A 144,179-nucleotide genomic window follows, 5' to 3' on the forward strand; every position below is an offset into this window, starting at 1 on the left:
AGGAGCCTTCAGGAAGAATCGTGAGACTGGAGCTCCATGGTGCTGCTACTGCAGGGTAGGTGAGGCATTAGTAGGTCCTGCTGTAGTAACGAAAGATTATGGCAGAGGCCTCTGGAGCTAATGCAAAAGAGACCAGAGATACAAAATGAGCGTCCCAAGGGTGACTAGATATGCTCTCAGAAAAAAAGGTGTAAGCGATTTGATGTTTGAAGTGAAAGCCTGGATGTGGTGAACGCCACTCAATGCCTGCCGTTTCTGCATGCAACACCTCAAGTTATCGCTCATCAGCAAGGCTGCACAATCCACATGAACTCCATCTACAGATCCCACCAAGAACTCTAAACTGTGGGTAAGATGGGCATTTGGGGAATGCAGGACCATGTAAGGGGTGCTTGCTGGCGTTGCATGGACCTGCTCATGAGTGCCAGTATTCGGTGTCCGGTGTCTTCACTTTGGTTTCTGGCATTCAGAGCGTAAATGGTCCTTTATTTTGGAAATATACTCGGCGAATGATACTTTATTATATCTCTTGGAGAAATCATCGTCACCTACAACTGTATGGTGAAAGGACCTTTTTCCATGTTTGCATTTTATCTTTGTCCTTAGAATTAATTTAATGAACAAGGACGTATGATAACAAAAGCTGTAGATGATCACTAGAGAAGTACATACAAATTCTGCAGAGAAATGAGTGGACGATAGGTCTACACATCATGAAGGATGCTTTCTGTCCTGCTTGTGATGGGACCGGGCCCGGTCCAGAGGTCATGTGGGCTCGGGTAGGGTTGACATGTGCACGAGAAGAGGGAACCTCAGATAGTGGGTCAATATAACAACAGCAAGACAGAAACAAATGATAATCTAAATTCTGTTTATTATATTTTTCATTGATCATTACATGAAGCGGCTGGGGAAAACCATGGAAAGGTCTTAGGGGCCTTGTTTTAAATAAGTTGTGGTTTCGATGCAATTCACATGACAACTAGAGAATGCATGTGAACAAATGCGGCCTTTCTTTCTATGACCCTGGCTTTGCCTCGCTAACGCGGGAAACGGCGATCAAATATGAAAAAAATACTTTATTAAGATTTTGCCTTATGATCAGTTAGAGCTTCCAGACAGGTTTGCCTTACCTCACACAAGACAAGGTTTCAGCCTTATTTATAGTTTTAACACCCTACGTTGTGTACTCAATCTTACATGAAATACCGTTTGTATTTTGGTAGAGCTGTTTGTTCAGCAGAAATAAGGTTACAGTAAGGCTTTTGTGGCCAGGTGTTTCTAATATTGATAATTAAATCCAAACTGTTTTATTTCATTTCCCACAGAAGTGCTGTTCGGCACGAGAGGCAATGATTGTGTTGTCATGTTAACCTAAGGATGTCTCTTCTGAATTTCCTATGTAAAATTATAATGTTTACTTCCGATGGCTCACGATATTTTGTAAGAATTTCGGGAAATGGTCTCACATTTGGACACATTTCCCTGCTGAGCCCTAATATTTTTTGAAGGATCTTAAGATCTCGGGATTCAAGTAGCCTCAGATGTGTGTATTGATTGCCTGCTCAGTTATATGTTTGAGTTGAAGATCAGTTCAAAGGGAACCTGAACCACAAAAAAACAAACAACTTGAAAGTTCCCTTTTGTACCACACGAACCGCAGACCTTCGAACTTATACGCCAACACTTATTGTGAACTATGAAGCTTCATGTTTTTGGTGAATCACCGGATAAGTCTTCAGCCTTCTGTTTGGGAGGAAGAACCTGCCAACTTCAAAGTGAATTCAAAGAAATTTGCATTGGTCTGTACATTTGTAGAGAATGCCTCTGATATTTTGAAATAAACATGTTATTTTGAGATTTTTTTTCCTTTCATCTACCAGATACTGTATTTGGAAAGAATCCTACAACCTATTTTCAGAGCTTTGTATGCTAAGGTGCCTTTAGTATACAAAGCAGATTTAATCTCAATTCTATTTTCTCTTTGTTAACATTTGAAAATGACAAATTCAAAATAGTTATAGACTGTCTATAGGGTCCACAAGTGAGGAATGCATTCCAGGATAATTGTGAGCGACCCATCAGTCTCAGAAGGGTTCCTTTTACATGTTTTATGCTCTTTACCAGCTACATAGCCATCATTCCACTAATGTAACTCCTTTGATACCACTTTGGAGATCTAGGTTCATCATTAGTACCCTGTGAGAAATAGTATCAGATGGCTTCTGGGCCTGAATATGATATATATATATATATATATATATATATATATATATATATATATATATCCCTGGGGATAGGGGAGAAAGAATACTTCCCACGTATTCCCTGCGTGTCGTAGATGGCGACTAAAAGGGGAGGGAGCGGGTGGCTGGAAATCCTCCCCTCTCGTTTTTTTTTAATTTTCCAAAAGAAGGAACAGAGAATTGGGCCAGGTGAGGGTATTCCCTCAAAGGCCCAGTCCTCTGATCTTAACGCTACCTCGCTAATGCGGGAAATGGCGAGTAGTTTGAAAAAAAAAATGTATATATATATATATATATATATATATATATATAGGGTTTTGTATGTTTCAGATGTCTTGCCAAACAAGAGGCTAACATAAAATGCTTGCTCAGGCACTGTCATACAGCATATGGCATATCTTAAGGGCATTATGTGGACAACACAAAAAAATATCTTGCAAAATTCAGTAAACTGTAGCTAATATAGTATCCAACTTGTATTTACTTTTGAATGTAGTGCACAATAAAGAAATGTACAAGTGTGTATCAGAGGTACACTTTTAATTAAGGACTCCTTTTCTTATAGGTAGAGTCAGTTACAAAGAGTTATGCTGAAGAAAATTAAGCTTTTAACTGTGTACTTAAATCTATTTGATCAAGTCCATTAGTGAAGGTAAAGAAACAGCTGTTGGCCCCTCTAGATTTCCTTAACTATATTTCATGATAAAAGAATTCATAGCACAAGATGTGTAACCTAAAAAACAAAATTTTAATGCATCATTGTTGCTCCACTTTTAATCACATTTTCAGAGTGTGGTTTTTCCTCAGTTTCTGTACGCACACAAATGATTGGTATTATGTACTACATGTTTTGTGAAATAATGGGTGAAGTAACTTTATTAATCATACTGGTTATAAAAGATTAATTGTAAAGGTGTACCATATTTGGGAAATTATATTTACCAGTATATCTCTCCTTTGGCTCCCAATCTTTTTTTCTTGGTGGGCTGCACGAAACTGGCAGGCAAATGAAGAAAAAAATAATCCATAGAATTGCTATACATGCTTTGATAACATTGTGAATATGTTGCTGTGAATGACAGAAAGTACTTATGTGTGGAGAATAAAATGAAGGTGCTTGTTACCTTACTAGTAACATGTATGAAATTGATCTTATTCATTTGGTATGAATGTTATCATTACAACACTCAGCATGAATATAAATAAATGAATTACTGTGGCATAGCTATAGATACATAAATAGCCTCTAAGTTATCAAAAATGCTAACTGTATTTTGTCTCAAAATATTGGCAGGTGTTTATACAGAGGAAAATACAAATGAGTGTTGTCTTTTAGATATGTATTACAAGAAAATCTTGTGAAATTTCACTTAATTTTTCATATTATGTTTATAATAAGCTTCCCCTAGTTCAAGTATGATGAAAAATTTTGAGTAATTACTATGCATAAAGCCTGGAAAAGGAACTAGAAACAATATGTGGGGAGAAAGTTTCATCTTGTTTCTATCAAACAGCATGACCTCTTGTTATTGTGTACAGAACAACTCAACTTAGTGGCTATCACACATTTACAAATTCATTCTATTTACTTTTACTATTTTCCTCTTGGGTTATCTCCCTTACTGCACCCTAATGATTAGCTAAGGGCACTCATTCTTTTATATTTCACTAATTTCATTTATGGCTGAACAAGCTTCAAGATTGAGTATATAATGACAGGGATAAGTAGACACTCTTTTGCCATGGCCTCCCCCTTGATTGTTGTTCCTGGAGGGAATAGGTGTCAGGTATATAGATAGATGTGCTGCACACACACCAACCTCTCTCTCAGTGCAAAACAATATTTATTACCCAAATAGAGGACAACTGTATGTTATTTAACACTATCATCAAGCAACATTTTTCATAAAAAATTCAAGTAGTATTATCTCCTGAATTAAAATTTGACATGAAGTTAGATAAACATGATATGTTCCCAACAGAATATCAAATAAATTTATAACTGCCAGGTAGAGTTGAAAGTTAGTTTCATAAAGAACTTCTGACAAGCTAATTACATACGAAAAGCATTCACCAGTTACATTAACTTGAAAGTCAAAGCACATATTGTATGGTCTTGCAAAAACTTATATTTTAAAGTACAGACAAATCATAGAAATGTTAAAATACTACACAAATTGACATTGGTAGCATCTCCTTTTTCTTCACCACTGCAAAACTAAATTTTGACATTCTTTTGAAAACATGCTCAGGCACCAAAATTGATGCTTATTCACCATTTTGACATCACATGAAAGTAAGATAGCAACAAAAGTTTAGTGGTCCAATTATTGCTTCAAATTATGTTAGTAATTAAGTGCCACAAATTTTTTTCTAATTGCTAAAGTCTACTCATAGTTGGCAATACTTCACTTAAAAAAACCTAAAACTTTGAAAGTGAAATACCATTTGACAGGATGAAACAAAGCAAGGGGCAAGTAGGATGGCAAGGATGTTTTTGGTTTATCCTTTTTAGAGTCAAAAGAATCTCTAAGATACATTGTTATGGGAGTGTTACTAGGTGAAGCTCACTCAGTTAACTAGAAGGATAATTAAACATAAAAAGTGATATTGCCTGGAAACTTTTATTTATGAGTAAAACAAAAATCGAGTTAAAAAAAAAGCCTTCTAGTAACTAACTTGTAGAACTTATAACTCAAGAGTATGTAGTTTTCTTTAGCTATACATTTCTTTTTATTATACATGATATATTCTTAAATAAATTTTCTCTAAGTACAAAGCCAAAGAATTTTGACAATCACAGCATTGATACATTAAACCTTTACAATTATTATTTAGGAATACTGACCCTAAATATTTCCAAATATCATTTTCATACTTCCTTTTCAAGGAATGTAAGGTCATAGGGTCACACTGTAACTATCCATAGTAGACGTAAGTCAGTATCAGATAACTGAGCTGCAGCCTATAAATAAGCTATCAGTAATTCTATAAGACAACAAGAAAGCTCACTGATGGTTTTGAAAATAAGAGCATAAACCCTGAGATTCTACTGAGAAATGACTTTAAATTTAATATTACATCTAAATATTTTTCTACTTGACAAAAATAGGACTTCTGTATACTGTCCTCAGTTCTGGGTATGAGACATGTACAATATGAATGTCTGATGGAGGCCAGGAGCAATAAACATTACTTTGTGAGTCATAAGTCTGAGGCTTACAATGACTTTAGGTTTAATATTTTGATCCTTTAAAGTTACAAGTAATTTCTCAAAAAAAAAAAAAAAATGGAAAAAGTTTAGGTGAAATACAGTAAGGGTTAAAATGAAAATCATGCAAAGATAAAGCACCTCATAAGCAGATTCACTGAAAAAAAGGACATCCTCAGACAATATATTATTTCTGAGGAATAGTTAAAAGTGCTTTCTACTTCAACGGGGTCCTAAAGTTCCTGCTACAGCTCAAGCAAGGTGGATCAGAAAATTACAGATAGCAGAGAATGCGCTGTCAAATTCTTTTATTTGTAAATATATTTCAAACCTGAAAAACAGTAACCAACTGATATTCCAAGAGAAAGGATAATAAATGAAAGCTGTGGTGATATTTTACTTGAAATTCTGAAACCACAAGACCCTGGTCACAGAACATAAGGCTCTGGTCACTAACCACAAGAATCTGGTTCCTGACACAAAAATTGAAAGAAACGAAACATTATGTGTGTGATACGTGGATCCTTATTGATTCCTACAAAAATACACTGCGTTCTCTCCATTTTGGAGTGGTCTACAAAAGGATGTATAACATTCAAAATGATATTTCTGAAAAGGTATTCAATTCTACTGCAACTAGAGAAAACTAAGAAAAAAGTAGAGAGGTTAAAAAGGTGGAAATGTTTATGGTGCAAGAAAGGAAGATATCAAATCTAGCTTGGTAGCTTAGTTTTAATGAGATGGAAACTGAAATAAACAGTTATAAAATAAATGAATGTGCTAGAGTTAAAGACTGGACATGAAGTAAAATGCAATGGTGAAGGAAGAGAGAGTATGAGCAGGAGCTGAATAACAGTGGCCTTGGGATTATGTTGATGTTAAAAAATGAAGGAAAAAGCAGAGGGAAATTAGAGAGGACTGTATTAAGTAAACAGGAAGATAGGGTTAGAGAAACATGGGGTGTTCACAAGGGATAGATAAATAAGCTGCAGAGAAATAACAGTGCAATCAACTTATGTTATTTGAGATAGAGTTTATATTGTAAAAAATATTACTGGAGACATTAAGAGTTTACATTTTAAAGATAAGTAAGCTGCAAAGCATTAACAAATGCATGCAGGCTGGTAAATAAAGAATCTTTATTGAGGATGAGATAAAAATTTGTGGATGAAATAAATATCTAGAAGTTGGCTAAAAATGGCTAAGACTAAAATAGAAACAGTCAGTTGAGAGGTTGAAAGATTTAGATAGGTAATGATATTAGGACTGGATGAACATGATGCCCAACCAAAAGAGGAAACAGCATTCAGAAAAGAAATACCTTATACAAACTACAATAGACGACAGATATGGGAGAAAGTTTGCAAGATTATGTATATTCATATTTATATATTTTTTAATATACTTTGTCGCTGTCTCCCACGTTAGCGAGGTAGCGCAAGGAAACAGACGAAAGAATGGCTCAACCCGCCCACTTACACATGTATATACATACACATCCGCACACGCACATATACATACCTATACATCTCAACGTATACATACATATACACACAGAGACATATACATACATACACCCCATCACACATAAAATGAGAGCCCCCTCCCCCTGCATGTGCACGAGGTAGCGCTAGGAAAAGAAAACAAAGGCCACATTCGTTCACCCTCAGTCTCTAGCTGTCATGTATAATGCACCGAAACCACAGCTCCCTTTCCACATCCAGGCCCCACAAAACTTTCCATGGTTTACCCCAGAGGCTTCACATGCCCTGGTTCAATCCATTGACAGCACGTCGACCCCGGTATACCACATCATTCCAATTCACTCTATTCCTTGCACGCCTTTTACCCTCCTGCATGTTTAGGCCCCGATCACTCAAAATCTTTTTCACTCCATCTTTCCACCTCCAATTTGGTCCCCCACTTCTCCTCGTTCCCTCCACCTCAGACACATATATCCTCTTTGTCAATCTTTCCTCACTCATTCTCTCTCCATGTGACCAAACCATTTCAAAACACCCTCTTCTGCTCTCTCAACTCTTTTTATTACCACACATCTCTCTTACCCTTTCATTACTTACTCGATCAAACCATCTCACACCACATATTGTCCTCAGACATCTCATTTCCAGCACATCCACCCTCCTCCATACAACTCTATCTATAGCCCACACCTCGCAGCCATATAACATTGTTGGAACCACTATTCCTTCAAACATACCCATTTTTGCTTTCCAAGATAACGTTCTCGACTCCCACACATTTTTCAACACTCCCAGATCTTTCGCCCCCTCCCCCACCATATGATTCACTTCCTCTTCCATGGTTCCATCTACTGCCAAATCCACTCCCAGATATCTAAAACACTTCACTTCCTCCAGTTTTTCTCCATTCAAATGTAAATATATTTCAAATATATTCATATATATTCATATATATGATACTGCGCTGGTGGCTGATTCATGTGAGAAACTGCAGAAGCTGGTGACTGTGTTTGGTAAAGTGTGAGAAAGAAGAAAGCTGAGAGTAAATGTGAATAAGAGCAAGGTTATGAGGTACAGTAGGATTGAGGGTCAAGTAAATTGGGAGGTAAATTTGAATGGAGAAAAACTGGAGGAAGTGAAGTGTTTTAGATATCTGGGAGCGGATTTGTCAACGGATGGAACCATGGAAGTGGAAGTGAATCATAGGGTGAGGGAGGGGGTTGAAAATTCTGGGAGCCTTGAAGAATGTGTAGAAGTTGAGAACATTATTTTGAAAGTGAATCATAGGGTGGGGGAGGGGGCGAAAATTCTGGGAGCGTTGAAGAATGTGTAGAAGTCGAGAACATTATTTCGGAAAGCAAAAATGGGTATGTTTGAAGGAATAGTGGTTCCAACAATGTTATATGGTTGCGAGGCATGGGCTATGGATAGAGTTGTGCGCAGGAGGGTGGATGTGCTGGAAATGAGATGTTTGAGGACAATATGTGGTGTGAGGTGGTTTGATCGAGTAAGTAATAATAGGGTAAGAGAGATGTGTGGTAATGAAAAGAATGTGGTTGAGAGAGCAAAAGAGGGTGTTTTGAAATTGTTTGGTCACATGGAGAGAATGAGTGAGGAAAGATTGACCAAGAGGATATATGGTCAGAGGTGGAGGGAACGAAGAGAAGTGGGAGACCAAATTGGAGGTGGAAAGATGGAGTGAAAAAGATTTTGAATGATTGGTACCTGAACATGCAGGAGGGTGAAAGGCATGCAAGGAATAGAGTGAATTGGAGCGATGTGGTATATCGGGGTCGACGTGCTGTCAATGGGTTGAACCAGGGCATGTGAAGCGTCTGGGGTAAACCATGGAAAGTTCTGTGGGGCCTTGATGTGGAAAGGGAGCTGTGGTTTTGGTGCATTGTTACATGACAGCTAGAGACTGAGTGTGAAAGAATGTGGCCTTTGTTGTCTTTTCGTAGTGCTACCTCGCACACACGAGGGGGGAGGGGGTTGTTATATATTGTGTGGCGGGGTGGCGATGGGAATGAATAAAGGCAGACAGTATGAATTATGTACATGTGTATATATGTATATGTCTGTGTGTGTATATATATGTATACATTGAGATGTATAGGTATGTATATTTACGTGTGTGGACGTGTATGTATATACAAGTGTATGTGGGTGGGTTGGGCCATTCTTTCGTCTGTTTCCTTGCGCTACCTCGCTAACGTGGGAGACAGCGACAAAGCAAAATAATAAATAATAAAATATATATATATATATTTCCATACTATTTGTCATTTCCCGCATTAGCGAGGTAGCGTTAAGAACAGAGGACTGGGCCTTTGAGGGAATATCTTCACCTGGCCCCCTTCTCTGTTCCTTCTTTTGGAAAAAAAAAAAAAAAAAAACGAGAGAGGAGGATTTCCAGCCACCCGCTCCCTCCCCTTTTAGTCGCCTTCTACGACATGCAGGGAATACGTGGGAAGTATTCTTTCTCCCCTATCCCTAGGGATAATATATAATAAAATATATATATATATATATATATATATATATATATATATATATATATATATATTATCCTTGGGGATAGGGGATTAAGAATACTTCCCACGTATTCCCTGCGTGTCGTAGAAGGCGACTAAAGGGGAGGGAGCGGGGGGCTGGAAATCCTCCCCTCTTGTTTTTTTTTCAATTTTCCAAAAGAAGGAACAGAGGAGGGGGCCAGGTGAGGATATTCCCTCAGAGGCTCAGTCCTCTGTTCTTAACACTACCTTGCTAATGCGGGAAATGGCGAATAGTTTGAAAGAAAGAAAATATATATATATATATATATATATACATAAAAAGTGAAATTGAAACAAAAGGGGAAGGCCTATAAAGACTACTTTCAGTTCGGATTATATCGGCCAAATGATACTACAGTAAGACTAAAAATTTGTTTCTCGTGAAGAATATAAAAGAAGAGCAACATGGGAAGACAGGGAAAAGAATAAAGAAAACTTCCAAGAGGCCAAAACCAAGAGACACTGAATTAGACAAGAGCAGATCACCCACATTAGCTTACTACTACTGTCAGGTAAGGAACATCACATGGTAGGAGACTAGAGCTTAAAGTAGTATATATGAATACAGACAGACCAGAGAAAGATGGCAAAAGAACTAAAGTCTATGGACCATACAAGAAAAAATTGAATTAGATATGCTGAGAGCTTACATGGTCAATTTAAATCTATTTTTTCCTTAACAATATGCGATATGATAATAAACAGATCATGAAGGAGGAAGGGGTTTGGCCTTCTTGTAACAAACAAGGTACGGTTTCAGGAATAACTTGTGGATGACAGTCCATTCCAACAAAAAACTAGAAAAAACTACATATTTGTGTTATCTATACTTCTCAGCAAGCTTTGATAAACAGGAGCAATTATTCAATGTAAACAATAAGTGACCTATCAGGATACTATAGAAGGGAACAATAGAAGCCCTCCTAGAGGGAAAAAAGTTCTTACATATTCAAGTATTGATACTGAAATGCTTGGGACCAATGGCCTTCTGGAATAGCAATTCTTCTGGTCCAAAGAATAACCACACTCCACCATAGCCTTTCTTCTCTTTCTTTTCTTTCATACATGCTCACAATTTCCTATGTAAATGTCAAGAACAGATAACAGAACCTTAGAACAAAAATATTTCTTGCTTGGCTTGGCTTCTGCCCCTCTTAGTTGCAATCTATGATGTGCAGGGGATACATGGGCAATATTCATTCTCCCCTATAACTAGGGAAAATAATTATCTTCATATTCATATATTTGATCGCTGTTTCCTGCATCAGCAAGGAAGCATCAAGAAACAGATGAAGAACGACCCATCCACTCATATACACAAATATATATACATAAACAGACATACACATGTTGGAAAGGATCACAATTTTGCGCGTGATCAAGTATATTCCTATGAGTCCACGGGGAAAATGAAACATGATAACGTCTTGTGTTTCATTTTCCCCATGGACTCATAGGAATATATTCATGTACATATTCATACTCTCTTGCCTTCATCCATTCACAGCGCAACCCCACCCACAGGAAATGGCATCACCATTCCCTGTGTCAGCAAGGTAGTGCCAGGAAAATAGACAAAAAAGGCCACATTTGTTCACACTCAGTCTCTAGCTGTCACATGCAATGCACCAAAACCACAACTCCCCATCCACATCCAGGCCCCACAAAACTTTCCATGGTTTACCCCAGACGCTTCACATGCCCTGGTTCAGTCAACTGACAACTCGTCAATCCTGGTATACCACATCATTCCAATTCACTCTCTTCCTTGCACGCCTTTCACCCTCCTGCATGTTCAGGCCCCGATCGCTCAAAATCTTTTTCACTCCATCTTTCTACCTCCAATTTGGTCTCCCACTTCTCCTCGTTCCCTCCACCTCTGAGACATATATCCTCTTTGTCTATCTTTCCTCACTCATTCTCTCCATGTGACCAAACCATTTCAAAACACACTCTTCTGCTCTCTCAACCACACTCTTTTTATTACCACACATCTCTCTTACCCTATTATTACTTACTTGATCAAACCACCTCACACCACATATTGTCCTCAAACATCTCATTTCCAGCACATCCACCCTCCTCCGCACAACTCCATCTATAGCCGATGCCTCGCAACCATATAACATTGTTAGAACCACTATTCCTTCAAACATACCCATTTTTGCTTTCTAAGATAACGTTCTCGACTTCCACACTTTTTTCAACGCTCCCAGAATTTTCGCCCCCTCCCCCACCCTATGATTCACTTCCGCTTCCATGGTATAGGTATGTATATGTATAGGTATGTATATGTTGTGTGTGGGCATTTATATATAAATTTATATATTTTGCTTTGTACTGTCTCCCACGTTAGTGAGGTAGCGCAAGGAAACAGACAAAAGAAATGGCCCAACCCACCCACATACACATGTATATACATACACGTCCACACACACAAATATACATACCTATACATCTCAATGCACACAGACATGTACATATATACACATGTACATAATTCATACTGTCTGCCTTTATTTCTTCCCATCGCCACCTCGCCACAGCTGGAATAACAACCCCCTCCCCCCTCATGTGTGCGAGGTAGTACTAGGAAAAGACAACAAAGGCCCCATTCGTTCACACTCAGTCTCTAGCTGTCATGTAATAATGCACCGAAACCACAGCTCCCTTTCCACATCCAGGCCCCACACAACTTTCCATGGTTTACCCCAGACGCTTCACATGCCCTGGTTCAATCCATTGACAGCATGTTGACCCCGGTATACCACATCGTTCCAATTCACTCTATTCCTTGTACGCCTTTCACCCTCCTGCATATATATATGTGTATGTGGGTGGGTTGGGCCATTCTTTCATCTGTTTCCTTGCGCTACCTCGCTAACGTGGGAGACAGCGACTAAGTATAATAAATATAATGAATAATATTTATTTCTATATACCCTAGCCTAAGCTAGCTACTCATATTATCGACTAACCCCAAGGGGAGGATAAATAGCTGGGTTAACTGTGGACCGGCTTCTACGACCAGGATTCAAACCTATGCAGATCAACCACTGGCCAGCCTGTGAATGCCAAGTCATGAGTGGAAGAATGAGGCATGAGGACAGAATGCACATCAACATATAAAGTACAGTAAATAAAGGAAACAAGTTATTTCACATAAACATGAAAAATAACGAAAATGCAAAAACTAAATCATTTCACAAAACATGAAAGAAATAAAGTAAATAAGATTTTTACTTACCAGATAAGCCTTTGTGTCTGCTTGTAAATTGAAGAACATAAACAGTGTGAGAAGTATTAAACAGTTTTGTACAAGACACATGATGAAGCAATTCACATCATGGTTAAACTTTTTCAATATTTCAACTTTCTGTAGAATGGTTAACTAATATTTTCTAGAGATTTTCACCATTAGCACCATCACTTACATATCTGACTGTACTTATGTATCACACTACTCTTGCATATTATCCTAAGGACAATGTAGATGGAATATTACTATCTCCAAAATCTCACTGAAATGACAAAAATGGACAGCATCAAGGGCCTGGAAATCCTCCTTATTGACTTTCTAAAATTAGAGGCAAAAGAAGGAACCAATATCCCTGGGGATAGGGGAGAAAGAATACTTCCCACGTATTTCCTATGTGTCGTAGAAGGCAATTAAAAGGGGAGGGAGCAGGGGGCTAATCCTCCCCTCTTGTTTTTAATTTTCCAAAAGAAGGAAGAGAGAGGGGGGCCAAGTGAGGATTTCCCTCAAAGGCTCAGTCCTCTGTTTTTAACGCTACCTCACTAATGCGGGAAATGGTGAATAGTATGAAAAAAAAGAAGGAACCAAGTGAGAAATTTTTCTTTAAGGCTTAAAAGGTGGGAAATTCAAACACAAAAAAAAAAAGTCTTGGGTAAACCATGGGAAGGTCTGTCAGGCCTGGATGTGAATAAGGAGCTGTGGTTTTGGAGCGTTACACATGACAGCTAAAGACTGAGTGTGAACAAATGCAGCCAGATCTTTGTCTATTTTCTTGGTGCTAGCTTGCAGAAGTAGGAGGTAGGGATCCTGTTTCCTGTGGGGTGGGTTAGTGCCAGGAATGGATGAAGGCAAAGAAGTATGGATGTGCGCATGAGTATATATGTATCCTGGTACCATCTCGCTGACATGGGAAACAGCAATTAAGTATAATGAATAAATAAATAATTTACATCTTTTACATCCCTGGGGATAGAACAGAAAGAAAACTCCCTACATTTTCCCTGCATGTTGTAGTAGGCTACAAAAAGGGGTGGGAATAGGGGTGCTGGAAATCCTCCTCTCCTGTTTTTCTTTTCCAAAAGAAGGAAAAGCGAAGGGGGATAAGTGAGGATTTTTCCCTCTGATGTTCAGTCATCTGCTCTATGGGAAATGGCACACATGTATGGATGAAATACATATTTTCACACTTGATAGCCGTTTCCCGTATAAGCAATATAATGCCAGGAACGGTAGGTCACAGTGATGCACATGATCTAGTATTTCCTGATAACCACAAAAAATGAAACATGGTAAGTTCCAGTACATTTTTGTGAGATTGACTACTCAGGGAAGATACAAGAATTCTTTTATCTCCCTAAACGATGTAATCACATGAATGTGCACTCAGGACTTGTTGTGTTTAATTTTTGTCTCATGGTCATCAGCAAGTATTCATAGATATACATAAACACACACAAACAATGATAAACACAAAACATTCCTGTTTTACTCTTTGTAGGACTCATATTTTGATGAAAATCATTTAAAAAGAAAACATAATAACTAGAGAAACAAAAGACAGTAATATTTTTCATATATGGTTAACACTCCTAATTATCACCAACATTCAGCAATAGGATAAATTGTGCATTCTTGAACTTTCTAATGATTCTTCTATCAATCAAAAAACTCATGGCAAAACCCCTGTGTTAACAAGTTTTAATGTTAAATGGGTTACCTTTTCATATGCTGAAATTTACTTAAATTACCCTTTCATAAAACATAACACTACTGAAAGCCATTGAAATAATAATCATAATAATAATAATAATAATAAGCAACAATCATATATAAATAATCAGTACGGCAAATCATGCATTGAATTCCACCTTGAAATGTTAGAGATGAAACTTGAACTGTTTCCATGCATACATCTTCATGTCTAGCCAACTTTTACTATATTTAGTTAATCTATCCTAAACATTGTGATTATAAATTATTTTCAGAACTCTTGACAGTGACCAAATTCTAATGCCTGAGGAGGGTGTGTTGAAATGGTTTGGAAACACGGAAAGAATGAGTGAGGAAAGATTGAAAATGAGGATAAATGTGTCAGAGGTGATGGGAACAAGGAGAAGCAGGAGACCAAATTGGAGGTGGAAGGATGGAGTGAAAAAGATTTTGAGCGATTGGGGCCTGAACATACAGGAGGGTGAAAGGCGTGCAAGGAATAGAGTAAATTGGAACAATGTGGTATACTAGGGTTGACATGCTGACAATGGACTGAATCAGAACATGTGAAGCATCTGGGGTAAACCATGGAAAGGTCTGTAGGGCCTGGATGTGGAAAGGGAGCTGTGGTTTTGGTGCATTACACCTCGACAGCTAGAGACTGAGTGTGAACGAATGTGGCCTTTTTTGGTCTTTTTCTGGCACTACCTCGTTGTGTGTGTAGGTGTGTGTGTGTGCATTTCCTGTGTGGTGGGATAGTGATGGGAATAGATGAAGGCAGCATGTATGAATATATACATGTGTATATGTGTGTGTCTGTGTACGTATATGTTGATATGTATATGTGCATGTATGGGCATTTTTGTATATACATGTGTATATGAGTGGTTCAGCCATTCTTTGTCTGTTTCTTTGCGCTACCTCGCTGACGCAGGAAACAGCAGTTAAGTATAATAATAAATAAAATAATAAAAGAAGCTATCAGCAATTCTTGAATGACACTGATATGTTTGAAATCATATACCATACCATAAAGTGATTTCTAGTGTGAATATGGAACAGAAAAAAAAATACTAAAAGAAATTGGGAAAATCATTTTATTCTTAAATGGTAGTGCTTTTCTATCCAACTCTATTATATGACTGAATAACCCTGTAAGAAAAACCAATCTAAAGTAAACCATTCATTTAAATCATAAACTTTACAGTTTAAACACAACACTGTTTGATATGCAGGTTTGAATACATTCATCCAGAGGAATAAATAAATTGTAGGATAAACAAAAGGAAGTTCATGGTTACATTGTCGTAAAAGGCCATAAAAACAATCATTGTGATAAAAAACTGGCTGATGGGCTGATCAACCAAAGAAGTAACATTAATATATTTAGCTTACATCATGCCACAACTGTCAAGTTGTAATATACACATTCTTCTACACGTCAGTATCTAAGAAAATAACCAGCATGCATACTCCACAAAGGTCTATACAGAAGAAAGACCTTTAAAAGATTTTTCTCTCGCTATCCTTTTACTACAAAATGCTTGTCAACATTATACTTCAGTGTATTTCTCATTTATGAATTCCATATATATATATATATATATTATATATATATATATATATATATATATATATATATATATATATATAATATATATATATATATATATCTTTTTTTTTTAATTTTCCAAAGGAGGGAGCTGAGAGGGGGGCCGGGTGGGATGTTCCAAAGGAGGCCCAGTCCTCTGTTCTTAACGCTACCTCGCTAACGCGGGAAATTCGAATAGTTTAAAAGAAAAAGAAATATATATATATATATATATATATATATATATATATATATATATATATACATATATATATTTTTTTTTTATACTTTGTCGCTGTCTCCCGCGTTTGCGAGGTAGCGCAAGGAAACAGACGAAAGAAATGGCCCAACCCCCCCCCATACACATGCATATACACACGTCCACACACACAAATACACATACCTACACAGCTTTCCATGGTTTACCCCAGACGCTTCACATGCCTTGATTCAATCCACTGACAGCACGTCAACCCCGGTATACCACATCGCTCCAATTCACTCTATTCCTTGCCCTCCTTTCACCCTCCTGCATGTTCAGGCCCCGATCACACAAAATCTTTTTCACTCCATCTTTCCACCTCCAATTTGGTCTCCCTCTTCTCCTTGTTCCCTCCACCTCCGACACATATATCCTCTTGGTCAATCTTTCCTCACTCATTCTCTCCATGTGCCCAAACCATTTCAAAACACCCTCTTCTGCTCTCTCAACCACGCTCTTTTTATTTCCACACATCTCTCTCACCCTTACGTTACTTACTGATCAAACCACCTCACACCACACATTGTCCTCAAACATCTCATTTCCAGCACATCCATCCTCCTGCGCACAACTCTATCCATAGCCCACGCCTCGCAACCATACAACATTGTTGGAACCACTATTCCTTCAAACATACCCATTTTTGCTTTCCGAGATAATGTTCTCGACTTCCACACATTCTTCAAGGCTCCCAGAATTTTCGCCCCCTCCCCCACCCTATGATCCACTTCCGCTTCCATGGTTCCATCCGCTGCCAGATCCACTCCCAGATATCTAAAACACTTCACTTCCTCCAGTTTTTCTCCATTCAAACTCACCTCCCAATTGACTTTACCCTCAACCCTACTGTACCTAATAACCTTGCTCTTATTCACATTTACTCTTAACTTTCTTCTTTCACACACTTTACCAAACTCAGTCACCAGCTTCTGCAGTTTCTCACATGAATCAGCCACCAGCGCTGTATCATCAGCGAACAACAACTGACTCACTTCCCAAGCTCTCTCATCCACAACAGACTTCATACTTGCCCCTCTTTCCAAAACTCTTGCATTCACCTCCCTAACAACCCCATCCATAAACAAATTAAACAACCATGGAGACATCACACACCCCTGCCGCAAACCTACATTCACTGAGAAGCCAATCACTTTCCTCTCTTCCTACACGTACACATGCCTTACATCCTCGATAAAAACTTTTCACTGCTTCTAACAACTTGCCTCCCACACCATATATTCTTAATACCTTCCACAGAGCATCTCTCTCTCTCTCTCTCTCTCTCTCTATATATATATATATATATATATATATATAGGGGCCTTTGTTGTCTTTTCCTAGCGCTACCTCGCACATGTGAGGGGGGAGGGGGATGTTATTCCAAGTGTGGCGAGGAGGCGATGGGAATGAATAAAGGCAGACAGTGTGAATTGTGTGCATGTGTATATATGTCTGTGTGTGTGTATATATATGTGTACATTGAGATGTATGGGTATGTATATTTGCGTGTGGGGACGTGTATGTATATACATGTGTATGGGGGTGGGTTGGGCCATTTCTTTCGTCTGTTTCCTTGCGCTACCTCGCAAACGCGGGAGACAGCGACAAAGCAAAATAATAATAATGAAATATATATCTTTCTTTTTCATACTATTCGCCATTTCCCGTGTTAGCGAGGTAGCGTTAAGAATAGAGGACTGGGCCTCTGAGGGAATATCCTCACCTGGCCCCCTTTTCTGTTCCTTCTCTTGGAAAAAAAAAAAAAAAAAAAAAAAAAAAAAAAAAAGGGGAGGATTTCCAGCCCCCCGCTCCCTCCCCTTTTATCCCTGGGGATAGGGGAGAAAGAATACTTCCCACGTATTCCCTGCGTGTCGTAGATATATATATATATATATATATATATATATATATATATATATATATATATATATATATATATAATATAATATATTTTCCCTGGGGATAGGGGAGAAAGAATACTTCCCACGTATTCCCTGCGTGTCGTAGAAGGCGACTAAAAGGGAAGGGAGCGGGGGGCTGGAAATCCTCCCCTCTCGTTTTTTTTTTTTAATTTTCCAAAAGAAGGAACAGAGAAGAGGGCCAGGTGAGGATATTCCAAAAAAGGCCCAGTCCTCTGTTCCTAACGCTACCTCGCTAACGCGGGAAATGGCGAATAGTTTAAAAGAAAAAGAAAGATATATATATATATATATATATATATATATATATATATATATATATATATATATATAATATATATATATATATATATCTTCCTCTGTTTAACTTTACTTTTGCTTGATTATAACATATAATCATATTTCAATAATCTTAAAAGCAAGCTGAATGCTGCGTTACCAACAGGTCCACCACATCAACAAACTGCACATATTATTTGTTTCCTTGCTTTTAAGTTGGATGTTAGAATATCAAATTTCTGCCTTCGACATTGCACTTTACATCAGTAAAATAGTTTCTAATCTTTTTTTTCTGCTTGATTTCCTCCCACAGAATTTTCTCCATTGTCTCTACTTTTGCCTCTGCAATTACACCCCTCACAGTGTCTCTTCCACTCTGCTTCTTTTGACTCTGCATCTTGCACACGAACCTTTCCTCATATATCCAGAAGAACTGGCTTGGTCTCTCCGGCACACTTAAACATGGAAACAATAAGCTTTACAAATCCTGTATCTTTGGGTTTCTCTAAGCCACGCTGCAATCTGTTTTTCATGACAGCAACAAACTCACGATTACTGAGCTGACCATCATCTGTTGAAAAAAATTAGAGAATATAAAATCTATACATGGAAATCAATATCTAAATATGAGATCTGTTATCCATCCCTAACTAGACAGGAAATTTTGACCAACTAGGACTGTATATATTACATTTGACAAGTTCTTCTTAACTTTGTATTATACATCTATTTCCACTTTAAACAAGGTTTAACAATCATTTTTCTTCAGTTATTCTGGCTTTGTTTCCGTACCTTGGAGCAGAGACCTAACAACAATAAATTAAATATGTTAATGTTATATGGTTTACCAAACAAGAAACTGAATTAAGTACACTATAAAGGACAATGTGTAAAATGAATGAGGGTTGTCTATAAAATTACAGAAAATGGGGAAAGTTGAAGGAGAGAACCATGGAAAGGGAGACTATGAAAGAATGGGAAACAATAAAATATGAGGAACGGGAAAAAAATCTGTCTTATGATACAGATATTTCCTCCCAAGTAAGGTGACTGGGGAGTGAAATGTGATTCCTCTTAGTGCTCATGAAAGGCTCTAGCTAAAAAAATATAATTGGAAATGGCAATGTGATTCCTCTTAGTACTCATGAAAGGCTCTAGCTAAAAAAATATAATTGGAAATGGCTATCTGGATATATAAACTAAAGCAAAGGAGAATATATAATTAACCATAATGCACATAATGCTAAAAGACTCTCTAAGAACCCAAACCTGCATCAAATCTCCAGTTACAGTCAACAGCATCAGTTATGTTTCATTTCTCAAGATAAGGAGAAGGGAAGGTAATCTAAAGCTATAATAAAGACAAACTGGAGAGTAGGGTAATGCTTTTAAGTTTTTGTCAATATTCACATTCCCTCAACACTGTCTTGATCATAATGGATACCAACAAGGTGGCAAGTATATAACCTTTGAGGAGAATAAGTGAACCAAGCTCTTTTGGAGAAGGTGGATCCCCTTCCAACTCCATTTAAGAAGAGTGTATGCAGCATGCCATATTTACCAAACACAGGAATGACAAGAAACTAAAGAGTGCTTGGTACTCTGAAACTTGACATTGGCATGGAAGTAGATGGCTGCCAATTTGTATGCTAGTACTCCTAAAGGGAAGTTTACTGGTTAGGTTTGGCATTACACAAACCAATGAAAAGCTTTTACCCTCTGGACAATTTTGAATGTTACTAATCATTTACTTAAGTTCCAAAAAAAGATCTTTGCTTTCTATAAAAACGGAAAGACAATAAAAGGAAGGATTCACTTAGCACTGTTTTCATATCAATATTCTTGAAATTAACCTGAATGAAAACTGGATTAATTCAGGGAACATTCTCAAGAGTTGTAGTAATGAGAATTAATAACTGTGCACCATCAAAATCGAAGGAACCTCTGCCATAAAATTTGGGAATATTTTGGGTAAAAAGAAAAAAATGCACTTAACCATTTGCTAAGGATAATTCCTAGAAAACAACATCAAGCCTTACAGGTAATGTGATATGGGCTGAAATAGAAGAGACAATGTAAATAATAAAGATGTAAGATGTGCAGTGAGTGTCAATCCTTTGATGCATGGACAAAAATCTTTTAAGATGATAGTTAAGCAGAAAACAAAGCAGAGTCAAAGAGTGATCAACAAAGGGACATATTAAATAACAATTTTCTTTTTAAACCAGAAATACATTGTGTCTTGTGCGACATCATCCTTATCATTTATGAAAAACATATTTCCCTTCATCTTTAGATTACCGTGTATACCCCATGTATAAAAAACTAAAGACAAATAACTGATTACAATATAAAAATGAAAGTCTCGAAATGGGCAGGTCAAGTGTAGAATGAACGCAACAAGATAGACTATGGGAAGCCACTTAACTGAAGTGAGGGAGTAGAAAGGAGTAGAGGGGTGTCACATAAAAGAGTATGGATACATGCGCTGTAACTTTAGCATCTTGAAATGATTGTTTACAGCATAACGTTTTGTAAAGGCAATATATTGTATGTAAATGTAAAATCACAGTACCACTTTAATCACTGAGGGTAGTCTAAAGCAAAATATTTTAACTCTGACTTATGTATATGTCTGCAGAATGAAAAATTTACTAAAATCAACAAAGAACTTGAACTTACTGTTATCATCAAAGAGTGTGAAGACAACATCCACAACATGGTCTGACAGCTCTACATGTGCAACAGTTTTTGCTACATGCTTCAGGGTTGCTGAAAAGTGACAGCATATATCTTTAAATACACCTGAAGGACTATACCATCTACTGTCAGCTATTTTCACTTGATGCATATGGCATTTTTAAGAGTTGAAAAATATACATAAGATCACAAAAGCCCTCTTTTTCTGAGCTCAAGGTATTGGATGACTTTCATCTGAATCACATAAACCTTTCACATCAGAACATAAAATTTGCTTAAAAACAGGGATACACTGTTCATGGTTCAGTAACCACCATCTTGATTACATAAACATTATATCAACTTTCAAAACATGCTGGAGAATATGAATTGTTCATGGTTTAATGATTCATGCACATGACAAAGAAACTTTGTAGTGTTAATTACCCTTCAGAGCAAATGACTTGTCTTCAGAATCCATTGATACAATAAAGTCTGATCTTAAGAACACTTCAACCTCAAGATAGTCAAAATACTGAAAGTTTTTGCATGCACCTGACAAATACTGCACTCATTTGGAGAGCTATTTTCAAGTTTCTTGAATAAAATCAAACATAATGCAGCAAGTGATCAGTTCTTTGACATCGGTAAGTAAATATCAAAAAAAGTTTATAGCATGAAACACTTAAGACAGAATGTGAGAAATTACTTATTTTGTACTGTTATCAACAAAGTGGTGGTAGTACTTGAGAGGTAGCCAACGATTAGCGAGCTGTATTACCAGTACAGTACTACCTGATTGAGTAACGGGAGAGTTAATGACTACTGTGTAGTTACCCAGCACTTAATTGGTTGTCAAGTCACATTCCTCTAATCCTGGTAGCTGTTTCATCTTTTTTCCTCACCTACATTTGGACTACTGGCATTCTGTCTACAAATATACAATCCCTCCTTGTCTTGATTTAACTCACACAGCTCATTCTCCTTAACACTAGATTTTCTTGAGCACTATGTGCTAGCCCTGCCTTTTGACAAAATGGTGGGAGCAATAGATAAGTGCAGTAGGTAGAAGGATTTAGGCTGGAGCACTGGGTACAAACATTAGGTTGAAGTAGTTGGTAGGAACATTAGGCAAGGAGCATTAGGTTACAAGTATTAAGTATGAACATTAGGTTCATACCTTTGCAAACACTGCGCTAGAGTTGCCCTCTGCCAGTGGCCTTTTAAGGGTCGGGTACTAAAGGCTATGAAGCAGCACTGGAGTTAATTGGATATGAAGACTCTATTGCTAAGGCCACCCCCTTGAGACTATGAATGGTGACAGTATACAGATATCTAAAAAAAAAAAAAAATGAATAGTAGTAATGAAAGTTAAAGAAATGGTCCTCAAGAGAATAAAACTCCTCCATGTACCATGCAATAGGTAACATACACATACTTTCTCTCCTGCCACAGGATCCCCTTTCATGGGGTTACAGAAGCATTCAGGAAGCTCTCCACAACCACCAGGTGAGACAACAGGTCAAGGAATGTAGTGATGTTGTGTGGATGTATGTACCTATTCATATAGTACTGGGATAGAGTTCTAAATCCATGATCCTCATCTCTTGAACTTTCTTTGCCATGAAGTAAACAGCCAACATGAACTGTCCTCTTGAGTTATCTAATTCCTACCACTGAACTCTCTTAAACTAAACCACTGCTTCTTTCCATCCTTCCTGACCAGCTCTTTGTCCAGCTTATTATGCCTTTTGGTTACTCTGGTACTGCATCTCATGAAGAACTGTTCATCATTCACATCATCCTGCTGATTCAGAAAGCTGAAGGCTGTCTGTGTGAGGTACATGCAGGACAAATGAGGAGTAAATGTTCTGTGTCCTCTATATGGTAATGCATTTTGGGCACGATGAACTTTATCAGAAACGTGCATGGATGAAAGTATTTTAGGATGGTATGATCTTTCTAACATCTCCGATGTCCACTCCCTTTGGGAGCTCACTCAGGGGAATGGCCATGGCAAAAGTCTCTCCATAACTGGTGAACTCCAGTGCTGCTTCTTAGGCTTTAGTACTCACCTTTTACAGGCCACTAGCAGAGGACAATTATAGATCAGTGTTTTCAAGAGGCTCCTACCGAATATTCCTTCTGACTACTTCCACCTAATGTGTCTACCAAATGTTCTATCCTACTACTTTTTACCTAATGCTCCTGGCTATTGTTCCTACCTACTACTATCTACTGCTCCTACCATTTTGCCAAAAGGTAGGCCTAGCACATAGCATTCACTAAAGGAAAATCTAGTTACAAAGAATGAGTTGTGTGAAATATGTACTGTCAGGTGTTATGTATGACAAGGAAAGATTATATGTTTGTGGACAGAATACCAGCAGTCCATATGTGGGTGAGGCAGAATGAAAGACAGCTACCTGGGTTACAGATAAGTGCAACTTGGTAACCAAAGAAGTGCTGGTTCACTATACAGCCATCACTAACCCTCCCAATACCTAGGCAGGTAATTACTGGTAATATACCTCCCTGGTCAGTTGCTGCGATGAACATCTACCAGATGTAGCGAGGACAAGGAAATACATATGAGTTCAGTAAAAGGTACAAGAAGAGGCACACTGCATGAGATGGCTAAATGCAGTGACAGAAACATTTGGGGCTCAAGATATACCGGTATCAGATAATAATGCCAAAGGAATGAATGGTATCTCAAGATGCATCAGCTAAGCATACAAAGTGAAAAAGTAAAAAGCACTTGTAAAATTGTAGAAGTTCACGTCTTAACTTTTTTAACACATGACATGAGGATGTGCTGAAAATATGTATAAGTAATTAAAGAGGCTGCATACACCAGATCCAACCCAAATAAAAGGAAGAATTTTTTATAATGACAGCAGAAATATATGCTGAGAAAAATAAGCTCTAAAAGATAGAGTCCATAGAAAGTGAGAAAAGGGTGTACATACATAATCAAATGAAAACATCAATTCAAGTACCTACCCTGATCAATAGAAGCTCCAGCAATGTGGTAGAAAGTCAGGGCTGTATCTACATCATTGATGTTATTCAGAAAGTGGAAGAACTTCAAGTAGTCATCACGGCTGATTCCTTGAGAAGTTTCACCCTAAGCAGAGAAAACGGTTTTCAGTGTATGATCTGAAATGTTACTTTTCCTTTCATGCTACAGAATACCTTATCGGTAAATAGAAAGAATTTAATGACTAAAATCAGGTGTACAATATACTGAATTTTGATAGCTGACACACATTTAATATAACATATAAAAGCCATTTCCTGGCTGTTTAAACCCAAACAATAAAGTTAATAAAAATGAACACTGGGTTCTCTGTATATCATGAGAATAAAAAGTGTCTAGTATTTTCTTGTGGAATTCTCAGGAAGAAATTCCTAACAAAAGAGCAAGCAAGTAGGAATATGTACATGTGTATATATGTATGTATATGTGCTTATATGAATATGTACATGTGGATATATGTATATGTCTGTGTAAGTGTATGCATATGTATGTATAGGATATATGTATCAGAGGTGGAGTGAACAAGGAGAAGTGGGAGACCAAATTGGAGGTGGAAGATGGAGTGAAAGAGATTTTGAGTGATCGGGGCCTGAACATACAGGAGGGTGAAAGGCGTGCAAGGAATAGAGTGAATTGGAATGATGTGGTATACCGGGGTCGATGTGCTGTCAATGGATTGAACCAGGGCATTTGAAGCATCTGGGGTAAACCATGGAAAGTTCTGTGGGGCCTGGATGTGGAAAGGGAGCTGTGCTTTCGGTGCATTATTACATGACAGCTAGAGACTGAGTGTGAACTAATGTGGCCTTTGTTGTCTTTTCCTAGCACTACCTCACACACATGAGGGGGGAGGGGGTTGTTATTTCATGTGTGGCGAGGTGGCGATGGGAATGAATAAAGGCAGACAGTATGAATTATGTACGTGGGTATATATGTATATGTCTGTGTGTGTATATATATGTATACGTTGAGATGTACAGGTACGTATATTTGCGTGTGTGGACGTGTATGTATATACATGTGTATGTGGGTGAGTTGGGCCATTCTTTCATCTGTTTCCTTGTGCTACCTCGCTAACGCGGGAGAGAGTGACAAAGCAAAATAAATAAAATAAATAAGGTGTATATATTGATATGTATGTCTATGTATGTGTATGAGCGCTTAAGTATATATATGAGTATATGAGAGGGTAGGCCATTTTTTGTCCATTTCCTGGTGCTACTTGCTGATGTGGCAGATGGCAATCAAATATCATAATGAAAATATATATTCACATTCTATTTATCATTTTATTATACTTGATCCTGTCTCCTGCATCAATGAGGAAGTGCCATGAAACAGACAAAGAATGGCCCAGCCACTTACACATATATATATGTAAATGCCCATACCCGCACATTTACATACATATTCATATCAACATGCACATACACAGACATATACATATATATACATGTACATATTCATACTTGCTTGCCACTCTTCCCCACAGGAAGCAGCACTGCTACCTTCAGCTTCAGCGAGGTAGTCCCAGAAAAACTAACAAAAATGGCCACATTTGTTCACACTCAATCTCTAGCTGTCATGTGTAATGCACTAAAACCACAGCTTCTTATCCACATCCAGGCCCCATAAACCATTCCATGGTTTACCCAAGACATTCTAAATGCCCTGGTTCAGTCCACTGACAGCACGTCCACCATGGTATACCACATCGTTCCAATTCACTCTATTCCTTGCATGCCTCAACCTCCTGTATGTTCAGGCTCTGATCACCCAAAGTCTTTGTCACTCCATCCTTCCACTTCCAATTTGGTCTCCCACTTCTCCTTGCTCCCTTCACTCTGACACATACATCCTCTTTGTCAATCTTTCCTCACTCATTCTTTCATATGTTCACACCATTTCAACACACCCTCTTCTGCTCTCTCAACCATACTCTTTTTATTACCACACATCTCTCTTACCCTTTCATTACTTACTCGATCAAACCACCTCACACTACATATTCTCCTCAAACATTTCATTTCCAATACATCCACCCTCTGCTGTACAACCGTATCTATAGCCCATGTCTCGCAACCGTATAATACTGTTGGAATTACCATTCCTTCAAACACCCATTTTTGCTCTCCAAGATAACATTCTCTCTTTCCAAACATTCTTCATCGCTTCCAGAACCTTTGCCCCCTTCCCCACCCTATGACCCCCTTCCACTTCCATGGTTCCATTCACTGCTAAGTCCACTTCCAGATATCTAAAACACTTCACTTCCTCCAATTTTTCTCCATTTAAACTTACATCCCAATTAACTTGTCCCTCAATCCTACTGAACCTAATAACCTTGTTCTTAATCACATCTACTCTCAACTTTCTCTTTTCAAACACTTTTCCAAACTCAGTCACCAACCTCTGCAGTTTCTCACTCGAATCAGCCACCAGTGCTGTATCATCGGTGAACAACGACTGACTCATTTCCCAGGCCCTCTCATCCCTAACAGACTGTGTACTCACCCTTCTCTCCAAAACTCTCGCATTTACCTCCCTAACCATCCTATCCATAAATAAATTAACCAACCACAGGGACATCACACACCCCTGCCGCAGACTGGCCTTCATTGGGAACTAATCACTCTCCTCTCTTCCAACTTGTACATATGCCTTATACCCTTGATTAAATCTTCTCTGTCTCTTCAATGACAGCATCCTCAATATCTAATTTTCTTTTGGAAAACTTAAAATGAGGCTTATACTAGTTCTCAATTTCAAGTAGCTGCCATGACAGTGGATGTTAACTTAAAACAGACACCTTCATCAGCCTTCCACACTAGAGATTGAAGGTGTTTCATAAGTTGGTCTCTTCCGAGCTGCCAGAACCCAATGTTGAACCATTACAAAGTCTTGCTGTCATTTATAGTACTTTAATATAAGATGATTCAGTTTTTATTTTCTTGTAGCAGTAGTACCAACTTTGATTTCTTATAAAGTAAAGTTGTTAATCTAGCCTTGGCCTAACATCTTGAACATACGAGATGCTATTAGCTAATCAAGGGAAGGTTCACTCAAGTGTAAGACGGCATAAAAGATGTCATCTACAATGTGACTGTAACTAAACCACTAATGGGAAAAAACAGCAGCACTTTTTTGATAACCCCATAATCTACATACATTACTTAGAAATATCATGGGGCCAAATAGTGTTTCAATAGTACACTACAGTACCTATCATATACATTATATGTCAAGATAAAGAATTCTTTTTTTACCCTGAATGCTTTCTTGACCCTTTTGAGCATTCTTGCTTTCTTGTTTGTTGGGTAACCACCATAAGCCAACAGCAGCTCGGCAAAATCTGCTTCAGATATCAAACCTTCCTCATTGGGACCCTTGCGACGAAACTGAATGAAAAAATTTACATGATCAACAGTATATGAAAGAATGATTAATCAACTCATTCACATTTACAATCTTTTGCAAAAAATCTTTTAATTTTGTTAAAATCTGTCTATCTAAATCTAACATCAAATATGATAATTATGTGAAAAAGATTAACCTGCACATGTTAATTCTATGTGCTGTATCTACTACCATTTTACCATTCCCAGTTTAATGGAATGGATACATTTATACACATCCTCAAACCAAAGTCCAGAATATTACTATGAAATTTAGACATCCACACTTATAAAAGTGTTTCTTACTTTTCACTTTATATAAAAACAAAGACAAGCTCTCGAATATATCTAGAATGTTTAACATCTGGAATAAAAGAAATGCAATATGGAGCAAGAATAAAATAATATGCAGACCAAAGAATAACAAAACAGAACGTACAATAGATAAAAGGATAACATCACTGAATAAGAGGACTTTGAAAACAGTGAAAATGAAAAATGAGGGATATGAGAAAAGATAACAAAACAAGAGGATGATATTTAAAAGATGAGTAGAGTACAAATGCTTGAAGAGGGAAAAGGTAAAAGTGTAGGACCAAAGAATAACAGAAAAGGGAAATGAAGAGTTTGATAACAGAGAATGAAGAGACAAATATGGAGACAACACTTTGGAAGCTGCTGCATATTCAATTGAGAATGCAGATAAAAAAACATAAAATTATCCTCAAAAATGCTCCAATTTGGAACCCTAGATGCCAGATGTTGTAATAATAAGGAATGTAAACTGTCTACCCCTAAATCTACCACAACTACACAGAATATCACCCGTAAATGAAAACACATATGCAGATTTATACATTTACAACGACAAATGAAGATAGAAACATGCTAATATGTGTACTTTGAGAATTTTCAGACTTATGTAGTAAGTAGTGTTAAACATTGTAAAAACAACTGAATACAGAGGGTGCTTGAAAAAATATGAAAAAAGTGCAAGGAGAAGCTTTGAGAATGTCAGTTCAAATGACAATGATTAACTCATGCTGATCATATTCTACATACATGGATGTTTTGAGTGACACACAATGCATTACACCCTAAGCATAAATTTAGCACTTAACTGAGTTCTGACGCTCAGCCTGGCAACATCAGAATGAATCTTTACCGTAGCAAACATCACAGTTTAAAGTAGTTATTCTTACAATCATTCCTAACAGCTTGTTTCCCAAGTTGTTAACTGTAATTATTCTAAACTTGTAAAAAGGATGTACACAATGTTGTTAACTACACTGTACAGGCTCTCTTGTAATAAACGAGAGATTTGTTCCTAGAAAACAGAATTCAAAGCAAATCTTTTAAAGTGAAATACTGGAGTTCACAAGTTATGCGAGACTCTATTGCTGTGGCCACCCCACTGAGGGAGTTCCAGTTAGAAAAGGAGTCACAGATATAGACAGATTGATATACTTTTAGCATCGTACAAACGGAGGACTGCTCCAGACCCCATCTAAGACCCAATATTATACAGACATCCAATTCTATGGCAGCAGTATATGGTACTTCTTTACACAGTGAACATGAAAAAATAAGTAAAATAATGTAGACATGAAACAAAATTAGGTTAAAAAACAAGAACAACAATAGGTGATTATTACAATAAGAAATGGCTTGCTAATGAAAGGTGGCATCCACCTAGCAAAGTGCATCTAATTCACATAGCTATATGGTGGTAATGCAACCCACATTATTACATTGTAATAATGCATTACAATCTCCACAAAAACACCATACAACTACGAGCAAAGAGCCCAAGTCATGCCCTCTAGTCAGTTGAATGTATGGGAAGTGGGGCTTACTCAGGAGAAGTCTACTCATAATCCATGCTATATGTCAATTCTACAATATTTCTTGCAATGTACATACACCAGAGCCTAACCCCAACAGCCAAACCTCACAAACTCAACTAATACTTTACTCTGACTAATTTACGTCTTTTCAGCCCAATGACAATATGATGCTCCCAATGCATCAAAGTGATCTAGTTCAATTTATCCCATAGATGTCTCCCACCCTCCTGAATGTTAAGGGCCTTCCATCTCATTTTTGGTCTCCCTCTCCCCCTTGCTACCTCTATTTCTTATACACAGACCCTTTCAGTCAGCCCTTCTTTGGTTGTCCTCCCTAAATATCAAAACCATATCATTTCATCCTGGTTAGGTCTTCCAATCAAGCTTCTTGCTACCACAACATGCTTTCACATTAACTCTTTACATGATGAACATGCATTACATCACATCAGTTGGCATTCAATTTCCGGTATACCCACAACATCACTCTCACAACTATTGCACCTTCCGTAATTTGAAACATACCCAACTTTTTCCTATCATACATTGCATGCATGTATTTGGAAACATGAAATGTGGCTTACTCACCTCTAAACTAAGAATTTCTTGTTGTAGTTGCTGCTGAAATGACAAAAATTTTTCTATTGTCAGTTTTTCTTTTAATGTGTAGCCGAAGAAGTAGGTACTCAGAGCAGAGTTTACACCCTGAAAGTAAAAGAGAGTATATCAATCTAATGCTGTATGTTAATCTAGTCATGCAAACGTTTTCCGATGAATTAAATTTGATAATCACAATTGATATAACACTAAATCTTATTAATAAGATATCAACTAAATGAGAAATCTTATTAATGAGATATCAACCAAATAAGGCTTCATTAAATGTAATTTACAGCACATTTACATGCTTAGGAAAATAAACAATGTGTTTGCATGTCTACTTAGAACATGATTCCAGAAAATACAATTTTCTCAGTACTAACTTTGAATGTATTTCCTGTATTAGCATGATCTCGATGGCGTGCACCAATGCTGGTCTGATTGCGAATCAGTGTTGCCACTTTATCAAATTCCTCATAATCCACATCTCCATCACCATTCAAGTCAAACATACGAAATGCTATTTCAAAGTGACGACGAGAGGCTGCAATAAAAAAGAAAATATTTTTCAGTTAACCTGGCTATCTTGTAGAATAAGACACCAAGATACCAGTATGGATATATTTTGACAGGAAATTACTCAAACCCATAAGTAAAAGCACTTAAGAGTAGTCCTCACTTCATCCTAGTTTTTCACAATTAGAAAGTAGTACAATATGAATATCAAGATATAGTATAGCCTATCATCACCAGACATCAATTTCTTTATTAAATATTTGATCACAGTTTCCCGTGTTAGTGAGATAGTGCCAGGAACAGATGAAGAAAGGCCACATCTGCTCACATCCATTCTCTAGCTGTTATGTATACTGCATTGCTACTACAGCTCCCTATCCAAAACCAGCAGGCTCCGAGACCTTTCTATGGTTTACCCCAAATGCTTCACTTGCCCTGGTTCAGTCCACTGAGAGCACATTAACCACAATATACTACATTGTTCAAATTCACTCTATCCCGTGCATACCTTTCTTTCACCCTCCTACATGTTCAGGCTCTGATTGCTCAAAATCTTTTTCACTCCATTCTTCCATCTCCAATTTCGTCTCCTTGTTCCTCCACTCCTGACACATATATCCTCTTTATCAACTCATTCTCTCCATACGTCCAAACAACTTCACTACACATTCTTCGGCTCTCTCTCAACCATTCTCTTTTTATTGCTACAATTCAGTCTTACCCTTTCATTACTTATGCGATCAAACCACACATTGTCCTCAAACATTTCATTTCTAACACATCGACATTCCTCCATACATCCTTATCCATAGCCAATGCCTTGCATCCATATAATATTGTTGGGAATACTATATCTTTGATCATAACCATTTTTTCCTCTATCCCAGATAATGTTCTTCCATGTTATACACAGAATGTGAGAAAAAGAAGAGCAGCAGCCTTAATAACCTTCAGCTCAGGTCTAAAGCTCTGAAGCTTTACAAGTACTTATGTAAAGTAGGCAATGTAGCTGATCCAGAACCATTTCAAGCAAGTAAAGGATGGCATTTGATGTCAAAAGCTATATAACATGAAAATAATGCAAAAATCCACCACTGCTGACCATAAAGCTGCTGCACACAAGCCATTTTTCTGTGTTTAGTGTTTTGCTATATGCATTCTCTCTTTGTGAAAGGACTTTGCATAGGTTAACCCTTGCATAAACAAAGGCATGCCAATTTCTCATTTAATATCTATTCAGAAAAACTATAATAATTGGAATTTTTTCTATCTGAAATGGCTTTCCCCAAGCATTTCAGATAAAAGATACTTCACTGTATTGGAAAGCACAGGCCTATTTAAACAAAGGTAGGGAATACAAAAAATATGTATGAACTCTATCCATTCATGGTGGGCTGTTTGTGTGTGTGTGTGTGTGTGTGTGTGTGTGTGTGTGTATTTTGGCATGAGCCATTATATCTATCAGCCTTGAGAAACATGCATGCTTTCAGTGGTTATTGAGAAGCAGGTTGGTGACATCAACCTGGTGGCAGCTGCTCAGAGGTTGAAGGCAGAACCTGATAGCTGAGCAACAGAGAGTCACTTGCAAAAGGTGAAAGTAAGCTCCTGCATCCTCACCAAATATGAGGCTAGACAAGGTCCTAGCCAGTATATTTCCAAGAAATGGATCTTTAGCTCACAGGACAGAGTGCAGAGGAGAAAACATATGAAACTGAAATCATGAGGGAATAATCAGGATGATAGCTGTAGATGGAAAGGCTCCATATAAGTTATTTTAACTACAAAGAGTACAAGTAGGGATAAGTGGATGAACAAGAGATCAGAGAACCTTGTTGATACAAATTCCCAAATTGTGTTTACGAAATTACTTGTCAGTATTCTTCCTAGAGTTAGAGGCTAGATACACTAACAAAACTTGATCTTATTTTCACGTGCAAAGTTTTGAAACAGAAAATATCATGCATGATACTGCACAAGGGGTAGAGTAATCATAAGATTCTTGAATCTCTCTGTATATAAGGTGAAAACAAACTGAAGAGAAACCTTATGCCCAAAGGTGGTGACAAACATGCAATACACTATTCATATTTTTTGAGACTTGATTTCCTTAAGACTAGATCTTTTTTGTATCAGGGCTGGTTTGTATCAACTAGTTTGAGTGCCAAATTTTACGGTTATATAATGTAGGTATTCAAAGCATAAGTGCAAAATTCCAAAGATTTCTTCCTGAAAAAATCTGTAACTCACTTGATAAGACTGTAAGCAAAAAGATAAAGTCAGAGAAAGAGATGAGTCCCGAACTGCCAAGTTTGTAGAAAATAGAATCTTCATCCAGTGCAAGTTCCAATTTGTTGGAAGTGTTCTGCAAAAGAAATATATTATCTATATATATATACACACATATTCTATATAAACAAGAACTGCAATATTTTTCCCAGTGAGACAACCCATCAATACATTGAACTACGCATTACTTATGGCAGTTGTAAAAAGAACAAACTGAAAAGCTACTCTACACAGAATGTAACTGTATAAAAGTCATTTAAGTATTTTGCAAAAATTTCTTGTACTTTTAATTCAAGGTAAACAAAATGGAATTGAAGATAATACATACTCTGCTAAAATACTTACAGTAGAGTATTTCAAGTTTTCACTAAATCTATAAAAAAAAGCCAAATATGATATTCATGAAGCTTTTACATTTCAGAAAACATTAAAAAATACAAATTTTGATATCAAGAATACTGTAATTACCATGTAAAAAGTTCAACATAAGACACTTAACAATGGAACTGAAATTTTTAGTACTTGACTCATTTAGATGTCATAAGGAAAACTTTGTGTATGGCAGGAAGCCTTGTGGACAATTGCTGTAATGAATAAATGAAACTTCTGATTAACAACAGCAAACATTAAAAACCCCTAAACTTGCTCATGAAAGTTAGATGAGCTCTATAATTCTAAATGCAGTATGTAAAAATTAACAATTTCAGTGCACATCTCAGTTTCTGTTCTGAAACCATTACTTCATGGCTATGTCTTATTTATGGGTAACTTTCACAAGAGACATGTCATATGACTATGAATTTAGCAATTAATATGTCTATCACATTTTTTTTTTTTTTCATACTATTCACCATTTCCTGCGATAGCGAGGTAGCGTTAAGAACAGAGGACTGGGCCTTTGAGGGAATACCCTCACCTGGCCCCCTTCTCTGTTCCTTCTTTTGGAAAATTAAAAAAAAAACGAGAGGGGAGGATTTCGCGTTAGCGAGGTAGTGCAAGGAAACAGATGAAAGAATGGCCCAACCCACCCACATACACATGTATATATATATATACACGTCCACACACGAACATATACATACCTTTACATTTCAACGTATACATATATATAAATACACAGACATATACATATACACACATGTACATAATTCATACTGTCTGCCTTTATTCATTCCCATTGCCACCTCGCCACACATGAAATGACACCCCCCTCCCACCGCATGTGTGTGAGGTAGTGCTAGGAAAAGACAACAAAGGCCACATTCGTTCACACTCAGTCTCTAGCTGTCCTGTATAATGCACTGAAACCACAGCTCCCTTTCCACATCCAGGCCCCACAGAACTTTCAATGGTTTACCCCAGACACTTCACATGCCCTGGTTCAATCCAATGACAGCATGTCGACCCCGATATACCACATCATTCCAATTCACTCTATTCCTTGCACACCTTTCATCCTCTTGCATGTTTAGGCCCCAATTGCTCAAAATCTTTTTCACTCCATCTTTCTACCTCCAATTTGGTCTCCCACTTCTTGTTCCCTCCACCTCTGACACTTATAACCTCTCTGTCAACCTTTCCTCACTGATTCTCTCCAGGTGACCAAACCATTTCAAAACACCCTCTTCTGCTCTCTCAACGACACTTTTTATTACCACACATCTCTCTTATCCTTTCATTACTTACTCGATCAAACCACCTTATACGACATATTTTCCTCAAACATCTCATTTCCAACACATCCACCCTCCTCCGCACAACTCTATCTATAGCCCACGCCTTGCAACTATATAACATTGTTGGAACCACTATTTCTTCAAACATACTCATTTTTGCTTTACGAGATAATGTTCTCGCCTTCCACACATTTTTCAACGCTCCCAGAACATTCGCCCCCTACCCCACCCTGTGACTCACTTCCACTTCCATGGTTCCATCTGCTGCTAAATCCACTCACAGATATCTAAAACACTTCACTTTCCCCAGTTTTTCTCCATTCAAACTTACCTCCAAATTGACTTGTCCCTCAACCCTATTGTACCTTATAACCTTGCTCTTATTCACATTTACTCTCAGCTTTCTTCTTTCACACACTTTACCAAACTCAGTCACCAGCTTCTGCAGTTTCTCACATGAATCAGCCACCAGCGCCGTATCATTAGAGAACAACAACTGACTCACTTCCCAAGCCCTCTCATCCACAACTGACTGCATACTTGCCTCTCTCTCCAAAACTCTTGCATTCACCTCCCTAACAACCTCATCCATAAACAAATTAAACAACCATGGAGACATCACGTTCCCCTGCCGAAGACCGACATTCACTAAGAACCAGTCACTTTCCTCTCTTCCTACTCGTACAAATGCCTTACATCCTCGATAAAAACTTTTCACTGCTTCTAGCAACTTGCCTCCCACACCATATATTCTTAATACCTTCCAGAAAGCATCTCTATCGACTCTATCATATGCCTTCTCCAGATCCATAAATGCTACTTACAAATCCATTTGCTTTTCTAAGTATTTCTCACATACATTCTTCAAAGCAAACACCCGATCCACACATCATCTACCACTTCTGAAACCACACTGCTCATCCCCAATCTGATGCTCTGTACAGGCTTTCACCCTCCCATACAATTTCCCAGGAATACTCAACAAACTTATACCTCTGTAATTTGAACACTCACCTTGATCCCCTTTGTGCAATGGCACTATGCATGCATTCTGCCAATCCTCAAGCACTTCACCATGAGCCATACATACATTAAATATCCTTACCAACCAGTCAACAACACAGTCACCCCCTTTTTTAATAAATTCCACTGCAATACCATCCAAACCCGCCGCCGTGCCGGCTTTCATCTTCTGCAAAGCTTTCACTACCTCTTCTCTGTTTACCAAATCATTCTCCCTAACCCTCTCACTTCGCACACCACCTCGACCAAAACACCCTATATCTGCCACTCTATCATCCCACACATTCAACAAACCTTCAAAATACTCACTCCATCTCCTTACATCACCACTACTTGTTATTACCTCCCTATTAGCCCCCTTCATGGATGTTCCCATTTGTTCTCTTGTCTAATGCACTTTATTTACCTCCTCTCAAGACATTTTTTTTTTTTTTTGCCGCTGTCTCCCGCGTTTGCGAGGTAGCGCAAGGAAACAGACGAAAGAAATGGCCCAACCCACCCCCATACACATGTATATACATACGTCCACACACGCAAATATACATACCTACAAATCTTTCCATGGTTTACCCCAGATGCTGCACATGCCCTGATTCAATCCACTGACAGCACGTCAACCCCGGTATACCACATCGATCCAATTCACTCTATTCCTTGCCCTCCTTTCACCCTCCTGCATGTTCAGGCCCCGATCACACAAAATCTTTTTCACTCCATCTTTCCACCTCCAATTTGGTCTCCCACTTCTCCTCGTTCCCTCCACCTCCGACACATATATCCTCTTGGTCAATCTTTCCTCACTCATTCTCTCCATGTGCCCAAACCATTTCAAAACACCCTCTTCTGCTCTCTCAACCGCGCTCTTTTTATTTCCACACATCTCTCTTACCCTTATGTTACTTACTCGATCAAACCACCTCACACCACACATTGTCCTCAAACATGTCATTTCCAGCACATCCATCCTCCTGTGCACAACTCTATCCATAGCCCACGCCTCGCAACCATACAACATTGTTGGAACCACTATTCCTTCAAACATACCCATTTTTGCTTTCCGAGATAATGTTCTCAACTTCCAAACATTCTTCAAGGCTCCCAGGATTTTCGCCCCCTCCCCCACCCTATGATCCACTTCTGCTTCCATGGTTCCATCCGCTGCCAGATCCACTCCCAGATATCTAAAACACTTTACTTCCTCCAGTTTTTCTCCATTCAAACTTACCTCCCAACTGACTTGACCCTCAACCCTACTGTACCTAATAACCTTGCTCTTATTCACATTTAATCTTAACTTTCTTCTTTCACACACTTTACCAAACTCAGTCACCAGCTTCTGCAGTTTCTCACATGAATCAGCCACCATCGCTGTATCATCAGCGAACAACAACTGACTCACTTCCCAAGCTCTCTCATCCCCAACAGACTTCATACTTGCCCCTCTTTCCAAAACTCTTGCATTTACCTCCCTAACAACCCCATCCATAAACAAATTAAACAACCATGGAGACATATTTTTATTCTCCCTAAAATTTAACGATACTCTCTCACCCCAACTCTCATTCACCCTCTTTTTCTCCTCTTGCACCTTTCTCTTGACCTCCTGCCTCTTTCTTTTATACATCTCCCAGTCATTTGCACTATTTCCCTGCAAAAATCGTCCAAATGCCTCTCTCTTCTCTTTCACTAATAATCTTACTTCTTCATCCCACTACTCACTACCCTTTCTAATCTGCCCACCTCTCACGCTTCTCATGCCGCAAGGATCTTTTTCGCAAGCCATCACTGCTTCCCTAAATACACCCCACTCCCCTTACGTCCTTTGTTCTCACCTTTTTCCATTCTGCACTCAGTCTCTCCTGGTACTTCCTCACACAAGTCTCCTTCCCAAGCTCACTTACTCTCACCACTCTTTTCACCCCAACATTTTCTCTTCTTTTCTGAAAACATCTACAAATCTTCACCTTCACCTCCACAAGATAATGATCAGACATCCCTCCAGTTGCCCCTCTTAGCACATTAACATCCAAAAGTCTCTCTTTCATGCGCCTATCAATTAACACATAATCCAATAACGCTCTCTGGCCATCTCTCCTACTTACATACGTATACTTATATAAATATATATATATCTCTTTTTTTATACCAGGTATTCCTAATCACCATTCCTCTTTCAGCACATAAATCTACAAGCTCTTCATCATTTCCATTTACAACACTGAACACCCCATGTACACCAATTATTCCCTCAACTACCACATTACTCACCTTTGCATTCAAATCACCCATCACTATAACCCGGTCTCGTGAATCAAAACTGCTAACACACTCACTCAGCTGCTCCCAGAACACTTGCCTCTCATGATCTTTCTTCTCATGCCCAGGTGCATAGGCACCAGTAATCACCCATCTCTCTCCATCCACTTTCAGTTTTACCCATATCAAACTAAGTTTACTTTCCTACACTTTATCAAACTAAGTTTACTTTCTTACACTCTATCACATACTCTCACAACTCCTGTTTCAGGAGTAGTGCTACTCCTTCCCTTGCTCTTGTCCTCTCACCAACCCCTGACTTTACTCTCAAAACATTCCCAAACCACTCTTCCCCTTTACCCTTGAGCTTCGTTTCACTCAGAGCCAAAACATCCAGGTTCCTTTCCTCAAACATACTACCTATCTCTCCTTTTTTCTCATCTTGGTTACATCCACACACATTCAGACACCCCAATCAGAGCCTTCGAGGAGGACAAGCACTCCCCACGTGACTCCTTCTTCTGTTTCCTCTTAGAAAGTTAAAATACTTTTGTCTAGGAGTTCCAATATTTAGGATGAAAATAACATATGTAAACAGGCAATGCAGCCCTATGCTTAGATGTTTACACGTGATTAAACTTGCACTAATTAGAGAAAACCTTCAATTCTGAACAGGATTATTACAATTAAATGCTATCAAGAATAAACACATCTATAATAACACCAAATGTTAAACTGATCTTACAAGTGGTTTCTGAAGTCCCAGGTTTACTAAAATACACGAGACAGACAAATGGGACACAGTAACAATTTAGTTAGATAAGCAACCAGTTCATGTCAGTGTCATGTGAAAGAACTTTAATGGGTCTGGATAACAGAGTACTAGACAACTGATCTGCCAAGTAAACATTTCAGAGTGCTAAAAATAAAAAGCCCTCTGTACACTAATAAAACAAAGTGACTGACTATTCACTGAATTTCATTTCATCAAAACATTTTTATGATTTAATGAATTCCATTGAGCATCAAGACTACATATTATACAGTACCTTTATTCAGAATACATTCATGAAAAATTTCATGTATGTGGTACGTTTTACATCAAGCAGTTTGAGGAAAAACAATCAAAATGAAAATTTAAAGTTTAACTGTCATAATTTTCACGTTTAGTATTGCATTTGTTTCAAAAACTGTTTCATGAATTTCACAGACCAGTATCATACACTCTTTAACTACAGTGAATTCTAAAACTATACATCCCATAATTTTTCTTTCAGTGGAAGTTTTTCTGCAGAAATACTGTTTACACTTTTCTTATGAATCCTTTTAAGAGATACTCATAAACAATTATCTCGTAGACTGAATATGCAAATCATTCAGTGGTAGCCTAATATAAAGACATAGTCAATGAAATGTTGGCTTCATATGCAAGCAAATACACCAATTGGCTGGTAATACCATTATCAATATTTAGCAATTTTCAATGAAACTGGCATTCCAACCACACTGCAAATACTTTATAATATGGCATCCCTGCCATAATCTGAGATGGCCTGTTAGATTTCCATATGTATTAATGCAGATACATAGTTCTTACATGTCCACAAACAATATTTTCCTTACATCACAGTTAGGGATGTGCAATGAAGTTCATTAAGAGTGCCTAACTGTTAGTAAGTTGTAAAGCATGCCTCAGAATAAGTTAACAGCAAATATAAACATTAGCTAAGAATGATGATCTTGCTTGATGGACATATGTTCAACAATTAATACTACTTTTGCAAACACTGCTTTTAAGAAAAGCCTTTCAGTACAAAATGCTGATATAAAGCTAACAGATAGATTTCTATGATTAAAGTCCATACTATTACTGTTTTAATCTTGGCAATTACTGTACTACCAGTTACAGAGATGTTACGAATTTCCAGCTAACTGCACCTTAGGCTTAAAAATAGAGAATGTTCATTTCTATCACCCTTAAAGTTCAGTCTAGTCCTCCCTAAAGACTAATGGTGCAAAGAACACTGATGCTATGCAAAGCTGGTGCACACTGGGGACCATTTCATGCTTTCAATACATTATAAGCCCTTACTCTCAGCATAAAATGTTGCAACATGCCATTTCTGAATATTTCTTTATAATCCTACTGCAAAAATCATCAGACCTTAGCTTTAGAATCTTATCAAATGAAACTATAACTCCGAATACAGAGGAAAAGAATTAAAGCAAAAATATATCATAAAATATCTGTACATTCTTTAAATATATAGTTATTCTAACCAACAATATATCAAAAATAAGCTCAAAAGACCCAAGAATCCATGCTAAATTCAGCAATGCTGCAATGCTGGGGGAGAGAAACACAACAGGAAAAGAATTAAGACAGATTTCATTGGGAAACATTATATAGGCCTTCTCTTATCATACACCCTTACCTTTTAGAGAGAGAGAATGAGGGGGAAAACACACACATTCAAAAAGATAAAAAGCAATGCAAAACCATAAAAAAGCATACACACACACACACACACACACACATTAGTAAAATGTGATAAAAGATGTAGAGAAGTACTGTACTTCCAAATTACTGTTAATTAACCATAAATGCAGAAAATAAACAAGTATTAAGCAATTTGTAAGACAGGAAGAAATTTCAAGAGAAGTGGTTTCAGGAGTGTACAAACATATAATCACACAAGCAGACACAGACACACATATGAGTGTAAAATTCTGTCTCAATACAGTACAAAAAGGTAATTACCAATACATGATTAATCACACACACACAAATGTTCATGTTGTATGACTGTAGAGAATGTTCTAGAGATGAGGTCCTGTGAGTGTAAAACTCCCTCCCCATACAGACAAATATGTAATCATACACACACATGCACACACACACACACACACATACATACACACACACACACACACACACATGCAAACATCCACACACAGTATACATATATAAATACACTCACATTTACATATATTAAGACAAGTTTATTCAACTTTTTTTTAAATACACAGGCAACACAAAGTTTCACTCAATGAAAACTGGTAAGGTTTGATGTACCACTTCAGATAATCAATTTGACACCTCTTACAACAAACATTATAATAGCACGAAAAATAAATGTGTTCTGGACTTGTTAATGGCAAATTCTTCCTACAGAGTAGACCAATGAGCAATATAAATGAGGAGCAAGCTCCCATTCTGGAAACAATAGGCCACATCCTAATGATAACTTAGGGGTAATTCCACCATCTGACCATAGGACAGACCATCTTACAAGAACCACTTATCACCACTATCTCTTAAAGAAGTAGCTCATGTCACAAACTATATCTGAATTAAGCAAACATAGTCAAACCACTTATTTCTACAAAGCCCCAACTAAACTACAGAGAATATAGATGGAAAAAGGGGAAAAAAGTGGCTTGTTCACTGAACTCCACAGAAAGAAGTTTTTCATGAGTTCAGAATTCATTTTCTTCCTGACAGGAGTCAGTCTGTGGTTATGAGATATAAGGAACTGTCAAAGTTACTGTAGAAGTGGTGAACATTGCAGGTTAAACTTTTGAGTGTCATAACTTACAAAATCTAGACTAGTCACGGATTTTACATTATCAAATATAAATTCTGGGAAACACCCGTGTAAAGTTAATGAATATCCAAATTAGAGCCTCCAATCTGTGACTGGGGTTATGTTAAAGGTTAATGTGTTATTCCTAACGATGGATAGATGAACGAAGGTTGATGATGGACAGACAATAGATGGATGGACAATGACAATGGAAAGCACTAAACACCTGCATTTGCTATGGAGGGGAGAATGAAAAGAAAGCACAGACAAAATGACATTTAGTTTGTTGAACAGAAGGTGCAATAAAATTGTAGATGGAGGAAAAATGGATGTGAACTGAATAAAGAAACTAGAGGCTGTTGCTGAGGTGAGCATTGAGCAAGTAACCGATGGTTTGACTGTGTTCACTACACTAAATCCTGATTAGAGATCACTTCATAAATTTCACTCCTTTAAACGCAAGCTATCGCTCACATGAGGTGATTCTGTCCTTCAGGATTTATGATGTAACTACTCACTAGTTATCACTGGCATCTGACATCACTTCCAAAGATAGTAGGGCTATCTCTCCCTTCCCATGCTCAATAGCCAACTCATGTTTGAAAGAAAAACCTATTCAAATATTTCTATACGTGAATGACTTTAATGAAACAAAATGACAAATGAAGTGCAAGTAGTTTCTTAATTTGCATCTCATTGTTTATCAGAGGTACTTCACAAAATAATTAACTTCCACAAATGATAACATGTAGATTCAAACTACTGAATCAGTCATGATTTCATAAGTGGTCCAATTAAAAATTCTGGCTTTATTCTCTCTATGAGTTAGCTGGTTGCGGGAGTAAGGTACAACATGCAGTAATGGAGGTACCTCTTCTGCTGACTGGAAAAGAGAAAAGTGTGATTGGAAGATTAAGACGCAGTTCGCTGGACCAGTCTGATAACTAAACAAGGGTTACACTGCACTATGACTTAAAATGTCAGTCAGCTGCAAGAAAGCAAGAAATTCTAAACCTCAGCAAAATTAATTATCATTAGAACACTAAAGTTTAGAAGAATTTGTGTAATCTATAGGTTTTGTGCAGCTTTGGTTTTATGGATTATTGGGTTCTGTACAATCATAAGGATAAAATTCTTTATAAAGGACAGTATAGTGTATAAACATTTCCAGACCATCAATCTAACCTGCATGCTCTTGAAACACTTAACAGAAGCCTGTGTAACATAATTTTCAACGATTACTACAATGGACCCTCACTATATTGCACCTAACTTAAAGAAAGGGTGTGCAAATTCTAAACACGCTGAGTCAAATATACAGGGTTAGGAACTTTACTTAAGTTTAAGCATTCAGCAATGCTCTTATGAATAACTGTGATAATGATATCATCTAACTTTATAACTTCACCCAAAGTCCCCTAATTAACTGCTGCTTAGACTCCTTTTTTCTAGATCTTTCTCCTAGGAATACAGTCTGTCATGTTACTCTTCACTTCAACTTTCATAAATACCCTACCATTATCAGTAAAAATTTGTTGAAGATTTAACAATTCTCAAGTCGTATTTTCCCAATATATATACCTTATAAGGAGTGAGTAAAGATGAGTTTTTAGAAGACTATCATGCAAAATACTGAGATATTGCTGTATTTATAAATTCTGCTACAGTTAAAGCAAACATAACTTTTGGCATATATAAGATACTTATGAGACCTGCATGAAATCACATGTTTTACAATATGAATATAATTAGCATAATTTAAGATAAAAAATGAATACCTAAATCATAATTCTCCAACACTTTTTGAATATTTGTATCACAATTCTACCACACATTTTGAATATTTCTTTCTCATTTAAAGAATGCATCTGAATTCTATAAACAAAAATATATTCAGACTCAAATGATTTTATATATACCTTCAAGTTTATGTGTTACATGGTTATATACATATGAGAAAATGTTGGTTTTGAAGGAAGAAAATACCAGTGGCAAAGCTCTATGAGCATCTGAGAAAGTACTTGCTCCGTGGGGGTGGTTTACCCTTTCACCAAAGATGAAAAGAGATGAGGATGGGACAGTGTGAATGAGTCTTGCATAATATGAATAATTAAGAAGACAAGGTTATATGCTGGCAAATATCTGAACAAAATTTAAGTATGTGTGTACAGAAACATTCAGCAAGTTGGTCACATCACACAGTAAGCCAACAAAGGAAATTGCTTCTAAAGTTTGGCCATGATACTTCAGCACAAAGAACTAGCAGAGAATGACCATAAGTCCTACAAGGGTGAAACAGATGGGGAATATCCTCTTGGACATACAACATTCTAGAGCTAAAAACAACTGTTACCAGCCCCCACTGAGCAAGTGCTCTTTCAGATGCTCATAGGGTTCTGTCCCTTGTTGAAGAAATAAACTTATGGATGAGTGTAGTGGAAGTGGATGGAAAAAAAAAAAGAAGCACAGATTGCAGTACGTAGGCAACACATGAAAGTAGCTAAATGGTAAAATTTATGCACATATTAATTACTTCATATTTTATTCTTAATAGGTTAGTTGTAACTCATATAATACAAACCAAAACATTGGCAATATCACAACATGCTTAGTCTTCATTTTATTCATAACTTCCCTTATTCCTTAAGCCAATCATATCATACCTTAAGCACAGGAAGCACCTGCTAGTAATCTAATCTACATAAACAGATTGAAGTTAGTTCTCACTGCAAGTGTCTAATTATCAAATATTGTCACACTGGATAAGTATGTATATTGCTGAACAAAAATAGATGGAAAATTTATCAGTTGAATATAATTCATAAATTTTAAAATCTGTAAATTAAAACTAAACTTCCATAAACAATAAACCATTTCTTGATTTTATAAACTATGACGCAATGTAGAGAGCACTAAATGCTGACAGCACAAATCTTACAGTTTCACAAACTAAGTAAACAACTCTCCCATTCACACTCAAAGATCATATATTTTCTAAGTCTTTCTCCAACATTTCAATATCAACTGCTTTAGAAATAGTTGGTTAACTCTCTGGATGCACAATGTTGAATACGTTGTTTGACTATTCTCCACAGCAGCAAAAAAATTTCCATTACCGAGGTGTTTGATGACACCTCATGAGTTTGAAATGAACACCATAATGAATGTAATGCTATTTATGTGTACTAAAGGGAGCTGAAGAGTGCTGCTAGACACCCAAACCACTTATGTTGCCATACTGACATGCCTAGAGATTACTTTTTGTTTGTTTTTATGAAAATTTTCAAGTCATATAATCTATTTTCATGTACTTTTTCTTACACAGGACAGTAAAATACTAATGGACTGAGACTGTTGTGGCCACCCCGTTAAGGAAAGTTCCTCTGTGGAATGGAACACTGATGACAAAATATTTTGAACAGATTATATTTTCATGTTTATTGAAATAAAATTGCATTACTGTACTTTGCATGTTGGCTAACATGACATCAAACTGAATAACACCAACATCTTTGTCACATCTTTGTCATTTTTTTCCATGTGGTGAAAAAGTATATGTGCAAATATATGGGAGTACTGTGAGGACTTTTGAAACTAAAAAGGCATGAATTATGCTTTTGAATATCTTAGGGTCCTATTGGAATCAAATGGGTCAGTTATATACATATTTCTTTTCAAAATGTATTCATGCAAAATTTCAATGACATTTTGATAAGAACCACATTTTTTACAGAAAAATGTTGGATTCAACCAAATTAATGCCTGATATGGAAACCTTGGTATTTTTTACATAGAAAAAGTAATGAAAATTTCATATGAATAACTTCAATTTTCAATGCAAAATGACATCTTTAGGGAACTGGCCCTGTAAACAAAGTATACATCCAAAGGGTTAAAAATACCTTTACCTCTTACTGCATTGGCCAACTCATCATTCTCTATAAACACCCTCAATTACAAAAGCACACATTTTGATTTTGCAACTTGTCATTCTATCTAAGCTTTAGCTGATATCTCTGCACACTTTCTGTAATCATGATTTACAAGCAATTAGTTTCACATCACATCAACTTTCCTGTTCTCTATCAACCATATCTTTTCCAGCTCACTTTTACCCATGCATTACTGTTACATGAACCCAGTAACTTTATTCTGAGAAGAGTAAGTCAAACACTTGCTTTCCTATTATCCCACAATTCTGTCTGTCTAAGGTACCAACACACCAAATATTTCTTAATCTGCACTAGAATTTTCCCCAATACTCTATGCACCTCTCTCATGGCTTCCTTCTTTTTCATTTTCCCATTAGATATCCCAATCCTTATTCCTTGACATCTGTTCTACTCATATGTGCTGCATGATTCAAAGCAGTCTGATGTGTTATCAATCATTTGCTGAACTGTGTTTCAAAAACAAACCCCTAATCATTAACACTTTGTACACCCCTATTTCCACTATGTTGTTAGTACCCAATCTGCTATACCAATAATGCCTCTTAGTATTCATTACATTGGAAAATTACACATTAAAAAGAAGGAAAAAAAAGACAGAAGCCTAGCTAACATGGACAAAATATAGTACAGTATTATTGTGATGCACTACATTTCGTAACTATAGATGTTGCTGATGGCACCATCCTCAAAACCACACAAGGAGGGTTAACTATTCCTAAGCTGAAGTACTATCAAACAAAAGTATCTGTTATATCCCAAAGACTTCTTTTGCTAATCTTATCTAGTGAGAGGACCCTTCAGTTATTCAATGTAGAAGCCACTCTCTTTACACCATAGGATCTCAATGAGACTGCTCTAGCTGTGAAAAAAAAAAGTACCAACTTCATGACCAATTGGATGTTCCTCTTGCTGGCAAATGTTTAAAGTGAGAGAAATTTTAAGTAACTGTCTGAGAAAAAAACTTAAAAGTCTTCATGGACATAAAAGGATGAGGTTAAGGAAAAAATTTCAAGCAATGTACTGAAATTATACTGTTCCTTTATCCAACAGTCTCATATCTAGCATGAAATTTTAGATATGGAGTAATCTCTACTCATAAGAGATAATCTCTCATTTTAGTAGATTCTTAAACCTAAACAAAGTAGGAGTATCACTAACTCTTCCTTGCTCCCAAGTCTATAATGAACAGTTTTCATATGAAGACACTTCTGAACTATACTATCCATAAAGTTAACATAGTAAAAGATCCACAATATTCAACAACTCCCACTTTGAGAAAAAAGAGCAAGCCACAAGTTTCCTTAGAAAGAAGATCTCAACAGTCTACTCCTCACAGGGTAAGAAACAATGTTAATTACCAATCCAGAGGGTCCTGTAAAGCATTCTTATATTCAGCAACAGTTACTAGTTTCATTCATGTCATCAAAAGGAACAGAAAAACTTTTAAACATATCAATCGAGTTACATCAGATTCTTCTTAAGTTCTCAAAAAGGCCAAAAGATTACTAAACCACATGGCATCACTCTGAGTCGAAGGCCGAAATAAATAAACGACCATCTGTTGAACATTTTCTATTCTTTCTTCTAAACATCAGTTTGAACTAATCCAAACAGAGATTCCTAAGTCTAAAATTTAATGATGGGTCCATTGTAGGTGACAACTCTATGACACTTTAAGGAATCCTTACAAAGGGTACCAGCACAAGCGCAGCAGCTCCTTACACCAAGGTTGGTTTATCCATTTCTGGGCTACTAGAATTACTAAACCTTAGAGATTCACCTTCTCAAGGATACTGATCAAATAAAAAGAAATTTTGAGTTCATCCAAAATAAAGTCATGGAACTGACTCAAACCACCTCTCAACTGAATATCATAGAAACAAACATCAGCAAGAGAGAAATAGTCTCCAAACCCATGAGGTCCACTTGAGAACTCACTCTTAATATTAAGAAAGGATCTACTTGAAGCTCCATGACCATGATATAGTGCTAGTTAATATATAGAAAGCCACCAGTGAGGGATGGTGGAAGAGGCAAGGAACATGTGGAGGAAGAGTGGGGAACAGTCATTCTTAAAAAAAAAAAAAAAAAAAAAAAAAAAAAAAAAAAAAAAAAAAAATCAAAGCATTAACTTCCTGTATATGCATGCAAGATAGCCCTAAAGAAAATGCATAATTTCCCAGGCACAGGTGGTGTTAGGAGAAGCCTTGTGACCTACATACACTAAATAACATCCCAATATTCATAGTTACTATTTACACATATTTACATTTACCTCTACTCATTTGCAAATTTACAATCAATATATATATAATATATATATATATATATATATATATATAATATATTTTATATATATATTTGCGTGTGTGGACGTGTGTATGTACATGTGTATGGGGGGGGGGGTTGGGCCATTTCTTTCGTCTGTTTCCTTGCGCTACCTCGCAAACGCGGGAGACAGCGACAAAGTATAAAAAAAAAAAAAAAAAAAAAAAAAAAAATATATGATCAGATTAGGGAAGAGCAGTGTGGTTTCAGAAGTGGTAGAGGATGTGTGGATCAGGTGTTTGCTTTGAAGAATGTATGTGAGAAATACTTAGAAAAGCAAATGGATTTGTATGTAGCATTTATGGATCTGGAGAAGGCATATGATAGAGTTGATAGAGATGCTCTGTGGAAGGTGTTAAGAATATATGGTGTGGGAGGCAAGTTGTTAGAAGCAGTGAAAAGTTTTTATCGAGGATGTAAGGCATTTGTACGTGTAGGAAGAGAGGAAAGTAATTGGTTCTCAGTGAATATAGGTTTGCGGCAGGGGTGTGTGATGTCTCCATGGTTGTTTAATTTGTTTATGGATGGGGTTGTTAGGGAGGTAAATGCAAGAGTTTTGGAAAGAGGGGCAAGTATGAAGTCTGTTGTGGATGAGAGAGCTTGGGAAGTGAGTCAGTTGTTGTCCGCTGATGATACAGCGCTGGTGGCTGATTCATGTGAGAAACTGCAGAAGCTGGTGACTGAGTTTGGTAAAGTGCGTGGAAGAAGAAAGTTAAGAGTAAATGTGAATAAGAGCAAGGTTATTAGGTACAGTAGGGTTGAGGGTCAAGTCAATTGGGAGGTAAGTTTGAATGGAGAAAAACTGGAGGAAGTAAAGCGTTTTAGATATCTGGGAGTGGATCTGGCAGCGGATGGAACCATGGAAGCGGAAGTGAATCATAGGGTGGGGGAGGGGGCGAAAATCCTGGGAGCCTTGAAGAATGTGTGGAAGTCAAGAACATTATCTCAGAAAGCTAAAATGGGTATGTTTGAAGGAATAGTGGTTCCAACAATGTTGTATGGTTGCGAGGCGTGGGCTATGGATAGAGTTGTGCGCAGGAGGGTGGATGTGCTGGAAATGAGATGTTTGAGGACAATGTGTGGTGTGAGGTGGTTTGATCGAGTAAGTAATGTAAGGGTAAGAGAGATGTGTGGACATAATATATATATATACATATATATATATAAACGTGCATACAGTAATCATATACACTGATATGTCACATCTAATGAATCTATATCACATGGCTCACCCCCATAGTACCTATTTCAATACCTCCCATCTCTACCTTATCAACCCTTAACACTGCCATCTATAGATTAACTTTAGGGCTAAACCACAATCAAGCAAATTTATGCTGCCTTATTTGTTTGTACATATCTTTTATATTGATCTGTATTTCTTTCATGAATACTGACAAGTGTAATTAATAAATTTGCGAACAGATTTCACCCTTACGCTAATCCTCTACAACACACCACCTTCCTCCATTATACTTTGCCACCTTGAAAGGGCAGTCTGTGAATTAACTTTAGAGGTAAACCAAGGCCTTTTAACTTATGCTAGCTCATTTGTTTGTATATATTATTTACTTTCATAAGAATCTCTTTCATTTATAAAGAAACAAAAAATCTAAAGTGAACCAGTGTAATTTAAGGTTAAGGAAAGCTTTTTTGAGACAATTCTTCTTAAACACAGGAATAGATGTACTGTTTTGCACAATATCATGTGCTTACTGAGGACAAAACTAATATGGATGGTAATAATAATATTAACATAAACTAAAAATATGCTGATAGTGAATATTCCATTCGATGTTCTCATACTTTTCTAAATGATCTGATGTTACTGGCACAAGGGAATGAGGTTAATGGTAAACTTGCAAGTGCATTATAAATAAAGTCATATCCAGATATAATGAAAAAATAAATGAAAATTTCTTTACTCCTGACTTTTTCCTTTTCTATTTTTTGAGGTAGCATCAGACAGACAACTGAGCTCAAGAAAAAATCCTCACTTGGCTATTTCTTCTGTTCCTACTTTCAGAAAGTATTGGGATGGATATGGCTTTCCTTAACTTTCAATTAATTCTTACATATATGTGATATTTCATTACAAATTTCAAGCACTCACATACAAAAAGGCAAAATCGTACCTAGTAACTGAGAGAGCAGTTATCAACAAATGCTAAAACATAAAAGTATATCTATCACATCTTGATCAGCATACATGTCTGATTTACTAAACTGTTATACAATGATTATGCTGTATATGAATAAAAAAATAGCATAAGAATCTCTCCATCATCTGTTTAACAATTATTCTCACACCTATAACCTAATGTATATATCCTCATCTTTCAAAAAAAACTCCTATATTAAAACAAGGAGGCTGTATTCACTTGATCCACTCCAGGTCAGTAGAGAGAAAAAAGTCTCAAAAACTTATTCATCACACAAGTATACATTTGCACTTATGATAAAAGCACGGCCTTCCTTAATCATGTTTACAGGACACTATCCTTCCTATCCCTGCATCTCTCTCATGCTTCCACACATATCGCATGAAAGCACTTACCGTTTCACCCTCCTCCTCCTCCTCCTCTAGCATCTCTCCTGGCATTTCATCCAGTCCTCTTGCTTTGTCAGACTTCACTTTCTGTAAAACATCTCTTGCATATTACAGCACCTACATTTCATTAAATGTCTTTGTCTGTACAACTATTATCCCAAGACTAACATAAAAACATTATTATCCCAAGACTAACATGAAATCTTAATATCTCATTAGCATTTATGATAAGACTTCACCATGACACATAGAAAAGTGCTAAATCAAAAATAACTGAAAAAAAGGAACAACAGAACTAGGTCACAGACAAGAGACTATTTGCTTCATTGATCTCTTACAATTAGTAAATCAACCGTAGAAATGGGAAAGTAAAGAGAATGTTGGGATAGGAATGTATACAGTGACATCTCTCAAACCTGGACTAACTGGTGTACAATGATGTCAGGCTTGGGATTAATTCCAGATTTGGGAGATAGAGTTGTATACCACAATTCGTGTGTATTTTTGGCAAATTTACATGGTTGATTTGTAAACAAAATTAGTACCTCAAACAAAAAGTATTTCAATCTGACATACAAATAATCATCTTACCCAACTATAGCAACAGTAGTGATAATGGACAGTGATTGGGGTCACCAGACAATTTGCAAAAGAAACCACCCATTAATCTTTCCTACCAAGTCTGGTTAAAATTGGCTCTGTAGTTTCAGGGCAGATGATTGTAATGTAAAAAGTCAATGGACAGAACATATGCTTGGGAAAAGCAGCCATCTAGGAAGGTTGTCGGGGTCACATGACACAAACTGAAAAGGGACCACCTAAGAACCATCGTTGCCATGTGAAATGTCAAAATCTAATGGACGTTAAACTAGTAACTCCAGTAACCATGTCCACCTTACAAAGTGGTTGGGGCCACCAGACATGATTTTAAAATGAGACCCCTAAAGACTATCCATACCAAGTATGGTTCAATTTAGCCGAGAAATTTGGAAAAGACTGAAAGGCGAAAAGTCACAGACAGATGACAGGTGACAGACAACAGATGCCAAGTGATGGTATCAGCTTACACCACCTTTGGTAACTTGAGGTAACAAATGAGGCACATATATGCCTGCATTGCTAACCTGGCTTTAAATCATTACAAGCAGTGGCTACCTTGAATGGTGGTTAGTAACACCAAACACATTTTTGAGAAGGGACCACCTAAGGACCATCTTTGCTAGGTTTGGTTCAAATTAGGCACAGTAGTTTTAGAAGAGAAGATTGAAATCTGACATGTTAATGGAGTGGCTATGTCAATTCTCAGTAATAACAGCCATCTTGCCCTAGTAGAGGTTACAGGGCTCAGTTTGGAAAAAGGATCATCCGAGGACCAGCCCTGCAATATCTGGTTCAAGATGATTTGGTAATTTCAGAGAAGACTGAAATCTGTTTGGTTAATGGATGGGCAGACCTGCAAGGCAGGACTTTCAGATGATGGATGCCAAATGATGACAAAAGCTCAAACAGCCTTTGGGTTACTGAGCTAAATACTAGGAGCTAATATGAGCCTTTATTACTCACCTGGATTTGAATTTCTACTAACAGCAATCATCTTTGACAGTGGTTGAATTCATTGGACAAAAATTTTGAAAAGAGAACACCCAAGAACCAACTCTGCAAAGTTGGCCCAAACTGGCCCAGCAGATTAAAAGGAGAAGTTTAAGATGTGAGAAGTGAAAAGATGGATGAAGACGCTGGATGACAGATGACAACTTCTAAATGATGGCAAAAATTAATAAGGCCTTTGGCTAAGTTAGCTACCTATGGGGTAACATGAACCTATATCACTTACCTAGTTTTAAGTTTTAGCAAGAGCAGCCATTCTGGAAGATGGGATCATTAGGTACAATTTTCAAGAGATACAACAAATGAACCATCCTTACAGAATAGTTCAGACTGGCCTTTCAGCATCAAAGGAAAAGATTGACAATATGAACAGTATAGAGTTCTTCATGAGATGTAGGGATAGAGAAACTAGAGGACATATTATAAAATCTAGTAAAAAACTTCTTAAAACAGATGTAAAGAAATACTTCTACAGAATAATTGTGGTGGATGAATGGAACAGAATGACTGAGAACATGGCTAATGCAGAATGCAGACATAAATTCAAGATGTGTGACTGTAGAAAATGTTCAAGAGAAGGGACCTCATGAGCATTAAGCTTTCTCCCTATACAGCACAAGTAGGAAGTTATATAGACAACACTTCCCACGTATTCCCTGCATGTTGTAAAAGGTGACCGAAAGGGGAGGGAGCAGGGGGCTGAAAAACTGACTGGTTCCCAGTGAATGTTGGTTTGCGGCAGGGGTGCTTGATGTCTCCATGGTTGTTTAATTTGTTTATGGATGGGGTTGTTAGGGAGGTGAATGCAAGAGTTTTGGAGAGAGGGGCAAGTATGCGGTCTGTTGTGGATGAGAGGGCTTGGGAAGTGAGTCAGTTGTTGTTCGCTGATGATACAGCGCTGGTGGCTGATTCGGGTGAGAAACGGCAGAAGCTGGTGACTGAGTTTGGTAAAGTGTGTGAAAGAAGAAAGCTGAGAGTAAATGTGAATAAGAGCAAGGTTATTAGGTTCAATAGGGTTGAGGGACAAGTTAATAGGGATGCAAGTTTGAATGGAGAAAAACTGGAGGAAGTGAAGTGTTTTAGATATCTCGGAGTGGATTTGGCAGTGGATGGAACCATGGAAGTGGAAGCGAGTCACAGGGTTGGGGAGGGGGTGAAGGTTCTGGGAGTGTTGAAGAATGTGTGGAAGGCCAGAACATTATCTTGGAGAGCAAAAATGGGTATGTTTGAAGGAATTGTGGTTCCAACAATGTTATATGGTTGGGAGGCATGGGCGATAGATAGGGTTGTGCAGTAAAGGGTGGATGTGTTGGAAATGAGATGTTTGAAGACAATATGTGGTGTGAGGTGGTTTGGTCAGGTAAGTAATGAAAGGGTAAGAGAGATGTGTGGTAATAAAAAGAATGTGGTTGAGAGAGCAGAAGAGGGTGTACTGAAATGGTTTGGTCAAATGGAGAGAATGGAGTAAGGAAAGATTGACAAAGAGGATATATGTATCAGAGGTGGAGGGAACGAGGAGAAGTGGGAGACCAAAATGGAGGTGGAAGGATGGAGTGAAGATTTTGAGTGACTGGGGCCTGAACATACATGAAAGTGAAAGGCGCACAAGGAATAGAGTGAATTGGAACGATGTGGTATACTGGGGTGGACATGCTGTCAATGGATTGAACCAGGGCATGTGAAGCATCTGGGGTAAACCATGGAAAGTTTTGTGGGGCCTGGATGTGAAAAGGGAGCTGTGGTTTCAGTGCATTAGACATGACAGCTAGAGACTTAGCGTGAACAAATGTGGCCTTTGTTGTCTTTTCCTAGCGATACCTTGCACGCACGCAGGGGGAAAAGGGTGCCATTTCATGTGTTGTGGAGTGGCGACGGGAATAGATTAAGGCAGCAAGTGTGAATATGTACATGTGTATATATTCCTATGAGTCTAAGGGGAAAATGAAGCATGATAAGTTCCCAAATGCACTTTCATATAATAATCACATCATCAGGGGAGATACAAGAAAGAAATATAACAGTCAGTTGAAATACAACAAAGATACATAGCTAGGAAGCCATTTGGGAAACAAGTGATTGTCCAAGACAGACAATGAGTGTATCATAAACTTATTATGTGGACAAGAAGGTGAATTGTTTACAAATTTTATCAACAATAAAGTTATCCAATTTGTATAGACTTTCACTAATATTAAGGTTATAATTCTTTGTGTATTTAATACTAGAAGATTCAATGATATTTCTCGTGGTACTGGAGTTAGAGTTAATAACTGAGATGGCATTACTCTAGTCAATACATTGATCATAGTTTTTAATGTGATTAAACAAGGCATTGATTCTTGTCCTGTTCTTATATTACATCTATGCTGCTTAAGTCTAACAGAAAGATCCTTACCAGTCTGCCCAACATAAAACTTATCTCAATTTCTACATGACACACATTACAGATGCATCCAGGAGAATTTTCTGGTGAGTTCCTGATTAAGATATTCCTTATAGTATTATTGTTGCTGAAGGCAACATTTACATTAAAGGATTTAAGCAACATGTGAAGTAAAATTACTAAAAGGGAGAACTAAAAGATTCTTGGCATCAATGGGAGGTTTGGGTTCAACTCTATAAAATGATTTCTTTGGAAAACTTGATTTATCAATGAAAGATTTAGGGTACTTTAACGTAGATCCAATAGAATATGTCTTCTCAAACTTGTCATCAATAAACTCTGGACGGCAAATACGTAATGCCCTAAGGAACATAGATTGAAAGGATGATGACAGAGTTAAATTATCATCCTTTCAATCTATTCTATGACAAGCAGGGAATAAGTGGGAAGTATTCTTTCTCCCCTATCCCCAATACATATATTCTTTTTATTTTTTCGTATGTATTCGCAAGTTCCTGCTTTTGTGAGGTAACATAAGGAACATATGACAGCCTTTGAGGGGAAAAATCCTCACTCGGCCCACTTCTCTGTTCCTTCTTTTGGAAAAGTAAAACTTGAGACAAGAATTTTCAGCTCCCGCTCCCACCTCTTTTAGTAGCATTCTACAACATGCAGGGAATAAGTGGGCAGTATTCTTTCTCCCCTAGCCCCAGGAATATATATATATAGCAAGATCTATGTAAAGTGGAGGGATTGTGGAAGAAGGGAACAACACCCAGCAAACAAATTGTGTGGTGAACGCTCTGTGCTAGTCCTTCCATCCTGACATAATCTCATCAGCGGTACTCTGAAAAGTGAAGATTAATGAAGGGATGATGACTGTTTTAGTAATTGCAGCCACCTTGGAAGTTGGTTGGGGTCACTGGACACAACTCTGAAACAGGACCACCCATGGACTCATCCCCACCAAGACAAAATCAGCTCTGTCAAAGGAGAGAATTGAAATGTGAAGAGTTAATGGACATAAAAAGACTCTTTTTAAAGGCAGCAGCACAGTCACTGGACACAATTTGAGAAGCGACCACTCAATGATCATTCCTACCTAATCTGATTCAAACTGGTATAAATGTATCAGAGGAAATGAAAATGAAAACAGTTAAAGGTTGAACAACAAACATTCAGGCAAAAAGGTCGATCTTGGAAGGTGGTACGTCTGATAAAATTTTCAAATGGAATTATCCGAGAAATGGCCTTGCTAAGTTTAGTTTTAACTGGCCAAGTACTTTCACAGAAGATTGAAACATGAAAAACTAACAAATGGATGACGACTTATTTCATTAGCACTAGTTATCTTGGATGGGGATAGGGTCACTGGACACACTTTTGAAATGGGAACAGCAATCCCTATTAAGCTTGGTTCAAATTAGTTCAGTAGTTTCATGAGTAAAGACTGAAATGTGAAAAGCTAATGCATGGACAACGACAATGGACAGATAATGGATGATGGATACCAGGTGTTTGTAATAGCTCACAAACCTCTATGCCAAGTGAAGTAACAACTAGAGGATCTAATGAGCCTCTGTTGTTCCCCTGATTTCAAATCTTTAATAACAGCATCCATCTTGTATAATGATTAATGGTTACCATACCCAATTTTGAAAAGATCATCCAAGGACCATCTCAGCCAAGTTTGGTTTAAAATGGCTCAGAATTTTCAGAGGAAAAGATTCAAATATGAGAAATCAACAAATGGATGAAAATGATGGGACAGACAAGAGATGACAAATGCCATGTGATGGCAAAAGTTCAAAAGGCTTTTGAACACCTTAGCTACAAGTAATTAGTGGCTTATATGTGCCTGTGCTGCTCACCTGGTTTCAATTTCTTATTAAAGAGGCCATCTTGGATGGTGGCTGGAAGGGTCATCAAACATAATTTCGAATAGGAACTTCCTATGGATCATCCCTGCTATGTTTGGTTACAACTGGCCCAGCAGTTTCTGAGAAGATCAGAATTGAAAAGGTAACAGACAACAATGATGGATGACAGATACCAAGTGAAGGCAAACACTCACATGGCCTTTGACCAGGTGGCTAACAATAACTATTGGCTTATAAGAGTCTTCACTGCATACCTAACTTTTAATATTAGTAACTGTGGCCATCTTGGATAGTGTCTAAGTCACCAGACATAACTCTGGAAAGGAACCATCCAAGGTCCATCCCACCCAAATTTGGTTCCTAAACAACACAGACAAACAGCAGAGGATGGAAGATGGCTGCCACATAGGTAAGCTAATTAGTGATGGCTAAAGCACACAAGGGCTTTGGCCTGATTAGCTAAAAATGCAGAGCATTGTGTTCCAAGCAATATATTGGTTGGCCACTGCTGACTTAACAAAGCAATGGAAAACAAAGAAACAGTAAAAAATGATCAAACTGTGCACACTAACTCACTTCTAGTCAGCAATTTTATCTGAAGTTTACTTCTGATACTATCAACTTTCACTTGACCATTATTTCTCAAATTTCTCAATACCTAAACATTTATCATCCAAATGCTTGATATAAAATCCATGATCCAGTAACATGCAATAGTCAGGCCTTTTCAATATGTTTGTTGAATTCCAAATTAAAAGTATTCCTAAATGTCACATAAGTCACATCACATCATCCAACTTTTTCCATATGAATTTTTGGTTTTTGCCATCTTTACAACACACACAACTCTCAAGCCCTGCCTTTCATTTAGACAAAGCTGAGTTATATTTCAGATCTTCAATGCTGCAATAATTCCTAGATTGTGATAATGAACACTGTCTTTTATCTGAATGACACTAATCCCCAAGGAGAGAAAATCACGTCATGGGCACTGTCGTACCTTGGGTAATCAAATGTTCCAGGGTCCAATCTCTGTTTACCTATGACTCTTTGAGAAACTATTTTCATTTCTAGTTCACCATGGTATCATGAACAGGGAAGGGAGCTTTCCTGGTGGACAAGCATGTACAATAGTCAAAGCAATTGCACTAATAATGGTTGGGTTCTTTTCTCATTATGTAAGTCTACCAGTGATTATCAGGTGGAATCACATTCAATATCAGATCATGTGAGATATGACAGTCCGTTGTAATCATCCTTGTGAAAATGCCTGGGTTCATGTCCAGGCAAGGTGCAACATACAACAAGTCTTCTTACCCTCAACTGCCTCTGTTCAACTAGTAGTAAAAAGGTATCCAACATGACAATCAGCAGATGACTCTCAGCAGAGGAAGTGACTCTGAAATGAGCTGACAGGCAGGCAGCTATCAATCTGGATAAATACAGAATATGGATGGGTACAACTATTCCATCCTATGCTATCCCATGAATGGTTCCTTATCAATTAGAAAAAACTTGGGAATTATGTATATATGACTACAATGAAAAGTACAAACTGACTAACCTCCTTCAGTTAACCGAGTTATCATATAACACTTATAAACCATCAATACATTTTATTCCTTAATCATACATTTGATTACTACATCTCTGATGACTTAAATTATCGCAACACAGAGCAATACATAAAGTATGAGAAATGCATGTACATACAATACCCTAAAATTCTAGAGAATTGATATATATAACAAAAAAATTCATGGAAAGCTTGTAGATGAGCTTTAAGACTCCCCCCACCTCATGGACTCAGCTATTACACTGCCAAGCCAGCAAGGGCCAGGAATAAAAAGGCAAGATTTAGCCTTTTGGCTGCAAATCAATAAAGGAAAAAATTTTGTTTGGGCAGTGCCTCAGTCAAATTCGGAGCTTTCATTACAAGAAATACAATACCAAAAATTAATACCAATAGTAATAATAATAAAACTAATAATAATAATAATAATAATAATAAAATATATCCCCAAAAGACTGCATAATTGCCCCTCTCTCCAAAACTCTTGCATACCCTAAACCCCTCCATAAACAAATCAAACAACCATGGGGACATCACATACCCCTGCTGCAGACTGACCTTCACTGGAAATCAGTCACTTTCCTCTCTTCCTACTCATATACATGCCTTACACCCTTGATAAAAACTTCTCACTGCTTGTAGCAGCTTATCTCCCACACCATATACTCTTAAGATCTTCTACAAAGCATCTCTATCAATAATAATAATAATAATAATAATAATAATAATAATAATAATAATAATAATAATAATAACAACAATAATAATAATAATAATAATAATAATAAATAGTAATAATAATAATAATAATGAAAATAATGAATAATGTCCTTATACCTAGCTGCTTTTCCTCCCTTTGCAAGGTGGCTTTAACAACGTAGGAACAATGGCGTATCTCCATTCATTGCACTATACAGAAGCTAGAGTCTTAACATCCAAAGTCAAGCCCAAGAGGCTACTTCATGATTTACCTATAACATTTCACATGCCCTGCTCCAGCCTATCAAACAGAACATGGCTCGCATATAACACATCACCACAATTTTCCCTATTCAAAACATGCCTCTTAAGTATTCTGGACCCAATATGCAAAGTCTACTTTACTTCAGCTTTCCGTCTCATCTTCTATCTCCCACTCCCTCCATGGTCCTTCCATTTTCAGTGCATGGAATCTTTCTGTCAATCTATCTATATTCATCCTCTCCACATTCCTAAACTATTGCTGCATATCTTGGTCAAACTTCTTAACTGGACTATGCTCACTACCATAGCTCTCTCTGGCTGACGTGCCTTACAAAAACAGGCATTTCATTTCCAATATATCCTCCCTCTTTCTTTCCTAACAGCACTGTTAGGACTACTATACCTTAAAAAAAAACACATCTCTACCTACATAGACAATGAACTTTCTTTCTATACACTTCTACATGTGCCTAAGACATTAGCTCCCTCTTTCACCCTGTGACTTACTTCAGCCCTAAAGGGTCACTCTGATGATTCCTCCACTTTTAAGTGCTTAAAGCACCCCATTCGTTTAGATCCTACCCATTCAGTATAATAAAAAACAAAAACATAATAATAAAACAATAATACTCATAATATTATACCGAAAATAATAACAATAATAATTAGTACTATTAATAACAACAATACTACTACTATAAAATAGAATGGCAAAAACTCAACACAAAGTAGTTAATCATAATTTCAAGTACTATATGGTTAGCTATGACAATACAGGGTAAAAATATCTTTTAAGCTAAAACACAGAATCAAACACATTATTACAATCAGTTACTACAAGCTCACACAAAGCAAGGAATTCTTTATCAGAATTCAGCACCTCAAGTTCATCATATATGTCAAGAACAAAAGCAATAAAGCTATTTACTCAAAAAATTACATACCTTTGGATCATACTTCTTGAACTGGTCAAGGCCTAATCCTGAAACAGTAGTAAAGTAAATATCAGTGATCAAAACTACATGTAATTATTCATCTGTACATCAAAGAAAACATTAGTTAGTTAAATCATAATCCAAAGGACATATTTAAAAAAGCATACAATCCTTATATATTTCATTTTTGACTTTTAATGAGTATCACTTTCTACAACTACAAAATCTGGAATTTTCAAAAGAAGGAATTCAAATTCAAACTGTCCATTAAGAACAGAACTGTAAATTGTGGCTGTAGAATTGATAATGTGTAGCCATAGAACAAAACAGCAAGCGTTAAAACAGACAGCGCAGCCAAGAGAGCACAAGCATGTGCAGCATGCATTAAATAAGAGTGCTAAGTTAGTATGAAGTATTGTATTACATGCAAAGAAAAGTTTAGTTTTTCTAATAAACTGAGTGATATTCTCCATGTTGCTGGTACATTTTTTCATCATATCCACACTTAATACAGGGCTACCTAAAAGCATGCTGCATTCAAAACTTGAAAATTTAACTAACAAAATCTTGTGTGGATCATATACTACAGATATGATGTTCTTGTAAACTTTCTTGAAAGTCTGCTGATAAATCTACTTTTTGTTCAAGTACTGTCTCAATTACATCCACTGTTTCTGCTGTGAGTACATAGTTATTTAAATGACCTTTTATTATCTATTCACTAAAAAAAACAAGGCACCTATCAAAGAAAAACACATTACAAACTTTAAGCTCCCAAACAGTAAATTTTGGAAAATGAAAACCAATTTTCATTATAGACAGAGCCCTTTGAGTGTCTGAGAAAGCACTTTCTCAATGGGGCATTAAAATACCATTTCATCGTAAAAAAAACAGGGTGTATCCATGGATAGTCATGTTTTTCTACCACCGTCATACTTAGGCCAGCAGATACTCTTTAAAATGAACCACTGAATCATTCAAGTTTGTGATGTCATGCTGCAGGGTGAGGTTCCACCAAGTGAGCAGCCACTACCATCATTTAGTTAGTCATGAGCCATGAAATTTTTTTTTTTGAAAAGGAAAAAGAGGAATAAAGAAAAGAGAAAATAACAGAATTATCATAAGGTTCCACCTTAAAAAAAGTTTGTATCCCTCAAAACTAACATTTCTCATCTACAAACATGCCCTATGAGCATGAAATCATATTCACATGAAGGATGATGGACTTAAAAAAAAAAAAAAAAAAAAAAAAAAAAAAAAAAAAAAAGGATAACTTAATAATGGAAATACCCTGAAATATAATTTGGTCCATGTTGTAGACCAAACTATTTTGAAGATGGGATATCTGAAGGAACACAAGGAAGTTCAGCAGGCTGAATGCCAGAAACCTCTGTTGCTATTTCATCTAAAATCACTTGACAAGCCAATGTATTACCCACTTTTCTTACACCACGGGCAATAGTAGACAGCCCTGGTTGTGAAAAAGCAAACCCTTAAATCCAGCAGGGATTATTCCTTTCTGATAAAGGCCTACCAGAGTCTGGATGAACAAACAAATGCACCCATGAAATTTTCTGAGAAAAAGAAAATCTTAATGATTATGATGGTCATACTCTATAATATTTCAAAAGAGTGTCCATGACTTTTCAAATAGGTACTTCCTAATTCTAACCATCTTACAATTTGTAAGGAAACACTGGGTTTGGAACAATTGTTGGCCATAAAGATGTTCTTCAAACTTTTGCAGATTTCTAAGACACTGCGCAAGTTTCATTAACTCTTCTTCCTGATCCCAAAACTATATGGAACAGTTTTCAAAAGATGTTGCACTTAGATATAAAGCAAATGGAAATTTGACAACTCTCACTTAGACTTCAAATGAGAACGCTAGAGGTTTCCTTAGAGAAAAATGTAAACAGTCTACCCCATCCAGAACCAGAAACCATCAAATCCTACTTCCTAAGGTTTCTGCAAAGCACTCTTATATGATGTAACAGTATTACTGACTTTACTCCTGCTGTGAAAATGACTAAAAAAAATCTAAATATGCTGAACCAGTTACAAATTCTTCAAAATCACCCAGAAAGGCTTCAAAAGGTCCCCTACCACACTAGCATTGTCTCTGAGTGGATTATGTAGACTTTCTTACTGACTCCATGAAATCACCCAGAAGGGCAGTAAAAACTGCATTAGTTTCTGGCACCAGACACTTAATTCTCTTCTGATCTACTCATTTTAGAGCAAACAGTCACTAAATCCTAGATATGTGGTACTAAAACAGTTAGAAACCTCTAAAATTTTCATAGATAAAAGAGGAAAATGTTTCCATGGTTTTATAACTATAGTCAAAACCTTTGTAGCACAAACTTAGTGAAAATCATCAAAAAGGCAAGTAACCTTTGTGGCAAAAGGACGTTTCACCAAAAATATTAGTATACACAAGAAAGGCACTGATTCCACTTTCACTTCTAAGCACAAAGTCTTTGACCTTGGTAGTCCATCAAGCCAAATGTTGCAGAATCCATCTATGAAGAATATTGGAAAAACATGATTCTTCAAAACTGCTAATCTAAGAATGTGATCAATCAACTCTGAAAGAGAAAGGGATTTACATATACTTACTTTTGTGAAAATGACAGGAAAAGACTCCCTCTGACTATAACAAAATGGACTCTATGAAAATTGGTAGCTCCATCCACAGTCTGATAACACTTATCAAACTTTCAGTCAGCCAATAAAGACTCACTATGCCCTAGAAAACACAAATTCTCTTGTTGGTCAACCCAAAATATAACTTCACAAAGTTCTCACTATCTCTCTCTCATACTGGAAAGAAGTTAACCATCTTAAATATCAATTCTTGGGTAGCAATCCACTACAATGCACATTCTAATGAAATCATAATTCTTAGACTAACAGACACTCTAAGCCACAATACTTTTTGAACCTAAAGGCAAGCATTTGATTCTGAGTATTTGTCTGCTACTAGAAGCTATCATATTTCAAAGGAACAAATGATCTAAGTCATGCGACATCAATCATGTCTCCTAGAAGAAGGCATTGTGAAGGTGAAAGCATGTACAGAGCATCAGATTGGGGAAGAGCAGTGTGGCTTCAGAAGTGGTAGAGGATGTGTGGATCAGGTGTTTGCTTTGAAGAATGTATGTGAGAAATACTTAGAAAAGCAAATGGACTTGCATGTAGCATTTATGGATCTGGAGAAGGTATATGATAGAGTTGATAGAGATGCTCTGTGGAAGGTATTAAGAATATATGGTGTGGGAGGCAAGTTGTTAGAAGCAGTGAAAAGTTTTTATCGAGGATGTAAGGCATATGTACGAGTAGGAAAAGAGGAAAGTGATTGGTTCTCAGTGAATGTCAGTTTGCGGCAGGGGTGTGTGATGTCTCCATGGTTGTTTAATTTGTTTATGGATAGGGCTGTTAAGGAGGTGAATGCAAGGGTTTTGGAGAGAGGGGCAAGCATGCAGTCTGTTATGGATGAGAGAACTTGGGAAGTGAGTCAGTTGTTGTTCGCTTATGATACAGCGCTGGTGGCTGATTCATGTAAGAAACTGCAGAAGCCAGTGACTGAGTTTGGTAAAGTGTGTGAAAGAAGAAAGCTGAGAGTAAATGTGAATAAGAGCATGGTTATTAGGTACAGTAGGGTTGAGGGACAAGTCAATTGGGAGGTAAGTTTGAATGGAGAAAAACTAGAGGAAGTGAAATGCTTTAGATATCTGGGAGTGGATTTGGCAGTGGATGGAACCATGGAAGTGGAAGTGAGTCATACGGTGGAGGAGGGGGTGAAAGTTCTGGGAGCATTGAAAAATGTGTGGAAGGCAAGAACATTATCTCGGAAAGCAAAAATGGAAATGTTTGAAGGAATAGTGGTTCCGACAATGTTATATGGTTGCAAGGCGTGGGCTATAGATAGTGTTGTGTGGAGGAGGGTGGATGTGCTGGAAATGAGATGTTTGAGGACAATATGTGGTGTGAGGTGGTTTGACCGAGTAAGTAATGAAAGGGTAAGAGAGATGTGTGGTAATAAAACGAGTGTGGTTGAGAGAGCAGAAGAGGGTGTTTTGAAATGGTTTGGTCACATGGAGAAAATGAGTGAGGAAAGATTGACCAGAAGGATATATGTGTCAGAGGTGGAGGGAACGAGGAGAAGTGGGAGACCAAATTGGAGGTGGAAAGATGGAGTGAAAACGATTTTGAGTGATCGGGGCCTGAACATGCAGGAGGATGAAAGGCATGCAAGGAATAGAGTGAATTGGAATGATGTGGTATACCGGGGTTGACGTGCTGTCAATGGATTGAACCAGGGCATGTGAAGCGTCTGGGGTAAACCATGGAAAGTTTTATTGGGCCTGGATGTGGAAAGGGAGCTGTGGTTTCGGTAAATTATACATGACAGCTAGACTGAGTGTGAACGAATGTTGCCTTTGTTGTCTTTTCCTAGTGCTACTTCACACACAAGCGGGGGGGAGGGGGTTGTCATTTCATGTGGTGGGGTGGTGACGGAAATGAATAAGGGCAAGACTGTATGAATTATGTACATGTGTATATATGTATATGTCTGTGTGTGTATATATATGTATACGCTGAGATGAATATGTATGTATATGTGTGTGTGTGGATGTGTATGTACATACATATGTATGTGGGCGAGCTGGGCCATTCTTTCGTCTGTTTCCTTGCGCTACCTTGCTAATGCGGGAGACAGCGACATAGTATAATAAACAAAATAAAAAAATATATATACGTGTGTGTGTATGAGCGTATGTGAAAGGACGGGTCTTTCTTCCTCTGTTTCCTGGAACTTCCTCACTAACGCAGTAAACAGAGATCAAGTATAATACAGGTAAACCACCGAATTTTCCCGATTAACCGTTTTTGTCAGACCAACTGTGGCCATGTAATAATACTTCATCAACACACCTCTAACCCACTAATTATACATCTCCGAGTCTTAAGTATACCATGGACTGCTAGAAATTTAAATTAAATATTAAATGTTTGAGCACCCTAAGATGGTGACTCTGTCCTTAGATTGTTTGAATCCTGTGGGGTCTTCTTCGTCTTCTGTTGTAAGTGATTTCCTAGGACAGCATTGCCAGAATAATGCAGTTTCAACCTGCATTATACACCTGCTCAGGACTGAGGTGCTCATCAGCTACAAGTTTCAAAAATTCGTCCACGTACTCGGCAGCTCCTTTGTTGTTTGCAGACCACTTTTCTCAGGACACTTTATTCATGGAAATTCCATGACGCTTCCAGAATCTTTGAAGCCATCCTTCACTATGGACACACTCGCGTTGTAATTTAAGTTCTTTATGAAACAACTTAGCCTTGTCCATTATCATGCTACCTGATAAGTCCACTCCATCACCCCGACACTGTTGAAACCATTCCATCATCACTCGATCATGCTCAGCACTCTTACCACTTTCATAGTTTTTCTAATCATCATTTGCTTCTTGGAATCGCTGTCTGCATAGAATTTCAATATTTTCTTCCTTTGCTTCTTTATATCATAAACAGCTGATGAACCAATACTGTAGATGTCACACAGCTTACGCACCAAAACACCACGGTCCATTTTTTCAACAATTCTACTTTATCTTGGATCAATATGGACTAATGTTTACATGTGACACCACAACTGACACTCTCATATGTTTTAGAAGCCATAGCTAGGATTAAATCTAAGCAAAATAAGCTAAGAATTTCACAGAATTGTGGTATCACCATCTGTAGCTATCTGGTAAACTGGTCTGGTGGCTGTGGTAATTTCAAGTTCCCTCACGTAATTTTGTCTGGACTAAAGGAGGTGCCGAACTATCACTTGCCGGAAATTTGGTGGTGTACCTGTAATAATAATTAAAAAAACTTTTCTGATAGGCAGCTATCCTCTATAAAGTGAGCTGAAAAAGGGGATCACATTCACAGTTGCCTCGATATATTTCTCTTGTCCATTACTTAGTTAACCAAGCAAACAGAAACTTCCTAATACAATTACAAGTTGACTCAACATGGAGAAATCCAAAAACAGTCATTTCCAAATACACCACGATATATACTTTAGCTCAAAAGAAGCTACGACTCTCATCTCATTTTTTCCAGCTAATGACAAAAATCCACATCAAGGCCGGGCCTTAATCAAAATATGAAAAGCTTAATGAATGGGAATAAGAAGACAATGAAAAGTGCTTCCAAATTTTGGAGGAATTGAAAAGCCTGTCTTTTTAAGTGTCAAAATAAGAGGATAAAGAGGATAAAGAGTTCCAAGCTTCAAGGAGTTGAAACAGAAACAATTATCAAAATGTCCCACCCTTGACATGCCAATGGTCACTCAGTAATCATGTAATGTAGTAATCTGCTGAGTAATGACTGCATAGTCTAGCTAATGCTGGGAACACAAGCAGCCAGCTCTTGGAAGCAAAAAGCAAAGTACCTTCAGAAGAGGGAAGGTGAATCAACACTGTGGCGTGAGGTAAGGTGAATCAACACTGTGGTGTAAGTTAAGTCGATCAAGTTTTGAGTTTAGGCTTAGAGAGTTGATAAGTCGGACCACTTTCAACTCAGCTCTGTCAAATAAGGATGAGGAGCTAGAACCACTAATAAATTTTGACAAAATTTGTGACCTGCAAAAGTGTCTCTTCCTATTAGAAGTACTTGTCTGGCAGACTACAGAACATGACCAGCTATGTTTTGACAAAAATTGTTATCTAGAAAGTTTCTCTTATAGCTCAAAATATCAGTCTGGCAGACTAAGGAAAGCATACTTTACTTACAAAGCTGCTACAACTTTCTGAAAGAGTTCACATGTCTCTCTCAAAAAAAATTGCTTTTTCAGTTTAGTTTAGTTACAGAAGAAAAGTACTAGAAGAGGGAACAAACCAGATTACAGACTTCAAAGTTCAGTTCCTAATTGTTCAACCATACTACTTTACATAATAATCGTGCCCTGTTAGGATTGTCAGTCAGTGTCCCAAGGGAAGGACACTCCTGAGGCACCTTGAGATGACATACAAGCTGCCAACTAGCCAAGGTGAAGAAGACATCCACTACACTACTAACCAGAGGAAGGCAGAAAAGCTATGGGTGGGTTGCATGCTCTTTGTTCTGGACCAGGTCAGAAACTTAGTGAGTGGCCTAATAATTACTGATGTTGCCAACTACTCATAGAATTGTTGAAGTCACCTTACCCAAAATACTATGAAGCACTCTTTGCTAGAGTGAAGAGAACTCATCTCTTCTTTTGGAAGGCTATGAAAATCTTTAGGGTTAAACACTGACCAGTCAGGAACTTGCAACCTTTACCACAAGAACGCCTGTAATAAGGGTATAATTGGATGTAATGCAGGATGCTTTGATATAAATAACGTCTTTCACAAAGGAAGACCTAAACTCCTTGAAACCAAGTACCAGCATCAAAGCCTTGAATGTCCTAGAAAAAAGTACTCAACCTCTCTTAATCGCATGGCAAATAAAAACAAGCCTCGGTACAAGACTAACTCCTCAAAACAAGAAACTGAGTTATGTGCAGCGACTAAAACCACAACTAAAACCATACAGAGATTCACCAGTCTTTATAAAGTAAGAGAAAGCTTTTCAATGATTGATTTTCTCCATTCATTTTCTTATGTATAACCCCTTTTATTCCCTTTTATTCCTATAAGAAATTTTCTAATTGCCAACTAGCTGTCTCTACTGTTACTTTATAATATCATCTATGTTCTCCAAAGATACAAACTTCAAATTTTCTTTACCACACATCATATCATTTCCTTCCAATAAAGAGGAAATTTTCATGTACTATCGCTCAAATATTTTTTTGTAGTAATCCCAATCATGAACAGCAATAATCCAAAGCTCTATCTATGTTTACTGCCCATCATCATATGATAAATCACTAAAAACAATGATACTGCAGATGATAACACTAACATAACAGTACACCAATATTTCCATGGTGAACCAAGTGATACTTGGATACTGTACTTACATTACTTCTTTTTGCATCATTACAGCTTATTAAGTGGATATGAAAATCTCTTATTCAGACAATTGTTTGTCAACCAGAAAACTGATAGGATAAAAGATACTGTGATATATCAATATATTCAATATATACGTATAATGAAGGAAGTGAACGATGGTAATATCTGTAGTCTAAACAAAACTAATCAATCTGCATAAACACTTCCTGATCCAACAAAAAGATAATCATTGATAGGATTTTGAGATTTTCCTCAGTCCTCTGAATGTCCATTTCAAAAGCTTAAAATCCATGCTTGAACTTGGCTTAATGGATTCAGTGTGTTGAGAAAACTATTTTCTATGGGTAAGGAAATTAGCGATATTGTTTATCTTCATAGTCACTATCCATCAACCAGCCATCCTCCTTAAATTATACAGAAACATACTTTTCTTATCTGACTAATGTTAAAATGGCAACTACAATGTATAATACAGTATTTACAACAATTAAAATCATACTGTATGACGTAAACTGTCACTTAGATTTCAAAAGTTAATAAAAAAAATTAATTACAGCAGAAAAATGGAACAAATAATTAGCTGACTGCAAACCATGGTCAACTGAGTGTCACTGTCCAGTAACTACTTTGTTACACTTAAACAAATGGTCAGTTGGCTAGAAAGCATGATAAAAAGTTCATCAATGCTTATGATTAAGATTCAGTTATTTTTTTTAGTTAACAAATGCACTGATTAAATGTACAGCAAAAAAATCACATAAAATACTTTATCATAATGTACCCAATATGAAAACAAATGACTAAATTTGCTATAAACTGTACAGATAATCCAGATATCAGTTTTCAACTTTTCCATTACGGTGAAGTGTATGTTAATCCTACATCATTTTACTTTTACCTAATAACTAACCACCTATGAAAAAGGTTTTTCTTTTCATGAACAAGATCTAGTTTTCTTTTTAAAGTTCCTACCATCAGGCTGTTGCATTCCTGGTGTCAGCGCTCGCAGAAAATCATCTGGAGTCATGAAAACCTCAGCCCTTTCAACGCCACTAGCTGTCCTTTGTGATAACTTGCAGGTAGCAAAGTAGCGGAAAATTTTATCCGGGGTGGAATATGCCCGAATTCTGTTCTCGTACTCTATGATCTATGGCAGAAAAAAGAAATTGCTTCTAAAATCCCTAAAAAGTTTACTCTCTACACTAAAGAAAAAGAAAATAAAAACTGGGATACATGCTGCAATTCATATGTCATGCAAAACAAAAAATTTGTAGAGTAAAAATCTTGATATAAACTCCATCACTGAAAGATTAACCCATCTCCCTATCAGGAATTAGAAGAAGAATCACAAATACTATAGGTGCATCCATCATTGCAATCTGGCAACAAACAAAAATATGACAACAGTAATAATGGTAAATACAAATGCTTCTAATACAATACACTGAAAGACTATAAAATTTACTGATGATATATACGTTTCTTCTAATGTGTCTGAGAAGACAGGATAGTGAAAATAATACCTGAGGGGTAACTTAAAAGTTGAAGGCTACAGAATCATATTGTGAGCCTAAAAAAAAAAAATATAAAAAGATGCTAAATCTGTAAAAGGATTATCAAGGATACTTACTCTAATGACACGCACTCCATTGCAATGATTAGGCTGTATGTACATTTTGACAAAAGGCTGCATGCTAGTTGTAAAAACTACAAAAAGATGATGCATTCATCTTTACTGTGCTCTTTGACTAAATAAAATGTCCAGATTTCTGGTGCCTTATCAAGAGCATAGACCCTGGCAGGAGAATACTATAAACATAAAGTTATCCAAACTATGTCTTAACTAAAATACTTGGGGGGGACAACTTTCATCATAAAAAATCTATGATCTATTAGCATGAAGTGGTTTAATTACCTGGGTAAGAGGAATGTACATATATACTACTGATTTTCTTTATCTACTCATCATAATTTATCGCTGTTTGCAGCATCAGCTAGGGAGCACCAGAAAACAGATGAAGAACGGCCCATCCACTCATATACATATATATATACACAGACACTCATACAAGCACGCTTACATACATATACATACCAACATATACATATATACATACACATACCCTACCTAACAAGAAACACCATCGCTAGCCCCTGCTTCAGCAAGGTAGCACCAGAAAAACAGAAAAAAAAAAAAGGCCACTTTTGTTCACACTCAGTCTCTAGCTGTCATGTGTAATGCACCGGAACCATGCTTCCCTATCCATATCTGGGCCCCACAGACCTTTTCAAGGTTTACCCCAGACATTTCACAATGCCTGGTTCAGTCCACTGACAGCAAGTCGACCCCAGTGTACCACACTGTTCCAATTCACTCTATTCCTTGCACGCCTCTCACCCTCCTGTATATTCAGGCCCCGATCGCTCAAAATCTTTTTCACTCCATCCTTCCACCTCCAATTTGGTCTCCCACTACTCCTTGTTCCCTCCACCTCTGACACATATATCCTGTCAGCCTTTCCTCACTCATTCTCTCCATGTCCAAACCATTTAAACACAACCACCACAAACATTCATCTACTTAATGAAACAATAATTCCTCCACAATGAGCTAAGAACCTAGTTCTTCACAACAGCACTGGACCCCCACCACCCAAGACACTTCAAAACCATCTACCAACATCCAGGCATAACTAAAGAGCTTTCCCCTGCTTCATACTTCATCAATCACCCGCAGATCCACTCTTCTCCATCCATAACAACACATACAAAACATATACACACTGCAATAACTTAACACACAAAAAACTACCTTCTCAATGTAATCTTAACTCCACTCAACTAGACATGAATGAGTTATGCTTTCTCATCTACTTCTTGGACACCATTCCTTTCTCCAACATTACAAACAATGATTCAACATATCATAAGACCGCTTATACCCAAGCTGTAACTTGCATATGAAGAAACTGAAAACTTTCTTTTAAACCGTCCTCCACTGATTTAAGAAAAAAAAAAAAAAAAAAAAAAAAAAAAAGCCACATTTCTTGGCCTTTGGTCCTGCCAGGTGGCCATGGCCAGTTTCTTCAGCACTGTGGGTGCCCCAGATAGACAGAAGCGGGAAAGTGAACCAACACTGTGCAGTAGGGAAAGTGTCATATTCTAAACTTGGCCTGGGAGAGTTGATAAGTTGGACTGCTTTCAACTCAATTCTGTCAGGTAGGAATATTGAGCTAGAATGACTCTGGATGTGAAAGCAGTACTCTATATAAGGAGAGATCAATCCTTTGTATACATGGGGCAAATGTACAGATGAAAAGAAATTTCAACAGTGTCTTTGGGGCAGATGTAGCTTTTTCCATAACGTGTGGTTTCCGAGACAGAGTGGATGTTACAGTAACAATAAGTATGTTCGTAGAGTTAAGAGGTGAAATTAAAGAGCTGCTGAAGAAGAGAGGAAAGTTGTGGCAAGAGATGAACAGAAACTGGGCTTTGGAGGAATGAACTTGACTAGATTTTATCTTCCCACCTTAGGTATCCTGTCCCAGTCTGAGTTTACTGAGAAAGTTGTGTTGCGACGAGATGCAGTTCGAGTGACAGAAGGAGCAAAATTGAAGAATGTGGAGGAATGCAGTGTTGAGATGTCAGCACGAGTACATTTGGTTACTTGTAGAAGAAAGGAAATTGTTGATAAAAAAGAGAAAAAGTATAGGAGACAAGACAGTACCTTGCAGAACACCAATGTTGATGGAGAAAGGGGGAGGCTGATCCTTCGACAAGTACAAAGACAGATCTGCAAAAGGAGCAGCTAGATATGATGGGGAAGTGGGGTTGGTAAGTCAAAAGAGGGGAGCTTAGAAATAAAACCCCAGTGTCACATCCAGTCAAAAGCTTTGAATATGTAAGGGCAACTACATAGGGTTCCTCAAAATATTTCAGGGATGACCAGACATTAGTCAAGATAGGAAAGAATATCACCAGTGGATCTTGCCTCACGAAAGTCATACTGATGATCAGAAAGAAGACAGTGAAATTCAAGGTGTCTCAGGATATTGGAGTTGAAATGGGATTCAAAGACTATGGAAATACTAGATTACAAAGCAACAAAACAATAGTCAGAGGGATTAGACTGGTCACCCTTCTTAGTAATGGGGTGTACCAATGTTTGCTTCTAAGAAGAAGAAAAAGTTTGGGTGTTTAAATAAACATGAAGCAGAAGAGCATTCATCAGGGGCAATTTCAAAAGCACACTTTTTCATTGCACAGGGATGGATGCCATCAAGACCATATGCCTTGCTTGCATCCACAGAAAGAAGCCCTTTTTGGACAGTTCAAATAGGGATTAAGGGGATGGGCATAGGATTAGTAGGGAGTGCATCAGAGGGTGAAGGAATGTTAGAGTCATCCAAGGTAGCGTCAGGGGAGAAACAAGACCTAAAGAGAGTTGTTTTCTCGATGAGAAAGAGAGAGAGAGAGAGTGCTTTACCTCATCAGAACAGAAAGGTAAAGGAAAGGTAGAGCAACAGAAATTGTTAGTGATGCTCTTAGCCAAAGATCAGGAAGACCCATCAGTGAATGATGGAGGATACAGGAATGCTTCACCTCATGGATAACATACTTTCAGTGATAAATGCTGAATGTGAGTTGGAGGAAGGAGCACTTGTCCAAACGGCCTCAGAACACGAATGGATGAACTAGCTTTGAAGAGGTTGTTTTGGAGGAAGAGGGGATAAAGGCTTCCATTTCCGCAACAATAACCTTTGCTACATGTTTGGTGGAGACAAAAGCATCACCTCATAAGACAGTATTTGCCCCCCCCCCCCCCCAAAAAAGTAAGTTATTCCTGTCAGCTTTCTTGAGGTGCCAATATCTATGTTCAGAAAGGGAAGGTGTCATCAAAATAGATACATTTATGAGTGTGGTCAGTCGAACCAGTTGGGGGCGATATTGTATATCAACAGTGAGAACGATTAAGAGGTGAAAAACTTTACCTACATCTATCTATGATGCCTGTTCCCTTTAGGAATTCCTCAAGGGGGTGGCCACAGCAAAAGTCTCCATAACTATTGAACTCCAGTGCTGCTTCTTAGGCTTTTAGTGCCTTACCCTTAACAGGCAACTGGCAGGTCTTTTGCAGTGCTTCTAGAGACGTCTATCTAATGTTCCTATCATCTTCTGCCAAATGTTTCAACCTACTACTTCTACCTAATGCTCCTACCTGCTACTTTTATCTATTGCTCTAACCAGTTTGCCAAAAGGCAGGGCTAACATACAGTACTAACTGAGGGAAAATCTAGTTATAAAGAAAGAGTTGTGTGAGTTAAATGTTGTCAAGTATTATGTGTGACAAGGGAGAAACTGTGTCTGGGAAAGCCAAAAGTCTATGTAAGGGTAAGGCAGAAATAAAAGATAGCCATCCGGGTCATAGGAGTGCAACTTAACAACCACAAAAGTGCTGGTTGATATCCAGGAGAGAAATACCAGTAATATACCCCCATGGTTAGTGGTTACCCACCAACTACTACCTACCTACTTACACTGACTTTAAATGGCAGGCACATGCCAGAATTTAGAACCTTTAGCAGCATATCAAGGCTTAAATGTCTATGATGACTTTTTAGATGGTTCTAATCCTTAGGCTGTGGGGACCATCACTTACAAACATTAATTGCATTTAAAGGGTTAATAAGAAGGGAGCCAGACCCAGATAAAGTTATCAGCAACAAGTGCCCCATGGCTTCCTTTCTGGGTATTTAAGATGATCAGGGAATTCATTCTCGTCACAGCTCTGGCAATGGCTGTATGAAGTGGCTCACTTCCTTATATTCTTTCAAATATTCCCACAACCTCTCTCTCAGAAGTGCTACCCCTTCCTTAGCTCTCATTCTTACACTAACCCCTGGCTTTACACCTAAGACATTCCCAAACTAATCTTCCCTCTTCCCCTTTAGTTCTGTTTCACTCAGAGTTAGAACATCCATGTTCCTTTCCTTAAACATGCTAGCTATCTGTTCCTTTTTCTCATCTAGGTTGCATCCACACATATTCAAGCACTCTTGTTTGAGCCCTTGAGGAGGATGAATATTCTTTGCTCGCTCCTTCTGATCCTAATTCTAGAAACTGAAGTATAGGAAGAGGACATTTCCAACCCCCATCTCTTTCAATAGCTTCCAAAGACACACTGATGGTAAGACAGGTCTTTCAGGTCCTCAAAAATTCGTAAATACTTTCCCTTGTCTTTTCCTTTTCCACTTCATAATTCTCTCTTTATTCAATAATGGCCCAACCTTGATGTGGACTTTTGTCTGTGAGTGGAGTCTTAAAAAAAAAAGTATTAATTTTTCCCTTCCCCATGGATTGTATGACTGTACTCTGAAGAAATTAAATCCAACTGCTGAGAATGATTTGAAAAAGTATGTACATCAGCACAGTGTCATTAGACAAAAACATGAAAAAATATGTTAGGGGCAAGCAAATACTCAAAATTATACTAAGAATGCTCCAATTAAAGTGGGGAAACACTTGTATTTGCATTTCCAATCTGATAACACACCATGAAATGAGACAGTACATCTTTACAAGGGACAATAATATAAAGGAGGCTCCAGTCACAATGCTAAAATAAGGGTACATCTTGTCTATCCCATGGTTGAAAGTGAACCAAAGGTGAAATGCCAAAATATCAATACAATAAATAATGAACATACAGTATACAAAAAAGAATGAGGGAAAATATTTTATGACAATTATCTATGGATCTATCTTTCCAAACACTGAAAATCAATTATTGTTCTGGGCTAATACAAAAATATAATAATAAAGCTTGGAAACTATTTTTTTGATATATGTATGAACTTGAAATATATTTTTACTATGAAAAACATGAAAACTAATTACTATCTATGGTCTAAAACAAAAGCTAGAGTTCTTTTGGCATACTTTTTAGGCATACAGCTATCTTACTTAACCAAAGAAGTGTCACTACTAAGATGTACAGTGACAAAGCATTTAGAAGACCTCATGTAAGACCCCCTAAACAAAGTGTGTGTGTGCATGTGTGTAAGTGTGTATAGGGAGGGAAGCAGCTTATCATATCAAAATACACATCCAATATTTCTATCCATTTTTATATATCTATTTACCATTTCCCACATTAGTGAGGTAGCTATCTGGAACATACAAAGAAATGACCTCATTTACTCTTAACTACTCTCTTGCTTTCATGCATCATGCATTGGTTTCTGTGTAATGTACTTATGATGCAAAAAAAAAAAATTAAACTGAGCAGCAATTTTCTTTTAAAAAATTACAAATATCTAATATCTGCAGTGCTTTTTTTCCTTAGATATTTCTTCCATGGCCCACAATATATCAATCAGCCATCAAAAAGAAAACCTTACAAGTCCAAGGTACCATTATGAACTCAAGTTTATCCTAACATATTGCTGGAGAGTTTAATGTCTCAATGATATAGGTGTAAATCACAGTATCTGTACGTCTCAAACAAGACAATACTCATTCACCAACACATCACTCTCCCTCAACCCAATAAGCAACAAAAAGAAGGTAACATAAACTACAGTTTTCACTGGGTAGATCTCAACCTTAGGTCTCTGTAAATGTAATGATACATCAGGCTACATGTGAATTTCTTAACAATCAAATGGAAAAAATTGGATTAATAAGTGTGTTCGAGTGGAGCACTCTCAAACCAAGTGACTGTTTCAACTGAGGTCAGAAAATGGAGCCATGGTAGGTGGGTATGTGATGGTAGGGCATTGCTTCAAATGTTACTATCTTTTTAATACAATGCAAGTATTTGACCTGAGAAGACATTCCTCTTGCGTTTTGTTATATCTGTATTAAAGTCCATCCAGTGAGCCCATCACTGCTGCTAAATTGTCCCTTCTGTCCACTCTTGGCTGATATTTACATATGGAATAGTACAATACACAGTATCAAAATTGAGTTCCTCCTGTAGCAAACATGTGTTAATATTTGGCCAATGAACAAAAGGCTCTAAACTTCTGATTGGCACATTGATAGTAATAAAACATACAAGTCAGCTATTGTTTGTAGGCTTTGGTTTCCCTACTTGGCATTAACAAAATCATGCTGCGATGCAAAAGACCATGTCCTCCTATGAAATTCCTAAGCTATATGAGACTGATCAAGATCAACAAATAAAGAATCTACCATGAGATTAATCAAGTTCAATATATTAAGAATCTGCCAAGTTTTACCTGTATGGTATCTATGTCAAATCTGTAAGGTATGATGCTTCTTTCAAACAATCATGGGTTTGTCATTTAAGACTTTTTTGATCAAGAGGAAAACAATTTAATAAAAATGAGCCATATGATATGACAACACAGACACCACTTTCTGCAGCTTAACTAGCTCCAGTAAAATAATGATGGTGCTTATTTGACTTCATATACATATTCCTCAGTTTCAAGAGATAAAGGATTCCCTTAAATCTGGTCAGATTACACGTGCCTATCTGTGACCTGACAATCTGATGTGTGGGCAAAGAATTTTCAGGAAGAAAAAAATTGGTATTGCTGGAAGACATGAATTTTGAAGGAGAAGGTGCTTTGGGAAGAGGAGTATATGGTAAGAATGCAAATGGTGAGCTTCTGAAAATCGTGGTGGGAAAGGAATGTTTCAGGTAAAATCCTATTTCAACGAAAAGCTAAATGAAAGACATAGATGCAGAAGAGGTTGGGTGAGAGTAAACAAAATGCATTGGAAGATTAAATGGTAACAGATGAAAGAATCAGTAACATTTTGGATATGAAGGTAGCAAGGGAAATATAAAATCTACATTATGAGGAGAATGGTGGTGGATGGAGGATACACTGAAGCCAAGCCATCTCTGGCAATTTCAAGGTGGCTGGCAATTTCTTTTTAAAGAATAGATACAAAAAATCTAACAGGTGAAGCTATGAGTTCTGAAAATGAAATGCAAAGGCTTACAAAGCAAATCGTTGCCACAGTACTGGGGAGGGAGGCTACTCCCATGACAATCTTTAAGTGAAGATGATTCAGACATGCATTGAAAGAGGGTACAAAGCAAGAAATATAACCAATGATAAAGCTAAGGGACCAGACTTCAAGGACTCAAAGAACTGTTTTATATTGACACTGTGTAAATGATTCAAGAGATTGCCACCCCCTTGAGAGAGTTCCAATTGGGAACAGGTGTCAGAGATACAGATAGATAGATACAGATTTATGGATGAAACCAACATTGGAATGCTACTTTCAGAACCAATAGGCCCTGAAAAATATGGCATTGTTCTTGGGGACAGAAATAGCAAGGAAAGGAAGATGGCGTACCTTTTTAAAGACTGGTTCACAAGTCGAGGCAACCTGTTAGTGCAGGAGTGTTGCTCAGGGAAAACCCTTGACTGAAAAGCTTTACAGTAATCATAACAGACAATACAACCAGCCACCCTCAACATCTCAACCTTATTCATGGGGACATCCAGCTTTAGTCCCTCACATACAACACCATGTATTTTCAATTTTTGTACAGACCACATTCATCAGCTAAAGTAACATGTAATTCAGCCCAATTTCTTGATCTTTCTTTGTGACAGACACTAAATTCATCCTCTTCCACTCTGCTGGCACTATAATCACTTCCAGATATTTTCACGAACATCTTAAGTGGTCGGTGGTGGAGTGGTTACTGTTCCTGACCATGATGCATTCACGGGCCACCCAGAATTGAGCAAAAAAGTTTGAATCCTTATTTTTTTTTTTTTTTTTTTTTTTTTTTATACTTTGTCGCTGTCTCCCGCGTTTGCGAGGTAGCGCAAGGAAACAGACGAAAGAAATGGCCCAACCCCCCCCCCCATACACATGTACATACACACGTCCACACACGCAAATATACATACCTACACAGCTTTCCATGGTTTACCCCAGACGCTTCACATGCCTTGCTTCAATCCACTGACAGCACGTCAACCCCTGTATACCACATGACTCCAATTCACTCTATTTCTTGCCCTCCTTTCACCCTCCTGCATGTTCAGGCCCCGATCACACAAAATCTTTTTCACTCCATCTTTCCACCTCCAATTTGGTCTCCCTCTTCTCCTCGTTCCCACCACCTCCGACACATATATCCTCTTGGTCAATCTCTCCTCACTCATTCTCTCCATGTGCCCAAACCATTTTCAAAACACCCTCTTCTGCTCTCTCAACCACGCTCTTTTTATTTCCACACATCTCTCTTACCCTAACGTTACTTACTCGATCAAACCACCTCACACCACACATTGTCCTCAAACATCTCATTTCCAGCACATCCATCCTCCTGCGCACATCTCTATCCATAGCCCACGCCTCGCAACCATACAACATTGTTGGAACCACTATTCCCTCAAACATACCCATTTTTGCTTTCCGAGATAGTGTTCTCGACTTCCACACATTTTTCAAGGCTCCAAAATTTTCGCCCCCTCCCCCACCCTATGATCCACTTCCGCTTCCATGGTTCCATCCGCTGACAGATCCACTCCCAGATATCTAAAACACTTCACTTCCTCCAGTTTTTCTCCATTCAAACTCACCTCCCAATTGACTTGACCCTCACCCCTACTGTACCTAATAACCTTGCTCTTATTCACATTTACTCTCAACTTTCTTCTTCCACACACTTTACCAAACTCAGTCACCAGCTTCTGCAGTTTCTCACATGAATCAGCCACCAGCGCTGTATCATCAGCGAACAACAACTGACTCACTTCCCAAGCTCTCTCATCCCCAACAGACTTCATACTTGCCCTCTTTCCAGGACTCTTGCATTTACCTCCCTTACAACCCCATCCATAAACAAATTAAACAACCATGGAGACATCACACACCCCTGCCGCAAACCTACATTCACTGAGAACCAATCACTTTCCTCTCTTCCTACACGTACACATGCCTTACATCCTCGATAAAAACTTTTCACTGCTTCTAACAACTTGCCTCCCACACCATATATTCTTAATACCTTCCACAGAGCATCTCTATCAACTCTATCATATGCCTTCTCCAGATCCATAAATGCTACATACAAATCCATTTGCTTTTCTAAGTATTTCTCACATACATTCTTCAAAGCAAACACCTGATCCACACATCCTCTACCACTTCTAAAACCGCACTGCTCTTCCCCAATCTGATGCTCTGTACATGCCTTCACCCTCTCAATCAATACCCTTCCATATAATTTACCAGGAATACTCAACAAACTTATACCTCTGTAATTTGAGCACTCACTCTTATCCCCTTTGCCTTTGTACAATGGCACTATGCACGCATTCCGCCAATCCTCAGGCACCTCACCATGAGTCATACATACATTAAATAACCTTACCAACCAGTCAACAATACAGTCACCCCCTTTCTTAATAAATTCCACTGCAATACCATCCAAACCTGCTGCCTTGCCGGCTTTCATCTTCCGCAAAGCTTTTACTACCTCTTCTCTGTTTACCAAATCATTTTCCCTAACCCTCTCACTTTGCACACCACCTCGACCAAAACACCCTATATCTGCCACTCTGTCATCAGACACATTCAACAAACCTTCAAAATACTCATTCCATCTCCTTCTCACATCACCGCTACTTGTTATCACCTCCCCATTTACGCCCTTCACTGAAGTTCCCATTTGCTCCCTTGTCTTACGCACCCTATTTACCTCCTTCCACAGTCAACCCAGCTGTTCATCCACTCTTAGGAGTTGTTCAATAAAATGAGTACCTAGCCCAGGCTAGGCCCTGTATATATCTATAAATGGCATTAATGAGATGGCCTTAGTTGCTCGTGCCATCTCAGCTAACTTAAAAAAGTATTCCTCAACAATACCTTAGTAAATACTGAGTGGCTTCATCAGGACCATGTGTTTCATATTCTATCATTTTCAATACTTTCCTAGGCCACCATCCCAGTCCCATCTTACTAGTATTGGGGTTATAAAGTCCTAAACTGTCAGAATTGGGCAGAACCTTCTGTAGCAGTGGTCTATGATTAGGCTTGATAACACCATTTCCCAAATGATGTTCTTGAAAGTATTGTTCAGCTTTGAGTGGTTACCACTATCAAACCTCCTCTTTTAGTCTGGTTTCCAATCTGCTCTGATGCACTTTTACCAATTGGTGTATCTAACATTTTAAATTTCCATATGGGTGTGTGTGTGTGTGTGGACTTAACACACTAACTCTGTGAGTACTCCTGTAATTGTTTTCTATATTCTCAATTCATTTTCACTCATTTCCCTTTCATATATGCACTCATCCTTATTACAGTACAGGTAGTGAGAATATTAATATTTTTGGATTACTGATGGGGTATTTTTGCAACTGTGCTCCCTATTAACTTTTTTTTCCCCAAGAGGTGATAACTGATTTTTACCAGTTTCTGTCATTGCAAATCTTGAAAGTCCTTCACCCTACAAATTGCGAAGGGTGACTATCATATTTTCTCTCCCTGTGACAATAACTAGTTTTCATACATTCACAAGAATACTCTACATCACAAACTAACCCCTGCCTCTAAGCGAGTATGATGTTGAAAATCTTGGGCTTAATATGAGAGTATTGTTAGTTGTTTTACACTAACTGCTTAGCTGGGATGATGCCTCAAAAGTATAGCACTTATCAAGCAATGATAATAAGGATTAATGATTTATGTACACCTGATCGAAAAAGTATCTTTATGGATATGTTGTTTGTGTCCTTTATGTTCTAGATATGGATGTGAATAAAAAAAATCTAAATACAAGAAAAAATAAGACGACCATCTACTAATGACATACAATGGGTAACTGGAGATAAAATCCTCTGATCCTCCAATGCAAACTGAGAAAACATGAAGAGGGTCAAAAATCTTGTAATAGTAAATGAAACATAGTTATTTGAAAATATCTGCATCATCCATCTATACATATTTGTGTCCACTATGTAAATCATTCAGTTAAAGAAAAACAGTACATACACTCAAAACAAAATAGTATTGTCATTTCTTCACATTCCAACTCTATAATCAACAGACAGTGGGGATAGGGGAGAAAGAATACTTCCCACGTATTCCCTGCGTGTCGTAGAAGGCGACTAAAAGGGAAGGGAGTGGGGGGCTGGAAATCCTCCCCTCTCGTTTTTTTTTTTCTTTTTTAATTTTCCAAAAGAAGGAACAGAGAAGAGGGCCAGGTGAGAATATTTCCTCAAAGGCCCAGTCCTCTGTTCTTAACGCTACCTCGCTGTCGCAGGAAATGGCGGATAGTATGAAAAAAAAAAAAAAAAAAAAAAAAGTGGTATGGCTTAATTACCCTACTCATTTTTAGTGTGACAGAGATGTAACAGTAAACATAGCTCAATGGAAAATCAAAATAAAGTTTCAGCATGAAATCCATACCAGCATCATGACTCAAATCATATAGAAGTAAATGCCTACTTTTAAAGTAGTGTAAGGACCAATCCCAGTAGCTGATTTTCAAATTCAAGCTTTATGTACAAGTATTAGTGAGTTATCCTCCAGTTATCATTTCCTTTGTTGATGCAAGACATAGCTTACTGGCATTTCCCCTTTAGAAAGGCAATATTTCATTTCACAGTGAAACCCTTTTTTTGGGAAGATACTCATGAATTATGGTTAAGTAAAACTGGGAGATAATCAGCAAATTCAGGTCTAGGCACTGGTTTTATATATAAGCTGAGAATGCCACTGTTTAAGCCTCCCTCATGGATCCATGAACAGGGTTTCACTGTAACAACGCATGGGAAAGACATCCTAATAAAACACTACTTATGTACACTGCACTTCAGCAATCCTACTAATATAAAGTGCACATTCTCCACAATCAAAGAAATTATCAGATTCATAAATATTAAGTGTTCAGACCATATCAAAAATAGATATGCCATATCTGACTTTTTCAATCCAATTAATTGGGTGTGAACCAAGGTCACATACAAAAGTTAATAAAAAAGAATAAAATTTTTTTGATACTTCTTACAGAAATCTGTCTTACAGCAGATTTTTGTAAAATATTTAAAAACTGGATGGAATTTCCAAAATGATTTTTAAAAGATGAAGATGGGCACTGATTCTCAAATAAAAATCTACTAACATAAAGGGAGAGAACCATGATTCTCTTCCTAAAATTCACCTAATCAGCTATCAAGCAAAAACTTTAAAAATCAACATAACTCTTTAGACGTTTAATGTGCCAGAAATAAATATTCAGAAAGAAATCAAAACTGTCTCTTCTTTACCCCATCATCTCTCACATCACAAATTAAGTAAACAAAGATTGAAACTCTGAAAAATATCAGTATACAATACACAGTGATCTAAACACCATTTTCTATGAATCCAATCATACAGAGGTGACAGCAAAAGTGACATTTATATCTAATTCCATAAAAACACTGGCACAGGTATAAAATTTAATATCATATGTTATCATTTAACACTTATCATACAGAAAATCTTCACAATATATTCAGCAACCCAACTTGCACCAGAGCACTTAGTGAATCAGATATACATGTGAGCATCTGAAATTCAGATGGCAGGAAAGAAGTAGCTCTCGTCCTCTGCTGCAGAGAGGAACAGAGCATCTTACCCTCGGGTTGCTTGATACCCGGAGTTATACAGCGCAGGAAATCATCAGGGGTCATGAATATCTCGTGATCCCCATGATCACCATGCACCTTCAGGGTTGCAAAGTACCGAAAAATCTTGTCAGGTGTGGAATATTGCCGAATGCGGTTCTCATACTCAATTATCTGGAAATTATGGTTATGCTTGCTTGGATACATGTAAAGTTAAAACTCATTAAAATACTTTGGTTAGGCAAACACACTATGTCAAATCCACAAAATTATCATACTTAGGGTACTTGGGGTACTTCTTAAGTCATCAAAGAGTACCATTCTTGATATATGTACCAAGAGCTGTTATAACAAAATTCTGAAAGTAAATACTTTTGGTAAATTCCTCCTAAGAGTCTCAATTTCATCCAAACTTGAGTTACTGTTATTAAAACAAACATGACACTGATTGACAAAACAAACAAAATATTTACATAAGGATAAGTCTCAAACCTTTCTATCTCTGAATCCCACACGCTTCTTTTTCTTCTTCTCACTAATATCTTCTTCTGCATCTGGCTCTTCAGAGGACTCTAGTGAGCTCTCGTCTTCACCATCTTCTTTCTCTTGTTTCGATCTACTACTTTCAGTAACGCTTGCAGCTTCAACAATCCAAAGCTCCCTCACTCTGGTTGTATAATAATTCAAGCATTGAATTGAGAGAAATGGAGCTTGCATGATAAAATCTAACACAAAAATATCTATCAAAAAAGAAGGAGAGGCATCTGCATTGCCTAATGTCATGCTAGGAGTTAAATACAAAGAAAGAAAACTCATAATTTTTATGACATATTTGCCTTTGGCTGCAACTTATATGTCAAAAATCTTATCTTTCCATCAATTACCACTGAGTTACAACACTTGTATGATATAAGCCTTATTATCTAATCAAAATGCGAATTTATGCATTACACTCCCAAAAATACAGTGTTTGTAATCGTACCTCTGGTTTAAGTATGAAGTTTCTACCATTCATTGGAGCACAGTTCATCAATTATATTAACTGATGATGTAATGGTTCTTGCCCTCATTTGAATTACTAGCTAATGTTTGACTGCACCACTAACCATAGATGTTATTAATATGCTGTGGCCATGGCTGGAAAAAATATCACACGCCAGTGAACTATACAGAATATAAGGGAGAAAGAATACTTCCCATATATTCCATGCATGTCATAGACAGCAACTAAAAGGGGCTGGAAATCCTCCCCTCCAGTTTTACTTTTCCAAAAGAAGGGACAGAGAAAGGGGCCAAGTGAGGAGTTTTCCCCACTAAGGCTCTGTCATCTGTTCTGGAATGTTACCTCGCAAGTGTGGGAAATAGTGAGTATGTATAAGAAGGTATATGTGTGACAGAAGATTCCTCTTTCTTTCCCCAAATAAAACATCAGTTAATCTTAGTACAACCACTTCAGCTCTCTCATCCACACTCTTCATACTACTGCACCTATATCTTCCTCTATATTTTCTTAATCAACCCTCCTCATACCACATTTCATTTTCAACACACCCATCCCCTCCAGTGTTCTGAAGCATTTCATTTCCAACACAACCACCTTTTCCATACCTTTATATCAAGGGCCACCACTTAATATCAATGCAACACTGATGGAACTGATATATGTTGAAATACACCAAGTGAACTCTCTTTCTACAAACAAGTCTATGCATCTAAGATCTTAGCCCCTTCACATATCCTATGGCTTGCTTCAGCTCCCATGGTTTTATCTGCTGTCATGTTCACTTCCAGTTATCTAAAATACTAATCCCTTCAGGTTCTCTCCATTCAAACTCACATTCCAACCTATCAATTTAATTACCCAGCTGATTTTAATAGACATACTTTTATTCACATTTACCTTCTCCTTTCACACACTCTCCTAAACTTAGACCCTAGCTTCTGCAGTTTCTCATTCAAGGCTGCCACCTGAGCTGTGTCATCTGCAAACAAGTGACTCACCTCCCAAGCATCCACCCTGACAGACTATAGATCCATCCCTTTCTCCAAAACCCTTAAATCTACTTGCCTCATCACCCCATCCACACAAGGGTTGATTGGTCATTGGAACATCACATGCCCTTGCTGCAGACCCACCTTCACCTGGAACCACTCACCCTCCTCTCTTCCCACTCACACGCAGGCTTCTCTTTATAAAAAACTCCATACTGCTTCTGGTAGTTTTCCTTTCATTCCTAACACCTTCCACAATGCATTCCTGTTAACCCAATCATTGCCTTTCTCCTGATCCATAAATGTCACATACAAAATCTCTCCTCATTGAAGTATTTCTCACACCGATTGTTCATTGGAAAAACCTGGTCCACAGATCCTCTACTACTCCTGAAACCATAATGTCCCTATCTAACCTGATACTTTATGCATGTTGCCACTCTTCCATACAACTTACTAGATATAACCAGCAAACTTATGCATTCTTAATTTGAACATCCACTTTTATCCCCCATACTGCAAACTGTAGCAAGGAAAGGAGGGACTCCTTCAAAGCAGGAAGTTCTTCAACCAAGTTGTTCTCTGGTGATACAGTCTCACTAAAGGTGACTTTTCACTTCCAAAGTAAACCACAAGCAGGCATAGTTTGGTAATACTGGCATCTCACCTTAAGTCAAATACACATGGAAAATCTTAACCAACCAATTAGCAGTACCATCACCTTTCTTTCTTGAGAAATTCAACTGCAATCCCATCCACTTCTGCAACTTTGCTATACTTCATCATACATAAGGCTTTCACCATCTCTTTCGTTTCCATCAAACAAACTGCCATCACTCTCTTGCTCTGCATACCTCCATGTCTGAAACACCCCACAACTACAACCTAACCATCTAACAAATTCATCAGTCCTTAGTGATAGTCTTTACCTAATCTTTGCCTGTGACTACTTACCAATCTGCTCACGTCACTAATATTACCATTTTTCTTATTCTCCTCACAGCAATACTGGAGTGAGGATCAAGCATTAATGATGGTAATTTGAATGTGACAATGAGTGTTGTGGCCATTCAGGATATATTTTTGGGGTATGGGGTACCCTATGAGAATGAAAATGACAAATAGGTTGTGGAGCTGTGTGCAGAAAATGGACTTGTGATTGGACATGCTTGGTGTAAAAAGAGGAACATATAACATCAAGGGTGGGTCAGTGAGACTAATGATGAGCTGGTATTACTGGATTATGTGTTAATTGACAGGCATGCGTTTTAGAGACTCTCGGATAAAAATGTACTAAGAAGGGCAAGCTGGTGTGTCTTAATCACAAATTGGTGGAGGTGAGGGTGAAAGTTCGAAGAAGCTTCATGAAAATAGGAAAAATATATGGGTTAGAAGATGCTGAAAGTGAATGAACCTGGAGGAGATACCATGAAAGACTGAGTGAAGAGTGAAAAAAAAGTGAGGGTATAGGAAAACAGGGAAAGGGGTAAAGAAAGGAGGGCATTTGGGGAAACAGTCCTTACATGTATATAAGTGTGTAATGCTGACTTTCCCTGGGGCCAGTAGCACTTTGCTAGCCAGGATGTCTCCAGTTGTGCTGACCATACAGATGTCATCTAAGCAGGGATGGAGTCCTACATCCCTTCCCCTAAACACTCATTCCCTCTGGATTTGTTTTTCACCCCTAGTCCATCCAGCTGAAAATTCACAATCACACCCTCAATTGGTTCATCTGATCACACTCTCATAAATGTATCTATTCTAATGATACCTCCCCCTACAGCAGCCCCTTCTAATTGTAAATACTGGCACCTCAATAAAGCTTTTCTGACTTTCCTTGGGTAAATTACTGTCTCTTATGTGGTGATGTTTCTATCTCTGCCAAACGCTTAGCAGAGGTTATTCTTGTCAGAATGGAAGCATTCATCCCTCTTCCTCTAAGACAACCTCTCATCCAATCCATTGTTAATCTGTTCCTGTTCTGAGGCCACTGAGGTAAGAGATCAGGCATATAGGGCTTGGAAAAACTCTCCTTCCTCTGACTCTAATTCAGTTTTTATCCCTGTCCTTAATCGCTACAGGCACATTTTCCGTGAAGCAAAATATTCCTTTATTCAAAGGAAGTTTGATAACCTCATCATCCAATAATAGGTCTTTCTGGTCTTTAGCTAAGGGAATCTCTAAGAACTTTTGTCACTCTAACTCCCCTTCATTTTTCCATTCAGAACTATAGCTGTCTCTCCTTTAGACAAAGCAACTCTCTTTAGTTCCCGTTTCTCCTCTAACTCCACCTTGGATAACTAACATTCCTTTACCCCATGATGCTCTCTTACTAATGCTATGCCCCTTCCCATAATCTCTTTTCAGACTGTCAGAAAAGCGCTTCTTTCTAGGGACATATGCAAGGCTTATGGTCCTGGTGGCATCCACCTCCGTGTACTGAAAGAGTGCACCTCTGAAGTTACACCTGTGCTTGCTTGTCTGTTCTGTTTCTGTTAAAAAACAAAAACTTTTCCTTTTCCTTGGAAGCATGCACTGATACATCCCATACCTAAGAAGGGTGACTGTTCTGACCCCTCTAACTATCGTCCTACTGCTTTGACATCTACCATTTCCAAAGTCTTTGCATCCCTCCTCAACTCCCATGTTCATAAAAACCTAGAAAATCCAGTTTTCTCTCTGATCACAAGTATGGCTTCTGTAAGGCAAGATCCACTGGTGATATTCTTGCCTATCTTACTAATGTCTAGTCATCATCCCTGAAAGATTTTGGGAAGTCAAGTGTAGTTGCCCTTGACATGTCTCCAGTCTTTGATGGGGTGTGGCATCAGGGTCTCATCTCTAAACTCCCCTCTTTTGGCTTCCCTCGCTCATATCTAGCTTCATCTCTGGCCAATCATCTCTGTGGATGTTGATGGATCAGCTTATCCCTTTTTCTCCATCAACAGCGGTGTCCCTCAAGGTTCTGTCCTGTCCCCTACACCTCTCATTTTTTCAATGATTTCCTCTCCCACAAATAATTCAATGTACTCATATGCTGATGACTCAACACTCCATTTATTCACATCCTTCAATTCTGATCCTCTTCTCTAACTTGATCAGAATCGTGTCTTGACACAGCTTCCTCAACAAACAGACTTGGATAGGATATCTCAATGAGGTAGACAAAATCTTAAGAAGTTTAATGCCTCCAAGGCCCAGTTTCTACTCATCTCTCTAACGAAAACTTCTCACAACCTTCATCGCTCCTTTGATGGTTTCCTAATTCCACCTTTTGACTCAATGAACATACTTGGCATTACTGTAACATCCATTCTTTCTTGGAAACCCCACATTACAGGAATAGCTAAGTCTACTTCTAAAAATCTGGGTGTCCTGTTTAGATGTCGAAACTACTCTTCCAAACAGTTGCTCCATTCATACAAAGGATTGATTCGTCCTTGTATGGATTACTGCTCTCATATTTAGGGTGGTTCTAGCTTTACAGCCTTCCTTGAAAGAGGTGAGACAAAAGTGATCTGACTTGCAAAATGTCCCAGGCCAACTTCCAAACTTGACCCCCGTGGTTCACTTTCTCTCTTCTATAGGCAATTCTTAGGTTTTTGCTTCACCAAACCAATCTCCATGACTCTCTTACTTCACATACCATTCTCACCCAAACACTCTACATCAGCTGCTCTAACACGAAAGACATTCAACAAACCTTCAAATTACTCACCCTTACTTCATTACTACCTGTTACCACTTCCCCTTTTTCCTAATCATTACTAATTTAAGTAGCATTCAATGCTTTTTTGCCATGATTAGACAAGCATAAAATAAACATTTACTTCTTTTCAAATGTAGTTAGCATCACTGTTTATCTTCTGTTACTATTTTCTTTCATAAGGAATGAAACTGTTTAAAAGTTTTTACCTTATTTTTCACGCAAAATATACATACCTATACATCTCAATGTACACATATATATACACACAGAGACACATACATATATACCCATGCACACAATTCACACTGTCTGCCCCTATTCATTCCCATCGCCACCTCGCCACACATGGAATACCATCCCCCTCCCCCCTCATGTGTGTGAGGTAGCGTGTATGGGGGTGGGTTGGACCATTTCTTTTGTCTGTTTCCTTGCGCTACCTCGCAAACGCGGGAGACAGCAACAAAGCAAAATAAAAAAAAATAAAAATACCTTATTTTTCATTTAAAATAGTAATAAAGCCTAATGCATTATTCAAACCATACAAATAATCAAATATTGAAAAAATATTGTGTACTATCATCCTAAAAAGGACATCATCATGATTCCATACTTACCTTTCCCAGTTAACTAAAGTTACAGATGCCATCATTATCCCAAGAAATAAATACCATATCTTCTTGTATCTTGGCTCTGACCGTTTCTGATGACCAAAGTTCTTGTAGTTGCAAACCTGAATCATTCCACACTTTGACACTGCCATAAATTGCCTGCAAGGAAGTTAGGAATAAATACCTCCATACACAATATTGCCAACATTTTTGTAATAAAAATTATTTAGCACAGACATTTTACATTTCCAAATTTGCTAACACGTCAAAAACTTCATTAACAAACCAAAAAATCACATGAACAGATTTTCTTCATATTATCTCAGCACAGAAAACCTGCCAATGATTTAAAAATATACCTATGCTTAAGTGAGGTGTAAGATTTTCATTGTATTCACTGCAATGTGCTTTATTAAGGCTAACCAATCTTTTTCATGACCAAGTGCCATGTGTGAATTATAAAGTTTGTCAACAGAGATACAGGCAAAATAGAACACTGTTCTTTCTTCATCTTTTTGGAACAGGTCCAAACAAACTCTGCAAGAAATGACACATCACCTTATCATAAATATGGAAATGACTGAGAGGGCCTGGGAAGTGAGTCAGTCATTGTTTGCTGATGATACAGACTAGAAGATTTAAATAAGAAATTGCAAAAATTAGTGTCTGAGTTCGGGAAAATGTGTGAAAGGAGGAAGGCAGAAGTAATTGTGAATAAAAGCAAGGTTATAAGATTTAGCAGGATTGAGGGACAGGTTAGTTGGGTGTGAGTTTGAATGGAGAAAACTTGGAGGAAGTGAAGTGTTTTAGATATATACAAGTAGGTATGGCAGTGAATGGAACCATGGAGGTGGAAGCGAGTCATAGGGTAGGCGTGGGGGCAAACCTTCTGAGAGCACTGAAGAAAGTGTGGAAAGAGAGAATGTTACCTGGGAGGGAAAAAAATGGGTGTTTGAAAACAGTAGACTGAAAAATATTATATAGATGTGAGGCATGGGCAAAAGATAAGGATGAGTGGAGAAGGATGGATGTGTTGGAAATGAAATGTCTGAGGACAATGTGATGTGAGGTGGTTCGACCGAGTAAGCAATGAAAGGGTAAAGAGAGACAGGTAAAGATAAAAAGAGCATGGTTGAGAGGGCTGAAGAGGGTATGCTGAAAAGGCTAGGAGATATGGATAGAATGAATGAGAAGTAGAGGGAACAAGAAGAATGGGCAAACCATATTGGAGATGGAAGGATGGAGTGAAAAAGATTTTAAGCTATAAGGCCTGAACATGCAACAGGGTGAAAGGCATGCAAGGGATAGAGGGGTCAATGTGCTGTCAATGAACTGGACCAAGGCATGTGAAGCATCCAGAGTAAACCATGGAAAGGTCTGCGGAGCCTGGTTGAGGATAGGAAGCTGTAGTTTCGGTGCATTACACAAGACAGCTAAAGAATAAATGTGAGCAGATGTGGCCTTTCTTTGCCCGTTCCTACCACTATCGTGCTAATGCAGGAAATGGTGATCAAGTATGAAAAGACGATAACTAAAGTTCTAAAACTATATCCCTATTTTGACTAGCAAATAAATCTACTTCATGAATTTCTGTAAGCTTGTAATGAACCAACTTTGTACAATCTATGTCACAATCATCTGCCCACTAATGTCTGACAAAAACCCTCTGTGACATCTGCAATGCTTTTGCATACTGCTTAGATGACAAGCATGAGGTACACAATAAAGTAGCTCTGACAGCAACAAATATAAAAAAAATCAGCTGAACATTAAAAAAGGCAATTTATGGCAGCAATAAACTTCCAATAAGTGTATTAGCGTACCATCGTGATTTACATCCTAAAATCTCCAGTTTCCTTTCTGGGCCTGTAAGACCTAGCATAATGATACAATCTTTCTAGTTCTTTAAAAAATGTTTTTATGTTGACAGAAAGATAGATATTCATCAAATAAAAAAATACGTAAAACATAATTGAGCCAAAAACATCAACATACATACACACTACAGCACTACTGCTACCATAGATACAAGTGGATAGTGCTGTTACCATGCAAGTGTATAATTTCTCTCTTCTAACCTTACACACTGATGGAATGATTATCATTCTGCTTTTATTTCATTATAATCAATAACATAAATACAACTTGCCAGCCATTAAGACTTTCTTAATTGCAAGGAAAAATAAGGGAAATTTGCAACAGTGGTGGCAAAATTCTCTCCCTCTCTCTCTCTCATGTCTGGGAGGTAAATGAGGGTATGTTCAGTAATTGCATTTGGCACCCATATGCCTTCCTTGTGCACCTACCTATAAATTAGCCTCCGAGCTTTGGCAGGAAAACTTAATCAATAAATAAATGGAAGGGTAAGGTCAAGTGTTAATATCATTCCAATTAAACACATTAGAAGAAATACTGACACTGTACTTACCCTTTGGTCTTGAATGAACAGTCAACAATTCTTGATGTTTTCTGTCTGGTGTGCAATCCTGCCATTTGATGAACTTTCATCTGCTGGACTGATGAAGGGTTCCCTTTAAGAAGACCCAACCTTCGTATGACATGATGAATATTACTGAGCTCGTTGTTACGAGCAAGAAGTGGCAAGGCCTGAAGCAAAGTCCCACTCATTAGGCTCAGGGATGAGCAACCTGGAAAGGTATCATCATAAGTATATGTAAACAGCCATAAATCTATAATCAATTAATGCAAACTTGAGCTCTTATTACTAGAAATATAGCATCCTAGAGAGGAGGATACATAAGCTAAGTTCATCTTTAGTGCCCGCTAATGAAATTGGCTAAAGGATAAACATGAAATAATGTGCATTCACCACCATTTAGATATTCATTGGTTTCCCTTTCCTCTTTATACACTCCTTGGAAGATCAGAAACTGAATCAACAAGGTTCTGATGCAGGCCATTTGGGGTCAATCTTTGCCCAAATTTTAAGAATAGCCAATTCCATCTTAGGTAGTGATGAAGTACTACTGATACATAATTTTATTTTCATAAGTGCCCTCAAGTTCTCTATTGGATTCAAATCCCGTGAATTCCCAGGGCAGTCACCGAAAAACTCCACTGCACAGTCCTTAAGCCAATCAGGGACTAGTTTAGTAGTGTAGCAGGAAGGCCAACCTGCATGAACACTTTAGCCTTTTGTGTTCTGAACAAATCTGGAATCTTTAGTGACACTACAAGGTCCTGAACACCATAATAACTGAAACAGTCCTTTACCATAAGTGAAGCAAGAAACTCTTCAGTGCTTGCAATGTACTGGGGGTCAAATGGATCATAATCTGACTGCCCATGCACATGCTCATCATGGAAACTTGCCACAGAAAAGGTAGACTCATCATCACTCCGCAAGACACTTCTGAACTTAGCCATATCCCACACTACACATTTCTTGTAAAAATCGTCTGTTTTCTTCAAGTGCCTACAAGTTATAATTGGTTTGGGATTATGCCTGCAGTTCCAGTACTTACGGTCCTTGTGTAACTGGCACTGCACTGTCCATACCAACACATCTATGAGCACTATTTTTTTCTATTCTTCTGAGCTCAAGTGTGCATCTGCATCTACTTGATGTTTAAGAACATTCAGAATATGTGGAAAGGCCTTTCTGGCTTTCCCAGGGCATTTCACATGTGCTGGTGTTGTGATGTTGCCACTTTGATTAAAGTTCTTCACCCAATATTGTAATCATATGAAGCTGACACCAGTAATGTCAGAAATTTCCATCAGTGGCTTATTTCTCTTGTAAAGTACACCTATAGAAGTAATTTTGTCACTTGTACGGTGAGTATCTCCCATCACAGTATTAAAAGAGTGAAAAAAAAAAAAAAAGCCAGCATAAGTGGGGAACATAACAATGCATTTCTGCCTCTTACAACAGCTAAACTGCTACTGAGGCAGGCTCATGTGGTATGCAGGCGCATCATGTGGTTGGTACTGCTTGTTAGAGAGCGTTAACTTCACTGGCAGACAACAACACTAAACAGAAGCTTATTTGGGTAAAATGATTTGCATCAATATAATTGCCACAGGCCCGCTTGCTGGTATGCCAACACCTCAAAACCTTAATCCACACTTCTGCTTGAGAATGGTAGCCCTGTCTGAAGTCTGACACATATGCCCAGTGTCAGTGAGTCCCTCTCCAGTCCATGGGCCTCTGCAGCTTATCTTTCTGGACTTTCATACATGGGGCTCAGTCCTCTGTTCTTGACGCTGCCTCGCTAATGCAGGAAATGGTGAATATGTACGAAAAAATACACACACACACACACTGGCTGTCTGCCTGCCTCATCGCAGCCTATCGAAAACACTACTACACCAATACAAAGGAAAGTGTATAATACCTGAGGGGGTTTCCTTTACTTATGGATGTCCCACATAGCACAATATGGCTGTTCAGTAAGAATTTCTATTCCACACTGGGGAAAGTCACTTGCTATCATTTGAACATTTTGTAAATATTATTAAAGGCCATTCAAAGCTCTAGTGATTCTGAACAAAGCACCAAGTGGATGTTTACTGTCAGCTGTCCTCAGAGCCTTGAGCAAAGCATGAGGCCCTGCTGTTTAAGTTGATAGAATTAAACAAAAGTGGTATCAATCAATTCTAAAGTGTCTTGTAAACATTTAAACTCACTATATATTTAGAGTGCTCTATATGAGTTGTGTTTACCTTTAGTATAGTACAATGCGTGGCAACATCCAATGGATTCCATCTCCTAACTAACATAGCCATTTCTAGACCCCAAATGTCAACTGCAGCATTCAAACAGACAAGGTACCTTACTCATTCTTTAATTTCCTTTTACATTATCATCATGTAACCCCACAGTATCCCCTCCCTTTCATTCTTAACCCTCTTTGCTATTACATTATTTATCATTGTAAAAGAAATAGTGCTAATGAAAAACCCACACACTTAAATCCTTAATATTACACAAAACAATGATTACATGAGAGTTGAATGAAGATCCCTTGGCAAAAACATTTGTCCTCTTTCTGACTGATACAAATTTCAGTTCTAAAGAGAAAAACTTATATTTACTAAAGCCAAAGGATTTGTCAGACCTCTTACCAGTCAATGTCTTGAAATAATGGGAAAGTGTTGGGCTTAAAACATTCAAACCAATAAACTTTGCTTGACCCCCTCCTGTTAGTTCATTGACTCTTGCCTACCTTAATATAAGCTAGGAGTAGAAAGGAGTCTGAATGAATCCAGTCTTTGAAAGAGAATTAGACAAAGTGGCAAACAGAAAAACAATGCTGGCACCAATGCCAGTGCTCATCCAGTGATGCTGACCTGTTAACAAAATAACTACTACATACAACAATGACAGAATCAGCCAACACTTATAAATTGAAAATATCAAAATCAATTTAAGGGTATTATCTTCTTACACGATAAAATTCAACACAAAATATTTCACAGCCGCTAAAATGAAAACTTAGTTACAATGATCGAAGCCTCGTGTGACTGCTCTTTTCATTACATAGCTCCTGTGTAGTTAAGTGTCCTTACTGACCATTCTCTTATATCTAGGAACACGCTGCTTGACCCGATTTTGTTGTGATATACATTATTTTTTTTATTATACTTTGTCGCTGTCTCCCGCGTTTGCGAGGTAGCGCAAGGAAACAGACGAAAGAAATGGCCCAACCCACCCCCATACACATGTATATACATATGTCCACACACGCAAATATACACACCTACACAGCTTTCCATGGTTTACCCCAGACGCTTCACATGCCTTGATTCCATCCACTGACAGCACGTCAACGCCGGTATACCACATCGCTCCAATTCACTCTATTCCTTGCCCTCCTTTCACCCTCCTGCATGTTCAGGCCCCGATCACACAAAATCTTTTTCACTCCATCTTTCCACCTCCAATTTGGCCTCCCTCTTCTCCTCGTTCCCTCCACCTCCGACACATATATCCTCTTGGTCAATCTTTCCTCACTCATTCTCTCCATGTGCCCAAACCACTTCAAAACACCCTCTTCTGCTCTCTCAACCATGCTCTTTTTATTTCCACACATCTCTCTTACCCTTATGTTACTCACTCGATCAAACCACCTCACACCACACATTGTCCTCAAACATCTCATTTCCAGCACATCCATCCTCCTGCGCACTACTCTATCCATAGCCCACGCCTCGCAACCATACAACATTGTTGGAACCACTATTCCTTCAAATATACCCATTTTTGCTTTCCGAGATAATGTTCTCGACTTCCACACATTCTTCAAGGCTCCCAGAATTTTCGCCCCCTCCCCCACCCTATGATCCACTTCCGCTTCCATGGTTCCATCCGCTGCCAGATCCACTCCCAGATATCTAAAACACTTCACTTCCTCCGGTTTTTCTCCATTCAAACTCACCTCCCAATTGACTTGACCCTCAACCCTACTGTACCTAATAGCCTTGCTCTTATTCACATTTACTCTTAACTTTCTTCTTCCACACACTTTACCAAACTCAGTCACCAGCTTCTGCAGTTTCTCACATGAATCAGCCACCAGCGCTGTATCATCAGCGAACAACAACTGACTCACTTCCCAAGCTCTCTCATCCCCAACAGACTTCATACTTGCCCCTCTTTCCAAAACTCTTGCATTTACCTCCCTAACAACCCCATCCATAAATATATTCATATGGTATAATTTACATATGGTCATTGCTAATCTGAGAAAAAAAAAAGGGAACTACCATTTACAATCTAATGAATATGACTTACTTTCAACTAAACAACTCTTTTTTCAACAAATAATTAAATTCTTTAGAATGCTCACACTCCAAGTGAGTATGAGCTGGACACTTGAAAACTGTTCCTATCAGCTTGTTCTCATATGCTTTTCTTTCACTTTCCTAGCTAACTTTTGCAGTGCCTTTACACTACTTAATTAACAATTTAACAGTTCAGATACAACACTGCCACAGCTTTCTATATTCAGTGGGAGTGATCTAAAGCACTCTATTTAGAATATTCCTGACAGATAAAGCAATAATGATGAGGGTTATGAAGATTAGGGAATATTTGGGGTTTAAATGAAAGTACATGAAACATTCTTAAAACATTGGCTATATTATGGGAATGTAATGCATTTCCTGTAGACTGTTTTCACGTGACTTCTGATCGGGTAGGCACATGGTCAAAATTTTGGACTTTGCATTTAGGTTACGTTAGGCTCTAATTAACTTCTTAACCCTTCTACACAATCAGCCAACACTAACAGTGGAGAAATTAGCTTTAAATTGAATGGATGAATTCTTCAACCTATTAGCTGTGTTGTGGACCTTCAGATGGCCCATTTTACTGATAGGCATGTGCAACTGGAACTCATAAAAATAATCCATTATGATACCATTAATATAGCCACAACTTTGTAAAGAGTCAACAAGACCTATGAAAACCTCACCTAACTTACTCTAGCACATATTAATGTTCAATATTCAAGCCTAAATATAACAGATATACTCATCCTTGAACATCAAAACAAATGGCCTGATATTTAAAGACAAAAAGGTTCTCACATTACTGCACCACCTTCCCATAAGCAGCAATCTTATTTTGCCCATTGGACATTTATGTCCCAATCATCTTTTAAGTTTATTGAACCCATATTTTCCCTGATCATCATAAAACTCACTAAAATCATCAAATTTGATCTATCAAAGTCAAATTTGCTCCAAATTCTCCATTTAAAAATCATGAAGTACTGGGTTTCCATACCTATCTATTTCTGGATTTTTACGGAATTTTACAAAATTCTGATTAAAAGATGATGTTCTTTAATTACAGTACCATAGTTAGGTGAAATTACTCAGTATCCAAAGCTATTACACTGGCTGACCTAAAGTGATGAATTACCTCACCAGTTGCCTTCAACTACGTTTCAATAACCGACATTCAACCCGGTCTGAATAAACCTGATACATTTTGTGTCTATTATAAAGAGCAGGGAATATTTTTAATGGCAGTAATGATGATATCGGTTTAAACAACAGAACTTTCCTGACGGAGCTGTATGACAATCTATGTCACTTACTCTATCCAAAAATAAATGTTTTTCATGCCATGGGAAATTGGGATTACCCTCTGCCATTAAAAGCAATCTCTACAAACATTCTGATGATTTACTTCCACTTTTTACATAAAGTGAGGGTCTATGTGCACGAATAGTTTCAATAATTATATCTAATGATAATCAACAAATGTATATTTAGTTCTACCTTGTCTCCTGCTTGAGATCTTGGGCGGAAATGGCGATCAATGTTATGGTAGTAACCTTAGTCCGAAAGTATCCTTACCAACATAATGATAGCCAGTAATGTATTGAATGATGATAAAGTGGAACTATCTTTTTCATAAAATCTGTCATTTATTAATTCAATAAAAGATACTTTATTCACATCATATGGATATCTATCACAAGAAAATTTGATTTATAAAGTTGAAGTCTCAGTCAGACTATACGACCAAATGAGTTAAACATTCAACTCCCAAGTATATTTATAAACTGATCAAACTCATTGCAAAACTATATGGAAGTTTATTCAAAGTTTTAAGATAACATTACGCTTGATGGAAATTGCATATTGTTATTGTTCATGGGAATAAATCAAAGGTTCAAACATGGTTAGCATTTCCCGCGCTCAGTCAACTCGTATGGTCCAACTGATTGAGTTGGCCGACTTCTCCATCAAAAATATCGGCTGGGTGAGTCTAATACTTAGTTTGATTATTACGAAAGTCAAGTGGAAGCCATGCTGATTTGAAAACTCACACCATCAGAGGTAAACTATATCTGTGTACTTGTATTTGCTGTAGCCTGTACGTCCCGTCTGTTGTCTGACCGATATCATCAGTTTGGTTTTCTGAAAGGAACATTATTTGCATATCTACTTAAAACGAGACTCACGGGGAAGAAAAACACTTCTTAAACAATGTTTCTTTGAATCTCTTGCGAAATATGTCAGGACATAGTGAAAAATTGTTTGAAACTGGACAATCAGGCGGTAGACGGTTGGCTGCAGGAACTGCTTCGATAACAAAAGTACAAAAGTTGTAATGTCTGAATGGTATGTGAGTCGAGGACACTTGCCCATGTACGATCATGTAGTAATTCTAGAAGACAATATCAAGTTCCTACCTTCGTTTTGACTGCTTATCATGAGTTGCTTCGCCTCGGGCCACCAGACCAGTCGCTGTACGATATTTCCCCTCCTATCGCGCTGTGTTGTGTAGTCTCCTCTTGACGTTCTTTAGCTTTAGTTTGCAGTTTGTACAATGAAAAAAACTTTTGTATTTACTGTAGCTGTGCAGAGTGATTCATTATTTAAGTGCAGTTCAGCGTGTATGGCCCATTAGTAAGTCTGTAGTTTTTGTCTTAGTTTGCTGTGACGTGCGCCATCCAGTTGCGTACCGGGAGGTCTCGACTTTCAAAAATGGCCGCTCCTTATTTCTTTATTCATTATTTGCTATCTTCCCTGTTGCCTTTTTACCAAAGGCTTATATGTCAGATATTTTGCAGTTTCAATTTCCTTTTCAAAGCGCAGTTCTATTATTTGATTTTGGTTAGGCGCGTATGGTTGCTATAATCTATTATCCTCACACATGACACCAACAGATAGAATGATGTAAATCTTCCACTTCGGTTTTACAACAATTTCTGGTATCCTGAGCATCTATTTTTCTACCTTACAGATAGGTTATTTGTTAAAGATTGGTTATCTGTGCTTCAGAACATGAATATGATGATTGTATAATTTTACTTCGACATTTACATGTTTCTTCCAATTTCTTTGAATTCCAGATTTTTTCGGTATTAATTTTTTCCAATTTTATGAATTTCCGGACCAGTCGTAGTTTCCATCCCCCTTCTCCGTTTTTCTGTATCTTTCTTTTCTTCATTATATTCATATATTAGTGTACTCTGTTCATGTCATTCGAAGATAGTTGTAAGTTGCTTTTATCCATTTAAATTCTTTTTCACTTATTATTTCTTGTAATATATATTTTTTAACTATATTATTTCCGTTGTTCTTTGCAGTACACTCTGACACTTATGTGGCCTTCTGTAATCCTTGCTTCCGTTGTGGAGGCCCTTATTTCACGCAGTGGAAATTAGTTATTGGTTAATAGTTGTTTTTTCTAATGCTGAGAATATAGTTTCTGGTTCCTGGTTCTGTATTCTCCGAAAATAAGTCTATCCCCGTTGGTACAGGAAGGGTGCTGGAGGTGTTTGTGCAAAGTTTAAATAAGGTTTATGTGGATAGTGTAATGTTGGAGCCGTTAGAAAAAGGGGATGGCTATTGGTTGCCAGAGGGTATTTTTGTCGTCCCAAGATACACAAAGGTGACCACAGGCAAGGGTTGGGTGTCGGTGTGGGTAAAACTGACGCATTGGAAACTTGCTAAGGTGTCATATGGACGGACGGAAGTGAGAAAAATGGGTTGTTTGCAGCCATACAGCTGAGGAAACAGTCATCAAAATCGCCTACCCTTGAGTTTCCAACGGTCACACAGGAGTCATGTGACGCAGCAGCTTGAAGAGTATTGCATGGTCTTGTGTTGAGGGCACACAAGCAGCCACCTCTCGGGAGCAAAAATCAAAGTAATACATATAGAAGGAAAGTGAACCAGTATTGCGGTCGAGGGCAAGTGGGTCACGCTTTGAAGTTAGCTTGGGCGAATTTACAAGTTAGACAACTTTCGACTCAACTCTGTCAAGTAAGGATGCAAAGACAGAACCACTCCAGATGTGAGAGCAGTACTCCATATATGGATGAATCAGTCCTTTGAGTTGGTTTAAACAACAACTGTTCAGAAAAGAAATTTTGACATCTAAACAGGATTCGCAGTGTCTTTGAGGATGATTTAGGTATTTCCTTAATATGGTGTTTCCAAGGAAGGGTGGATGTTACAGTAATATCAAGTATGTTTATCGAGTCATCAGATGGAATTATGGAACTTAAAAGAGATGTGAGGAGTTTAGAGAGTTGTGTAGAAACTGGGTCTCGAAGTCAGTAAACTTAACCCACTTTTTCTGTCTCTGAAATATCCTTTCCAAGTCTGAGTTTACTGAGGAATTTGTGTCGAAATGACATCCAGATCGAGTGAGAGGACTAAAATTGAATGATATAGAGGAATGCAGTGTTGAGTCGTCTGCGTGAGTGCAATTGGTTATTTGTGGAGGAGAGCAAATCGATGTGCATGTATTTTTAAATAAAAACTTTTATTAAACACACTGCACACTATAAAATGAATGCATAATTTTTTTTGGTAAGACTTGTACTTTAACCTTCAAAGGCAATACTTATATAAAACACTAAAATATAAAGTGAACAAAATATTCAAAGGCACATACATGACAATTTAAGAATGGCACTTATATGATTTAATGGGAATTATGCATCACTCTGTCCTTCTCTTGGCACAGTTATACTTTTTGGGGGATGGACTGGAGCACCAAGGTACGGAATCTTGGCAGACACACCACAATCGTACCCAAGTTTAGCGAAGTCTTTCATCATCACGTTAAATGTCGCTGTGATTTCTCCTTGGGATCTTACCCGTGTCACTGTAAGTAGAGAGTACATATCTTTGAAAAAATATACTTGTTTAATAAGTAAAAATGCATTTTAGTTAAAATGTCACAATGGAAAAGGGAGAATTTTGGTGTTATCATGACTTGTTCAACATGCATCAACCACATGCTATTAAGAACTGACATAACTCTTGGACTGAGTAACTTACTTGCGAATGACCACAGCTCATTTATATTCCCTGTTCTTTAACCTGCCTCTGTATTTATACCATTGGGCATAATGAGGTGCAGGTAACTAGATGCTTTCCTCTTCAGTTAAGTGTTATACAAGCTGGTAGAAGTTCATTTATTCTTTAAAGTTATAGACATTTGTGCACACACACACACAAAAAGCCACCCTTGGCTTTGATATGCCTCACAACGATCACTGGTGTTTGTATCCCTTGTGTGTGTGTGTGTGCGTGTGTTGTTTTCAGCAGCCGCTTGTCGTATTTAACGACTGATAAACGGGTATAGAAAGTGTTAGAAAGAAAGCTTCTAAACGTTATAACGTTACCTTTTGTAATGTAATCAAACCCACTATCTGTATTTGTGTGTGCATGGCAACAAACAAATCTGAGTGCTATTTAGGGATTTAAATTATGAGATGCAACATTAACACATCACTACAAAGTGTAGATGATGGAAACGATAAACGTCCAATAATGTAAGACCATATGCACAAAGAACACAGAATGTTTGTGTCTGGTAATAGCGATATATCATTAAACAGCACTGGCATGACATGAGGAACGAAACGAGGTGTTATATTTAACTAGGTTACCAAACATGATAAGATTAGCAGGTCCATGGAGTGGGTGGATGTGTAATAGGTAGTGAAATTCTTGAGACAAACAATTTTAGTGTAAACATAACTTTTATCACGGGAGGTTCGTTATCTGAATACAATATGTGGAATGTATTGCACACGAAACTGGTTCAGCCTGCATTGAGATGAGCTTCGGAGCGAGTTGGGAATCGTAATGTTAATGCGATTCATAGTTATGCTAGACTAGATGAAAACCTGGGAGAAGACACGCATACTGATCACAACGTGCGCTTCTGCAATGGGGAAATTGCTAATCGGGTCAGCGTGTCCAACCAAGCACACTGTAGACTGTGTATGCATCCTGTTTTATAGCAGCAGGCGGTTCCTACAATAACTATTGGTAAAATTAGAAATAAAATAACTTCAGGTGATATGTGTTAACCTTTCCTAACAAGAACTGAACCAGCCTGGCACATGACTGGTCAAACTATCTAACACTGACAGCAAGTGGTAGCAGACTATATAGATACTACTGTGGTGTTTACTACGACCACTGCTGAGTTGTTCCTATTGTAGTGTTACTGCAAACATTGCTGTAGTGGTTAATTTGTCGTGAAGCATAATTGGGTTTATGAAGCACAATCTGGACGTAGAGCCACTGTAAAATGGTATACTAATCACAGTCAACAGGGTAACTAGCAAATCAGCAGGCCGGATACCAACCGTGCACCGTCCTCAGGAATTTTTCCAAAAATTCTCGTGAGGTGTGTCATTGTATCACGCCTTAAGGGTGTCGAATATTTTTTTTTTTTACTGGGTGAACATTAACTTCTTATGGGAGACAAAAATGCTCTGTCATACTTTACAATTACTCTGAAACTTCATACTAATCTGCAATAAGCATGGTCCCTCAAAGGATATTTATCATCCTCAACAGCGAAAAAATTTACTAAATTGTGATAACAATAAAACCAGATCCAATCCTCTCTTTTATATATTTCCTAAGTGTAACTCTTTAATGCAGTGATTGTTTACAATTTCTTGGTTTGATTCTTTCACCATGTCTTGTTTACATATATGTTGTGCTACATGCCCTAAACTCTTGCTTATTATGGGATTTACTTTTTTCCAAGACTGTTTTCATTAGTGCCAACTGTTCCTTATCCAGTGGAACTTATGAGCTTTGGAAGGGCCTCTATGACTCATGTTATTGTATTTCATCTTTCAAAATCTACATTTCTCACCTATGGACACAGCCACATGTGCATCTGGGAGCACACAGATATAAAGAAAGCAAACAGAAAACCTTAAAAATGAAAAAAGAAAGATCCTATCTTTGAGGACAATTTCACCCTCATTCTAGGCAATCCACTTCTTATGGTGGCACACCCAAGTGTCACAAGCACTACTACACCAATAATGCTATAGGACTGGGTGAGTTGCTGTATGATTGTTGGGTCTATATGAACAAACATTAGCATTCCTCATGGATACTGTGATGGTCAAAGATAGTATTATCTTAAGAGGATACACTCAATTGAGGATGTAAAACAGTATTTTAACCTTATGTGAATAGGTGTTTTCTCTGTCATGCCCATATGACTGTCTGGAGGTGTGAGAGTAAGTGAAATTTCCCAATGCCAACATCAAACAGGATTTGGAGTATCATCAAGGCTCAAAAAAAAAAAATGTCAACATCAACAAAAATTATAAAATGATTTTTGAAGTTGACAGAGTACATTTGCATTTTCAGCACCACTTCCTGCTGAAGCTTTGATTGATTTTATGTCATTATCTTGGGGTAAGGCCACTAGAACCAATGTAAAAATTCCCACCAGAATAACCACATAACCACATGAAAGAAAGTAATTTACCAAAGGAAAGTCAGAGAAGTTCTTCCAGTCAGCTTTGTTGAGGTGCCAGTATTTACGCTTACAAGGGGCTGTTGGAGGGGTAGGTGACGTTAAAATAGATACTTTTATGAGAGTGTGATCACATGAACCAGTTGGGGCCAAGATTGTGTAGTTACAGTGGGATGGACTAGAGGTGAAAAACAGTTCCATAATATTGGGAGACTGGTCACAGTGGTCAGGAATATGGGTAGGGTGGGAGATAATTTGTTAAAATCATGGAGAATGGAGAACATGAGGGCTTCAATCTCCACCAGTGGTATGGGAGGAATTTGGCCATTCCCTATGGTGAACTTTGTAATTGCCAAGGTAGAGGATCTTGGCCTGTGGGTGAGAATATGCTACAGTCTCATGGAAGGAGCTTAAATAGTTAAAGATATGAAATTTGTAGAGTTAGGAGAGCAGTAGGTGAAATAGTGGAAAAGTGTGGTAGTTGGGAGACAGACCTTGATCCACACAACAAGGTTTGGGGGCTCAGGGTCCTTGAAGTGTGCAACAGGTGTATTGATGCTGGAATGAGCAAAGGCACCACCTTTGAACCCGAATCTTGAGGGAGATTAAAGTTTGAACTGAAAAAAGGACTAGTGAAAACATCATTAGACAACTGTGTCTAAAAAAAATAGTAAGATATTAGGTAAAATAGTAAGATATTAGGAGAGATACTTATGGTGTGCAACAGAGGAAAGGTTTTAGTGACCATGAATGTTGATATAATGAATAAAAAAAAGAGGAAGATCTAACTGAGAGGGAAAACTCAGTAGGGGCTGGTCTCACTTCTATCTGAACCCTCCCTTTCATTGGTAGTAGAGTCAGGGAGAAACCCAGAGATTCTTGGCAATCCATGTTGCTAGGGACTAGGGGCCATAGATTTGTTGGGCACTATCATGATTGTGCTCAGTAGCGTTTAGAAAGACAGGAACTGGCAAAGGTACTTGTATGTGAAGAAAGTAAGCACAGCTAAGTAGATGTGTGGTGGTTTTAGGGAGAAGATGGCAGTAGTCCTTTTTGATGAGACAAAGTAAGACCAGCAATCCTAATATGGATTGCAATACTAGTTTCCCTCTAAAGTCAGTGAACCATTGAAACTATAATATTCCAGTGTCATGAGAGACATTAACATCACTGAAGGGAAATACTAATATTTCATAGTGATTATAACTGAAGGGAAACACTGAAATTTCATAGTTTTGACTGTCATTTTGCTCCCACCAAAGATTTTTATCATTTGTAACATAATGCCAAAGTGCACATTATCTTATGATTGGTGAATGTGAAGATCATCAGGACTACCTTGTTGAATAATGAAATTACCTTCTCGCCCTTTACCCTGAGCGATGAGCTTTGGATCAAGAAACTCTGGTCTCCTTCCAGTGAGCCATGACATTAACTTCTGTACTGTGGATGCTGATTCTGGGACAAAAGTGGTGAGCCTGAGAAAATAAAGAGCATGGTCAACTTTTTTCAATTACAATGTAAAAACATTTCATTTCATTTCCTTACCATTTCACTGAAAGTGAAATTTTTGAGGACAGCACGTGGCAAGAAAAGGCCGATCAAATAATCAATTATACAGTGAAAGTGGTGTAGAAGTAAAAAGGTTGTGTATGGTCAGGCTGAAGAAGGTGTGCTGAAATGGTCTGGATATATGGAAAGAATGAGTTGGGATATGCTGACTAAGAGGGTATACATATCTGAAGAGGAGGGAACAAGGAGAAAGGAGAAACAAAGAGGAAGTTGAAGGATGAGATGAAAGATGATTTGAGTGCTCTGGGCTGGAATATGCTGGAGGGTGTGAGGTGTGCTAGGTATAGAAAGAAATGGAGAACAGTGGTATATAAAGGGCAATGTGCTGTCAACCACACATATCACAAAATAGCAAATGATGCAACAAAGAGAGAGTGGAGGAGGCCATATTTTACATTGTCCTTCTGAAGAAAAACCTCTCAACGGGTTATCATAGTATCTCAGCCTCTTACAACACAATTTAATAACATCAAAATGAAAGCATAACATTTGGTATCATACCATATGAAGGAGCATTAAAGCTGAGGTCCATACAATGATACCTTATCTAATAAAATCTTTTTGCTATTAAAAAACTAGGTAAAAAAATTGAACAAAGTAAATATGTAGATAAAAAGAGAAGCAGGCTGACCAAGTAACCATAATCATACTAGAAAAGCTCCATGGATCTAGCTACCTGAAATTCTTGAGAGTAATATGAAAAAGTCCTCATGCAAAACTAATATTGAAAAAATAAAGACAGGCAGAGCAGACAACTACACCAATGCAATGAATGTGTTACAGTAAAGTGAACACATGATCATCTGGCTAACCTAAACAGGTGCACTATCATGCTTTATATACATCTAAAACAAGGCAAAAGTTACAGTCTGTGCAAAGAAACACAAACTTGAGAAAAGTGTACAAATCCAAAAACTCAAAGTCCAGGAACTAAGGTCTTGAAGTGAAAATGTGACTGGAAGGTTGTTAGGTCTCTATCATTGAGCATCAGCCAGTCCCACTGCTTTTATAGTAGCTGAATAGCTTTAGCCCTCATGGAACACCCCTATTTGGGTAGTGAAAGTAATCTTAGATGCTTATAGGGCTCGGTCTGTAGGTAGAAAATTATCAAACTTCTTGTAGAATTATACATTACAATAGTTCCTTAACACATTTTTAATTTACTTTTGGTTTCATCTATGCATTTCCTACTTAGTTCTGTGGGTACAAAGTGAAACTTAAATAATCTCTTCCCTGCATATCTCAGGTGACTGTCCACAACTTTAAAGCACTAATCAACAAACAATCATCTTACATATCTGTGTGTGCTGAAAAATTCTGCATGTTATTTAAAGGATGTGTGTATCAGGTGTTTGCTTTAAATAATGTGTATGAGAAATAGAGAAACAAGAATTTGTATGTGGCATTTATGGATTTGGAGAAAGCATATGATAGGGTTGACAGAGATGCCTTGTGGAAGGTCTTCAGGATTTTTGCTGTGGAAGGAAAGCTTTTAGAAGAGGTGAGAAGTTTTTATTATGGGTTTAAGGCATGTATATGAGTGGGAAGAGAGGAGAGTGAATGGTTGTTCCAAGTGAAGGTTGGCCTGTTGCAGGGGTGTGTGATGTCTCAATGGCAGTTTCAACTGCTTCTGGATGGGGTGGTTGGGGAGGCAAATGTACAAGTCTTTGAGAGAGGGGTGAGTATAGTCTACAGAGGATTAGGGGGCTTGGGAAAAAATGAGTAAATTTTTGCTTCATGATAACAGAACACTGGCAGCAGATTCAAGGAAGAAACTGCAGAAGTTGGTGACTGAGTTTAGAAGAGTGTGTGAAAGGGATAAGTTGAGAATGAATGCATATAAAATCAAACTTATTAGGTTTAGTAGGGCTGAGGGCCAGGTTAGTTTGGCAGTGAGACTGAATGGAGAAAAATTGGGAGTGATGTGTTTTAGATACCTAGGAGTGGACGCTATGGTGAATGAAACCATGGAAGTAGAAGTGAATCATAGGGTGAGTGAGGGGGTGAAGGTTCTGGGAACACTGAAGCATGTGTGGAGAAAGAGCTTGTTGTCTGGGAGAAAAAATGGGTATTTTTGAAGGTATACTAGTTCCAACAATGTTATCTGGATGTGAGGTATGGGCCAATGAGGGTGGAGGTGTTGCAAATGAAATGTTTGAGAACAGTATGTTGTGTGAGGTGGTTTGATCACTTAAGTAATAAAAAGGGTAAGGGAGAGGTGTGATGATAAAAAGAGCATGGCTTAGAGAGCTGAAGAGGGTGTGCTGATATGGATTGGACAAATGAAGAGAATGAATGAGTATTGGTTAACAAAGAGGTTATATGCATCGGAAGTGGAGGGAACAAGAATGGAAGGTAAAAAGAAAAAGATTCTGAGTGATCTGGGCCTGAACATGCAGTAGGGTGAAAAGCATGCACAGGATAGAGTGAAGGGGAATGAAGAGTCTGAAAATATGGACCAGACCATCAGCATTGTAACAGTTAAAAGAAAATGCTGAGAAAAAGCAATGAAAAAAGTGTGAAGCCATACCTTCTCTCATGATAAAGGCTCCACAGGATGAAGAATGCCGGATGTGTTAATCATAAATCCCATACGAGAAAACTCAATATGCAATGAATAAATTTCAAGGGGAGAGGTGATGAAAACTTTTAACCAGTGATGGCCACAAGACCCTTCCTGAACTCAGAAATGCAAAGACAGTTTGAAGAAATATCTCTTGTCTTTGGTTGGCTGTCTCCTCCCTTTTGAAGAACTATTCCCAGGATTTGGTCAAAATATCTTCCTGTATATTGGAAAAAGTGTGATACACTACTAAAAGGATGAATTGATGGGTAAATAAATGACAGAAAGAATAAATGAATGAAAGGATAGACATACAGATGTGTTCACAGACAGAGATACATGAATGTCTTTGCAAAATCCCTTGCCATATGGAATAGGTGCATGTACCTTACTTAAGAAGTATTCCAATACAGTGTGGTCTGAGAAAGTGGCACAAAATATATGAATATGCACCAGATATGACATTTCTTCCTTGACTTCAAGCTTAACATGCTTCAAAAACTCATGCAACCCATACCTGCGAGTGTGTGTCCCAGGAGTAATCGGTACATGGCATGCAGTATAACCCATTATCACTACATTTCCAAAGAAATCTGTTCCATATATGCTGATTACTATTTGTGGCCCTGCCAAGAAAAAATAAAGCTGTATGAGACATGAACTCTATTTCATGTTAAGGTATATAATAAAAATCTGAATAGCAATCATGTGATGCACAGTACAGTATATGGTGACTGATGTAAACGTAATGTGGAAGCAGGAAAACGAATGGATGAAGGAAACGGAGAGAAGTGAGGGGATGAGGCTTTAGAATGACAAAAATACAATGAGGAAAAGACTCATCTGAAGTGAGATAATGAAAAAAAAATGGTAGAAATATGTGGTACAAAATAACCAAATACAAAATTATACCATTGAAATAATAATATGAAAAGGAAAACCAAAAATTAGATGTGCATACCAGCTGAAACTAATAATGGTAAAGGAAGTTGACATATTTATAGAAAGTTAAATTTAAGGGAGCAATACAGAAAAAGAAAAAAACAACTAGAAGAAGAGTTTTGATTAATAGTTAAATAATGTTCTAAAGTGGGATGTACTACCGTCAGTTAAATGAAGAAAGAAATGATGACTAAGATTAAGAAATACTGTACAGCAAAACTGGCAAGTCCCTACTTTAGCAGACATTGGGAAGTATGGAGATATTGCTGAAAACCTTTCTTTTTTTGATGATATAAGAATATTATGCTTTCATAAGCATCATCAACAGCATAATCAGGAAAGGCCCGAGAGGGAAGGGGCTCATTCTTTTGGCTGACAGTTTTGTTTTTCAAGATAGAAATACCTGCAAGCAATAATACATTTCTACATGTTGAAAAAAATATGTCTCATACTTACATCCAAAAGGATTAGTTGACTTAAAGGTGATGTCTATTGGGAAGTTCCACACAAAAACTTGTCTCTCATCATCACTCCGACAAGCAGTTTGAGAAACACATTCTTCCAAACCCTTTAAAATGGGAAATGACAGCTTATGGTAATTCTATCATTATCAATTTGCTTTTGAATAATAGAAGAATCATGACATAAAGACCATTTTTAAAAAAGACCCAGAGAAAATGCTGGTATGTTCTTAAAGCTATAACTTCAGGGTGTCTGAAAGTCCACAGCAGATATACCATACGGTCTGTCAAAATAACTATGAAACTGTTCTTGTACAGCTGTCCTTATGCAACTTGACAAAACAGAGATTATTGCCTATAAAGATTCATCCTTCTCACCAGCAGAATGACTTTGCTGTTATGTAAGAACCGTTCACCTCAACCTCATTCTACTAATCTGGTCCATTTAAACTTTTCTTATCACTGTAAACATATCCATTTTTTTTTTCTTGTGTGCATACATACTGCTTCAGTTCATTCATCTCTTTACCTCTCATACCCTTAACAAAGTCTACATCTTTTCTCCATATCTTTTTTCCTTATTCTAAAGATTCAACATAATTGCTGCATTATGGAACTGATGCTCCTTGACAGACTACTGCCATCCATCTATAATTCACATTCAGACTGTCAAAATTACAGTACCTCCTCTTATAGGAATCTTTCCTCCACTCTCATGTTAGCCATTTCACTTCTCAAATAAATAGATTATCTCTCTTCATTCTTGACATAAAAGTTTCATCTATATCTGATAATGACTTTAAAAGTCTGCCCTTCTAAAGATCTTTCCTTCAGCCTTGCTTTATTACAGTATTTCCAATGAATATTATTTTTCTTTGCTCTGCCTACCTCTCAAACACCTTTTCCTTAGTACTTGGTAGTAAGAATTGCCTGTCTTTGCTGCACCTTTACATTTTATCTTAGCAATCTTTTCTCCTTTAGACATCTTTCTCCATACACTATGTGCAATTCCCACCATGGCATTATCTCGATTCACATTTACCCACATCATACTCAGCACAGTATATATTTTTTATTTATTATACTTTGTCGCTGTCTCCTGCGTTAGTGAGGTAGCGCAAGGAAACAAATGAAAAAATGGCCTAGCCCACCTACATACACATGTATATACATAAATGCCCACACACGCACATATATATGCCTAAACATTTCAATGTATACATACATATACATACACAGACATATACGTATATACACATGTACATATTCATATACGCTGCCTTCATCCATTCATCCACCACCCCGTCACATGAAATGGTACCCCCTCCCCCCGCTTGTGTGCGAGGTAGCGCTAAGAAAAGACAACAAAGGCCACATTTGTTCATGCTCAGTCTCTAGCTGTCATGTGTAATGGACCGAAATCAAAGCTCCCTTTCCACATCCAGGCCCCACAAAACTTTCCATGGTTTACCCCAGATGCTTCACATGCCCTGGTTCAATCCATTGACAGCACGTCAACCCTGGTATACCACATCGTTCCAATTCACTCTATTCCTTGCATGCCTTTCACCCTCCTGTATGTTCAGGCCCCGATTGCTCAAAATCTTTTTCACTCCATCTGTCCACCTCCAATTTGGTTTTCCACTTCTCCTCGTTCCCTCCACCTCTGACTCATATATCCTCTTTGTCAAACTTTCCTCACTCATTCTCTCCATGTGACCAAACCATTTCAATACACCCTCTTCTGTTCTCTCAACCACACTCTTTTTATTATCACACATCTCTCTTACCCTTTCATTACTTACTTGATCAAACCACCTCATACCACATATTGTCCTCAAACATTTCATTTCCAACACATCCACCCTCTTCCACACAACCCTATCTATAGCCCATGCATCGCAACCATACAACATTGTTGGAACCACAGTTCCTTCAAACATACCGTTTTTGCTCTCCAAGATAACGTCCTTGCCTTCCACACATCTTTTTTATTTTTTACAAGTTATCAATCCATTACGGCTCTCTAGAGTGCAATTATAATCTTGAGAACTATGGGCTACCAGCTCAGCAACAGAACATTATCAGTGTAGCCTATAATTACTGTTTTCTTAGTGTCTAATCAACATGACAAGTAGACAATGAAATGCAGATGTCCTAAAATCTATACTTACTAGTATTACTTCCCAATCTTGACCACAAGTAAAGCAGTAATTGAAATGCAAATTATCGCCTCCAATAAATCGTCCTGTTTCAATCTGGCCAGTGACATTCAACAGAAAAACACTTGGTGCACTAACTGCCATTTTGAAGTTACTTTTCTTTTAAGATTTCTATCTGAAAAAAGAGAACTCAGGTATTGCATGTTAACCTAATTTAAGTTCAGGGAATGAGTTCAACATTCTAACCAAGAAACATCTAAAGCTTGGTTTTACAGGGCAGTCAAATGTGAAGGATAACAATGTGCCTAAATAATTTATGATCTAAACAGCATTATACAAGTGTCTACATCTTTGCATATATTAGCTTTAAAGCTTTTCACAGATTATGTTCGATGAGACAAATCGGTCATTTGCTATGATAAAAGAAAGGGTAATTTTCCATTTCTCTTTGCCATTTCATTTGTGGGTTCAGTGACTTTTATTAGAGAGGAAAAACTGCTGGATTTATATAGAGATGTTCATATTTGTGAAAGGTTTACAGAAAATGGACTTTTACTTAAACTCCCAGTATGAAAAGTCCACTGGAGGTTGAATAACGAGAACTATTTCTCGGATGGAAAATGTTAGGTTATATATGATGATCTGCAAAGAAATAGGAAAAAGTAAGCCTACCAACCTTAACTATCCTGATGTAAGAATTTGCCTCATTGATCTTCAGAGGTAATAGTAGGAAGTAAATGAAAATAATATTTTGCTTTCATTAAAATTTTGAAGGTTTTAGGTTAGCAAATCAGTAGCCTGAGACTCAAATTCTTAAATTTTTTCTGTATTCTACTGAAACCCCAAACCTTTTTTTTCACAAGCTCTATCCAAAGCAAATCTTTATTATAATATCTTTAAAATACATACCAGTAGTGTGCACTCTCCTTGTCTGAAGTATAAGAAAATATTCAAAACTAATATTTAACTATATCGAACTCCCTCAGTCGTAAACAATGTTAATGCAGTTAGTAAAGGTAACCAAATTTAGTAACACCTTGGAAAGAGCATTTCAGTATAAATGAAAAACATTTCAATGCATTTATTACAGTTATTAGATCTCTGTTTCATATGGACACTAAGGAATGATAGGCAGGGCCACATGAGCTTAGGCTTCATGCATGGATACTGTCGTCCTTTTCATTCCAGTGTGTTAATATCTGATTTATAAAATAAGACAGAAAAAAAAAAACATGAAACCTAACCTAACATTCTCCAAATTGATTGCAGGTGAAACTTGCTCTTTTAAAGAAAAGGATGCAGTTCATATAATTTTCATTGCTAATGAAATATTTCTGAGACGTAACTATAGTTAATATCTATAAATGTAAAGCTTCTTTCTACTGCTGGTATAAATCCTCTTGTTATTATCATAACTACCAGTTTAAGGTAAGGACTTTTGTTAATATTATAACTACCAGTACAAGGGCTCTTGTTAGTACACAGTTACCTGAAATTCTGAATTCCCAGCTCATTCATTCGACCTGTATCTCGCATATCACGAAAAGCTCTTTTTCATCTTGGTAAAGCTGTTATTCAGCACTGCCTCTTCTTTTTCTTATTAATTTCTATAATTAACGTGACAGACATCCAATTTAAATGTCGAGTTTGTGTTTACAAACAATGAATGTGATATATCTAACACTCGTTCGAAAAATTTAGTTGTCGTTTTCGTCTGCATTTGTATTGTGAACCTTAAAAAGACAACTGTATCATAAAACTTGCATAACACCTCAAGTTATAGAAAAATTGTTTTATATATCTAGATTCATTCAAGTGTGTTATGATTTCATACGTAAAAATCATTATTATAATTATCGTACATAGGGACCCAAATGGGTGCACTTCAAGTGACAATAGCTAATTCAGTATTACAGATTCACAACTCAAGCAAATTATGATAAAGTTACAAAATAGATATTTTTTTTATATGATTTATACTTAACATTAAGTAGTGATTAGTTTATGCATAATATGATCATTATGAAAGTCTTTGATATCAGTTTATCTTGGACTCAGATTTCAGCTTCTATGTTGAAGTGTTCTACAAACGCTCGTTTGATGAACATATAAAAGCTAGAGATCATCATTTTGATTTGCTCGAGAATTTCACTTTAGGTTACAAACTACTTGCAGGGGAAGGAAACTGTCAACTGCAATTACGTTACGGCATGTAACAAAAGAAATCAGTGATATGTAAAAGAACGACTTCAAAGAAGATATACATCCATACATTCCCTTGATTCTAAGTATCTGGAAAGTATGTTGTCATGTGAAGAGTTGTCTGTATTACGAATTATTTTGCATTTGTTACGTGAAAGAAGGATCTTCTTGGCGAACTTTCGAGATCATAGAAAATCGTAGGCAAGTTGTTTGCGTGTCCTGTAGTACAGGGGAGAATGATGTTTCACAGCCTTCCTACAAATACATATATATACCTATGAACAAAGTGCATATTTACGCGCACCTTCATTAGACATACAAACCTCCAACAGGCAGGATCGAACACGAGACTCCTGTGCAACAGGCGGGAGCGCTACCGCTAGGCTATGATCGACCCTTATAATAGGAAAATGACTATTCGAATGCTATGTACTCGAATACCCTTCGTCTCACGTTGGTGAGCAACGGGGTCTACACCGGTCTTTTCCCATCAGGCTCATACAGCCAGCAGATAGCATTTTGCCGAACATAACTACAACGCGGAGGTATATGAATACGATCCTGGCTGTTGGAGGCTTGTATGTTCTATAAAGGTGCGCGTTCATATGCACTTTGTTCGTATTCATATACCTCCGCGTTGTACAGTTAAGTTCGGTAATATGCTATCTGATGGCTGTGTGAGCGTGATGGGAAATGGGCATGTAGGCCCCGTTGCTCACCAACGTGAGACGAAGGGAATTCGAGTACACAGTATTCGTATAGTCATTTTCATGTAGGGGCTATCATAGCCTAGCGGTAGCGATCCCGCCTGTTGCACAGGGATCCAGGGTTCGATCTGGCTGTTGGAGGTTTGTATGATATATGAATATATATATATATAATTGGAGCCATTTATTTAAAACTGGTGAAGTAATTCTGGCATTATCTTTGTTTCTAATTAGGAAAATACACTTTAAGATGAATAATTTTTTTTTTTCGTATTTTCGATAAATCTTTAACATGGTTGAAGATGAAAAAAACAGGACGTCTCTTGAAAGATGACAGAGAATTTCAGAAGAATTCATTGGAGGATTCTTGAAAATAAGGTCAAGCGCAAGTAATGAAACCAGAACTGTAGGGAAGTAAAAGATTCTTAAACTCAACCAATGAGTCAACCGTATTATTCATCATGATGAGGTATGAGGGTCCTGGGTGTAGTCCTGGCCAGGCTGAGGGTCCTGGGTGTAGTCCTGGCCAGGCTGAGGGTCCTGGGTGTAGTCCTGGCCAGGCTGAGGGTCCTGGGTGTAGTCCTGGCCAGGCTGAGGGTCCTAGGTGTAGTCCTGGCCTGGCTGAGGGTCCTGGGTGTAGTCCTGGCCAGGCTGAGGGTCCTGGGTGTAGTCCTGACCAGGCTGAGGGCCCTGGGTGCAGTCCTGACCAGGCTAAGGGTCCTGGGTGTAATCCTGGCCAGGCTGAGGGTCCTGGGTGTAGTCATGACCTGGCTGGGGGTCCCGGGTGTAGTCCTGACCAGGCTGAGGGTCCTAGGTGTAGTCCTGACCAGGCTGAGGATCCTGGGTGCAGTCGTGACCTGGCTAAGGGTCCTGGGTGTAGTCCTGGCCAGGCTGAGGGTCCTGGGTGTAGTCCTGGCCAGGCTGAGGGCCCTGGGTGTATTTGTTTTTCTCTCAGTTTCTTACTTTCACTGGAGGTGTGACCTTTGATCTTGGGTATGTTTTTGTTCGTGTTGTGTCTGTTGCTATAATATACAAGAAAGAAGGACTTGCAGATCTGATGGAGACTAAAGCACCTTACTTTTGACTCGATGTTCACCGATACATAATGACAATCTGGCTAATAGAATGTTATAATGCTTTCCATTATTTTGAGATGTGTTCTGGTGTGTAGGTAGGCTGGCAAACGCAACATTTGATGTGTGCACCAATACAGGAACGTGGACCTGAGGCAGGCAGCCTGAGGAAAATTACTCTTGAAATTGCATTTAGCAACTCCTCTGCCTGGAAATTGGCCAATTATTGATAACAGTTCCAGAGATGGAGCTCCTGCACTCCCCAGTCACATTGTTAATTAAAATACCTTCGGTTATGACATATCGACCCTCCACTAATGATAGGATTGAGGGGAATGTGGTGTTTATGTGCTACCTCCAGTCTAACCCTGGCACTCCCTGTAGGTCCGGTATGACCCTGGCGCTCCCTGTAGGTCCAGTATGACCCTGGCACTCCCTGTAGGTCCAGTATGACCCCGGGCCACACCACCGTAGCACGTCTTCCTCCCACTTGTGACCTCATAAGTGCAGCGTGGCCTGGCGGAGGTGGGCTGTGAACACGGAATCACCAGTTCGTTTGACCAGTTACCAGCAGATATTACGGCCCTTATGTGGCTCACAGTGAGGCCCCCGACTGTTGCCAGGCTCCCGAGCCCACGTCAACTGTTGCCAGATTCCCGAACCCACGTCAACTGTTGCCAGATTCCCGGACCCACGTCAACTGTTGCCAGGCTCCCGAGCCCACGTCAACTGTTGCCAGATTCCCGAACCCACGTCAACTGTTGCCAGATTCCCGGACCCACGTCAACTGTTGCCAGATTCCCGGACCCACGTCAACTGTTGCCAGATTCCCGGACCCACGTCAACTGTTGCCAGATTCCCGGACCCACGTCAACTGTTGCCAGATTCCCGGACCCACGTCAACTGTTGCCAGATTCCCGGACCCACGTCAACTGTTGCCAGATTCCCGGACCCACGTCAACTGTTGCCAGATTCCCGGACCCACGTCAACTGTTGCCAGATTCCCGGACCCACGTCAACTGTTGCCAGATTCCCGAGCCCACGCCAACATCAGCTCATCCCATGGACGAAGTCTGTGAATCTTTTAGACAATAAGGAACAGATGTGCATATGTTGATGACCCGACCTGGCGTAACGCTATGTTACAGCTTTCACCATAGGCCTCAGAATTATTCTTGAGAATACTGGTACGGATCTAGCATTTATAGCCTACGGTCGGTATGGGAATTGCTTCTCTTGTCGTGTGTATCATTACTCAATATCCCGAGTATTGAAAGTCGAGTGACTGAATTATGTAAACAACTGTGAGTACGTAATGGTTGTGTCCTGCAGTAGATGGGGGTCATGCGTGGGGCTGCCTGCTACTGTTGTTAGCTTGTGGTGCACACGCCTCCACCAGGCATTTTATGGGCATATACACTTTAGGCATCATTGATCCTGCCACCTCGGGCACTGGATGCTGCTCCGGTCGCCTCCACCCAAGCAGCACTCGTGCCGTGTGATAGCACCACACCACGCCACTGTATTCCCCCAGCAAGGGACCAGGCTTCCTCCTGCTCCAGCCAGTGGGAACATCCAGTCGCACGGGACACATGGGGAGTGACCGGCACCACTGGTGTTGGGTCAGTACACACTGTGTGCACCTTAATGTGTTCAGGGGAGACAGAGGAGCGGGTGTACGGCGGCCGCAGGAGAGCAGCGTCCAGCCAGCTGCTGTAGCTGCCGGGTGATGGTGGTACGGGGAGGATCCCGTTGGGGAGGGACTGATGGGAGGATCCTAAAGTGGGGAGGCTCCTGAGGTGGGGAGGGACTGAGGGGAGGATGTTGAGGTGGGGAGACTCACGAGAAGGTAATTAGTAGTACGTGGGAGGGATAGGTAACAGTTCCACATAGGCCGCCAGTAATAGCACCTTAGGCACCTTGCCAAGGTTAGTCATGGCCAGTCTTTACACACATACATGGAAGATCCTGATCCAGTTTGTACTGTTAATATCCAAACATGATATGCCAAATTTTCCTCATCATGTCACTTGGACATGACAAGGGAAATTTACAACGAATGTAATATTGTGGACACTTATCTTACTTCGCAGTCCCCCCCCCCCCCCTCCCCCCGATAATGGCGTGGAGTTCTACTTGCTGAGGTTGGTGTGAAGTTCAGTTTCCTGCTGAGGTTTTGGGTTCTACCTCCCGTTGGTCGTGTGTTGTTTTGTGTAATGGTGATGGTGTGGTGTGGAGTTGTGGTATGTGAGGGTGGTGTTGGGTTGTACCTGCTGTGGGTAGTTTTGTTTCGTGCTGGGTGTGTAGAGCTTAGTTTCAATCAGTAACTCCAGTGTCGTGGGTGAAAGTAGGTAGCTGGCCTGCTTACGTCTGCTGGAGACTTTATTTCAAGAAAAGTGTTGGAACCGTAGGTCGCATGGAGACGTCGACAATATCTACTAGATCTTGGATCAGTTGGAGCAGAGTTACTTCTTATGTCATACGTTATGCCATAAACGTTGTCAGAACTTATTCCATCATGTAAACGAGGCGCGGCCAGTACAACACATGTAAATATCGATATTGGATATTTAGTGTCCAGTGGCTCATCACATACCCTGGGAAACCATCAGGACGGAGCGAACAGTACATTTCTCTCTCTGTTTTCACCACATAGTCTTGATGTTGATGGGATTAGTCAGGTCATGTGTGATGAAAGGTCAGTGACCTGAGTCTACGTATCAAGGGATGTAAACAGTGATATCTCGATTGTGTTGACTCGTTTGAGCTTAAATGTATCATATGTTGTTCTGCATTTCTCCTGCTTTCTGAACCCCTGAATATAAACAATACATGAACTTTGTTTGATACTGAGTCAGACCTTCTGCTGGGAAGCTCCGGAAAAGTAGGATAATTTGGTTATTTCTGGCGGTTTTGAAATGACATTAGAAGCGTAGGATGCGGGAAGATGGATGGTATTTGAAGTGTAAACAGAGGGGGATGGAGGAGCGTCGTCAGGGACCGACGAGTGAGGCTAGAAATGGAGAGATTATTCTGATGAGAAATTTCATGTTAAAGCCGGGAGATGAAATAGACTCTGTGCTGGAATAGGGAGATTGAGGGGGGGGGGATATATGTACTCTGAACAGCATATCCTTCCTCAGGCCAAGACCTGAGGATGGTACACTTCCTGCTTAGTTAGGACCTGAAGATGCTGCCAGGTAATAGGTCAGTTTCATAACCTGCCCCAGGTCGTCCCTTGAAATGTGCCAGGTCCTCCTCTCCTATTCTCTAGGTCTGTCGTTTGACCCGTAGGTCATTTCTTCACATGTAGCACATGGTTGCACGTTGGGCTTTACCAAGTTAACATCCTCACCTTACTGACACTACCATAATTTGGCAGTCATTGATGAAGAAGTTTTCGAGAACATTGCCCTGGAAAGCTGCCGACAGGGAGGGGTCTTGTATGTGCATGCAGCTAATTTCCTTTGACTATCAAAGGTCATGTAAGGCAGCTCTCGGCCTGCTGCTGGATCTGCTTTATTCTTGTGTGCATGTTTAGGTACGTCCGTCCCTACATCATCTTGTATTCATCGTCATACTTTTTATATAAGAATTGTCAGGATGTGTTCTCTTTGCTCTTTGTGCAGGAGGTGGGCACTGTTCCGTCCCAGCCAGGCAGGGGGCCGTGCCTGTCAGGCGTGGGGGTTGTCCTCTGAATGGTGAGCAACGGTGAGAGGGATCAGAGCTCTACTGGGGCTATAGAACACCCCAGGACATGTTCTCTCAGCGACCACCATTCCCCAACATTAACTGGCTCAGGTAAGAACGTTCATTAGAGGCAGTGTGGCTGGATGGTTATAAAACCGACTCGAATCAATCTCCACCCAAGGGAAGGAGAAAAATTAAAAGTACGTTTGATATATTATGTTTGGCTTGATGGCCATTCAGCAGTAGACAGACCATTACCATACAACATATAGGTTCAAGATACGATAATCTACCCCAGTAGATTACCCCAGTAGCCACACCCTGTACGTACTGACGTGGTATAACAGGTCGGTCAACGTCTCCCCATACAACACAGGGCCATCACTAGACAATATACCGTAACCTTGCTTAATCACACATTACATTACTTCATTCCTATAGTGTATACAACAGAGCCGCCATCGGTGTAAACGTTATCCACCCACCGAACGGTATATTAAAACAGCGACTTTAACCCATACACTATGCGATGTTCACCATAGATCTTAATCACCGTGTAAATCATTATACAGTGCAAACATCATACAAAATACACATTCTTCATCCACCATACAACAAACATAACCCAACTTCAGTACAGTACATTCATCAGACCCACACACAAACGCACATTACCCAGTCACCAAACAATACATTTTGTTCATGCATTAAACGGAGCCGCACACAACCCCGCCATTACACAGAATACACATCTCAGCCAGGATACAATACTCATAGATCAGCCACCACCAAGACTTCTCAGCCATCACAATGCATGTCGGTGGGACTTAGCTTTACTAACATGACAAAGTAAACATGGCGCTCGAGGAGCATTGTAAACATGGGACAAAGCAGCAAATATGGCGGCCCGGCGCATGACGCTGCCAGCGAACGAGGACCCCATGGATTACGAGTCAACAGTCAACGCTTTCGACAAATGTAACTTACTCTCAACCTTAGGAACCACCTTACAGTAAGTGGTGAGTATTATATTTCCTTATAGTAAGTGGTAAGTATTATTTTTCCGTCTCGATCTCCGAGGCTATTCATATTCTTGAAGGTAGGAGGTGGTCGCCAGACGTGTTCGCCCTCCCAGGCTGGCCACCGCACGGAGCTAGTACTCACGTAATGAAATCTGGGTTACCTGCTCCGTAGAGTATCACTACTGATTTTTTTTTCCATTACATGATCATAGTGCAGGAGGTAAGCGATGTCATTCCATCAGTAAATCCATTTGGGAGGAAGACATGGGAAGTTGAGGGGTTGAAGAACGGGGAGGAAAATATTGAAGTGTACTATTGCTCGCCAGCGAATGCATCTTCTCATATGAAACTAAGAATGATTCTGGACGCTAACATGTATCTAAAAAAAAAAAAAAATCTGATGGTACATAACTTGCCATCTGTCATAACCCAGTTTACCGTAAGGGTAAGAGTCTAGTGGCAAAGCAGGTTGTGACCGGAGCAACTGTTGCCAAGATAAAGAGTACCATGGACGCCAAGGGTTGTCTGAACATGGCAAGCTGGCAACTGTGAGCAGAGGTGGCGGAGGGCGCGGGAGAGATGGCGATGGTAAGTGAAAGCAAGATAAAGATAGAAGGGAAGGAACAAGAGACCATAAGCACGACTGACAATGAAAGAACATTGAAAAGACTGAAGGACTGGTGAATGGGGAGGAGAGAGCGGACGAGGGAGAAGTGGGAGGGAGGGAGAGGTAGCAGTACACTTGACTATCAGTTGTCTCATGGTCTGGAGGCCATGTTTGGGGGGGGGTGATGATGGTGACAGTAAGGGAGGTGATGGTATTCATCTGGTGATGGTGAGACGGATGTATGGATGCAGTGGATGATGGAAGAGATGATGGTATCAATGATGATGATGATGGCATCATAGTGATGATGCTGGGGAAGGTCATGCTGCAGGGAGGATGGGATTCTCCATATCAAAGGTTTCGGTTGGGGAGAGACGTCCACACAGGGCAGGGTCCTGAGAGAAGACACAATATGGGTAGAAATAAGAGAGAGAAAAAGGTAGTATGACTGTGTACCGGTTGTGGAGGGGAGCTTCTTGTTGTTAAGGGGAGACAGTGTTGTAGTTGTTAGGGGAGTTATGGTAAGGTAATGTCCTGCACCTGAGCCAGGCAGAGGGAGAGAGAGACATCGCGATGGATCTTCATTCTCGAGTTGCCAACGGCATTTCCTTGCTGGGTGACCTACATGATGGCGGGGAGACACAGGCAGCCAGCACTCGGGAGCAGCAGCTGAAGCATTAACTGAGAGAGAGAGAGAGAGAGAGAGAGAGAGAGAGAGAGAGAGAGAGAGAGAGAGAGAGAGAGAGAGAGAGAGAGAGAGAGAGCAACAGAGCGCAGGAGGAAAAGTGGATCAAGAGTTTGATGTCAGGATGGGAGAGTTGACTGGTGTAACTTTAATCTCAGCTGTGTTGTGATGAGCAGTCCCTCAATGTAAGATTTCATCCAACCTTTCTATGTTTTTAAGACGTACTTAGAAGATAACCTTCGCATCTGAAGATTCCCAAAGTGTGTGGAGGTCTTGTGTGTGTGTGTGTGTGTGTGTGTGTGTGTGTGTGTGTAATGTTAGATCAGATGGTATGGTGACACCAGGTATGTTTACTGTGTTAGATGGTGGAGCTATAGAGTTGTTGGAGAAGGTGTCCCGGGAAGTCATGAAGGATTCTATATTAAGAAATAGAACGATGATGGTTCTGCGTTAGACTTGATCACGTCACATTTACCCCAGAGTGGGAAAATCTATCAGAGCTCCAACGTGTGAGAGTGATGACGATATGATGATGCGGGTTTCCAGCCAGACTAGATACAGGAAATGTAGATAATGTGCAAGGGTCGTGATCCTGGGTAGGGAGGAATGCCTTGTTTGCTGAGGAGAGAAGTTGGGTCAGAGGTGAAGGAAAATGTTAAGAAAATGTATACTTTTCGTGGCACGAGTCTGTGTTGGCCTTCGTTACATTGTTCTAATTCATCAAATGTTCCAGACTGTGGCCTTGTACCACCATATCAGCTGATGACAGTGTACAGGTTCTCAAGGTGGTCTTGATTAGGGCCTCTGGCGCCCGTGCCGTCTCACCTAACACAAAAAGATCTTTTGACTTTCCGCAAGAAAAGGTACTGTACAACATATACAAATGGACGGATACAAGAATATGTGATTCAAGATAATAAAGGAGACGTAACAATAGTGAACTAGGACTTTGACGTAGGAATTAGTAGGTCGTGGGAGAGGGATGTGGCTGTGACCAGAAGCTTGTGTGTGTGTGTGTGTGTGTGTGTGTGTGTAGTGTGTGTGTGTGTGTGTGTGTTGTGTGTGGCTAATTGTTTGGGAAGGTGAGAACGTTGTGGGTGGAGCAACAATGAACGTGCCCAAGGAAGACATGATGCGTATCAAGAATATTATGTTTCACGACACATGTCCCCTTACTGTATGTTGTAATGGTTTGCATAATGTTATAGATTACATAAATTCAGTTAATGAGGGAAGTTACATAACCCTATTTTAGATTCGAAATGCCTGAATCTCAATAGGAGAGAAACTATACGTTATGACCTTATGGGTTTATTTCCTCTGTTTCGTTAACGAGGAAGAAAAGGTCCAACTGACGATAAGTTATTCTCCGGGAAGACACGGGACCAGGGAAGGACGGTAGGGAAAACTTGTAACCGGATTAGAGGTGCCGTAAATAGAAACCTGGTTCTCAGGGGCGGAGGTAGGTGGACACTGACAGGGGAGGTGGTTGCTGGGGCTGGTCTGGGGGGAGGGAGGGAGGAAACACAGGTGACACACGACCCACGTCAGAGACCAGCCAGCCGAGAGCAGGGTTGTCTACTGAAGGTATTGCTTCCTTCCTTCTTGCCGACGTAGGGAAAGTTACGTTCACGATCGTAAATCATCGACTGGTTTCCTCTTGATTTTGTTTATTGTTTTGCCGTGTGTGACAACAGCTGACAGTTTATCCAGTTTTCTATGAGTTTATATGGAGGTATATACCCGCTTCCCATTGTCTCATGTAACAGGTTTTCTTTGTGTCCTAGAGCAGTGTGTATATGCTGTATGATCCATCATTTCTAGCATCTTATAAACTTCCATTAAGTTAACGGGAAGTTGTTCTTCTGTATAGAGGAGATTCGGCTCCCTCAGTCTGTCCTCACGCTATGTGTTTATTTCTGGCATTAGTCCTGTTGCCCTTCTCTGTACTTCATGAAATTCAACTGTGGAGCTGCCCCACACTGCCTGGAGCACTACCCTGTACCCCCACATGCCACCAGTGTTAGCTGCCCCACACTGCCTGGAGCACCTGTACCCCCACATGCCACCAGTGTTACGCCCCACTGGCAGCCTACCTTACCCCCACATGCACCAGTGTTAGCTGCCACACTGCCTGCACTATGTACCCCAGCCAGTGTTAGCTGCCCCACACTGCCTGGAACACCCGTACCCACATGCACCTAGTGAGCGAGAGCTGAGAGGCCAGACCGCCGTAGGGAACAAGACTCACATCACTCAGTACGGTCGCTGCTCAGGTCACATACTACTACACCGACCGTCTCGGCAGATGTCTGAACTTACTCTCCGTGAGCACGGCCGGGCGTGGTGTTTACACGTGGCTGCAACACGGTGGTTGAGATACACGACTTTAGGGAGACGTGGTTGAGGTGGACGTGGTTGGGGTGCACATGGTAGCGGTTCAGTAAGGTATCGTCTTCACATATAGATGGTTCTCATTAATGGCTTTAGAAGGTTGATTCAACAAAACATCAGATTTTCCTCAGCAAACACAAGCGCAGCACCTGTCCTCAGCTCACCCAGCCCCAGCACTAATCCTCAGCTCACCCAGCCCCAGTTCCCATCCTCAGCTCAGTCAACTTCACTATGTATCCTCAGCCTCCCGTTGGCCGCTCCTTTGAAAGGCCGATCTATCGAACTGTTTGTGTACACTGGGGTGGATCGCTGTCGTCTGCTACTTGACTGGCCTGGTACACAGATTACAGGGCCGGGGTCAGCACTCGCCAGGTGCAGGGAGAGGCGCCCTTGTGGACGTGGGAAAGAGTGTGTGGACGAGGGAGGGAGTGTGGGATAGTGGGAGAGGAGTGATATGTTAGTGTCGACGTAACAATGATAATGTAGGAGACCTCAGGGCAGGATTATCACCGCTCTGGACACAGGTACTCCTGACGTCACCGCCTGCAGAAGGTCTTGCCTATAATCTCAAATACGTGTGGGAGACGTAGACGGAATAAGACGACAGTTGTGCATGAAGACCATGGTTGGTCTAGATACAGAGGCCAGCCCTTCAAAGAGCAGGTCTTCTGATCCAGAGGTGAGTTCTGTACCTCGACCTGAACACCAGCATTATATATGAACGAGCCCAACATTTGAATATATATTTTCATGATATTAAACTGAACAACAGGTTAAATTTATCAATAATTGGATGAGTGGAATGAATTAAGAATTATGCTATCATTTCAAGGATGATAATTATACAGAACCGTAACATGCCAGTTATTCTTACAATAGTGGCATTGAATCAAGACACAAAGTGGCCCTGGATGAAGGTCACATGACGTAAGGGTCAAAACTAGAAACGAGGACCAGATGGCAGCCCCAGTGTGACCACAGGGCGGCGGTGTGGGCACGACGGGCAGCACTGGTGGACCTTGGTGTGACCCGCTGTGGGTGGAGGAGTTGGGTCACGTCTGGTAGACTCCTCTCTCTCTCCCTGTCTCTCTCTCTCTCTCTCTCTCTCCTCTCTCTCTCTCTCTCTCTCTCTCTCTCTCTCTCTCTCTCTCTCTCTCTCTCGTGATCAGTTGTCATCCACATCACTAGTGAGTGGAGGATGATGAACGCAATATCTGCAGTGGAGGAATCTTCCGTCCGGGTGGCCTGACTGATGGCTTCTCTGAAATGGTTTTCTGCTGCACCGGGCCCGAGCTACGAGTTTTCCAGGAACGCCAAATATGGATGATTTAATGGATTCCTGGAGCATGTTCCAGGGGCCTCACTCACATCTGCCAGGGCCCCACTTACATCCTGCTGAAGGTAATATCTGCCAAGGTTCCATCCATGTAATGCTGAAGGTCCTGCCCACGTCCCACTGAAAGAACCTTCCAGGGCCCTACCCACGTCCCAATGAATCTATACATGGCTGGAACCATTTGATAAGGAGAAAATCACTAATTACTGAGACATTATCATTGGTAATGAAAGAATGAAGATTCTCTACTGCTTTATGTTTCGAGGAATTAATTAGTAAAAGAAGAGTTGACTGCTGCATACGCTGCTGTACGGAGCTTGAGGCAATCCTTCGTGGAAGTCGACCACTGAAGGTGATGAAAATTTAGGTGAATATTGTCTATTGTGAACATATGTGTTGCGAGGGGAGGCCCTGGAGAAGGAGTCAGTGAGACTAGGCCAGCATACGCTATAGTTTATCCTGAACAATGTCTAGGAATGGAAATAGAGAGAGAGAGAGAGAGAGAGAGAGAGAGAGAGAGAGAGAGAGAGAGAGAGAGAGAGAGAGAGAGAGAGAGAGAGAGAGGAATGTGAACAAAAGTGTGAAGCCTTCGGAACTACTTGCAAAGAAAATAAAGAACATTTGATTTGGAAAATATTCATTGCAACTCCTAACAGGCATATTCTGGCGTCAGGCCAGCCTTGATGGCTTCATTTTTGAGTCGTGCCTCTATTCACGTCTCTCTTTACACTTTTCTTTCCTCAATATTTCACTATTCATCTATACATCTGTCTGTATGTCTGCCTCTCAGACTCATGACAGTCGACGAGGGCAAAGGATAGGAAGGGACAGAAATGTTCTCTCGTGCTTTCCTGTAATGTGACCTAACAGTTTACCCCAGCTTACTGTAACACATCCCCCTGGCTGCTTTATGTTGCTTATTTAGTTAACATGTTTACTACTTTCATCTGATGGTCTTATAATTCTAAAATGTCAATAATCTTATGAGGTTCTTATTGTTCGGGAGAGGCCCTCTCTATTCATTCATTTTGTCAGTATAGATGAAAAACGAGACTAAGGAAGGTCTGGTTGGAGTCAGCTGTGGCCAGGTAACTGTTCACATGACTCGATGTCTTCAGTATTCAGATGTAGTGTAGACACCTTTCTGAATCGACCTGATACACGAGATGGAGATCGCTCGTCACGTAATCTCCTCAAGAGCGAGACAATCTATGTTGGTCTTCGTTTAAGGTTTAGTGTGATCAGTTCACTGGACAGGTCGACCACAGACCTGGGTGACCTGGTCGGCTGGCTCCGGGTTACGCTAGGACTGGCCACGTCTACTGGTAGACTCTGGGGACGTCGCTGGTTAGAACCCAGGTTTGGTAAAGACCGCTGACCACAGTGTGACCCTCACGGAGGTCAGATGGACACAAGCCGTCCGGGATGGTGCTGTACACTCCGTATACGAGCGAACGTGTGCCTTATAAAGGATTTTGCAGACTAAACTGAGGACAACATGGTATATGAGTCTTAAATCACATGATTTCCTTGTCTTACGTGCTGAGCTGTACATATGGCTCTCGACATTCATCAGAAAGATTAATTTCATTGGTAATGAACCACAGGATTACTGCTATGTCTCCCGACCGTCCACTGACCGGCTCCCTGGCCTCACGGGTCTCGCCTTCCTCCTTAATGATCAACGAATACAGTCTGACCCGGGGCGTTGTTCCCTCCAGCAGATGATTGAGGACCGGCATGAAGGAGACCATCTTGCTCTCACAAGAGGTTCTGATGTAATGAGTATAACCTCAGGACCACGGGACGCAGGTGAGTCAAGCTCACATTAAAGGATCCAGTACACTATCCTGAGGCACATTACCTCCCTCTCACTCTGAACTCTGCTCTCATAAGGTTCCAGTCTTGTGAAGAGTTCTTGCTCTACTTCGACACGGAGGAGGAGTTTACTTTGACCCAAGGGATTTGATAATGTTGTCTTGGTGTCTGAGGGCCGGCAGGTGTCAGGTTAACATCAGCTGTCATGTGCCATCTTCCCTGAAACCAAATTTCTTTCACTCGGTAGACTGGGGTCACGTGTCCGGGCTGTTGTCGCCGTGACCTGACCTGGTGGCCAGGTCAGGATGATTCTTGTGTAAATCCGCCAGTATGGTTCTCGCCGGGCGTCCCCTGGGGCTGAGGCATCCCTGGTCATGAAAGTCGTAAGCCAGGCAGACGAGGCCCACCTGAGATGTGGGCAGGACAGTTAGTGGAGACGAGTAAAGAATTTATGTATCTTAGAAATACTGAAATGGATCAAGTTCACGCCGCCACTGAGGGCTGTATAGATCACAATAAACTGGGGTCACTGGCGTTGATGTAGAGACGAAGGAATATGATTCTAAGATGACGTGGAAGCTGTGTACAGAGCGAGCACCCCCTGCAGCCCTGCCCGCTCCTGCCTCGTCAGGTCGAGGAAACATCCGATGACCATGGCGGATTTCTGCGGGCTCTCATGGTTGACAGTGTTCTGCTGGGCAATGTGCGAGAGACAAGAATTCATGGCTGGTGGAGAAGTGGCTGGGCCAACCAGCCTTTGTGGTCTTACGTGGGAAGGAAAAGAACCTCCTCACCAGACCCGAGACAGAGGCGAGGCGGCAGGTGGCCCTGTGCGGTGGTGCGGTCCCTCTTGTTGGTATAGTGTTGGGAATGTATCACCAGGTGATCCTGTCTCCCCCTCCCAGATCTTCTCCCCTGCATGACGCTGATGGCTCTCGTGACGGTGTGGTATTTTTGGTTGTCATGTTTGGTGTGATGGCTGGCCAGACCATCGAATGTCATCCGCACTGGAGGCACCACGGGACCGCATCCATGTGGCTGTGTCCGTTGACCTGGCCCAGGGCTTCTTCCAGGAGCCCCTCCTCCTTCCAGGCATAGTTCCAGGAGTTCCTGGCCTTTCTTCTCCATGTCTGTTGTTGTCAGCGGAAAGCTCTGCCATGCACCAGTGTTGTTGACAACAGTGCAGGGGGTTGTGTGGGCGGTGGGTGTAGTGTGGGTTGTGTTGTGGGTGTGGAGTATAGTTGGTGGCTGTATGAATATATATACATTAACACTTAGCTAGGTTCACCTCAGTGAGAGGGCCAGGGTTCACATCATACATTTAGAGAGGAGACTTGGGTTCACACTGAGTGTGTTTAGTCTTAGGCTGAAAGGAACAGCGAGGAGGAGGAGGAGGAGGAGTGACCATCACTCCCAGGCTGGCCATCATAACGAGCCGCCAGTGTGGCTGTGGTCAGCCAGTCTGCGGCTCAGTATATTTAGCGTGAGTGATGTGTTTACAAGACCACCAGCTTACTCTGGTTACTATTAATACCAATATCTGCTGGACTGATTGCTTCACCGGGGGAGGGGGGGGGGGCGAGTGTACAACGCCTCACGTCAGGCGTAATTCATCAATACATTACGATAAATCAGTTAATAAAAACATACATTTACCGAAGGCTGATGATATTATCTACACACGCAAATAGATTGATAGAATGATAGATTATCATGAAGTAATGAACCTTATCTTTCACTATGGCTTAGATATAAACAAGATAGCCAGTTGTTATGGCGTACCAATTTGGCCGGGTAGTTAACTCGTTACCTCGTATGTATGTACTTGACTAATCGCCCAAAACTGGTTTTTGTGTTCATGTGGACAGCAGAACATATAACTTCAACTACTTAACAAAAGATCTTCATTAGAACTTTACTTCTCGTGTGTTATGCATGAGTCACATACGTTCATATGGTGACACATGCAGGAGCTGGGAGGTGTGTGGGGTGTGAGGCAGGGGAGCAAGTCAGGTCCAGTACTGAAGGTGAGGATCTGATGGTGAGTGATGACGGCAGCAGTGCCCTCCCTCCCTGCCTGGCCTGGTGCACGGGTGTCTTACCCACAGTGGGCCGGGGGGGGGAGCGCCGCCCACCACGATGAACACTCCAACTTTAACCCTCCGTACCTGAGGCAGCAGCAGCACGTCCACACCTCCTCATCATGCACACACACACACACACACACACACACATATATATATATATATATATATATATATATATATATATACACACACGTAGGCTGTTCCCTTTTATGGATGGAGCCTCCACGTCAACCTTCATTACCCGAGGCCCCAGCACGTGTGAGAGTGCAGTAATGTGTGGTGGGGAATGTAGCACATCATCCCTCGTACGCTGTCTTGCTGCTCAGTAGAGGTAAACAAACATTATGGCGTAACACAGCCTCACCAGTGAACACAAAACACCGTTCCGATGGCTCACACACCAGCACTTATGGTCACACATGATAACTACCTACCATTATGTTATAGGTCATGTTATCATGTTAACCTTGAGAGTGGAGGCTGGAGCCGCCAGCATCAGTCCCCTACAGTACTCCCTCACCACCAGGACATAACAACCTGGTGTATCACATACTTACGTAAACTAGGCTTTCTTTAATCCTCAAGCCTCTGTTTACTTCATGACGAAAAGAGGATCTGACTCACTCCCATGATTCTTACTTTATCCAGTTGAGTAGAAATGACGAGTCAAGTGTGTGGCTCTTAGTAACCAGGGGCGTGAATATTGTTCCCAACAACCAGTCATTTAATATTTACTGGCATGCATACTTTAAATATCCCTTCATTCTTATTGTCCAACTTATGGAAAATATATTATTTGAAACTGCTGTTATTCGACACTTAATATAAATTAATATCAGTTTTCAAACTACATCAGCAATTTCTTAATTGTTCACTGTACCTGAGAGAGTTAGACTGAGAGAGGGTAAGAGATGGTGATATTATATGGTTCCTGCTACCGTGATGGTCGTGGCCCAGCCATCGTACCCGAGGTATTAAGTTACCGTGTAGAGTCTGGCGGCCAGACTGGCGGCCTTAATGATACGTCGACTCACTCACGAGGATGTAAACCCTAACGATGGATGAAGCTTTATGATGGGTTATGAAATATGAAAGGATATCTTAAACTGATGCTTTATATACATAGTTATTCATCCCAGGTAGTAATTTTAGAACATAATCCGTGGATAATCACGGGGACAGTCCTCACTATGCAGGCTGACTGCTACATGTCCGCAGGCATAATCGTAAACAAATGTCTCAAAATGTGACGTGAGATTGAGAGACAAGCAGTAAGATCATAACATAAGAACAAAAACATGTAGGAAATGACTAAATTAATTTTTCTTAGTTTGAGACGACATAACTCGAGGCTGGAACGGTATCTCGCTATAAATCAACTGATTTTCCCCATGCATAAGCCCAGTATACCATCACTTTGTGCTATTTTGAAACTGATTTAGGGAGGCGTCCTGGCTGGCACGACCGTTCGCTTCTATACAATATCCATATCAACGTTTATTGCGCATGCGTTTACTGGTCACGTGACAAACAGCGACCATTACCATATATATATATATATATATATATATATATATATATATATATATATATATATATATATATATATATATATATTATCCCTGGGGATAAGGGAGAAAGAATACTTCCCACGTATTCCCTGCGTGTCGTAGAAGGCGACCAAAAGGGGAGGGAGCGGAGGGCTGGAAATCCTCCCCTCTTTTTTTTTTTTTCTAATTTTCCAAAAGAAGGAACAGAGAAGGTGGCCAGGTGAGGATATTCCCTCAAAGGCCCAGTCCTCTGTTCTTAACGCTACCTCGCTAATGCGAGAAATTGCGAATAGTATGAAAGAAAGATATGTATATATATATATATATATATATATATATATATATATATATATATATATATATATATATATATATATATATATATTTTTTTTTTCCAAAAGAAGGAACAGAGAAGAGGGCCAGGTGAGGATATTCCCTCAAAGGCCCAGTCCTCTGTTCTTAACGCTACCTCGCTATCGCGGGAAATGGCGAATAGTATGAAAAAAAAAAAAAAAAATATATATATATATATATATATATATATATATATATATATATATATATATATATATATATATATATGATCATTCTGAAAGATAATCATTAACACTGCAAATAGACGTGAAGGACTGCTGAAAATGTGTATAAACAGTTTAGGAAGATATGAAGCTTCTGTATTGGAAATAAAACTGCTTAGTACCAACTGACATCATTTCTCTTAAGCCTAATTTTTGTATTCGATTGTGTAGCTTAGCCGACACCTGAGTGTCGGTGTGTCCGTCTGTCTGTGGTCAGGAATTATACCCTGAAATATTATAACGAACATAACTTGAAAACTGTTCTTCACGTGTTCCTGAAAGTTTAAACGATGGTTCATTAACATGTGACGAATTGTATGGCATAAGACTTCGCATCAGTAGCTCGGAGTATGCCTGAGTCAGGCGGCTATGATAAAGGATAAACCGGAACTTAACCTGATATAATATGAAGAATAGTTCACCCTTGTCATGGCAATATAATGTTTTTAATATTTTCTAAACGATCATTGCAGCTGTTCTTACTTCACTCACTAGAAGTATACGACACAAGAGCTCCGTGCAACATGAATTGAATTAGTCTTCGGCCATATGTACATGTTATAGAGAGAGCAGTACATGTACGCTGGTAAGGCTACAGTACGTTACACAAGGTAATGTTACAAGCAAACTTGCATTTGACAGTCATGATCATGTAGTCTGCAGTAACAAATAATGAGTGCCATGAATCGTAGGCTGGAGAAAAGATGTGGAATTGACTTGCAATGTATTTCTACCTCTGTGACACGTACACTCACCCAGACAAGCTAGTGAGGGTCAGTGTGTGTGTGGGCCGGTGCAGTCCCCACCCTCTCTGGACGGCGAGTCTACAAAGACGTGACAACGCACATTCATGGCAGAACTGTGACATTGATGTAATAAAGTAAGAAAGAATGATCATTGTCAGTCATGTGATATCGGTTGTCATAAACAGTTACACACACATGGACACACCCACACACTCTTGTGAGTGACCCAAGAAGTTTCACGAATGATTGTAGACTTGCCAGCCTGCTGTACACCACCTGCCTGTGTACACATGATGAACATCAATCAAAATGACTTCGTCTTGATACATCATTGTATGAAAATACGTTAAGAAATAGTCATCTAAATTCATTACCAAGGTCAGTGGAGATCTTATTGCCACCTAGAGCGTAACTACTTACATACAGCTCTGTCCGGTCGTTTGACGAGGAGGGGACTTGTGTGAGGTGGTTGGGCCTACCCTCCCGCCAGGACACTGTCAGTTGGGTTTGTCGTAATGTTATTGGAGGAAGTGTGTTGTGCTGGGGCGTGTCTCCTTGTAATTCACGCTCAGTGGGTTTACTTATATATATAGTGGTGTCTGCCCTCAGTGTGCTAGTGTTGTGTTATACCCAAATTATTTTGTCTATTTACGTCCTGGATGAATTACGTCAAAGATACGAAACAGAGAGTCATTATAAACGGTTTGAAGATAAAAAGATGTAAGCGAGGAAACCTGGAAATATGTAACCAGGAAGTAAATATGACCAGGTTGTGACAGCAGATCAACAACAGTGGTGAACCACGGCCGCCTGCTTAGCGGGTCAACATTGTGATGGCAGGTAAGATGTTTGATGACGTTAATGTTGTGATGTGTGATGGTAGGAGAACACGATGGTGTTACCCTGTGTGGTACGTTCCTCAGTCAAGTACTCTGAGGGGAACAGTGCCTGGGGGGGGGGGCGATTGAGATGATAGAGGACGTAGAGAAGAATGGTGGACCGGGAGATGGTAGTAAGGGAAAACTTAATATCAAATGAGAGACAAGCAGGTACAGAAGTGGGAATTAGAGAGAGTCGGGTCATGATACGTAATACCAGTCAGGTTATCAATGATGTAGAGGTTGTTGTAAGGCAGTGTTGTAGTGATGAATCCTGAAGTACATCTACCATGACGGGAGACACCACACATAATGACGGACGATGTGTGTGTGTGTGGTGCATACATGGACAGCGACACTTGTTGATATGGACGATGTTCTGAGCAATGACTGGTGGTGGACTCACCCTTTCCACTTACACCTCAACCCTCACACACACACACACACACACACACACACGAGCACACGGGCTCCAGTGCTGGGCCTCGGGGCTCAGGAGAGGATGAAGCACACATAAATGTCAGTAAATTCCATAACACGAGAGAAATTCCAGATGAGAAGATGAAATGTCACACAGCTATTAAACTTGAACTGAATGGATGTATGAGTAAGGGGGATGGAGGAGAGGAGGAGGAGGGAGTAGTAAGAAGGATGGAGGGAAGAGGGAGTAAGGAGGATGGACATGGTGGTGATGGATGGAGTGAGGGAGGGAGTCGGTAACCCGCTAGTAGCGGACACCATCCCAGCCAATGATCAATAACACTGGTTGCCAACTGAACCAGCTGACGTGTGTGTGTGTGTGTGTGTGTGTGTGTGTGTGTGTGTGATGCATTACCTCGTCATATCATCGTCGTTGTGTTCACGGAGGAGGACGTGTCACCTGTGTTGGTCTTCATGTCTTTCCCTTGCATCATTCTTAACCTTATCACTGCACTCCTCTCCTCTTGTCATGGCTTCCCCCATTCGTCCACTTCTCTGGTGCTAAACTTACACATTCTCTCGTCTTTATTGACTCTAGCTTATTTTTTCCTAAGCAGTTGAAGATTTTCTTCAAGATTTAGATATTGGGTTAATACGAAGCTCAGTAATTGTGGTGATGACAATGGAAGTTTGTGATGATGTGTTATCTTGATACTGTGTTTATATTATGGCTGTTGGTTCCTTCCTGTAGCCCCAGTTCAGGTCTCTTAATCATCTACCATGCCTGGTCCAACTCGCCAGCATCTGTCTTCATTAACGCCGTAAATCAAACTGGTGACGTAAACTCTAATTTGGATGTGATATGCGAGGTGACCACTTAAACATCCCGTCCAAGTACGTGATGACAGTGTTGACACTAGTGGGGATGTCTGTCCTTGTGGCAACGTCTCTGATGTTGTGTTATGATAACAGGTCATGAGTCGTGGCGACCACTCGTCCCCCCACTCACTCACCCCTCCAGATTCTGTTCTAAACATGGAGGTCATAATCAAGTATAGTTGTGTTACTTCCCATCTTCTTTACTTATCTTAGGATTACTTTACATGAATCTCGTCTGCCACATGATAGACTGTTGTAACCTTGAGTACACGTTCATATGTCTGACGTCATCCACACAACATCCTTATCTCCGGCCTTCTCTAGCTCAGGTCCTGAGTCATGGCTCCTACCTGCCCATGCCCTCAGGTTTAGTTAGGTCCTGAGCCGTGACCCTACCCATCTCTCAGGTCCCCAGCGCGGCCCAGCGTCCGCCACACTAACATTCAACAAGACGGTCATCATCGCCCACCAAACTCGTCTGCCATTCACGTTTTCTTCCCCCCGTCTTCCGTCTGTGTGGTATGGTCCGTGGATCACAAGTACTCAGTGTCAGCCCGTGATATTTACATTTTTACATTTGTCCGCACCTCCCGTTTTCTTCCACCTTACACACACACACACACACACACACACACACCGCGCGCACACACACAACCACACAACCCTAAACCATGTTCAAGAGATGGGGGGTCCCCGCGAGTGCAGAACTCACTCCCCGCCCGGTACAGATAAACAATGTTAAGCTCTTTGGAAAATCTACGATATACCTCCATCATCCTACCTAACCCTCCTTCTTCCTCTCTCTCTCTCTCTCTCTCTCTCTCTCTCTCTCTCTCTCTCTCTCTCTCTCTCTCTCTCTCTCTCTCTCTCTCTCTCTCTCTCTCTCTCATATAATGAGACGTGCCTGTCACCAGTAACACATACATACCAGTGTCAGTGTCCCCATCACTCACACTTCTCATTAATATCACACGTTCCGAAAATTAAGCCTATCACTCACACACTGATAGTGCAGGTCGGTCCTTGTGTTATGACTTAGAAAGACTTTTCAGGCAAAAGTTAACCTAACTTAACCTAGATTATCCTAGCCTAACCTAATCTAGCTTAACCTAACCTAGCCTAGCTTATCCTAACCAAACCTAACAACTTAGATAAACCTAACCCAACCTAACTTATTCTAACTAACCTAGCTTTACCTAACACAGCCTAATTAACCTTGCTTAACCTGATATACCTAACCTAACCTAACGTAGCTTAACCTAACCTAACGTAGCTTAATCTAACATAACCAAACCTGAGTCTGCCTCAGGATCTGGGTGATGGGCTGAGCCTGCCTGAGGGCCAGGATGGTGGGCTAGGCCTGCCAGGATGGTGGGCTGAGCCTGCCTGAGGGCTAGGATGGTGGGCTGGGCCTGCTTGAGGCCTGGATGATGGGCTGGGCCTGCCTGAGGGCCAGGATAGTAGGCTAGGCCTGCCTGAGGGCCATGATGGTGGGCTGGGCCTACCTGAGGGCCAGGATGGTGGACTGGGCCTGCTTGAGGGCCTGGATGATGGGCTGGGCTTGCCTGAGGGCCAGGATGGTGGGCTGGGCCTGCCTGAGGACCTGGATGATGGGCTGGGCCTGCCTGAGGGTCGTTAACAGCCGTTTTCCATATGGCATACTTGTTTATCATGCCGGATACATGTTAATTCATTACCTCACATTCTCATCTTAACTCAATAAATACAGCTTAATTAGATCTTGATAATTAGCGCTAATGAAGCAGCCGAGGTGTTGTCAACGGCTGGGTCGAAAGTAAACACGTAATTACCATGTGTGTGTTGGTCATTGGTGATCTGTCGAGTGTAGGTACACCTAGATATGACCCTACTTGTAGTGGTTAGATCTAGATATTACCCTACTTATAATAGTTAGATCTAGATATTAACCTACTTATAATAGTTAGATCTAGATATTAACCTACTTATAATAGTTAGATCTAGATATTACCCTACTTATAATAGTTAGATCTAGATATTAACCTACTTATAATAGTTAGATCTAGATATTAACCTACTTATAATAGTTAGATCTAGATATTAACCTACTTATAATACTTAGATCTAGATATTAACCTACTTATAATAGATCTAGATATTAACCTACTTATAATAGTTAGATCTAGATATTAACGTACTTATAATAGTTAGATCTAGATATTACTCTTCACTTACAGTGAATATTTATCACACACTCGGTATAATGGTCGTGGTGAACTACATTATGATTCACCAAAATATTGGTGTCCATGATATGAAGTTCAGCGATGAACAAGGCTTCCACATGCATTATTATGGCAGCCAGACGAAGGTGATGTTATTGAGAAATTAATCCTGACCTTCTGGTTCTAAGCAAGACTCAGTCTCCAAACTTGAAAGCGACATTACTGTGATCCATTCTATTCCTTAGTGGTGGACATTCCCAGGTCGTGTGTCCTACGTGACTGCCTCAGATGGAGTCTTGTGTCCACGTGGAGTGGTGCTGCTGACGAAGCTCTGGTCCAGCTCAGTGTGCGAGGTGGTTCAGCTCATCACCCGGGTCTGTTTCACCCTCTAAGGTCCCTCCTACTCTGGGGTCCGTCCATGTGGTGGTTGTGAAGATGGCTCCTCCAGGATCACGAGACGCCTCCAACACCTCCACATTCCTCACTAGTTGTTCAAGATAGTGGAGGGAAATGATTGTTGTATTTCCAGTGGTGACGCAAGGACCGGGTCCACCGTGCAGTCTTGCAGTGAGACGCTGGACCAGTGTGGTACAGGGTGGTGGACCAGTGCAGGACCAGTGTGGTGAGGCTCGGTTGTGTTGCGCCGCTTGGTCGTTTAAAGCCGTCAGCCGGCCGGCCCAGCAGGGGAAGCTGTGGAGCAATGTGAAGATTGGGTTCGTTTCCCGCCGGGGGACACAAGGGGGCCACATCCCTGACCCTCTTGGAGGAGTGTGGAGGATGTGTGTGTGTGTGTGTGTGTGGTATTATGACCCTGTGCCACCAGCTGTCTCTCCCAGGCTGACTCTAGCCTGTACCTGCATCACTTGCCTCTGTCCTGCACGAAGCTTAACGTTGTCCGTGAACGTACAAACCATCACAAGAAGTTTCATTTTTCTCTTATTGCTGTCAGTGTGTAGGATGGCTGTAGGTCGGTGGCACAGACTGTGTGTAGGATGTCTGTGGCACAGACACTGGAGGCCATCACAGCCTCCCCTCGGCCTGAGCGGCCCTCACCACGCTCGTCTGTTAAGTCTGTGTGTATAAAGGATGGAACAAGACCATGTCTCCCCCTCCTCCGTGTGTGCTGGCCGTGCTCGGCGGCTCATCATGACTGTACCGGTCTTGTACAGATGAACGTTGTTGTGAGGTTAAGACACACGATCCAGGCATGTCTGACTGTGATGACCCTGCGTGTGTTAGAGAAATAGATAATCAGGGAAATGTATTGATACATCAACCCAGGAGTTCAGGGATCCTGACCCAGGCAGGTAGTAAGTGTGACCTTAATGTTGTAGGACGAAAGAAAAAGAATTATGATAATTTCATTGTGCCTCTGTCATTATTGCTCTCTGGTATGATATATATATATATATATATATATATATATATATATATATATATATATATATATATATATATATATAAATATATATTATTTAAGTTAGTGATAGATATCCATTAGTGAGTATATTGTAAGTTAGGTGGCGAGATAATCACCTTGGATCAGCGGGGCAGGGTTCCAGGAGGCACGTGTACAGGACAGGTCTGCACACGTGGCACCTGCCAGCAGGAGGCTCTTCACCCGGCTGCCGGCACCTGCGTCTGACACGCTATTTTGCCAGCCAAACCGAACCTTCTTAGATGGCGTCAGCCACCCGCTGTGTCCCGCTCAGTAAACACGTCACCGTCAGCCTCAGTCCTCCATACAGGAACTGCTTCCCCAAATGATAAAAAGATATATGTGTGTAGAACATGGTTGATCACCTGCGTCACTTGTTCTACCATATAGAACAGTTCTCTCCCTCGTGTTCTCATACCAGCTGGAAAGACCATATCACTGTATTGCCTCCACTATCTGCCTGGTTGATGGGTGTGTATTATAAGGTTGGAGTCGTGTCTCCCACACCTGGCCAGCACGGGTTGCCCTCCATGCCAGCTCCCACAGCCTCCTCCCCACCCACCATATCGGTCAAACATTCCTACAGACAGTAGCGCCTCTCCCTCCTTCCCTCCTTCCGTTTTCTGATTATGCCTCACAGGTTTGGTCATCGTGCACGAAGCACAGACATCTGATAATGTGTAAAGAAGAACAACGAAAATGTTACTGGAAATGACAGAGGTGTATTACCGCGAGAGGCTGGAGGACATTATATTGTCCACCATGGAAGAGAGAAGAATAAGGGGAGACTTGATCACAATATTTGTTTATGTACTAGTGTGAGGAGGTCAGTAGTGAACAGTTGTTCGAAAGATGTGTTACAACAACCAATGCCGTAACGTGAAACCATCGAGTAAACTTGTTAGGAAAGATGTATAGTTTCCTTCTGGTACAGTGTAGGTAGGAATGGAATACACTGAGGGAGACGGTACGGTGTCAGTATACAGAAGGGAGACGGTACGGTAACAGTATACAGGAGGGAGACGGTACGGTGTCAGTATACAGGAGGGAGACGGTACGGTGTCAGTATACAGAAGTTTACAAACCTGAATGCTGGAGGAGAATGTTCAAGAGTTGTGGCCCCACGAGTGTAAAACTCGAAAACTTGAAAACTGGTAATTACAAATAGGTAATTACAGATACGTAATTACAAATAGGTAATTACATATTTCTGTAGTTGAGAGAGACGCAGTTGTGCACAAGCCTGCGTATGTGTTGACACCAAGTGAGTCAGGGGTAAGCCAAGTGACAGTGTCGCAGTAAATAGTGCATCAGGCAGTGTGGCGGGGACAAGAGGAGCGACCCTCCCCCTCTGACAGCCTCTACTGCTGGGAACATCCCAAGACGTCTCCTAATATCATCAGCGGAGAAAACTTCTCCCAGTAATAACATGTTCACTGAAGAACTAAGAGAAAGAAGTCAGGAGCATCGCCATGTTGGCTGAGACGTGTAACCTGGTTACGTGAGGCAAAGTGAATTATGGATGGAGGATGTGGGAGCCATGTCTGGCCGGCCCCTGCTTCATGGTGGCGGTAGGTGAGGTGAGCTCACCTTGCCAGCCAACCAGGCAGGCAGGGAGGGAGGGTGACCAAAATAAGATTTTCCTGAGTATTTTACGAAGGAGATGATAAATCTAAAGCGTCATCTGGTGAGGTGACGTAATACTGCTGGAGACACCGGGACATAATGACTGAACATTCATCACAACACACACAGGAAAGGATGTTGTGAACATTATGGGTGACTGGCTGTGGGAGGTGGGTGACTGGCTGTGGGAGGTGGGTGACTGGCTGTGGGAGGTGAGTGACTGGTTGTGGGAGGTGGGTGACTGGTTGTGGGAGGTGGGTGACTGGCTGTGGAAGGTGAGTGACTGGTTGTGGGAGGTGGGTGACTGGCTGTGGGAGGTGGGTGACTGGCTGTGGGAGGTGGATGACTGGCTGAGTGATGCTTACCGTGGTAAAACGCGACTTCTGGAGTAAAACACGACTCCTGGAGTAAAACGCGACTCCTTCTACAACAGCAACATTATTACATACAGCTACCTCACCTCCAACAGTAACCCCTTACCTACAACAGTAACCCCTCACCTACAACAGTAACCCCTTACCTACAACAGTAATCCCTCACCTACAGCAGAAATCCTTCATTTCAGACAGAAACCTTTCTTAACTGCAGCAGAGATCTGGTGAGGATATTCAGTTTCGAAACCTTTGAGAGTGATTACAGTTAAAGAACCTCTTTCTGAATTACGAACGTCTGAAGCAAGTAGATCTACTTCAGGAGCTCCACCTGTTAAGACTTATCCTTCCCCCTCTCCTGCATCAGTAACCACTGTTGTGGCTCTCCTCCGTCTGTGAATACCTCTCATGCTGGTTCCTATGTTGCAGAAGCACCCGTTCTCGTGCTGTTCCAGCTCCACCAGCCGTGTCCCTTTTTCCATATTCCACTTCCTCTTCACCACCAGTCAATTTTCAGACGTCACTTCTTTTTCTTCAACCGTCAACTCTCTCTCTCTCTCTCTCTCTCTCTCTCTCTCTCTCTCTCTCTCTCTCTCTCTCTCTCTCTCTCTCTCTCTCTCCAGCGTCACCCATCGCGTAACGCTTCCTTTCCGCTGTCACATCTCACGTGACACTTCCTCCTCACCATGTATCAATACGTGGTAGTCGTCACTTTCTCTTAGTTAAGAGTCGCCTCTTATACACCCTCCTCCCGTTCGCCAGGAGTCTCATGTTCCCCAGCGACCTCTGTTCCATCGACGCTTCTGTTCTTTTGACATCTTATCTGTCACAGACGTCGTCCTTAACAGGGCCTCCAATTATCGGGTCCAGTGGGAGGGTAGGTTCTCACTCGCACCAGAGAAGACGACTACCTTTGTCGGCCAGACGATGCCTGGAAGGTTACTCAGACGTGGTGGGAGGCGCTGGAGTAGTGCTGGAGAGAGGAAAGGTTGTCGAGGACATAGGTTGCTGGAATGAAGAAAGTTGCTCAAGAATCGTCTGGGAAGTTGTCTTGTTGGAGATGGTTGAGGAAGACTGTTGGAGGAAAAAATGTTAAAGGGGAAGCGTAAAGGTGGCCGTCGTGAAATTGTTACAACAAAGAATTATTAGAGAACTACAGAAGAGAGGAGCAGGTGATATTAAAAGGTATTGGAGAAGGACTGAGGGAGAAGTGTCCTGAAGAACTAATGAGGTAGCGGGTGTTGGAAAAACACTGATGGAGAGGGTTACTGGAAATGCTGATCCCGAGAAATAGCGCTGGAAAGTTGTTGTTGAAGTGATAAGATGCACGTGGGAATAATACATGGTGTTGTGGAGACTGATTCGGGAAATGCCGAAGAGAGTTGGTGTAGGAGTATTGAAGAAAAGGAATGTTAGGTCCTGGTCATGTTGGTTGCTAGAGACGTGTTGAAGATTATTAGTAAGAAGTATTTGAGATTGGTTGTAGTGGCAGAGACGGGCCATGGATTGATGGTGTATGTTGAAGACACATTGAAGAAGGTTCTAAGAAATGATGGAGTCCACTGCTGGAGTTGGGTATCGTGAGAGAGAGAGAGAGAGAGAGAGAGAGAGAGAGAGAGAGAGAGAGAGAGAGAGAGAGAGAGCATGAAGAGGAGACATGGAAGAGTAAAGAATAAAAAATTCAGCAATTCCTGGCGCTGTAGACTATCGTCAGACTCGTTCCAGGAGGACCGGGCAACGTTCCAGCAGTTGTAAGGGTCGTAACGGCCATAACGGTAATGGGCTTTCTAAATACGAGTGTGTTACTGTGGCTGACTGGCTGGTGCAAGGCTGTGGTGGAGTGGATGTGTGAGGCTGACTGTGTAGCGGTGTTTGTCCATAAAGACAAGTGGCAGTGTGGTTGAAGGGTGTGTCTGGTTGACACTGCTGCCACACCTGAAGCACCAACACTTTTGACAGACTCCATCGATTTTTTTTTTCCCAGACTTCACCACACCTGGAACCTCGCCACACTTTATGATGCTGGAGTCTCACAGCATTGTGCCATACCTGGAACCTCGCCACACTTTACGATCCTGGAGTCTCACAGCATTGTGCCATACCTGGAACCTTGCCACACCTCACTACAAGTGGAGTTTCTCTACACTTTATAACATGGTACACTACATAACCGTGCCAAAACTCATCATACTTTGAACATATCGAAAATTGCTGCTTCACATTACTTCGTGGTATGTGCACTATGGCCACATTTCACCACACGTCGAACCGTGTCACAATTCGCCACACCTGGAACCCTGCAGTACCATATTTGGACACTCTTTGTGCCTCCCAACATATACAGCAATGTTCGGGGATTTGTTATTTGTTTCTTGTTATTCTTGCTGTAGCCTTACCTTATCTTCGTTTATCTTTCAAACAATAACTTTAGCTTCTTTATATTCACTCTCGTACATCTCCGCTTTTCGTGGTCTTTTGATCCCGTGTGTTGAACTACGCCTCCTTGATCACTGGCCTCTACCATCCTCATACCTGAGACACTCATCTCCTAACTTCCTCACTGTGGTCCTCACAGTACCTCACACAACTCAGGTTGTGGACTGTGGCTACCAGTTTTATATTCCCGGAGAAGAGGGCTTTATTTGAAGACAGTCCTCCGTCTCGTGCCTCTGTTTAGTTAAGCATGTGAGCCGTTCGGTCTGCCCCTATCATACATACCCTCATGTGTGAACGTTACGTGATCATCACCAGCAGGTGGTGCACCGCAAGGGAGGCCTCGTCACTACAGGGTCAAACGTGAATATAATTTCATTATGGTTCAAATCCCGCGTCATGTGGACCTTTCCACACCCTGCTGAACTGGCCCCCCTCGCCACTTGCACCATTTTAATTACATTTTCATTATTTCCTCTGAGTAATTGGTCGGTGTTTTTATACCTCGCCAGAGGAGTGTTCACTGTGAGAACATGTGGGTTGTGTTTGTCAGTAGCAATCCTCGCCATTGTACTCTGCTGCCAGCGATCGATATTATCAGCTACCTCGCTGAACTTTCTCTCCTCCCTGGAGGGCAAACCTCCTCCTCCTCCTCATTATAACAGCTTCAGGAGAGACAGTATATGATACCTCCCAGGTAACCTTCATCAATTAGCTTCATTATCCGGACTGATTGCCAGACCCCGCAGTTCTACCATCAGCCACCCGCCGTCAGTATCTGTGCACGTATACAAGGCTCACTCTGGATCTCCTACTGATTAAATGAGGTTAATCCCAATATGGATCTCTATTATGTTCACTCTCGTATTTCTCAGTCATTTGGATGATCTCATTTCTGTTAGTTATCTGTACACTGTTTACCAAATATGCCATGTTTGGTGTGCCGTAGTACTGCCATACATCCTTCCTACCTTCCAGCTGTCTGTGTTGTAGTTCCCATTTCTCCGCGACTGTTATGTCACCCGGGCCTCACCACTCACACATACTGCCTCCTGCCTCCTAGTCTCTTCCTAAGCAGCATCCTGGCCCTGGTGCTGGACCTGGCCTCGCTGGCTGGCCACCACACGGCGCCAGGCAGGCCCCCAGCCGGGGCACAGTGTGGGGCCCGAGGTGATTTGATATCTGATGGATTGACGATAATTCAGTCGTGTCGCTTTGTTGGCGGAGGGTTATGAACCTGTCAGGGGGAACAACTGGTTTATGTATGAGAGAGAGAGAGAGAGAGAGAGAGAGAGAGAGAGAGAGAGAGAGAGAGAGAGAGAGAGAGAGAGTACCTTGGTACTTATAGCGACACACGACGACATATCGCCAGAAGCAGGGTGAGCGCGTAGAGCTCACCACGTATGTTGCTCGCACGACGGTGCTGTTGTTTACTGGTTCCAGGATGTGTTTGTAGTTATCAGCTTCTGGTGGTTGCCGTAAGTTCCTCAGCGTGTTGTCCCGTTTTCTTTTGAAGGGTTCCATGCTCACTCTCCCAGTCTGACCTGCGAACTTGACCCACTTCCCTTTCTCCCCAGTATTGGTTCTCTTTTCCTTGTTCTGTATATATTACTCCAGTGAACTGGCTGCCTATGTTCCCCGACATAAGCTGAATCATATGATACTCTGCGAGCGACTGCGTACACCAGTTCAACCATAGACAAATGCTTTGTCTGTTTTTTTCCCTACGCCGCTAAGCTTGGGGACTTTGCACCTTTTCATATCTTACCAAACACATACATCCTGACCATTTTGAAGAGGAAGGTTTTCCACTTCTCCAGAACTCTGATTATTCCTTCGTTTCCTCTCTTTTTATCTCTGGTTGTTTAATGTTCCATGTACGGTCTGTCTTTGATGTCGACTTCCGTTCTCGACTGGAATGTTTGCCAAGAGAAAAATTAGTCCACGAATGATATTAACACCACATTGGGGTATGAATGAGATTGCATACTATGGTGATGTGTTGAATGTGTTCCAATCCTTCACTCCAGTCTTCAGACACTCCCTGCAGCTCCCTGCACCACTGAACTCCCTGCAGCTCCCTGCACCGCTGATCTCCCTGCACCACTGATCCCCCTGCAGCTCCCTGCACCGCTGATCCCCCTGCAGCTCCCTGCATCATCTCCCCTCGCAAGCGCTCCCCAAACATCAGGATTCCAATGCTCGAAGCTATTGTACCAATTTTTCCTGATCTCCGCTGAATTCCTCGCTGCTCTCGTCTGCCGCCAGGAGGCTCTCTCTCTCTCTCTCTCTCTCTCTCTCTCTCTCTCTCTCTCTCTCTCTCTCTCTCTCTCTCTCTCTCTCTCTCTCTCTCTCTTCCTTGTCCACATAACATTTTCAATATTGGATTAAGTTTTGTGCTTTTACTTTCTTCCGTTTATTGTTTTTGCATTCCTGACGTATCATGTCTAGAAGAACAGCGGTCCAGAGGTCACTGGTCAGGTCAGGTCAGGTCAGGTCGGAACAGCAGATGAGAGCTGGAAGTTGATCATTAAGTGTAAGAAAGTTACAGGCAATACTTATCCATCATAATGCACTTTGGTAGTATGAACTCAACATTTATACTCCTGTACACCAGAACCTGTACACTCAGGCTTGTGTCTACGTATGGTGGATGATGCTGAAGTCAGGGAGATATCTGACCATGTAGCGCTTCACATACTCCAGGAAATGTCTAAGGAAAAAGGAAGAATGCTGAAGCCAACAGGAGTTGAGCAACTTCTTTAGGGATGGACATCAGTGGGAGGGATGCGGATCTGCAAGTGTTGCAGTGCCTATTGCGATGTGTGTAGTGTGGGAGGTGGAGGAATGGGTCGAGCAGAGCGAGACTCGAAAAGGAGACAAGTAGTCATGTACAAAATCATATGATGAGATAAACAGCATGTAGAAAAAAAAAAGGTGAGTGAAAGAGAGAGAGAGAGAGAGA

At 39.7% G+C, this 144,179-nt stretch overlaps 2 protein-coding genes across 6 annotated transcripts; both read right to left on the reverse strand.

The window, feature by feature from the left end:
- Positions 1-15,540: 15,540 nt before the first annotated feature.
- LOC139754798 (calcium uptake protein 1 homolog, mitochondrial-like) lies at positions 15,541-96,865 on the reverse strand. 4 transcript variants are annotated; one of them, XM_071672620.1, is made up of 14 exons: positions 96,785-96,865; positions 90,960-91,179; positions 88,538-88,690; positions 82,715-82,889; positions 68,574-68,748; positions 59,605-59,642; positions 50,260-50,340; positions 32,841-32,955; positions 30,461-30,621; positions 30,066-30,182; positions 27,502-27,633; positions 24,199-24,322; positions 21,196-21,285; positions 15,541-19,084 (listed from the first exon to the last, which is right to left on the reverse strand). In XM_071672620.1, the coding sequence occupies exons 2-14, from the start codon at positions 91,157-91,159 to the stop codon at positions 18,930-18,932; spliced, it is 1,716 nt and encodes a 571-aa protein (XP_071528721.1). In that variant the 5' UTR covers positions 91,160-91,179; positions 96,785-96,865; the 3' UTR covers positions 15,541-18,929. The 4 variants fall into 4 exon arrangements, with proteins under 4 accessions (XP_071528721.1, XP_071528722.1, XP_071528724.1 ...); XM_071672621.1 differs by lacking the exon at positions 68,574-68,748 and adding an exon at positions 82,234-82,396; XM_071672623.1 differs by lacking the exon at positions 50,260-50,340.
- A 2,902-nt stretch (positions 96,866-99,767) lies between these two features.
- On the reverse strand, positions 99,768-112,162 carry B9d1 (B9 domain-containing protein 1). Of its 2 annotated transcripts, none has more exons than XM_071672626.1 (6): positions 111,960-112,162; positions 110,483-110,641; positions 108,304-108,415; positions 107,423-107,531; positions 104,130-104,248; positions 99,768-100,133 (listed from the first exon to the last, which is right to left on the reverse strand). In XM_071672626.1, the coding sequence occupies exons 2-6, from the start codon at positions 110,612-110,614 to the stop codon at positions 99,961-99,963; spliced, it is 645 nt and encodes a 214-aa protein (XP_071528727.1). In that variant the 5' UTR covers positions 110,615-110,641; positions 111,960-112,162; the 3' UTR covers positions 99,768-99,960. The 2 variants fall into 2 exon arrangements, with proteins under 2 accessions (XP_071528727.1, XP_071528726.1); XM_071672625.1 differs by having other exon boundaries at positions 110,483-110,645; positions 111,960-112,161.
- Between the last annotated feature and the right edge of the window lie 32,017 nt (positions 112,163-144,179).

Source organism: Panulirus ornatus, chromosome 17 (genome assembly GCF_036320965.1).
Source record: "Panulirus ornatus isolate Po-2019 chromosome 17, ASM3632096v1, whole genome shotgun sequence".
Taxonomy (NCBI): domain Eukaryota; kingdom Metazoa; phylum Arthropoda; class Malacostraca; order Decapoda; family Palinuridae; genus Panulirus; species Panulirus ornatus.

Bases quoted from the DNA above. Each gene is read 5' to 3' on its own strand.
- B9d1 (XM_071672626.1), bottom strand. From the start codon at position 110,614: ATGGCAGTTAGTGCACCAAGTGTTTTTCTGTTGAATGTCACTGGCCAG. The intron at 108,416-110,482 runs GTAAGTATAGAT...CCCATTTTAAAG, and splicing joins AAGATTGGGAAGTAATACTA to GGTTTGGAAGAATGTGTTTC. The intron at 107,532-108,303 runs GTAAGTATGAGA...TTTTCTTGGCAG, and splicing joins GTCAACTAATCCTTTTGGAT to GGCCACAAATAGTAATCAGC.
- LOC139754798 (XM_071672620.1), bottom strand. From the start codon at position 91,159: ATGAGTGGGACTTTGCTTCAGGCCTTGCCACTTCTTGCTCGTAACAAC. The intron at 88,691-90,959 runs GTAAGTACAGTG...ACTTCCTTGCAG, and splicing joins TGTTCATTCAAGACCAAAGG to GCAATTTATGGCAGTGTCAA. The intron at 30,622-32,840 runs GTGAGTTACAGA...TTTTTATTGCAG, and splicing joins TTTGCTTACAGTCTTATCAA to CCTCTCGTCGTCACTTTGAA.